This window comes from Hippoglossus hippoglossus, chromosome 17 (genome assembly GCF_009819705.1).
Source record: "Hippoglossus hippoglossus isolate fHipHip1 chromosome 17, fHipHip1.pri, whole genome shotgun sequence".
NCBI lineage: Eukaryota > Metazoa > Chordata > Actinopteri > Pleuronectiformes > Pleuronectidae > Hippoglossus > Hippoglossus hippoglossus.
This window is the reverse complement of record NC_047167.1, coordinates 18,739,068-18,850,305: the sequence shown is the minus strand read 5'-3', so window position 1 is coordinate 18,850,305 and position 111,238 is coordinate 18,739,068. Positions and strand designations below refer to the sequence as shown.

Sequence of the window (111,238 nt, the reverse complement as noted above, 5' to 3'; positions counted from 1 at the left end):
TGCAAATGCATTGGCTTGAAAACGGCACCCACGATAGTGCAGAGTAACAGCTAGGAAATTGCGGTTAACACTAGTCACATCCTATCTACCTTGTGCCTTCTGACCGTATACTATGTTGTGCTCTTATGTCACTTGTGTACTTATATGTTTTCTCTACTTTTATGTTCAAACTGGGGAGTAGAAAGAAACAGAATTTCAATCCCTTCTATATCCTGTGCATTTGGCAGAATTGAAAATAAAGTCGACTTTGACCGATTTTGACTTCAAATCAATAAAGTACGAAACATAAGAAATTTTGAAAACTGAATACTTTTTTTGATAGTTTCCCTTTTGGATACATGCTGTTTACAAACGGATGGTTGAAACAGTAGTAAATATTAAATATGCAGACAGCTCTGTCCTCATGTTTACTGGAGTTGTTTTCTACCAGGTGCCAAAGTAATGTTTCTTACACGATGATAAATGGCTTCAAGGATGTCTTCCTTCACGTGCATTCAAAACAACACCAACCACAGAGAGTTGAAACAACATATCATTGTATTAAAGGAATGCTGAAGGCAGCGCAGTGTATCATGGCACAGCCTCGGTACCCTAGGCAGTGGACCATCATCTCACTTGACAGCTCAGGGCCAAATTTCACAATCACAGCCAACTATAAGCTTTCTCTTGTCAAAGTCACAGGTTTGCCAACAAACAGTCAGATCTCTTTCATGTAGATCGAACCCACGAGGCATAAAACACTGAGGTAATTCTGCAATAAAACACATTAAGTTAAATGTATTTGCACCGCCTTAGAGCCTGGGTGGCGTGTGGGAAGAAACAGGAAATTTGCAGATTCCTTTTATACGTCATGTTGCACAGTCGTAGGGTTCTGTAGCAGCAGTGTAGTAAACAACTGGAGTGAGCACAAGTATTCTGGAGGCTACGGAAATGAGGAGGGCAGGTCCATGAAATGCCTCATTGGGCCTCAGCAGTGTGGGTGTGAGCGCTGGTGAGAGTATAAACAGTGCAGTGTGCTATCCGATGACCACTCAGGCACACAGGGCTCATTAATATCTGTCACTAAGTGTTCAACAAAGAGAGCACAGCAATTTATTTTCAGGAATGAAAAGGGAAAGCTGTGCAGGATATGCACCATGACAATGCTGACAAGTGTTTTTTTAAGTTTCTCAACTGACAGAACACAACAAGACTCAAGGGAGGAAAGTTCAAATATCTGTGCTTCTGAAGTTTCACACATCAGAGTTACGCTCAGAATACAGACGAGCATAACGGAGTCAGTCAACGAGCTTTTAATTGTTGAACTAGTTTATTTTTCAAACAGAATGGTTCTCAGTAGAGCACAGTCAACCACCAAGGCCCAAACGGCCCCTTAAATTCAATCAAGCTGCAGATTATATCGACATAAGTTTCAAACACACGGCAATTAAGTGGATTTAAGTAGAGAAACATCCTCATATCACCGATGTTGACATATCTGATACCGCTCTTTTATCTATTTGCATTAATATGCAGTGATGATGACTTATTGACTTATCATTTATGGTTTCCTGTCAGCGCCGAGGATAAGAATGGGTCGACCACGTGTTCTTTTGATTTATTCTTTTATTTGGAGTCACTTACTCGACACAGTCATCCTCAGCTATTTCCTTTTACAGAGTGATCCATTTAGCTTAGTTTTAAAGTAAAGATATGTAACATATGTTTTTTTCTTTCACATAAGTATGGAAAAACTTAAATAATAATAATAATAGAATTAATAATGATACAGAAAGAAATAATAGTAATGATAATAATGATGATAAATAATAACAAAAATACTATTAAATAAATAAAAAAAGATATATATATATTATCAACATGCATACATACATAGTTCTTTAGTGCATACAAAAACAATTTAGACAAAAGAAGGGCGTTTTGGCGAAATATAACTTTTGCATTTCTCCAAAATTTCCTCAAAGTTGGTTTCCTGGAGCTTCATTGGTTTCCTGGAAGGTGATTTGTTCCATAAAACGGTTATCATAGATCATATCGTACCAATCGCCTTCTGATGGGGAATTTCACATGTTCAACTGCCAAGTGACCTGTGTCGCTCCTAAGAACAATAGATAAAGCTTTAGTTTATGGCCTGACACAACTTGCGGGGACTTCCACATACAATCAGAAGTAAATGTGTAACAGTGACACTTTCCCCTGTAACTAACACTCTGCTGCACACAACACAATATTGTTGACTTGTGTTGTGTTGAAGAAATAAAGACAGAGGTAGGATGTCAGCTGAGAACTCATCGCTGTCTTGCTTTATGTTTTCAAATGAAGCTCGGAGGAGATTTCACAAACAGCAGGTGTGATAAATTTAAGACAGATCAATCTTGCACATGGAGAGATTTAAGAAGATTTTAATTTAGGAAATTAAAAATAGAAATATTTACGTTTTTTAACATTATATAAGCTAATATCACATGTTATTGTATTATCAGTCATTATTGATCATTTTGGTTGTATACAAACAACAACAACACAGGAATTGCCTCTTAATAATGTTGTTTTTATAAGAAATTTGTACACAGTCATTTCAAAAGCTTTTAGAATTACAGTGTACAAGGCCAATGAGTTCTGCAGGATCAGATTTAACAGGTACATCTTTACACAAAAGCACAATTGTCTGTTATCCCATCCCCCTTTTTGTTCATAGCTGTTTTCAGGAGCGAGGATAGGACAAGCACAACTTCTTGGATGAGGTTTGAGAACATGTTGCGTAAGACTGAGTGCACTTAACAACTTTATTCAATGGCCATTATGTGAGGCGGAATATGAGTGAGGTTACTTTCAAACCTTGTGAGACGTTAACAGGCCAGGCTCCAGTTACAACGACCTAAGGCAACATGGGAGTTAATGTCATGGTGAAAAATGTATAATAATACAAATGTTCACTTTCATCCCCAAAAATGAATCTTTAAATGTGTGATTAATTTACTTAAATCATAAACATGTCCAGCTCTGCTTTTATGAATCCACTATTTTACGTATAGGTACATGGTAAAATTAAAACAGTTGTATCCAGCAACACACCAAAGTCTTCATCTGTCTGTCATGAGCTCCGGGGGGAGGGGGGAGAAAAAGGGAAAAAAATGGAAAATGAGCTGAGGTGCAAAGGTGAGGTAATTTATGGAAATATGATATCCGGCTTCGTGCCACATAAGAGCGCCTCGCCTGCACAAGTTGATAGATGCAAGACGAGAGAGCTGCAAACGACACCTGGAGCCATAGAGGTGAGTAAATGTGAAACTATGACATGAAGCGAGTAACAAATCTGTACTAATCAGGACGTCGCTCAGCGATATTATTCTTTTTAAGTACGGAATATATGTCTGCTAATTTTATTTTATTTTTTATTTGTATGTAGAACTTTTGTAAAAGATGTTTATTTTCTTTTAACTTTATTTATTTCTTCTGTATTTGTTTACTTACCGATAACAGCACACTTTAACGCACTTTATCACAATCTAAATATGCAACATTTGACCTTTGTTTAATCGAAAGTATTTATTTTTGTCAACTGAGTGACTTAAACTAATCTAAATACAGGAAACATTTACAGACAATGGACATAAAAATACAAATGTGTTTATGATTTATTCAGTAAAATCCTGGTTTAATTTAAGTAGGGTTAAGATATATTCAAAGTGAAAGGACAGCGGGATTAAACAGATTGGAGTTGACACAAAGTTCAAGGTTCATTGTTTCAGATGTGGGCACAGAAGGTGTGGCAGGAGTAACAAAAACAGAGTCATAAAGTAAATATTGTAATTCTCTGCCTTTTCTCCTCCTCTCAGAGCTGAAACTACCGACTGCACCATGCGGTTCTACGTGATGATCCTCCTGCTGAGCCTGTCCTGCGTCTGTCTCACGCTGGCACAAGGTAAGGGACTGCGGACGGACGGTAGTGTCTCATTTACAGGACGCAATAGAGAGCTGTGGACAAACAGCCAAATAAAATGAAGCACCAGTGAGATTTGTTGTACCTGCGTGGGTTGATGTGCCCTCACTGTTTTTTATTGCGCTTTCAGCTCTCCCTGATTGTGCAAACAGCCTTTTGATCAATAGACCCATGTACTTTATCTATGTTGTATAATACATATTTTACTGCCAATACGTGGCACTGGATTGTACCAGACTCCTGACTTGGGGATTTCTGATCCCTCAGTGTCCTATGAAGACTGCTGTCTGAAGTATGTGACAAAAATAAGCGAGAGACATGCAGTGGGTTACAGACTGCAGAGGACTGACGGCGGCTGCAACATCCCTGCTGTGATGTAAGTACTCGTGCAGACACATCAACAACGTCCACTTCCAAGAGTGTGCAGCTCACAGAACTTTAGGACATACAGAAAATATATTAGGTTTTCCAGAGTTTGTGCGTTACCAGCTCCTGACACTTACTTTAATGTGTAGGTGTGTGTGTGCTTCTGTATAGAATGTATGGGTGGATATATGTACGAGTATGTGTGAGCATGTGAGTATATATGAGTACGTATGTGGATATTTCGCGTCCTTGATTCCGACACTGATTCCTATTAATCACATTTGTGTTTTGTCTGCTTCAAGTTCAATAAAAATATAATACAGCCTTTCTTGATTCTTCTTGTTTCTCATTTACTTGTTGTTTCTGTTTCAATGATTGTGTAGCTTCATCATGAGGAAGGGGCGTGTGTTTTGCACAAACGGCAAAGAGCAATGGGTCCAGAAACTGATGGATAAGATCAACCAAAGGATAGGCAATGGCAAAAGACCCGGGAGACGGGTGAGTTTACAGTGACGATAGTTGTTGCACTTCATTACTCTCCATTAGGATCTTCTTATTTTCAGTGTGAATCTTTGTATTGAGATTTGTTTTTTAAAGTTAGAATAAAGCAAGTTGCTGCACTAGAATCGAGACAAATGACTTTGAAATACTTTGACTGCATTGACAGATTTATGCTCTTATTCTGAGACTTAACCTTTAAATGGAAGACAGGGACATGTGATAGTTAATTTTAAAATGAACTTTGAATGTGTTTATCCTTCACAGCCCCATCGACCGCGGCAGAACAGAGGCTGAGGGCGTCCGCCTGCTGCCCCACCTGTGTCCCTCCGCCCTCTGGCAAATCTTAACATTGAGCAACAGTGGTGGTTTTATGGCATCTGACTGGCAGGCAGTTGAGGAGGTTTGCCAAATCCTGTAGCATTTTATCTTTAGTTTCACTATCCAGGAGGATGAGGGTCCAAAGCTTGTGTGGGAAAAAAACTTTGTTCTCCGGGGGTTGAGCGGCGGATGTGCCTGAGTGGTCTCCAGATGATGCTTTCAAATGCATAAATACATTCAACAGCTGCTTCAGTGAGAGCGTCTTCTCGCCTTTTAAAACATCAGATTTTCAATAAGCTGCTTAATCACACAAATGGTGATGGAAACTAAATACTAATAATTAATACAATATTTCTTGTGTGATGTACCTCTGCTTCTATCAAATATGTGTGTCAATGCAAACACTAATTGCTAAGTGTGTCATAATAAAGGAGAAGCTCATGTCTTAATTTGTAAATGTCTATATTTTCATATATTTTGTATTCAGGTTTTGGTGTATTTTGCAGTGTGTGTTCAAATAAAAGCATTATTACAGTAAACAAGCTCAAAGTTGTTTCATTTATTTCATTATTTGAATTCATTTTTACACTTTATTATACACTTTAGAACATGAAGAGTTTGGATTGTAAGTTTCCTATAATCATATTGTGTAAGAAGCTTTTAAGAAGCTCCACTGACTTCACTGTGTCTTTATGGGGCTTCAAACATCAAACATTTCCAAACACTTCATGGGGAAAGAACAGGTCGTCCACTAACAAGAAAGTCGGTGGTTCGATGCCTTGCACCTTCGTTCCACGTACTGTTGTGTGATGAAGGAATTGCTGCACATAGCTGCACTGTATGAATGTGCATGTGAACATCGCTTAGAGTCGTCTTCAGGACTGGAAAAGCACAAATACAAACCATCCACCAGCTTAATGAAGCTGCTTTAACTCTCATACATCACCTGATACTATTAATATTAAACACTGGCATTGTTAAACATGATTATACTGAGAGTGGTGTCCAAGTGACACTTTAAATACAACACAATACAAATAATAGATGTGTAAATATGCTCACCTCAAGAAACCCACTGCTTTTCTGCTGATCACTGCAATACAACACAATTCTATCATTTAGAAGAAAGTGTTAAAATCACACATGCACCACTTTTCACAGTGGGATCAGCATTTTTCACATATCAGGATAAGTTTTCTTGGCACAGTGTCACACGTTTGAAGCTCCTATTCTTGAGTTTGAGCTTCTCAAAATTCTGTGGTCTCATGCAATTATACATTTCATACTCTGACATTGTGGTTTGGGTCATTTTTATTTAAAATGTATTTTGTTGTCCTGCTTCTTGTCTGGTGGCATCTCGCACTGTGACCCTGGACAGAGTGAATGGATCCCAAAAATGAACGGGTGAATATTTCTCATTGTTATGTTTTGAGTGTGTGTCCCACTTTAAATCTTATCAGCCATGTGGTTTGTATACGTGCACATTGATGACTTCCACACAATGGGGCCATGCAGAGGCGTCATCTTGCAAATTGCTATCATACAATCCTGCACATTCATGTATAAATGTTTATTTATCAGACAGGTATTAACACATCCTCTCACCAGATCTGGGCCTGCACACGAGTACGAGGTAAGTTGTGCAATCAACATTATAAAAATACTTAATGCCCAAAGTATTTGTTTTATACTACCAAGGCAAAGGTGACATATAATAATTTCACTGACATTAATGGTATATACTTCTTATACATCACACAGTTTGACAAGTAGACTCACCACCTTCAGGAATCTGGCTGCAGCTTGGGAAAGATATCTGAGCTGAGACCCAGTTTCTTCTTGTGTATATCAAAACAACACGGCTACGCTCGTATGCATGGAGGGAAAGAAAGAAATGTCTGGTTGGCATCATAAGCAGAAATCTGGGCCGTCTTTTATAAAGAGGAAAAAAACCGTGAAAGGAAAGTATGAGACGGGAAAGCAATATATGGGAAAATCACTTTAGGCCGCAACAAATGTGATGAATTACAGGGAATGGGATGTTTGAACATGTATAAATCAGAAGAAGAGAAAATGAGGCTATTACATGTCACAGCAGGCTGTAAAAACTGAAATAAAACCGATAGAAGTCACGGCACTGACTTGTTTCCTATTGTTTCATCTCCTTCACCTTAATAACGTAAAAAAGCTTTGAAAATTAGCGTGAACATAAATCCAAAGACTGACCTGTCATCTTGACTCCTATGAGTCTAGAAAGGCCAATAAAAAAGAGAACGCAGCCATAAATCACAGCACACCACAAAGTGAAATCACATTATGTTTATTATCATTTCTCTAACATCATGTCATAGCTGCTACTTTAGCTCATATGTAAAGTATATATATATATTCATATATACTATGAATCTTGCAGTTAAGTAACTGTTGCAGACATCTGTTAACTGCATATACTTTTTAAAGACATCTCCTGAGATGTATAAATATACATTATTAATAAATATAAAATATTAATAATTGCATATAAACATAGTTATTTACATTTAATCAAATTAGAATGAATATGTATAAAATATAATAACATACATTCTTTTTTAAATCACAAAGATTTGTTTTATGTAAAATCCACATCCCAATTTAAGTAGAAGGGCAGCAAGAAAATTCTGGGACAGATTTTTTTCATGTCTTTGCTTTAAAATAAGGAACAAAATTAAATGTATTCTACTTAATTATTTATAAAAACTTTACAACTAGAAGAAACAAAAAAATATGTTGCCCTGCTAATTTATGTTGTTATGATGTTTAGCATTTATGAGAATTCATTCATCATTAAGAATTAAATTAACTAGTTAAGGATGAGTGGAAAAATGATCAAACTTTTTAACACCGATTCATCATACAAAGTCTGGACGAAAACCAAAGTATTGAAGATGTCAGAACCCTATTAAGAAGCATTGTTGCTTTTCCTGATTGACATTTCATTGATCATTTATAATTTCCAAAAATGAATCAAAGGAACGTGTGGTTTTATTTCCACATTCCTGATGCCTGAGCCTCAGGGGCATTGAGTTTCCTTTCATACTCGGTTGTTTCAGATAAGCTCACAACATGTTGGATGTTGTCACAGAATGTGCCTCCGGTCTAAACTTTCATTCACGGTGAATTACAACAGCATGAGCGCAGCGACACCTGCTCAGAATCAAAAGTGAAACCATGTTCTGTCCTTTTAGCTTCACCGAAAAACTGATAGAAATCTATTAAAGGATTCATTCAATATTTTATGGTTGTTCTGCTCCCTGTTTCCAAGAGTAAGACTAAAAGAACCGCATCATGAACGTGTGTTAAATATGGAGTTTGTGCATCTTTTTGTGTAACATCTACAACGGTGTCACATCATGTGAAGACAAGACGAGTGTAGGAAGTGAAATCGACAGGTCCACCTTAAAAAAATAATTTATGTGTTCTGCTGTTCACATTTTCACATACTCTATACAACTATATTTGTATATTTATATTGAAATTACATTAATGATTGCCACAGTAATATATGATTGCCTATTGCAATATACTGTAATTATTGCTCTGGTAATGATGTTTGCACTGTTATCAATTATACGACAATAAAAAACTTAAATCTATCGTTGGATATCATTTGAGGCACTAATAGATATAAGTTTAACCTTTGGACCAAATAATCTTGGCCTCCTGGCTCCATCTCCACACACTCACAAACTGTCACATCAAACTCTTTGGAAGAAGTCAAAGAAGCACGTGTTCCAAAAGGCTACATGATGACGCAGACAACAGAGTGGCGTTTATTCAATGCTCCGTCTGAGTCCACTCTACATCGGAGTCTGTTCTGAGATTCCTTCATGCACGACTGGTTGTGTTCCACAGCTTCCACACATCTCCTCTTCTGAATGCGATGCAGTATAATCCGGTAGGTCCCGCAGACGGGGCTCCTCAGGTCCACGCTGCTGTTGAGGAGATGAGCCCTGGTGATGCCGAGATCCTCCAGCGCTGCCTTCACATTTACTTCGTCGGGGCTGAGGATGCGGCTGGGCTCAGCCAGATGTGAGGGTGTAGAGCTGTAGGAGGGATAGGCCTGGGGATACTCAACGCCTCTCATCCAATCACTGGACGTGATCTGTGCCATCGTGAGGCGATCAACAGGCACCGGCCTCAGGAGGCCCTTGATGACCTCCTGGCAGGATTCAGGTACGTAGGGGGGGATGGCGTAAGAGCCATGCAGGATACAACATTTCAGTCTTCCGGTGTTTGTAGCTTTGAATGGCATGGTGGCGGTCATCATGAAGTAAAGCAAGATACCCAGCGCCCACATATCCACATATCGACCTATATAACCCCTCCCCTTGAAGAGCTCGGGGGCGGCGTACGGTGGAGAGCCACAGAACGTGTGGAGGACGTCGCTGGGGCAGCAGAACGCGCTGAAACCAAAGTCGCCCACTTTAATGCAGTAAGTGTTGGTGTAGAAAACATTCTCTGCCTTCAGGTCCCGGTGCACAATATTACTGTCGTGCTGGAAAAAGAGAAATAAAAAAGGGGGGAATGTTTGAGATTGTTAGATTCAGTTTTCTTGCAGGGGAATTGGAAAGTTGATTAACTTTCCTGCATGGAAAGTCAAATGAAAACCTTATTTTTACTTTTTACTTTACTAGTTCAAAAACTATTATATTGTTGATAACGGCTCCTCTGTCTTTCATTTTCATATTCAAATATACTGATATCACTGTTGACCTACAAGCTACTGTTGACTGACCATATGTTTGACAGCAGACAGGACCTGGGAAAACACCAGCTTGCTCTCCAGATCAGACAGGTGCCCCCTGGTGCTGATGCGTGAGAACAGCTCTCCTCCGCTGGCGTACTCCATCACCAGGTGGAGCCGCCTGAAGGTCTCCACCACCTCGTACAGCCGCACTATGTTGGGATGGGCCAGCTTGTCCATGCAGGAGATTTCAGAGGCAAAGAGCGTCTGTGAACGCTTGTCCAGACGAACCTTATCCAGGATTTTAACTGCCACTCGCTCTGTGAGACGAAGACAGGACAGGGAGTAAACCCATTTCAGTCTGTGGTGGGTGAGTGCAGCCTTTTCAAACCAACTGATCCTCACTTTGACAGATTTATTGTATTTTGTTTAGTAATTTGCCCGAGGACACTTCTGCATGCAGAAGCGGAAGACTGGCATCGATCGAACGACCTTCTGGTTAGAGGATGACCCGCTTTCCCCCCTGAGCCACTTTATAGAGCATCTTTCAAGACACTAAAGGCCACGTTTAAAAAACCAAACAAAAACGGAGTAAAGAAATGAAATAACTTAAAAAAATATAAATAAAGCAAACCAAGGACAGAAAATAAGAGATGAAATGCTAGTGGGGGGTAGAGTTCAAAGCCTTCGTGAACATGTGGGTTTTGAAGAGTTTTTATAAAGTGTGCAGAGATGTGGGAGTGCAGAGCTTTGAAGTCTCCAAATAGAAACATAAGCAGTTTTAGTAAAATGCACTGATATTTAATCCTGTGACCAAAAACAATCTTTTTAGCCACCGTCTCATGTTTGATCACTGAAGCTGTAGAAACCGGAGTAAAGAACATTCAGTATCTCACCTTTAGTCAGGTCATGTATTCCCAGTCTGACCTCGGAGAAGTTGCCACAGCCGATCTGCCCTCTCAGCTCGTAAAGCCCCACCCGCCGTCCAAACGTCAGGTCATTCATCACCCTCTCTGAATGGGTCAGATCGTAGAAGGCCTTCCCAAAAGCTGTGCGCTGCGTCGACTCCTGCTCCTCTGCCACGTTCTCCTTTGCCTCCAGCCTCTTTTCCCCCTTTGTGGGCAACAGGGTGAGGATCTCCTCCTGAGGTGGAGGCGTCTTCAAGTGAGTCCCTGAGGTGGAGATGATGAGATCCAACAGAAACGATTTTGAAATATGTATATCATTATATTGGATGGAATAAAAGTGTATATAGAAATTATAAGATCCTGCAATTTAAATGTAGGGATGCGTCTGTACTCACATGTTTTGCCTTTTAAGTTCTTCCTGCTCCTCTCTGTGTTGATGGCGTTATTTCTATTCTGCAAATACATTATTCCTGCAGAATCTGAGGGTTTGGAGATGTTCTAAAACCAAAAATAGGAAAGCCGAGAAAGCAAATTTCCACGAAACAAAAACTACAGAAAACAAACAATGTAATATTCATAGTTTGAGTTCAAAAGCACCGGCATGCATCAGAGAACTTGCTCCAATAAAGTTGCTCTGGTCCAGAAGTTGCTCTACCACCGCTGGTCGTTTTTCCACGACAGCCCTTTTCCCTGTGCTGCACCATTGTCTCCTGATGTATAATCCAAACCTACCGGCCTGTAATCCCACAGTGTCGGACTCCACCCACGCACACAGACAATAGATGAGCTCTACAGAGGCTTCTTTAACCCCTAGACTGGAACATGGAGACTGATACAGGTGCTGGAACAGGACACTGATGGGATTATATGTGCTGCTTATAAACCGTACTAGGGGTCAGTGGACTGGGGGAAGGTCATGATACCAGTCGACATAGTTCAACTGCTTGAGGTTGAACAAAGACAGAGTTTGGTTGTTTTTACATTAATGTTAAGTCAAAGTATTGAGGAAGGATGCAGTGATAACACATAGAAATGCAATTATTTTGTCATTTTCCACCAACTCAAAACCAAAAAACAGCAATTTAACCTTCATGAACTCAACCAGAACCTTAAAGGAGAGAACACAGGTCTGAAGTCGTGGCCCTCGGACTGGAAGACACAGTAACACAGTGACCCGGACACTGACACTGACACCAGACAGTGACACAAGGCCGGAAAGTCCAGGTACTGATGAACTACCCCCATCACTCCTGTCAACCACTGACTGCAGCCTGGACACAGGGATTGTGATGCAGTCATCGTGCATAAGCTGCATGTTCATGCTGCAGATGAGTCATCGTAATCCAATCACAGCCCCAGTGACTATCTGAGCATGTGCACTGCTGAATGAAAGTCCAAGGAGAGAGAGAGGCTGAATAGAAAAATATGCAAGATCAAAGGAGACTCAACTGGAAATAGAAAATCAATGTGCAGTTCACTATCTGTGATAAAGATGACTAACGAATGAGGAAGAGATTGAAAATGCATTTGAGGTGTCACAACATTTACACCAGGCCTGTTTTGAATTGGTGTTAAACTCCTTTGCATGTTGAAAACTCAATTTAATATCAATAGATATAGAGAAATTCGTAGATTTAGGCTTTATATCAACTTTAATATCAATAAACTGATGCTGATTAGTATTCAAAGTATTCAAATGGGCAGGGTGGTGCCTCTGTAGATTGTGAATTCCTATAGTTTCAATAAATAACAACATTGTGGGGACTGACAGTTTATTCTTGACCTTGAACAAAGCAGTTAACAAAGTTCAGCACAATGTCTATCAGTAGCTGCTCTGCTGCTTTCTGTTGGATTACAAATGGAATATTGAAGAATTGCAGATGTTCAAATGTTTATTTTCTTGTTTGACTATTGTTTCCTTGTTATAATGGGAACTTTAAATGTCAGCGTTTAATCCAGTCTAGACATAAAAATCATTAAAGTGCTCGGAGAGGAGCAAACTTTATCTGCGGAGGAAGATCATGTGACACACGAAAAAGCTCCAGAACAGCACACAAATGTTTTTAATATAAATACAAGCAAGGACAAATCAGACACACAAACATACTGAAACATAGCAAACTAAATAAAAACAAAGAACACATATAAATCAGTGGCTAAAATTAATAAAATAAAATAAAAAAGAAATGTGACAAAACAATTCAAACTGATTTTAAAACTTTGGTTAATTTATTCTCAAACTTGATAACCTGTGACGCCTGATGACATCTGAATAAAAACTGCATAGTCCATATTTTATTTTTATTATCACTTCACAACACTTGTGACCCTTTAAGGCCCCAAAACCTAGAATTTTAAAACTTGTGATCAACTTTATTGAGTTTTGACTCTCTTGACAACATATCATGGGATCTACATAATTAAATCAAGTATGTGTGAATGTGGGTTTTACCAGGATTATGATGGAGTTTCAGTAAGATTTGTTGCAGCTGAATGAAAGGAATCAACAATGGAATCACCCTAATCAAGGTGTCTGAGTGCCGACGGCTCTCTGAACGATGATCCGTTGATCCCGCAGAAAATGAGGGGATCACATCAACACTTCAAAGAAGGACTAACACCTTATTAAGGCCTGAGTGGAGGATCAGTAAAAGGCCGACATTATAAACGTCTCTCCTGTGATTAAAGCAGAAAGTGGTTTATAAGGAAAAGGAAACAAAAGATAGTATTTAAATTTCCTTTTTTAGATTTAAAAATGAGAAAATATTAGAGTTATTCTTGTCCTTTTTGCCAGCATATTGTTTTCTTAGTTGAATTTCTGTTTTAGATCTCATAAACTTGCAGTGGCCTACATGTTTGGGAGCTGTTTTAACACCGATGATCTTGTTTTCTGTCTCTATGTTTCTCTCTGGAGGGAATGAGCAGCAGCAGAGGGTTGAAGGGCAGCTCTGAGAGGTCTGGCCATTTGGTGTCATGTTGAATAAACACAAAGGTGCTGGAGCTTTCTGAAGGGGAGGCCTCAAGGGGCCCCCACGCTGATCCTGTTTATGTGTTTTGGCCGGGTTTTGTTTTAAGTCGGAGGTGCTAAACACCTTCCCCCTGAGATAAAAGATGATTAATGCTTTGAATGAGCGACGCTTTAATGGCTCGAGGCTACTTAAGCACTTCATTAGGCTGAGCTCGGGCCCGGTTGACACACTCTGAGGTCCCGTCGCGGCAGAAACAAGAGGAGCTGTGCAGACTCCCTTTGAAGTGGCCCCTGGTTGTAAGAACACACGGCCCTCCAGCATGGAAATTTGATTAGCTCTCACTTCTCTTTTTGACTCCACACCACTCTGAGACCTGGTTTTTTGGGGTGACATTTGGGGCTGAAGCTCGATCCCACATAAATATCAGAGGCACCGCTGAGCCGAGGGACACTCAGGATCTGGCAGCCGAGGAGCAGATTGGGACTAAAGCCATGGACGTACCCTGGTCGTTGTTTCTCCTCCTGTGCGGCCTCCACATGACCTGTAAGTACTGTTTGCTTTGCTCTACTCTGCTGCTGCTGCTGTGACTTTATCCAGGCAGCTATTCACTCACTGGATTAACACCGTGTCTGCTCAAATGTACTTGCTAATCCCTTGTTATGTGATTAAACGTGGGGAGAGGATGTGACGCTGTGGGATGTGTGTGTTTAGTTCACTTGGGACTACTGTAACAGTGAGGTCAAATTACTACTCTGAGACACACATACTTAAAATACTTCAGTATTATTTCCTAACTCTTATTTTCATTATGGATAAATGAATAAAACACTTGTTTTCAACATAGTCACGCAAGAATCTCTAAATATGTTTTCCCTTTGTAACACATATTCAAATAATCAATGTTTTCCAATCAGAAATAACCCTGAAGAAAGTAAATCCTGCAGAGTTGCATTTTGTGTTTAACTTCATTTTAATATTGATTGAATACTAATGATTTCCCCCCCAAAATGAACTGATACAACATGATACCATGTTACGTCACTGATGGTACTAATGTGTGTTTATGGTGTGTTTTCCAGTGACGGGGGTGTTGGGCAAACACATCGATCACAGAAACCTGTTCACGCAGAGAATGTGCTGCAAGAGACAGAGCCACTTTGTGTACATAGGACAAGGTAACGCTCCACAATCCTTCAGTGACTGTTTATTCATTTATTTTTATACTTTCTTCTATACTTTTTATAGAAAAAAAAAAAATGACGTCTTCTCGTATTTCAATTTTTGGATTGATTAATAGCAAATAGCACATACCTATGCATCTATGTATCTATGTATCTATCTATCTATCTATCTATCTATCTATCTATCTATCTATCTATCTATCTATCTATCTATCTATCTGTCTCATCATTTTTCTCGATCTCTCCCGTCAGACATCTCTGGGAGCCCTGTCAGTGTGGATGTGGGGTTGTGCAGGTCTCACTGTGTAGCAGCCTCGTCCAGAGCCTCCTCACATGAAGCTGGGCAGCAGGATTATTCAAAATATTCCTCCATGCTGGAGTTCCTCAGGAGCAAAAAGGTAAGTGGCAGTTCCCAACCTCGCCACCAGGGGGCGTCCCTGTGACTTGTGTGGTTGTCTGATAAGGCGGATTTGATATATAGGAAGTCAATGTAAAAACATATCAACTTTTAAAGTTTGGATTTATATATCAACTTTTAAAGTTTGGATTTATAGATCAACTTTATGTAAAATTTATAAATATCACTTTGCATGATCAATAAATACCTTTGGGGGGGAGTTTGGTGTAAATATCACACAGTGGGAGTTGAACCACTAAATGCATCTGATTACTCAGACATGTTGTGACCCGGAACAATTAAAACAACTTTCCAATCACCTCCCTGAAGCTGAGGAGCCGAGGAGCCGGAGCTGCGGAGAGCACGGAGCCGCAGAACCAGCGGCCCTCCTGCGGGGCCGACCAGCTGTGTGCGCCCACCGGGATGCGTGTGGAGCGGCTGCTGCTGCTGGAGGGGCCCCGGGAGGTGGAGGTGGTGGAGGAGTGTCAGTGCGAGATCAGGCTGAGTCAGTGCATCCGAGTCCCGGCGCTGAGGACGTACTTCTCCGAGACCCCGTACGAGACCATCATCGACGTGGGAGGATGCTCCAGCTCCAAGGGCACCCCAGGTGTGTGTGTGTGTGCGTGTGCGTGCGTGTGTGAGCACAACAGAAAGTGGTGCTCAACAAACAGCAGGTCACGTGCAGCATTATTCATTTAGAAATTTAAACTTTCAGAAATAACAGCCACGTAAAGATTGATTTATTTACATGATCTCTATAAACTGATAATATGATGGTAAAGTTTCACAAATACCAACATTTTGTCCAAATTGTCACATTACATTATTTCTTATTTTATTTAAACAAGTCTTATATGTGTTTACTTTATGTTTTTTTACACTTAAACTTGTTTTTACTTTCCTTAAATCAACTTTGAGTATAAGTACATTTTGAGTCAAGTATTTTATTCATTGCCTTGTATTTTATTTCATATTATGATATGTTAGCGTTGCAACAGGGAACAATATCAATATCTGATTAAGGCCTTGATTATGTTTGTGCTTTGAGTGAAAGATTTAAAAAAGTTAAGTCGTATAAGTTTAACTTATGTGGTGACTGAAGTAGGATTTATTGCTGTTCACTATACTGATAGAGTTCAAGCTTAAGGTCTTATGTTATGGGCAAGAAACAAAAAGAAGCTACATGCACATACATGATTGAAGGATTTGGTTTAATGCTGAAAAAATATATATCACAATCAAATTGAAAATACATAGTTTCATGTCAGTGTTCAGATATCACTGATGTAAACAAACATTTAACAGCATCAGAAAAACACACGTAAAGAAACTACTGTCTAGTGCATTGAAAGGCCCATTGCAGAGCTGCTGTTAATCTGTTTGTTTGGATCTCAGATTATAACTGAGCTTTTCTTCTTCCGTATAAATCTAACATTTCCTTTAACAATCACTCACAGAGGGATTCTCCTGTGTCCCCACCAAGTTTGACTCCGCTCTGGTGGAAACCCCCAACAAAGTGGATCTCATCCAGACGGTGGTGGCCTGCGAGCTGAAGGAAAGCTGCTACAGGGTCCCGTACGTGGAGTATTACTATGAAATCGTCCTTCACGCAGATGGGGTCCGAGAAGAGAGGCTAAAAGTAGGCACCGAAACACAAACTCTCATATTTCCATCCACAACTTACAACAGAGCTTGTTTCGTCTTTGATTAGCTCGGCATACTTAACACCAGCAGAGCGATTCATTTCTGATGCCGCTTTCACACTCTTTTGTAACCAAGCTGAGAGGAAACGGGGATGGAGTTTGGTGCCAGACAGTAATGAAGTATCTTCATTCATCACACACATGTGTGGGAGACGGCACTTAATCAGGCTAATCCGCTGGCCGGTGGCTGGCACCGCACGTCCTTCTGTGAAGGACTTAAGGATGTTTCGCATGCTTATTCATGCACAACCTGCAGCAATACACATGGCAGACTGGCAGGTTTCATTTTGAATAGAGACAGAGTAGGAATTTCTTCCACTTCACCAACTTCCAGTGAACATGGAGAAGGGAAAATAGGCTTCAGAGGCCAAAACACAAGAAGCCACTCCTCCAAGTGCAAATTTATTTTGAAAAAAGCACAGTTGACCTCATCAGGGTCTCAAAAACATGATAAAGAAGATGCTTGATCACATGGCAAAGAATACAAGCTCTACATTCTGTGCAGTAAAACTTTTTCTGGGACAAAGCTGTCCTGAGGAAATGAGGATTTAGATCCAGTATGTCCCATTCAACAAACTCTTAAAGAAAATTACTACAAACCAGATATGTAACATTCTTAAAGCCACAAAAACAATCTGGCCTTATTTGTGACGTTTTCTGATAAATGAAGGGGTTGATAGAGAGAATTTGAAACTGAGTTCCTCCTCTCCCCGCTGTTGGTCATCTGCTGTGTTGCAGCCCCAGAGGTGCGAGCGGAGTGCAAACACAAATGGCCCCTGCAGGTGTCGAATCAAAGCAGTTAACATGATAAACAGCAGCTGGCCCCCCGGCTCAACTGGGTCAATATTTGTGACCAGCTGTGAGCTCATTGCCCTCTCTCTGTGTTGCTAATTTTCCACAGGAAATAGATGTGGGCAGATGTTTGGGAGGCTGCACTACAGGAAACCGATGCCTTCTCAGGTAAGTATGAACCCTGCTGCTGCAGGCAAACACACACACACACACACACACACACACACACACACACACACACACACACACACACACACACACACACACACACACACACACACACACACACACACACACACACACACACCTCCTCTGCCACTCCCATGACAATTGCCTGTGAGCTCTGACACCTCCTGAGCTCTGCATGTTGGCCTTTCTGGTTGATTCCTACACCCGATGTTTCTTTTAAACTTTCAGCATCATAGATTGTGGCAGACTTGTACAACCTCGCTGTCAGTTTAGTTCCACTTTCCAGATTTACTTCATAAGACGTGGATTTTATGGCCTGATTTGGGGAAATTTTGCACACATGAGACCAGAAAGGTCTGAATTTGAATTGTATTAATTTCTGTCTCAACACATTTCTGCTAATTCACAGAAGAGATGAAGAGAAGTCATAATATGCACAACTTTGTGCGTGTGTTACATTCTAGTAACAACACTGGCTATTAGAAACTGTAGTTTATTTATTTATTTGAAAATTCCAAGCAAAAAAAAACTGTCATGGGACACACAGCACATACAGAGGTAGTTTAATACGGTGAACGTGATTTTAATCTATTTATTTTGATATTTTCCTCTCTAGGAGTCCATCTGATCCAGGGAACTGCCACTTGTGGGCTGAAGGACAGTCCAGCTCCTGCGTCCCTCAGAGCTATGAGAGCCACAGCTTCCTCCACCAGCATGGAGTGTTACGCACGGTCCTCTCCATCACCTCCTGCCTTTGCCAAAACTGAACACTGCGCCTCCTAGTGGGAAAAACAACTTCCAAGGCCTGCAGGGGCCTCCCGAAGCTTGACTCACAGGGACTAAACCATATACTGAGACATTCTTTTAAGACTTTTCTACTCTAAAGTATTATTGTATTATATGTAATATATGTAAAAATGATAATTTTGTAAATAAATTGAATACCACATCAGTATTATGAATTGTCCTTTTACCACTGTGGAAAACATGTTATCCAAACTGCCAATGAACTATATCACATGTTGGTAACAGGGGCAGATTACATTAGGAAAATAGATGATATTTTACATTTTACCGGAAAAAGAAGTAGTGAGGTGGCCCAACTTTGATTTTATACACAAAATGATTAAAAAGCACATATATTTCTTGTTTGAGTGCAGTAAAAAAGTGAATCTACAGTGAAATGAGATACTGGCTGCACTGAGTCTGTGAGACTTCAATGACAAAGATCAATGAAATCTGAAATAAATTTGAATAAGTATTGGGGATAAATGTTTAGAATTAAGCTTTGAAGAAGCGCTGGAGATGAGCACACGAAACAACTTTTCAAACGTGCCTTTGAAACAACACACGTGCACGTGGCTAATGGCTCCTTATTTTGATATCAAAGTGTGAAACAACACTTTTCTGTGACAGTCACAGTTTGTTTCATCTCAAGAGACGTTTTATGGCTTGTTTGTAAGGTGCCGCGTAGGAAAAGAAAACGTTGATCTCTTAAATGTTTATTACGGTGGGGGGGGGGGGGTACTTTTCTTCTCGGTCTCAATTTGTCTTCTGCTCGTGCGTAATTGTGCGTAAAGATCAAAGGGACCAAATGGCACAGTGTGCATTTTCCTCGTTGGGAACTGAACTAGAAATAACTGGATAAAGTTAAACCAAGTCCAAAGAGCAGCCTCCAGAAATGTGTTTTTTAAATCAGTGTTAACACAATAAACCCTCTAACGTGGATTATACAGCATGGATATTTCTGTATCGAAATGGATATGATGGACAAATGCTCGATTCCAAATTTTCCGTGTGAAACCAATATCTATGTAAATATTTTGGGGGATTTTACACAGTAAACTACATTCAGAATGAAAAATATCAAATTGTTGTAAATGTTATAATGAGAATCGTCTGTTATGGGGAGAAAGGAAACAGCGGTGAAGCGATTTTACGCACAACGCCAGTTTGTGCCATGAAGGAGGTCGCTCCATTTGGATTTCTTGCAAAAAAAAAGAAAAGAAAATACAACTTAAGAATTGTGGTAATTATCCAGCTGTAAGTGAATAAGCAGTTATGTAAATCTTTCGACGTGTAGCCAGTGACACCAGCCTCTTTGTCGCAGTAATAGGTTTCGACCTAAAACACTGTGCCTATTATTCTAAATTAATGGATTCATTTAGGCGCAGTTAACCTCCCACGGTGCCCGCACTTCCTCAGGAGATCAGCTCTATGTTCAGTCTCTTCATAATATTTACAGTTTAAAGTTATATATCAGAGAAATATATATGTATATATTCCACAACGACACACTCACTGGTCTCACTGGTCTCACTGGTCTGTGCCAAAGGCTGGATTTAGTTTATTTGAGCCTTTATTGCCAGACGAGGAGACAATGGGCTTGAATGAAATCTACAGTGGGGGTCACACCTTGTTAGCGCTGCCATTAGTCTCCCTTTACATTCGCTGATTGGTGATTTACATTTGCGACCAAATAGCATCTTTACTGCTGTTTACCGAGGCTTCGGGGGCACTGGAGAGCGAACGGGGGCATTTGATATAAAAAGTGGAGCCTCCAGGATCCCGCAGTCACTCCAACTCCAAGTTGCTGGCTGGATGTTCCAGGACACCGGTGCGCCACCGACCGACTCACGCCTCAGAGATGCTCATGTTCGCGCTCAGCTTCGCCGCCCTGGTGTGCACGGTGGCCGCCCGGCCTTCACCCAGCTACCTGGAGAATCACTTCACCGCCGAGAACGAGTCCGAGGGGGTTCGTTCAGCCGCCATCAAGAGGCTCCTGGAGGTTTTTGGGATGGAGGACCCCCCTGCTATCCATGGACACAAGCAGGCACCTCAGTACATGCTCGACCTGTACAACACCGTGGCCGATGTGGACGGTGTCACCAAGGACCCTTACCTTCTGGAGGGGAATACTGTGCGCAGCTTCTTTGACAAATGTAAGATCGAACATGCCTTTTTCAACTGGCTCCTGCAGAAGATGAGACATGATGGGAGGGTGTTTGGTTTCTAATGATTTCCTTTTCCTTGCAGTGCGAAGTGAGCAGGTGGAGTTCAGGTTCAATTTGTCCACGGTGGCGAGGAGCGAGAAGATTCTAACTGCAGAGCTGCATCTCTTCAAGCTGCGACCTCAGGCATCAGTCACCTTCAACAGACACCACTTCTGCCAAGTATGTGACATGAAGAAATCACTAAAGAACAATCAGTGATGCTTCTCTCTCTGGGATGTGTCTAATGTTTGGCTCCTTTCATTCTGTTTCCTCCAGGTCAGTGTTTATCAGCTGCTTGACAACAGCAAGACCAACCACACACATGGGAGGAAGCTGCTGTCCTCTCGACTCATCCCAGTCCACTCCACTGGTTGGGAGGTTTTCACCATCACACAAGCTGTAAGTAGCCTCTTCTCTGCAAACACTGAACCCGTGTGAAGAATATTTTGGGATTTGAACTGACCGACGTGCTCTTCCTCCTGAAGGTTCGCTCCTGGATGGTGGATGAAGGCAGCAACCTGGGCCTCCATGTGGTGGTTCAGACCCTGGGAGGAAGCCAGATGGACATGAAACTGATCCGCTTCGCTTCAGGACGCAGCCACCACCAGAGCAAGCAGCCCATGCTGGTTCTCTTCACTGATGACGGACGTCGCTCCGCTACTATTGAGCATGCAGGTGAGTTTCTTTGGTCAGGTTACATCCAGTGTTGGTAAAAAAATATACAGCTCAGGCATTTCTGTGGTCTTACTGCTGATGAGCAGGGGTGTAGAGAAGAATTTTGAAGCCCAGATGGAGCTCTGCCCCCCCCCCCCCCCCCCCCCCATTCTTATCTAATCACACTTATTTGATCTGTGGTAATTTCTGAGTCTACATCAACAATGCAAACAAACCTTTGTGCATTTTAAACCTGACAAATTACTTATTTCTGCACTCAGTCACCTCCTTTCAAAGTTTAGAAACAATTTACTTTGTCATATTCTTAATAAATATATATATATTTTACAAATTATTTTAGATTTCAATTACTTGAATACGAGCAATATGTGTGTCCTTTGATTATTGTAGAATTGATAACAAGTAAGCATTTTAAACACATTGGATTTATTAGTGCTAATCCATTCAGATTTGTTTCAATTATGTTTCTTTTGTTAAGTTCTAACTGTGTGATCCAAAGGGATGAACATCTTCCATGCGTGTGAACATAAAAAAATTAAGCTAATATTTTTTTAAGACGCAAAAACTTTAACTTACTCTTCATAGCTTAACTTTGCACGTACAGAACCTAAGCGTGATGTCTAACATAAAGTTTTCCTTTCCTCCACAAGATTCAAATGATACCCCAGTGACCCCCAGCCTGCCCCACGCCCCCATGACAGGCCCGCCCTCCCGCAGCGCTCGCTCCCTGGACTACAGCGAGGAGGAGGGTCTGTCCACGTCCTGCCAACGCCAGCCGCTCTACGTGGACTTCGAGGAGATCGGCTGGTCGGGCTGGATCGTCTCTCCCAGGGGTTACAACGCGTACCACTGCAAAGGCTCCTGCCCGTTCCCCCTGGGTCAGAACATGAGGCCAACCAACCACGCCACCGTTCAGTCCATCATCAACGCCCTGAAGCTGATGAAGGGCATCGATACGCCGTGCTGTGTGCCGGACAAGCTCTTCTCCATCAACCTGCTCTACTTCGACGATGACGAGAACGTGGTGCTGAAACAGTACAACGACATGGTGGCGGGCAGCTGTGGCTGTCACTGACATCCGCCAGTCAAACGACGGCACATGTACTCTTAGAAAACACAATGTAAGTCGAGTTTGGGGACATTGAGACCTACTGCCCTTTAAAACATAACTGATCCCAATGAGTAATGTGCCCTGTCCCACATGTGACTGTAATATATGTAAATATCCATAAATTATAATATATGGCAGTGATGGAAGTGACATCCTGTGAAAGATGTAAATGTGTATATTTTATGTTCTCTGGTGTGAATGATTATACAGTCAGAATAAATGGTGCAAAGAAAAAAGAATACGGTGTGATTTTATTCGGCGTGAAATCGTACAGTTGAACAGAGAAACCAAGCGACACAATTATTTCCTGTACACCATGGTCCACTCTGCAGTTTGTATGATCACAAGAAATCGTTAAACTGAGTTTTAAACACGCATTTGATCACAAAAAAGGTTCCATTTCAAACAGAATCATTTAAAAATCAAAAGGATCATAATGACTTGAAGGGGATATACTGATATGTGTGTGTTCCATCAAACAATGAACACAGATTTACACCTGCAACCTTTTCTAAATGTGACATTTTGTCAAAAATAACACCTCGCGATATAGTTTTTAGGAATGTTGTCAGATTGAACACTGTTTTCACTTCTTTTAAATTTATCTGTGCAACATTAATGCATGAAAATGTTCCTGAAATAGATTTTTTTTTACTATTTACAGCAATGTTTCTAAGCGGAAAGCAGCTAAATAAGAAGTAGAATATGATAGTTGTTAATGTTGCTATCGTTGCCATATTTTCCTGAGCATTATTTGTGCCTAAATCAAAAAGCGTATTTGTTGCAGGAAGAACATTGAGCGAGTTTAACCGTCGGTCAGTCAAATGGTTTCTCTGCCTCTCCCTCTACCGACCACTCCTCTGCGGGACCCTGCAGCTCATGTCTGGAGAGATGTTGCACGACTCCCACACCGAAACAGTCGCCCAGCACGTTGGCGGTCGTCCTCAAACGATCCCTGTCCACAGTCACACAGGACGTTTCCATGTTAGAGACTCGTTAGATTAGGAAGACATATGGGTTTCAGTAAAGGTGTAAACCCCCAAAAAATACTATGTAACTATATCTATAATGTACATAATACAACAATGGCAGGGTACTTTTCACACTCTATATTTGTCGTGAGGTTGTTATGTCATGTCCTGATCACACATGCACAGACACACACACACACACTCACAGCATCCAGTCAACTGTGATGATATAGGAAATGCCTTCAAGGGGCAGGCCAACTGACGACAGCACCATCGCCATGGTTACCATGCCGCCCTGTGGGATACCTGAGCCACCGATAGCGGCCACTGTCGAAGTTATACTGAAATTACACGAATAAGAAAAAGCAATAATGATCAACTGCACACGACAGAGAATACATGTGAAAAAAACAACATGGAAGACACATGGTTAAGTTAACCCACAAATATTAATGATTTCATATTAATGATTGATTATAGTTTAATTGCTCCGGTTTAATGATGAGGTAATTACAAACTAAATATTAATAAATATATCAATACTTCAAAATTAGATCCAGTATTATTTCCCTTTTCTACAGCACGTATAAATGACTATTCAATTAGTTGTTTAAATGACTTTTTCAATGATAATTATAATTTCTGTAAATTGAAGTAAAAATTTGATCATACCTGACGATGATGATTTGACCCAGATTAAGTTCCATATTGTAAACCTGGGCTATGAATATGGCAGCGACGGCCTCATAGAGTGCTGTTCCATCCATGGTCACGACGGCACCTATAGGCATCATGAAGCGCGTCACCCGTTTGTCCATTCTCAGATTATTCTCCAGACAGTTGAGGCTGATGGGTAGGGTCACAGAACTGTGGGGGGGGGGGGAAATAAACAATTATATAATATACAGAACAATAAAACTTCAATGGGGATCACATCATTTTTCAAAATTCAGCAGCCCCTTATGTTTGGTATTGATTCAAATCAGATAAAACTCATTTTCAATCCATTTTTATAGCATCAAATTAAACTTGGACAAACATCAGAAGTTGTAGTTATGACCTTATAAGACAATTTGGCTTCACTTTCGGGGAGATTATTCCATCTTTATCTTTATATCTTTCTCTGGTAATAACATGGAGCTGTTAATCCTGGAAGTGCATCTCACCTGGATGACGTCCCAAAGGCGGTGGTGAGAGCCTCCAGGAGACCAGCCATGAATTTGAAGGGATTTTTGCGTGCGCAAATGAAATAGATGAGCGGCAGGGTGAACAAGCTGTGGATGACCAGGCCAGTGGTCACAGTGAGAGTATACATGCCAACCTGTTGTCCTACAACACCGACGTCCTTCAGCTTCAAAATCTGTCCTGCAACCAAGAAGAAGATTCCTACCGGGGAATACCTGCGGGAGAGAGGTGAGATGCAGAAAATCTGATGTAGTGATGAGAAACGACTGTAGAGGGCGACTGTAAGGCAGCTTGATACCGTATCCTCATATTTTACTCACCAGATGAATACACCAATCAGATGCATGATGGCTTTACTGAGGCAGTCAAAGAAGTCCTTCAGAGGTTTCGCCTCATCCCCCATTTTGGCCAGGACGACGCCAAAGGCGATGCAGAAGACCACTAAGCCCAGAATGTTGACCCCGTCGATGGTGCCTGGCATCGGTGTTGTGTTATCTAAAGTCAAATCAAGTAATGTTGATACATATCATGATAATAACCAGTTAAAACATTAGGTTCAACTTACAAAGAAAGGAAAAAAGTGAAAGTGGTTTTGCGGAGCTTACTTCTTTCAGTCATGTTGACATCGAGAGTTTCCTTTTCAGAATAAATTGTTTTATACTGAATAAAAGACAAGAAAATCCTCATTAGTGACGAGTAAAGAAAAAAGAGCGAGGAAAAAAAACACCAGCATCACTGCAGAGCTCACCCTTCTGAAACAAGCCTCCACCAGATTTGGAGGAAACATATCTCTGCAAACCAAAACAAGGGTAAAAAATCAAAGATTAACAAGGACTGGATATTTGACAAAGCTTTTTGATGCCCACCTGATCAGATCCAGAAAGGCATCCACTGTCTGCATGGTGTCCGATGTACCACCAGGGGACACTGAGTTGGGCGTGGGGGATTTCCCTGGCTGGATGAGAACCACTAGGACGATGCCAGTGAACACAGCCAGGAAGGTGGTCGTCGCGTAATAAGAAAAAGCATAGAGCCCCATTTTCCCAGAGCACGTCTTGTCCACTGACGAAATGCCTGAAACAAAAAGACAAGTAAAACAACTGTGTAACTTCAGGTAGAATTATTACAAAGTGATAGTTCAATGTGTAACATTCATATATGTAGAAAACCCCATGAAAATAAATGTATCCAACTTTTCAGTATTTTTGGCCTGTTTTATTATTTGGTTGTAGTTAGTTATACATTATTATATATAGTTATACAACACTATAATTATTGATAGTATAATAATTTATTGTTAATGTGTGGACTGATACTCGTTTAAAACCATATTGCCCCTCAGAGATAATAAGGATAATCCATTCATCCATCCATCCATTCATAGGTTTCATTCATGGTGTTGTTGTGTTTTGGCCGCATTGCATTGAGCATATTTCTAATATTCAGAGACGGAGAAATGCTGAACTTTGGGTCCAATGTTGGGCTCTAACCTGTGATCAGACTGGAGATGATGAGAGGAAGCACCATCATCTGCAGCATTCTCAGCAGCAGGTCTCCAGGAAACAGGAGGTAGTAAATTTGCAGGTCCGTCATGTTAGCGGCACGTAGAGCAAAACCCAGGCCGATACCTTGAAGAGGGTAAAATGAACAGTGTTCATCATGTCAGGTGATGAAACAGCCACTTCAGTAATATTAGTAATATACAGTGAATATGAACAAGTGATGATTTCTGTTCATTATCATCCTGGTCTATAGCTAAATGAAAATACAATATTCATTCAACACTGAGATTAAAAGAAACTTAACAAAGAGAATTACGTTGAACTTCAACTGGCAATATTCAACACAGACTTACCCAGGACAATAGCAGCCACAGTGAGCAGAAGAAAAGCATTTCTGAAGACAAAACTTTTGACGTTACATTTACAGAGAGACAGCGAATTCAAACTCCAGGGCTCAGAGTTCACCAGACATGTGTCACTGTCTTGTCTAACTAAAGCGACCTCGCTGCTCGGCTTACAGCAGAGACGCATCTCGCTCACAGACTGCGGACGAAAAGAGAGAGAGAGGAGTCTTCACAGGGTTTTACAAAAAAACATCCAGTGTTGTATAAATGTTAAAAAAGGAGAATATTAACAAAATCTAATGGAAGAAGATAGTAGAAGTAGAAGATAGTTTTCATTAGCTACTAAATCCAATAAAGAAATCCTTGATTCAAACCTTTGGAAGAGCTGTAAAGTTCCTGATGTTTCCCTCTCGCCACTTGTTTTAGTCTAAGTTTAAAACCAGTATTGTAACTTCTTCTAATTAACTATTTTCTGTTCCTCCCATCCCACAGGCTGTTAGTCTATTTGTCTTGCTACACAAATTTGACTCAGCGATCACTAAATGTAGCTCTGGATATTAGATGACAGAGAAAACATGAACTACCTCAAATTAATGGTGTGACTCTTTCACTTGGAAATGTGTCTGCAGTAATACGGAACAGTAAATATAACAATAATAACAGTATTTGTCGATGTCTGAATCCTGCAGCTCTGGAGTCAGAGATCCTTGCATAGGACATGTAGGAGAATAAATGGGGGGTAGAGAGACAGAGGGAGGGGGAGAGGGAAGTGCTCAGTGCATGATGGGAGTTCCCCCAGCTGTCTAGGCATATAGCAGCATAACTAAGGGATGGTTCAGGACTCACCTGATCCAGAATCAACTATAGGCTTTATCAAAAAGGAACGTTTTAAGTTTAACCTTAAATGTAGAGATGGTGCCTGCCTCCCAAACCCCGAGTGGGAGCTGGTTCCACAGGAGAACCTGGTAGCTGAAGGCTCCTGCTACCATGTTCCACAGGAGAACCTGGTAGCTGAAGGCTCCTGCTACCATGTTCCACAGGAGAACCTGGTAGCTGAAGGCTCCACCTCCCATCCTGCTCTTACAGATTCTAGGAACCACCAGAGAGCCTGTGTTTTGGGATCTAAGTGATCTATTTGGACAATATTGTGATGTGAGCTCTTAATGAAGGGTCTTGATTATTAAGGTCTTGGAGCAGGATCTTCAATTCTATTCTAAATTTTACAGGGAGCCAATGCAGAGAAGCTTAGACAGGAGTAATATGCTGCAGCATTTTGGACCAACTGGAGGCTTTTCCCAGACTTACTGGGACATCCTGATAACAAAGAATTACAGTAATCCAGTCTACAGGGAACACATGCATGGACGAGTGTCTCAGCATCCTTCTGAGACAGGATGTTCCTAATTATCCTAATATTGTGCAGGTGGAAGAAAGCTGTCCTAGAGACTTATGCAAATATCATGGAGGTGCATGGAGGAGTCATTGTTAATATTAACAAATATGAATCTATCTGATAAGTACAATTTAAACCAGCCTGGTTCCTTTAATCCTCACATGATGTTCCAGCCTCTGGGACAGAAACTCGTGATCCCTGTTGTCAAATGCGCCACTAAGACCAAGTATAGACACACTTACCATTCCCTGTTCTTGTTTCTAATCTCATCATAAATATATATCCAAGGATTAAGTTCTTTGCTATGAAACTAAACTTTTCTCTCATCAAAACTCCCTTTGCCCATTACAAAACCCTGTCTGTGAGGAGTGTAACCTGAGCGGTGACGGGGGCGTTGACCATAGAGTGGCACTAAAGGGGGTTGATACCACTTGGCATGATGCTGAACGACAGCCAGTGCTCATTGTGAAAGGGGCTGCTGTTCACAATGGAGAAAACGACGAAATGCTGCCATTATAATGGGGACCAAAGGGCCCGGTGGCAGCCCGACACCTGATCTCCTCTTTGGCCCGGGCTTCCTTTTGTCCCGGTATTTCATATCTGACAAATCCACAGGCCCGGAGGCAGATGATGTTGGAGCAGCAATGGAGCTGAGGCTCGTCGTCTGTGGGCTCAGACATGGGGAATAAACAGACCATCTTCACAGCACAGCAGCTCGACGCCTATCAGGTCTGTGTCCGTCATCCTCACTCGCTCTGGATACGACTCAGTGCAAACTACTGCAAACAGGGTTAAACACACAGAGGAGGGTTCGAGGCTGATTGGATTATTTAGAAGCAAATAGAAAATGAATTAGTGTGATGCATCCTTCAGGGAAACATTGAACTAGGTCAAAGCTTCTCTGATGCTGCTTGTTTATTCAATATTGTTTTTGTTACTCAACCAAACCATGAAGTTAACTAAGGTCTGACACAGTTAGTGACAGATGCATAAGAGTTAATCATCAGTTATTTTACATTTTGAATGATCTAATATTTTTGCACATCGGGTCATTGGTGTAAAGTAACTAATTTACTCCACTTAGTTACATTACTATGCATAAGTACAATTTGAGGTACGTCATTTTTTTGTCTTTCTTAACTCTACATTTACATCAACTACATTTAAGACATGAGAAATATAAAATTATGTATATGATCAACTCTTTACGATTAACTCTTTGATTTGCTTTATGAAATAATAATAATTAATCAATAAGTCAAAATGTGCAGTATTACTCCAGATACTGACCCCAGGTTGTATTTTGTACCAAACAAGTGTGTGTTTCAAAGTACTAATTTCACATGTATGTCTCCCATAGAGTATTTCTACGATCTGAATATGTCTTCCTCCGCTGCATCAAGCAGATAATGAAGCACAAACAAACAAACTTCTACATCCTCACCTTCTTTGCCCTTTCCTGTTTTTCCTGTCTCGTTTGTATTTGCAGGACTGTACTTACTTCACGAGAAAGGAAATCCTCAGGTGAGCAGACAACTCCAGTGTATTTTCGCTCGTATCAGAACAACGCTCGGTCATATTCACTGTGACACACCTGACACAGCTGAATTTTGTTCTGCACAGTACTGCACTGTAACTCTAAACTACTGTATCGGCAGCCCTGTGCTACTGTGGGGCAGGTGACCACTGAGATCACATGGGATTTCAAATCTTGCTATTGGAGAACTCTTTCGGAACTTTACCATAGCAACATGTTTTAATGCCGTCAGCTGAATAGGACTTTTTTTGAATTATTCTTTCTAAAACCTAATTGCACCTGTAGAATACACAAGGTTTCATGTGATTCAATGTTGAAAGGATATTTCTTTAAACCTTTCCCAGACTCTTCTACCGTTATCGGGATCTGGCACCGCAGCTCGTTCCCCTTGACTACACCAGCCAGCCAGATGTGAAGTTACCATATGAGCTGATTGGGAGCATGCCAGAGCTGAAGGTAGACCCACTGGTCCGCGCACACCCTGCAGACCCGCGCTCCCCCTGTGTGCCCAATCCATAATTAATGGCCAACTAATCGACAGAATTCTATGAGAGGTTATATGTTACCCGACTCCTTTTAAACTTGAAGAAAGCAGGTGGGTCCCCGAGGACACACTCTGTGGGAATGGGTCAATTATATGCATCTTTACGCGCTGAGATAAAAGGTACAGAGGTGTGTTAACACGCGGGTCACTGACATGTGCTGACGAAGGGAGGGGGCTGTCGAGATCCTGCTTTCCCTCACAGACTTTCACTTTTTCCAAAACTGTGACCATTTTTTAAAGTTTTGGAGACGTAATAACTTGGTGTTCCCTGCGTCCAGGACAACCCGTTCCGTCAGAGGATCGCCGAGGCTTTCTCTGAGGACGGAGAGGGGAACATGACGCTGGAAGACTTTTTGGACATGTTTTCAGTCCTGAGTGAGATGGCTCCACGTGACCTCAAGGCCTACTACGCCTTCAAGATTTATGGTAAAATATCGGGGAAAAATGATTTAATCAGACCAGCTTTACTTCACTTTTAACATCATATAGACTGTATTCATAAAGATGGACGACACATCCTCCCTGAAATGAAGCCAAAATATGCCAGATATGAACACTGAGTGAATTTAAATTTTTGGGGGAACTATCCCTTTAAGACGATGTGAATTTACATTGTACTTGACAAATTCAAACAGAAAAGTAACAAGTTCAAATAATGAATATATGGTACAAGTAATTAAAAAGTGTCCTGATGTAAAACAGGCCCCACTTGAACGCAACCTAACCCCTCAATCCCTGGAACTAATGTTAACTATGAACCACTGTTTTTCTGGGTTTAACAATATGAAACATGTGAATCATGCATTTTAATATGATGCAATGACAACAGAGGGTGCACAGTGAAGAGTTATGGAGCTGTAAGCATGACGGATGGTGCATGGGTTGTTATAAATGATTAACCAGCCCATTATGGAGGCAAAGCGCTTGTCAAAGCCCCCCCCCCCTTCCTAATTAACAAACGATGACAGATGAAGAAGTTACATTCACATTGTCATGGTCATGGATCAAGGAAAGTTTGCATCCATTATTCAGACCCACAGAGAAGAGAAATCAAGGAAGGTGACACACTGTACAAGCACAGTTGCATCACCATGAAGATGCATGAGCTCAGAAAAGCCAAATGCCAAATGAAACAGTGGGAAAGTATAAAGCCTAAAAAAACATGTTTACTCAAGATCTTAACAGTCAAATTTGTTCCCAAATATCAGCAACAATAGTTACATAAACAGTTATTAAATCCAGCGAGTTTATGTTTGTTTATCAGCAAGATTATGAGAAAACGATTGAATGGAACAAAACTTGGTCAAAGGATGGGAGATGATCCAGGAAAGACTTTTCTTTCAGTTCCTGTAACATTGCGAGATCAGGCGCTTTTTTGACATTTTCAAAGATTTCCCAGAGATCAACTCCTGGATCTTGATGAAAGAAATCAGCCGCCCTCATGGGACTGATCCCCATGAGGGTGTGAGATTTTAGTTTAATGAGAACTAGAGTGGCCTAATTTATGGCTAATTTATTTCATCAAGAGGTAATACGTTCCTATGTGTGATGGATGTCTCACTGTAGCTATTTATTCTTTTCATAATAAATTATTCTGTCATATTCCTTCTTGATTAATAGCTTGGCCCAAAAATGTCAGAAACTTGTACAAAAATCACAATATCCCAAAGCCCAAGTTGATACAAAGGAAATTAGATCAACAGTCGACAGAAATCAGAGACTTCTTTTTTCTCTCCTGTCATTGATTAATCAACTGATCATTTCTCTGTATATCTAACTTCTCCAAGACTTCAACAATGACGACTTTATCTGCAAGTCAGACCTGGAGAAGACCGTGAACAAACTGACCCGCAACGAGCTGACGGAGGACGAGGTGAGGATGGTGTGTGAGAAGGTGATCGACGAGGCCGACCTGGACAACGACGGGCGTCTGTCGCTGGAGGACTTCCAGCACATGATTGCTAGAGCCCCGGACTTCCTCAGGTAATCCACCGTCAACCATGCACCACAGGATACAATGTGCTTTTAGCTTTTAGCTTTGTTTAAATCTGAATTCTCTCATTTCTGTCCGCAGCACCTTCCACATAAGGATTTAAGGAAATGAGGACATTTCTTATGCATCTTGTTTTTAGTTGTTTGTATATTTTGTACAAACATTTGAAGCAAAAAAAACCCTCACAGACTTTTTACATTTCACAACCAGAGCAAGTACTATGACTCATCTTATCTCTAATCTTATCATCACTGTTAACATTTGGGATTTTGTACAAAGTCTACATCTTTTATTTTTGAAGCTGCAGAAATAACACCAGCCATGGTGTGACGGTACGACTGTCATCGGGTTGGAGCGTCGGCCAATCCATCATCATGAGGCTCATGAATTATGATCAACAGTAGATTTGTCTTTCAAAGACACCAGAGCATAAAAGAAACATGTCAGAATCTTACCCCTGGATTCACCGGACCAATAATGAGAGTTATTTGTCAAGAGAGCTGTCGAGCTTCAACTGACCGTGTCCATTCCTCCGAGTCAATAAAGAAACCAAAACAAGGATGCTGAGCTTTATAATCTTATTTTATTAAATCAAAATTACACATATATCTACAAACAGTAGATATATTTTCATATGTGTTTAGAAAGTACAGTACAATTTAAGTAGATCTCTTTTTCAATGTGATATTTACAATGTTCCTTTCACATTTCTCTTTTCTAAAATGTTTTGTATTACTCTCCCTGTGTACTTCACAATGAATGGAATGAAAATACGGCTGTAAAAACGGATTTGTACGGTATATTACGACAGGTGATGGGAGTAATTGAGAAAGAGGATATGATTTAAAAACAAAAAAAATCAAAAAAGAAGGGAGGTATAATTTCGGCTGCAAAGCGACACAGCTCGAGTGCCACGAAAGCTCCCTATGTTTCTGTGGGTGACTTAAAGCTACAGTATCACTCAAGTGAGAAAACAGCACTATGCCTACATTTCAACGTGCAGATTGTTCCTACTTAACCACTCGAGGTGAATTTCTCTCGCATCGATGTCGCAACGCAGGTTTTATACAAACAGAGCATGTGTCCTGCTTTCTTTTTTTTTTGGCTCAGTGATTTAAACAAAAACAAAAAAAAACAGCCACACATTCATCGTTACACGTCTACGTATATGTCTGAAAATCACGTCACACACATATGCACAGGTCCAAGACTCACGATGCATAGCTCACCTACAACAGGACTGAGTAATGGCGGTTAAGACAAATGGTCGCGAGGTCCCAAAATTATTTGATATTACAAAAAAATTAAAAGAAAAGGGTGCAGGCAAGGAAAAGACAGCCCCCCCCATCCCCATTGGAGTTTGTGCATACAGGAGCTGGATTTAGACACAAGTTAGCAGGAAACACGAGGAACAACGGAAACAGACTCAATGTTAAACAGGAGCTGAGGGAACACGTTTGCATCACACAGGTTCTAGTTTACTGTGGCTCGTGGTGGTTATAAAATACTGGTTTCAATTTGAGTAGGGGTGGTGTGATGCATTCTGTGCCTCTGGTGCCACCTAGCTGTTTAACTCAGGGGCCACAACAAGACAACAGCACAGAAACATGTACAATAACACTAGTGGGACCACCTTTAACTCATCACTTTTAAACTAGTTTGGCAGGACAGTAGCATAGAAAGAGAGGCTCACAGATTCTCTTATATAAGTATATATAACTGCTGGAGTAGGATTTTCAGTGAACTTCTACCAGGAGAGTGGATCAAACCGCAAAGGGGATAAAGTCGGTTATAAGTAGGTGCATTTAAATTTCAGACTTATCACGATTTTTTGTTACCGAGACTCCTCAGATCAAAATATCTTTTTCTACAAGGTAATTGTATTGCTGTACTGCAAACTATCACTCGGCACAGACTACACACAACACACGAGTTACTGGTAAAGTGCAAGGAGGAGAGCTGCTTGGATCGCAGGATTGGGGGGGAAGGGGTTTACTGCGTGAAACCTCAAGAGTGAATATATTTGCTGATCGAAATAAGCAGAGACGTCATTTAGCTTGAGAGCGAGTTAGAGCTGCGACAAGACCTTCACGCAACTCCAATTAAAGGCGACACTTGAAGATAATCTTTTTTTTTTTTTTTAAGAGTGCAAATAATTAGATACATTTCAAATAACTGTTCTGATAATAGCTTAATGATCTAAATCTTAAATATCAAACATTTGCTGGTTCCACTTTCCCAAATTGTGAGGATTTGGAGCTTTTTTTGGTAAATTTTCAATGTATTTAATGAACGTTTTTGAGGGTTTCGACTGTTGTTCAGACAAAACAAGACATTTGAAGAAGTCACCTGTGGCTTAAGGGAACTTTCAGAGATATTTTTCACTATTTTGTAACCGAACCAATCAACTAATCAAGACAATCAGTGGTGAATTAATCAAACATTATAGTTTAAGACAGGATCTTGTAAAAGACCAAAATTAACTGTGGAGGATCAAACTATTCAGCAAGCGCCTCCAATCCAGTGTCAGCACATTTGCACTCAGATGTGTTTTAAAATCAAGTGACAGTTTATAGTCGCTTCAATTGACTGTCAAGGACTGTGTGCAATAGTAAGAGCAGGAGATATAAAGCCTTTCAAACCAATTCCTCTATGATCCTTGACTGTTTGTTTGATTCTCAACTGCTGAAATGAATAGAAGGTTTGTGCAGCTCTGTTTCACTGGAGTTCAAGCCGATCGGTCTCCGGGTGAGATTTATCACATAAAAAAGGGGAAACCACTAATAAAAATAGATCTAAATGTCACATTTGTATTTATAATCCCTAAACCTTGACAAAATTATATGATTTTTCTTTCTCGGTTGTGCTACCAGCTGTATGAAATGTAGAAGAGGCTAATACAAGAAGTAAGAACGCGTCTTTTTTTGGTGACGTGGAACATCTGGGCAACGCTCCAGGTCAAGTCCTCCACCAGTCGAGCGGTTTGACTCGTGAAGACAACAGATCTCCTTTTAAATGGAAGAGATGCACCACTGGAAGCTTTCAGAAGAGGAAGAGAGGAGAGGAAGTCTTCCACTCACTGGGAGTATGATGGTTTGTGTGGACTGGGAGGACAGGCCATGGTTGGGTAGAAGGGGGGAATGGGGAGAAAGTGCTATAAGCAAAGCACAGTCCATTTATGTCCAGCCAGTTGGCAGCCACTGTCGAAGGCCTCGGTCCTCAGAGTAGGCTACAGCGGAAGAAGCTGGTCTTTTTCTGAGGCTCGGAGATCTTAACTCCGTGACTGCTCCCCTGCGCCGCATTTCCCTCCTGCAGCAGAATAACAGAGACGTCACCTCTCTGTGTCAAGTAGAGCTGTACATTTCAAGTGGCTGGTTTTGGAAACTTTATGTTCGCCATTTTCTCACATTTTTAAAAATACTACACCAAATGATCCAAAAAGCTTATCTTACCAATTTTGTGTCCATTTTCGATTTGATGTCTCGGGCAAGTGTCAAAAACGCCTGAAAACCAGAACAGATATATCGTCACATTTGTGCATCTATTCAACATGTTGTCACACAAAACAGAATAGAACTACTTACGTTTTCCACGTTGATGTTGGCCTTTGCACTTGTCTCCATGAACTTGATTCCAAATTCTAATGCAAGCTGAAAGAAAAACGGAGGAAATTACGATACAAATCTTTTTTTTAAAGTAATACCAGTAACTACAATCTAATACAACCCTCTGATAATGCAATATTTTGAATTCTCACATTCTCCCCCCTGTCCTTGGACACCTGCCGCTTGTCGTTGATGTCACATTTGTTGCCGAGGACCATCTTTTCAACATCAGAGGATGCATGCTTGAATTAAAGAAATAAAAACACGACTTAACATGGTGCAAATCAGATATTTAGAAGAGGTAAGAGGTAGAAAGCACATAAACATGGTTATATTTGATCTCGTAAATACCTCCTCTATGTTTCTTATCCAGTTCTTGATGTTTTCAAACGACTTCTCGTTGGTGATGTCATAGACGAGCATGATGCCCTGTAAAGAAAAGTGTCGAGATTGAAAGTGCTCGAGAAGCTGCGGCTTCCTTTTTGAAAAGGTGGATTTATGTTACGTTTGTGTGTCGGTCCACGAAGTTACCCACCATAGCTCCTCTGTAGTAGGCAGTTGTGATTGTTCGGAAGCGCTCCTGGCCGGCCGTATCCCTGGAAATCACCAGAATGGCAACGATAAATATGCAATACTTTAAAAAGGTCAATGTCAGCAAGGATCCCGGGGGCGGGGGAAGTTTCTTTGCATTTTGCTCGGCCGGCAAGCAGAACATCAACTTTTCAGGGGAAGTTGTTTTATTCTTGGAAATATTGAGAGTGGCTGTGAGAAATGTCCGAGTCAGTTGTTGCGACATTCTCCAGAACTTTTCCTGCCAGCGGCCCACAAGTAAAAATGTCTGGGTAACAAATCCGACCGAGCCCATGTGAGAATACAGCAAGAAAATAACCTCCTGCTTTGTTTCTTCGTATGTGAAAGAGAAAGTTCAGAGAATGGCCAGACATTTTCTGAAGTTCGTGCCTGATAGCGGCTTCACTGAGGCCATTTCTCAACCGAGTGTCATAGCAGATACTAGATATGGACTTTTGGCTCATCAGAGGTTGAATACATTTGAATCTATGGACCATAAACCTGTGATTTACCACTGAGGACAGACACTACACATACAGAGTGATAGAAATATGAAACTGTTAATAGTGCCTTTGACTTTTAAAGGCAGAAGAATCATATTCCCAGTCTTTTGAGGACCGTCGCTTTGAGAGAAGAACACCGACACAACACATTCATCTCAAACTCACCATATCTGCAACTTTATCTTCTTGCCGTCCAGCTCTATCGTCCTGATCTTGAAATCAATGCCTGGAGGGATAAAGGAGGATCGGACATGTCATTCATACCGTTAGCTCGTTAGCATCTGGCTCCGACACAACAAAACGACACTTCTCTACTGGGAATGAACTGAACTGGGCGCTCAGGGGGTTTATTACAGCAGTAATGTGGGTATAAAATGATAAGGGTGTTTTTATAATGCTTAAATTACACAGTTACAGCGGGATATGTAACAGGCTTTCCGGTGTGTGCCAGGATGTAAACGGGGCCTAAGAGCTGACGTCAGTGTTAGCTGTTAGCTTAGGAGCACCCGGCATGAATATATAATAAAACACACACATCCCTGCTTTTACATTTACCTCACACCGAACACACAGACAACACTACACACACTATTACCCACTTTATCGTGTTCTTAACATCTCACTCAACAAGAATAAGGGCGTCTTTATCAACCGAACGACAAAGAGAAACTACTGCATCCTAGCAAGCGCTCCAGCAAGTAGACGGAGCCGCGGTCAGTGTAAACACACAGGGACACAGGCGCAGTCTCACCTATGGTCGAGATGAACGTGGAGTTGAAGGCGTCCTCTGAAAACCGGAACAGGACGCAGGTCTTCCCGACACCGGAGTCACCGATTAGCAGTAATTTGAACAAATAATCGTACGTCTTCGCCATACTTGATGTTAGTGCGGAAATCCCGCCCGGCGCGGCAGCGATGAAGTGAAACGGAAAGGACGCCCCCTGCTGGCGCGGAATTCACCTGCAGTTTATCTCTGACCAGCTCAGAGTTCACTCACCAACTACAGTAAACTACTCTTAACTACAGTAAACTACTCTAAACTACAGTAAACTACTCTAAACTACTGAAAACTACTGAAAACTATAGTAAACTACTTTAAACTACTCTAAACTACTAAAAAGTACTGTAAAGTACTGTAAACTACAGCAAATTACTGTAAACTAATGCAAATTACTAACTACTAAGAACTAATATAAACTACAGTAAACTACTGAAAACTACTATACACTACAGTAAACTACTGTAAACTTCTAACTACAGTAAACTACTGAAAACGTTATACTACAGTAAACTACTGAAAACTACCAAATAACCACTGCCTAATGTAAACTACTAACTAACGACATACTACTGTAAACTACTAACTAACCACTAACTACCAACTGTGGTGCGAAGTTATGAGTTAGTTTAGTCCAGTAGCCTCGACTACTACTACTACTTTTAACTCTACTACACCTTATACAACATATTATACAAATACTGTATTTCTACACATGCAGATATTGTTCCAACACATGATGTATTATAGCGTCAGCTACTGCAGCAATTCTGTATATGTATGAGTTTATTTGCTATTTTACGTGTTTATTAACATTTGATATTTCAAATGTACACTTTTTTTCTAGATTTATTATATACACACAGGCTACATAAGCTACTAGGCTAATAATAAGAATACATATTATAATCGTGCATCACATGTATGCTAATGTTGTACTTTGTACTTTTAACTCTACTACATATTGTACTGTTAAAATTGATACTCATGATTATGATTACTTCCATAGCATGTTGCAGATTTACAATATTGCTTTAAGGTCCAGCTTGTTCTCAAACCTTCAAACCATGGAGACGTTTTCCCTTAGTTACTCTACTTATCCAGACTACTTAGTTATAGTCTTGTTATTAGGGAGATAATTAGTTTCTATGGTTTTATTATGTCATTAATTCATGTGTGGTGCTCCTGTGTGAAGTACAAACCAAAAATAAAAATTGATGATTGTTGTAATCATAATAATTTATCATTTAACTAATAGTTGAAAGCCTTAACTGTCAGCTCACTTAAATCTGTTTTATATACTTTAGGCCTAATCTTTAAAAGTAACTATAATATATCTATAAAGTGATATGTTGTACATTTAAATGGAAAATAAGAAGCCAATCTGTTACAGTTAAGGATCTGTAGCTTTGTATGTGAGGAGCTCACTGTCTTAGCAGAGCACTCCCAAAAACACTGTGCATGTTAGTACATGTAAATTGAAGGGTGAGCTGCCTCTCCTGTTACAGTTTATGGCTGCATGTTGAAACTGCGTGAGGGACACACACACACACACAAACACATACGTAGAACTACACACAACCACACATCGTCATTGTCATCAGCTTTATTTGTGCTCAGAGTTTGGTCTAACACAATGTCCAGCACCAAGACTAAAATCAGATGGACCCAAAACCGTTTTTTTAAAAAGAGAAAAGACACAAAGGAAACATAAATATATAAAAAGGGGTACATGTGTTTAAACAATCAGAAATAAGAGTAAAATGACAGGGAATGGATGGCATGTAGAAAATAGGCTTTTTTTTATTGCTTGACGTCCTTGATGGCCTTTTACAAGCTGTTCAGTTCCTGCAGTGTTTGGTCCAGGACTTGGTGCATTCCTAGGTTCTCCTCTTTTGCAGATGATAGTTTCTCTGCAATAAAAAAATTAGCAGCAGATATGAAATATAACGGCTGTTAGTGGACAGGTCAGTTTATGTTAATAAGGCAACGCAAAAAAACATTCAAACTTAGCCATAAATACTTACTATATATTGAAAAAACGTATAAGTGAATGTATAACTGAGGTACAAGGTGTGTTACAACCTTAAGTCTTAGATGAGGAAAAGATGAGCTTAATTGAAAAGGCAGAAGACAGGATAAAATACAAACATCTTTATTGAGCTTTACTTGAATGGAAAAGTAGGAAGGAGCAGTGAGAACAGAGGGGAAGAAGAGACAAGGTGTTTCCAATCAGGCCGAGAGATACAAAGGAAAAGTGCAAACATTGTGGCCGATGCAAATGCCGAAAATTTACAAGGTGTTCATATCATTGAGGGCATGATCCAGCTCCTCGCTGATAGCCTTGTATTTCAGCTTCTGAGTGTACAGCTCGTCTGCAGGCGGAGGGGCAGACAGAAAGCAGGTGGAGTCAGAGGAAAGTGCAGAGTTGTGCAGACGACAGGAGGAAAAAGAGAGAAAAAGATGAGGAAAATTAAGAACATCAAAGATATGAACAAAGGTCGAGTGAAGAGACACTGCAGCTCATTGCAGGATTGAAAGGAAGAATTAAAATGACGTGTACCTTCTAAGTCATCTATGGTCTTTTCCAGTTTAGCCGCTGTCCTTTCTGCAAACTCTGCACGGGTTTCCGCCTTAAAGGAAAACACCATATTAATCATCCAGATAGAGATTAGCTTCTCTCATAGAACTGAGTCCGAGCAGACATGAACTTACCTCCTTGAGTCTGTCGCTGAGGACTTTTATCTCCTCCTCATATTTGTCTTCTTTCTCAGAGTACTACAGAGACAGAGAAAAATGGGAAGGATGTCATTTAATTGCCAAAACAATACATTCCACCTTTTCACGCTCCGCATTTAGGTTGCAAACTATATAACTCACGTCTTTCTAAGTTTACTTTGTCTGCGTCTTCTACACGATTGGAACCTGTTTTTCACCCTGAGATATAATATAATGTAGATTTTTTCCAGGTCTGCGCCTGTCATGTGGGCGTGCTACTTGCTCACTGTGGACAATCTCCAGAGTTTTTATTAAAGGGCTGGCAGGAGAAACTCCGGACATTGTCCTAAGCAACTGACTTGGACATTTGTTTTCTCACATACAGCCCCTCTGGGTAATTTCAGGAGAATATCCAGAGTTCAGTGCCTGAAGTGTCTGAGAGCAGCTTTACAGTTTGAGAGTTGAGCCACAGCTGCTGAGTGTCCATGTGTGATGTTGTTTGAGGGTCAAGCAGCTGATAGAGTAGAAAGGGAACCTTCAAACAGGGCACTCACCTTGTCAGACTGAGCCTCTAGCGATTTGAGGTTGTTGGTGACGTTCTTGAGCTCCTCTTCCAGGTCACCACATTTCCTGCACGGACAGAAAAACTTGTTTCAGTAACTGTTTCTGCCCCTGAATGGGTCTAAGTTGGTTTTGTGTGTAATCTTGGTTAATAACCGAATGATGCCTGCAAGTGTGCATATAACCTCATCAATGTGTTTGTGCTTACAGTTCTGAGATCTCCGCCCTCTCCTCTGCTCTCTCCAGCTCACCCTCCAGGATGACCAGTTTACGAGCAACCTGAAATCAAAAAGACATGAAATCAAAATGACATCACATTCATCACTCAACTGGAAGATGAATGTCGCCGAACATGTTATCTGTGTTCGTACCTCCTCATATTTGCGGTCGGCCTCCTCAGCAATGTGCTTGGCCTCTTTGAGTTGCATCTCCTGGATCTCCATCTTCTCCTCGTCTTTCATGGCTCTGTTTTCAATCACCTTCATGCCTCTGAAGACGAGAGAGACACACGGCATTTAACTTCGACCGGACCACAAGGTTCTTGACATTACTGAATCAACATGACATCTAAGACTCTTAAAAATCTCACCCCGCCTTGTTTCAGCCCTAATATTGTGAAGATGCTTTGAAGCTGCCCAAACAGCTTGTTGGTATTTTTCCATTTAACTGTCCATGTGGTTCTGTGCTGTCTGACGTCACTGTTCAACATAAGCTTTGAATTTGTAACTTCTCATGGGAAAATAAACATTTTCAGAACTAACAGCTCTGCAAACGTCTCCAGTCTGTGTGAGAAAAGGGTCGGACCACACTATCGCTGGCTCAGGGTGAGAAAAGTCATTTCCCTTTAGGTCTATGGACGTTTCAGTAAAGCCTCTATATACAGGATATACAGCACAAAAATGTAACAGGAAGAGAAGCTAAAAGTGTAAATGTCTTTTAACACTTAATGGACTATGTGTCTAATGAGGTTATACTTCCCCTCTGGAGTTTTTACTCCACTGACACACCAAAATTAAGTGTTTTCAAATTAAAGTTAGCATTTGTTGTAATATGACTTGTTAACTTTGAGTTGAGCAAACTTAAATTGTTACCTATTCTTTTTAAGTTGGTAAATAATTTAATTTTTCAGTGCACACAGTGGGACCCTCTGAATTTAAAATGGATGCTGCAGTTTTTAAACGTTATGTTCATGCATACGTTTGTTGTCCTGTGATGGTTAACATCAGCAGAGTAACAGACATATTTCTGAAGAGTGGCGCACTTTGACGAAGACAAAATGAACATTAAACCATAATTTCCCAATCCTATAACTGATGGCAGGTCTATAATTTGTGGTTCCTATACCACAGATAGGTAATAACACGTTTTCATTATGATGAGTCATTTTTTCTTTGTTGCTTTGAGCTTGCACTTCTGCTGCAGCTTCATACAGGTACGGTGAACTGGTGTGAAGCCGGCACCGGTCGTCACCTTTCGCTCTCATCTGCAGCTTTCTCTGCCTCCTCCAGCTTCTGCAGGGCTGTGGCCAGTCTCTCCTGGGCACGGTCCAACTCCTCCTCCACCAGCTGGATCCTGCGGTTCAGAGACGCCACATCGCCCTCGGCCTACAGCAACACAGGTCACAGGTCAAAGGTTAGCCTGGAACCATGCTCAAGAGGAAAACGTGCTGTTAAGGGTGGTCGGAACTGCTAATTCAAAACTGGCTCCATGATACCAAATCATTATCCGGATGTAAAAACTACTGGACAGATAACCTCAGAACTTGCTGGAAGACGTGGTATGGGTCAGGGGCGCCTGACAACTGAAGGCTAGTTTCTTCTAAATGCTTCGAATTGGAGGGTGAGATGAGGGGTATTCAGCTGCAAAATGCAACTTGACCAGTAGATGTCACTAGATCCTACACACTGTTCCTTTATGGTACTATTACAAATAAATTTACTTGATCTGACTTGGGTTATATAGGCTCTTTTCTGAGTGCTAGTTTTTGGTTTTGAGTCCAACAGAATGACCGTTTTAACTGGAACACAGTTACATTACATTTAGGTGAGAGGATCTATTGGCAGACATATAAAATAATCCTAGTGATGTTTTTACAGTAGCCCAGACTAGACAAACTAAACACCTTTTGAGTTTTTATGACAACTGAAGGCTGCCACAGGTTCACTTTCATGTTTGGAAGGGGAGGGTGGGGTGAGGGGTATTCAGCTGCAACATGCAACTTCACCACTAGATGTCACTAAATTCTACACGCTGAACCTTTAAATCTAGGAGCTGGACTTTTTTTTTTAAACGTAAACCCAGCTATGTTGAACAGATTGTTTCTTCTTCCCCCCCGTTTCCTGTGTCACTGGTATCTCACAGATGTCTGCTCTCTTCATCCTGTGCAGAGGAGGCGGAAGGACTTCACCTCCCTGCTCTGTGTCAAAATAGCTCAAAGGGCGAGAGGAGCAGAGACAAACAGGAAGAACCTATTTCCTACAGAGAAAAAAGTCCAAACTTACAAAACTTTACCAGACAACTATCCCTCATCGATCAAACAACCATTTTGAAGTGATAGTGAGGCGCTCGCAGCTTTTCCCAGTGTTTCACTCGAAATGGGGCGTGTTGAGGTTAGATAACACAGCCGAACAAAAGTATGAGAAGGAATGTGTCTGCAGTGATGCCTCAACTTCCCATGAGCCTTTGGAACGACCTCGTTTAAAACAATAAAAGATAAAACACGATACTTTTACAATGGGGGCTCGTATCAGAAGTTCTAAATCCTTTGTGTGACTGTTTTTTTTTCTTGCACATTCTTCTCAATCCACATCTGGAGGAAGTGGCCATGAAAGTGAAATAAATGAATGAGGCCCAGTTCGGGTGAAGGGTGGATTAATCTCACTTTGTCACGCTCTTTCTTCTCAGAGTCCAGCTCCCTCTGCACGTCATTGGCCCGATCATCCGCTTCATCGATCTGCAGCTGCAGCGTCTGGATTTTCTTCTTCACGGACAACATGGTCCCGATCTGAGCTTTGTTTTTCCTCGAGAGCGACTTCCAGGAGCAAAGGGATGAAGTGATGAAGCGGTCCGCCGCGTGGGACTTTGGGAAAAGTTAGTGATTTGCGTCTCAAGTTCAAAAAAGTTGCAAGATCCGACTGGAAAACGCGTTTTCCTGCTTCTCTTCTCTCTCAGGCAGGAAATCAGGGACGTGCAGGGTTGGGATGGAGGGAGGAGGGAGGGAGGGAGGGAGAGAGAGAGATAGAGAGAGAGAGGGAGAGAGAGGAGTTGGGAGTTTTCAGGAAATTTATGTCGAGATCCTCCAATCCTGAGGAGTCCTGTCTTCAGATGACATCACAGGATTTAGGAGGGGAAGGCACTGTTCCTCCACAAAAGAAGTGTGCGTGTGTGTGTGTGTGTGTGTGTGTGTGTGTGTGTGTGTGTGTGTGTGTGGGTGTTTGTGTGTGTGTGTGTGTGTGTGTGTGTGTGTGTGTGTGTGTGTTTGTGTGTATGTGTGTGCGTGTGTAAGAGAGTGAAACAAAGAGTTTGTGTGTATGAGAGAGAGACAGAAAGAGAAAGAAAGAGTGTGTCTGAGAGAGAGAGGGAGCGAGAGAAAGAGAGAGAGAGATAAAGGGTGTGTGTGTGTGTGAGAGAGAGAGAGAGAGAGAAAGAAAGACTGTGTGTGTGAGTGTGAGAGAGAGAGAGAGAGAGAGAGAAAGAAAGAGTGTGTGTGAGTGTGAGAGAAAGAGAGAGAGAGAGAGAGAGAGATAAAGAGTGTGAGTGTGTGTGTGTGTGTGTGTGTGTGTGTGTGAGTGTGTGTCTGGCCTTTTCTATTGTGGACTTATATGGCAAATCCAAGGTGTTGCTCAGGCTGCATTTTTGTGCTCTGATTAGAGATCCGAGGGAGTGAGGCCTGAATCATCCGTCTGATTCAGAGGCCAATCATGAAATCATGTCCACTGTATGTGGATGTGTGCACAAGAAAAGAAAAAGTAAAAGTGTCTGAAATCAAAAGGATTTGATGGTTTTCTTCCGAGGTGAAGGTTTGGGGGGGGGGGTGAGGGCAGGTTGGGGTGGTGGGCCGCCAACAATCCTCTTCATCAGGGGCAGTTGACCTGCACTGGCCTGGAATGTAAATTGATCTGTTTGCAGAAAAGGCCCGAAGCCTTTGGGTGGAGACACATTTCTTCAGCGCCCTCTTCTGCCTCCTCCTCCTCCTCTTCCTCCTCCTCCTCACCTTTCAGAACAAAGCCTGGGGGCATTTTCTCTGTCTGTCCTTGTTTCACACATACAAGCCCTGTACCAGCATCCCACATCAGAAAAAGTGATAGAACAACCTTCGAAAAGCAGATCTGTTAAGTCATCTGTTTCAGGGGCTGGGAAAGTCGGATGTAGCCTGAGGCTGAAATCATTTGTCGTCTGACCTTTAATCTCTGAGGTTTTATCTCACCTGCCATCACTGGTAACTCCAGAGATAAACTGTGGGGGTGCGCTCATTTGATGCTATCTGACTTTAGCGTAACCATTAAAACTGCTTAATCGATTATTAGAAAAATAAGTCAGTAAATAATCAACTGATCTCTTTAATAATGTTTAATAACTCCCTGTCTATTATGATAGAGGAAGGAGATGTTGTTTACATTTTGAATATTTGGTCACACAGAAAAAGTTTGATGTCACATAAGACTGAATTGTTTCCATCACACAAAAGATAAGAATTGATCTTGTTATTTAGGTTAATGGACATAATTAATGAAGAGGACGCTCTCTAAAGGTGAATGGTTCTTGACCATTGTTCGGAGGTTTTTACTTTAAGTCCAGACGGAGGAGGGTGTAATATCTCCACCCCAAAAAAGGCCAGAGCATTGATTTCATTAGACACTGCAGTATGAGGTTCTCTGTTTGCTTAAGCTGCATTCCTGGGATTCCTGGTCGGCTACAGGCCGGCCAAGTTTTGTCTGTGCTTGAGAAATAGTTCAGTTACAGACCTGAGTGAGCCACCAGTGTTTCTCAACACTCTCTGGGTTAGAGGACTCAAACAAGTCATTTCATGATTCATTTCCGGGCTCTTGGTCGACTTCAGCACGAGATTCTACGTTGTGCACACCGCTGGGTCGCAGTGGGAAAGTCGGAGTTTGCTGTGAATTGTTTCTGACATAAACACAATGTCGTACCTGAATGGGTTTAATACACAAAAATGGGGTTTTCAAAGTCAATCTCCTTTTAAACCTTTTGCACAAAGCTCCTTTGAAGTGAGTTCTTTCATTTCTTTGTGTTGTTGAAATCACTGAACCCTTTTAAAGAATGTGTCGTTAGTTTCCTTGATTGGAACTGAACAAAGAACTTTTATTTTAATGTTAATGTCACTGTTTTAATCACTTTGCCCCATATTGTTTCATCCCTTGAAGAACAGCCAAACTAAACCATTCACGTGCACGCAGACACAACCTTTTCTCAGAAAGAACCTAGTAGGAGCAACACCCAATGTATTTGTAGCTAAATTCAATGATTCTCTTAACTAATTTTGTTGGGAAAGTACTGAACCTGAATGTTCCGCTCTCACTGATCTTCAGTCAGGGAGCTACATTTAGTTCCGTCTATCTGAACGAGTAGATATTGATACTTCATGAGACTGAAACGTAGAAGTTGTGGTGTTCCACTGTGATGTGGATAATGTGTGTCAGATGGCATCTTTCGTGGTTAAACTCACGTCTCCGGCCTTCTTCTCCGACATTTCCAGATTCTCCTGAGCATCCTTCAGAGCCTCCGAGTACTTGTCCAGCTCGTCGTCTGTTCCCTTCAGCTTCTTCTGCATAGCCAGCAGCTCATCCTCCAGCTGAGAGACAGTTCAAATGACAGAGTTAGAAAGGATACAGCAGTTTTGGCAAGTATGAAGGAACATTATTGCATTTTTTGTTTTATCGAATGCTGGATTTTGATTCAGCTATTATTCTTGAGAAATTCCAAATAGGTGACAGGATATTTAGGAATGCTCTTCTGCTAATAGTTTTGGATTAGATCATAACAAGTGAAGGGGATTTGGTAAAAACCCAGAAGCACTTAAGTTCCAACCTGGGTTTTCTGGCTTATTTTTACCCTTATATGGCCATACACATATGTTATACAACTGAGGTGGATGGAATTTGGTCGGGGTAGTAAATAATTAATGTAGAGCAATCTTATGCAATTTTTTGCCCCAGAATAGCAGCTTCACAGTTTGTTTGATGGTTCACTGACTTGGAATAGAGAGAATGGGGCCACTCTCATTCCCACTCCTCACCCACACTCACTGTGGTGGTATGATCTCCTGGGAGAGTGTGTAACTGACCTATAGGGCTTTAACAGCCAGAATCAGGCCCAGCAAGTTCAAGAGGATTGCTGAAATGTAGATGAATCAAAAATAATCTGTGTTTATCTCCAATAATCAGCAAAGAAACTTTTAAAATATAAATAATTCTGAAGAGAGTTTGGTGGATTTGTTACAGCCGCTGCTCTTCTGGTTCAGGAAGCTGGAGATCATGAGGAATATCCAACTCTTGATAGGTTTTGTTTAACCACTTCCTGGCTCGGAAGCAGAGCCCAAAATAATTATCACCACGTGTGGCTGCAGAGGGCACTGTCGCTCAGTAAAAGTAACATGCAACATGCAACTTAACCACTAGATGTCACTAAATTCTACACACTGAACCTTTAAGCCAGAGTTTACAGTCATGCTTGGGGATATTTGACAGGACAGTATTTTGAGCCAAAGTGGTACTTCGAGCCAAATGCTAATGTCAGCATGCTAATATGCTCACAATGCCAATGCTAACATGTTGTTTGTTAGCAGGTATAGCATGTACCATGGTCACCATCTTAAATATTGTTAGTTTGGTCAAAACCCAGAAATTGGACGAATTTAAATTTTGACGCAATGAAGCCGCCAAATTAAAACTTCGCCAAAGTTATTACAATTCATCCTCCATGGAAATCCATCCAATAGATGCTGAGACATTAAAGTCTGGACCAAAGCTGGACCAACCAACACTGTCATCTTTAGTGTAGCTAGTGTGGCTAATACTTTTAATAATACATCATCGGGGCATTTGAAAGAAGTTCTGAACTAAATTGGTCATCGTAAGTTTTTGGGGGTTGTTGAGGATAAGTTAATTTGGGCGACACAATCCCTTAATTGCTGCTGTATTGTCTGTTCCTTCCGTTCCGTGTAATGTAGTTTGGTGTATTTTCAGTTCCTTTCATCAGCCTAACTTTACTCTGTCGCACCAGGAATAGCAAAGAAAGCTTCTCTTCGCAGTGCGTGTGTCGCTGCCATCAAAACAAACTAAAGAGCTCTACATAATCTTCTAGGATTTCATGCTGTCTGCTCCTTGATATAGAAGACATGCTGAGGGCCCATATGTGCGGTGCCAGTGACAACTGTCACTTCATGTGCTCTCTAAGGGTATGATTAGGGCATTAGCCTCCACAGAGAGGATTCTTTCCACTTGCTTTAATGTAGATCCTGGCTTTGTCCAAGCCTCTTCAGCTCCCTGCTCCCCAGCATTCCTCCCGCAGTGCCATGATGACGACACTACCACCCACTGTCCAATAACTGCCTCTATTTGGAAACCTCAAATATCCTCTTACGTCTCCAGCTTCTACTTTGCTTGTATCAAGTGGTGCACGTATGCTTTCATTAACTTGGCCCTCAAAATATGAAGATGCCTGAGGCTCTAACAACGCAGTGCCAAATACGGGCGTGCAGACATTTGGAATGTATGAGGTTTTTCCTGAGATTGCACAGACTTCAATTCAAATAACGATACTGGGTAACTCGGTCTACTCCAGTCAGAACAACAGCTGCTGTAGATGATGCGTTTTAACTTCTGCAGCACCATCCCTCTGGTTCACTGATGTGCCCAGCAGTCGTCACTTTGCTATTCTGTCTCCTTTCCCCTGTGGACGTCCTCCACGTTCTCATGTCCACTTCAAGACAAGGCCCTTGGGCTCAGTATCAGCTGCTCTCTGTAATTCAGCATTTGGTGCTGTAGGAAATACTTGACATTTTCTATCTGAGCCCCTCTACAGTCTGCTGAAGAGTTAGGCGACTTACATTTCATTTTAGAAGAAGTTATTGTTGAAATTCAAACATCACTTATATGTTAATATTGTATATTAATTGCAACATTGGGCTGTTTTCACAAAATGATCTACCTAAATTAGATTTGGAGCAACAAGGTATCATAGATGTCAATATAAGTAATTATCAAAGTATTACGAACAAATACAAATTCGATTTAAGAATATATATACCTATATACTTGCATATTAATATGAACAAAAACTTTAATTGATTTAACTTAACAACTAATTTTGTTAAGTTTAATTTGTAATTTGCTGAAATCAATTCATCAATCAATTGACAATAGAATAGGTAGTGCAGCTATAACTTTTCTAGATATCAATATCTTAGTAGACTTTATATTATATTAATAAATAGCATTTCAGTGCCTCATTTTTTACATTGTGTAGGTGCATAATGTATCAAGTGCTTTTGAAGTGCACTTATATACTGTACTATGTCCATCTGTTCTTGTTCTTGTTTTGGCTGCTGTGATACTTAAATATCCATGTATGGTATCAATAAAATCTATATAATCTATAAATGTATGTATGAAAGTCACAATATTGATGTATTCCCCATCCATCTCCTCATTCAGTAAAGTTAAGTAAAGTTACATAAGCACACAAATTGCTCGGTCACTCCATCACATCCATCCTCCTGTGGTTTCCTATGAATCCCATCATTCACATCTCACCTGCTTGCATTTATCCTCTGCTGCCTTTTTGTCGGACTCAGCCTGTTCCGCCCTGTCGATGGCGTTCTCCTTGTCCAGCTTCAGCATCTGCATCTTCTTCTTGATGGCCTCCATGGCGACGGTCGGGTCTCAGGCGTCTTGCAGAAAAAAACTTTTACTTCTTCTGGGTGAGAAGCCGTTGCAGATGCTGAGAGGAAAAGCGCTCACAGGATCCCTCACGAAGTTAACGGGGAGAGCGAGTGGCAGATGAAGAGAGGAGGAGGGAGACAGAGAGGGGAGCTCACAGCGAGGGAGCACAGGAGAGGAGGATGCAAAGTGAGAGTGGCTATCGAGCTCTGTGTGATTTAAACTTGACTGGAGGTTTGGAGACAGCCCCGGTCCCTGGTGACAGCCCTCTCCCACCCTTTACCCCTTCTGCCACTCCCCGCCATGGTTACTCCACATCTAGCTTTGCCCCCCCTCACTAAAGTTCACTTCTCAAAAGCTCAGTGTGATGTTTTTGTTTTGGCAATATGCAGCCTGTCTCCTTATTTGGCTCATGGTTTTTGGTTCCGGACCGAACCGGAGAGGAAAAGCAGATAAGAAGCTGGACAATCATCCAGAACTCAGACATCAAAAGGACATTGTTCACATTAGTAACATGAGTTACTCGAGATTATTATTTTTTTCTTCCTCTCGGCTGCATATCTTTATGCCTATGTTCTTACTCAGGAATGTTCAAATTGATGTTAATACCAGAGTTGGTTAGAAAGGACATAGTTTTCATTCTACCACGGAATGAAAAGGGGCTGTATGGAAAATGATCCAGCCAAAGAAAATTTGGGGGAAAGAGCTGTCTGCGTGTGATCTACACCAGGCAGCCGGAGCGTTTCAGTCGAGCTGCACAGACGTAAACTACAGGTCTGCTGCAATTAAGATCCTCTTAACTACTATTGGTTTGACAGACCTGTATTTAGATCTGTTCTGTAATTTGTTAGTCACACAATATGAAAAAACGTTGTTGACGACAAGGGTTAATTAACTTATTCCAGGAATATTACTTTATGCATCAATAACATATTTGGAAAGTAGGTCATTTGTGGTATAGACTCTCTTATATTGCCCTTCATATGATGTACAGTCTCTTTTAAGTTTAACATGTTTCCACATGAAAGTTTGAATTAGAAACCAAATGGCAAGAAAAGCAAACGAGAAAGAAAAGGAAATCTATCTCTGTAATTTACAATTAATATTGGTGAACAGTGTTAAAACTGAAATAGAATGGGATTGTGTGTGTGTGTGTGTGTGTGTGTGTGTGTGTGTGTGTGTGTGTGTGTGTGTGTGTGTGTGTGTGTGTGCACGCGTGTACCATAATGACATCAACGCTGATGGACCTGTGTGCTTTCTCTCAGCTCCACTGTGCCAGCTGCCCCAGCTAAAAATAAAGATTACAAGGAAAGTCAAAGAAAGGTGAGGCGTCCAGCGGCCATTCAAGTGACATCTGAAGATAAACTCCGACAGATGCATCTCAGATTTTTCATGTTTTGACGACCTGGTTGTTATTATTCCTTTTGCAGACATTATCCTGGCTGGTTGGGGTCTTGTGTGGCACAGAGAACGATGTCCAGGATGAGTGAATATAAACCAAACCTGAACCTGAATCTGTTTGCTTGCAGGTGCTTCAACTTTGAGGAGCGTGATGCTGCTGTTTCCATGAAAACCGTGATTCTTCAAAAATCCTCCTTCGTGAGATAAGAACACTTAAAAGCAAAATAAAGCATTTAAAATAAATCATTGGATTATGTGAAACATGTACAGTCACAACCCTGAAAATGCTTTTCAGTCAACTTTAGTCGACTGCAAGTGTTGTCTTTAATGACACATTGAAACTGGAGCCTTTTTTGGCACAACTGTGTGAAAGTGTTGGCAGTTTAATCGCTGCACAAACTCAGGGTTTAACTAACGTTTATACATCATGACCTGCAATGATAAGACTGTGGGCCTTATTTGGTCTGTCAGGCTGCTCGCTGCTACATGTTGATATTACTTAGATATTATTCTGATAAAATAAGGTAACAAATATTGATTTTGGAGGCGTCTCATAAAAATGTCGTAACTGATGGCTTGTCCTGGTTGTGTAGTAAGTCAGAGCTGGCTGTGCAGGGAGCAGAGAGGATGGTTTGGGAGCAGAGCCAGGAGAGAAGAACGAGGAGCGTAAGAGAGAGGAGGTGAGGGAGAGAAATCAGAACCCTCCCACAGGAAACCGAGCTAAACTCTTCTTCTCCTTGTATGGTAAAAACTCCCCGAAAAGCCACAGGATCGCCTTGGGAGTAGACTCAAAGTCCTGCTAAGTATAAATCACAAAGCTATGGGAATAGTGTAACAGATTAGAGTGTATATGAATGAAGAACACTGACTGGGACACTTTTAGCAGCACTTGATGTCATGCGAGGGATATGTAAACACGGATGTTACAGTAAAGGCTGTACACGTCAACAGAAAATGTTGCATTCAGTGCAGTGATCAGCCAAAGGAAATAATTATATGTACATGTATGATTGCAAAAGTTTACTTTGTCAGTGTACGCAGCAACACCTGTGTGTTTATGGTGAGTCACAGTGTAGTGAGACAAGCCCAGTCGTCAACCAACGCAAACACGCCCGCCTTCTGTACCAACACGTCCATCAACTACACAACTACATCCAATGAATCCCAAACACCAATGCTGACTATAGACGCGGCAACCTGTTATATTTGGCCGTGTAACCCAGTCCAGTTGTATCTCGGACTCCTGACAATGTCTAGGCTCCATCTTACCAGCCAAGGGATCAGACATCTGTCACTTTGAGGAGGCACAGTTGGCTCGCACAAGCCCGGCGCTGAAAGGCTTTTCACACCAAGAGGAGGGGACCCTGCCCGTGGATCCGGCCCTGCTCCTGCACCTTTTCACCATCTGTCATTGCTTCACATCCTCATCGCTGTGTCACAATACTCACCTGCTTGTGTTGCTGTACACGAGCATGCTAATAATGACAGGCTTAATGCTAAGCCCGTACCAACTCAATAATTACTCCGGTAGCTTTGTGTAGCATAATACACTGACACATTAATAAGAGGTATATTTTTAGATTCGAGCAGCAGAGATTCTTCTACTTAAGTTTCAGTGGTCTTGTTGACTCTGATGAAGTCATTATTTGTTGCTTGGCTGCCGTTTAGGTTTTCGCACATCAGCAGTCACAGTCGGTGAGATGATCAGCTGTGTTCTGTTTGGGTGAAGCGCGATTGGAGTTTGGACCGCGACAGCATTCATGACAGTGAAATCACAACTTAAATTAAGATTGACACACTCATTTTCACTGTTGGACAATAGTAATAGAAATTCATAGTGAGTGGCTGATTAAAGGTAAGTGAGGATGTGAAAGCCTGTTGCTAGTGGACTTTACTAAATGTATGCTGACACATACCAACTGTAACATTGTTGTGTGCTTTTCATCTATGTGGCTTATTTCAAATGGTTTGATAAAGGTCATTACTTAGGTCTAGTTAGTTTGTTTTAAAGCTACAATACAAGTATAGGGTGGAACAGTGGGAGGCACAGTGTGATGATTAGCACTGTTTGAGTCCTGCGGTCTTCCTTTATGCTTGTTCTCCCTGTATTTGTTTAGGTTTTCTCCAGGTACTTCAGCTTCATTCCCACAGTCCGAAGACATGCAGATTCACATTACGTTAATACGAGACTCTTAATTGACTGTGTAAATATGAGTGAATGGTTGTTTATCTTTGTACGTTGGCCCTGTGATTCGCTGGCAACCTGTCCCGGGTGTACCCTGATTGGCTCCAACTTCCCCCTCGAAGTACAAGTGGTATGGATGCTGGGTGAATAACACATGTATGCACCAGTTGGCTGTGGCAGAATTTGGCCGGCCGGCACATAACCCTGACTTCAAACACTGCTGGGATGATCTGGAACACCTACTGCAAGCCAGGCTACATCACAATAGTCTATGGGTTTGGAATAATAAGTAAATAAGGGTGTAATGACACACTGAGGTTGTTCAGTTTAGCTTTACTCCCAGTCTCTTTGAGACATGTGATTTGGTGAAGGATGTGAGGGTTGGTACGACACACATCACAACACTGCACTAAAAAGTCACATAAAAGGGTCACGGGAAGGAAACATGATTTAAATAAAATGCATGGATGACAATGATTAAAATTAACTTTCTTCTTAAACTGACTTAGGATTTTCTAACTTGATAATTTCCTGTTGTTTGTAGTCATCAGTAAATTCTTATTCATCACATACTGTCTTATTTAACTCTGAGCCGCTCCCTCTCACTCTTGCAGTATGGTGCTATCTTGTGGTGATCATCAAGTTGCAGGAGCAGCAGATGCCACACGTTGCTTGTCTTGTGCAGATCATTCACTTCTCCAGTAGAGGAAGCTACAGGAACAAAAACAGAGATGGTCGACATGAAAGAAGCAGACGAACGCAACTCAGAATCCATGAGATCATTTCAAATTTTCTGGAAATGATTCCTCTTGCCTGAACACTTTCGTCAGATATTTTCCACCCCCATCAAGACACTTTTTAAAAAATTAGTAAATAATTCAGAACAAGCCTGATAGTGGGGGGCGTGGTAATGATGCCTCCTCTCAAGCTCCTCTCTTACTGATTCACCTCCTAGAATATGAAGATTGCATTTGCGCTGTAGTGTCGTGTGATCTTGAAATGGGTTTTAATTGCTTCCTATTGTTTGCCTTCATTTATTTTTAACTTGTAAAGCACCTTGTTATTGTGTTTTGAACGGTGATGTGTGAAAAAATATTATTATTATTATTATTATTATTATTTAGACATGTCTAAATTAAAATCAAAGAATAAACCGTCAATACCTTTTCTCTGCCTCCTGCGCTGATTCCTCCTTCTCCTAGGGGGCGCTCTGTAGAGAGAGGCCCGGTCGGTGTGAGGGTAAAAAAAAAACGAGGAAGCCTCTCTTTCCTCCATCCTCCAGTATTATGAATTAAAATCTGTTAGTTTGAATTCATCCCGAAGGAACTTTCGTCTTTAAAAACGCGTGTAAATTAATCCAAGATGTCTGCGAGCGCCGTGTACGTCTTGGATTTAAAAGGAAAGGTGAGATAACGGGACCCGGGGGGCTGCTCCGATGCTAATGCTAGCTGTTAGCCTAGCGGACACATTCCTCAGTGACAGATTATGATGTGGCCGATTCCGGCAGCAGAGCAGCTAACGCGTTAGCACGGGTTGATTCGCTAAGTGTCCAGGTTTCGGGTTTAATCTTGAAGTTGTGAGTGTGACCTAGAAGAAGGAGGTTTGTGAGACATTGTCTTAAAACCTGAAGAAGACATCAGGCCGCTGGCTAACCTGCAGGTGGTGTCAGCTGTTAGCTAGCAGCCACACTCACCTTGCAAATTCCTCCAACTCACGCGTTTTGTGCTTCCATGCAACACTTTACGCACATTTGAACTATATTCACGCAATGTATTTTCAGCCCTGATCGTCTTCTGGTCACTTCGGCTTTAAAGTTACTCATCAAGGTTGAATTGAAGGCATCCAGTTCCCCAGGAGTTAAGGGTGGAGTGCACATATGTTTGACAAAATAGTGACGCTAAGTTCTTATTATTAAATGTGTCAAGTGATACTGCAGATATGTTTACCTCTGTTCGGGTTTAGGGGGATTTAAATACCCATTTTTTTTTTCCATTTACACAGTTTATATCAGGGTGACACTAATCTCATGATGTGTGGTTAAAGATTAAAGAATAGATGTAGGAATGCACACATGTAAGAATGCATTTGATTTTGATTATATGATTAACTTTACTCCATACTTTTCAATCTGCTAATTCATCAATAACAATAATCCTCAGGGGCGTGTTGCAGAGAGTGAGTTTAGTGACATTCTCTTGATTCTGATAATCCTGGGTTGAGAGAAACATTTTCCTGGTCCAGAAACAAGTATCACTTTAGGTCTGTTGCAGAAACAAACCCTGATTGTTTCACTCATCCTCCTGAAAGATATTTCTGGCTGCACTGTATTAAAATGGAGGCCCTGCTCTTTATTTACTCAGCTCAAGAGTTCAGGGTTGGGTTCAACCGGCTCTCTGGAGCAGGCCCCTGGTTTGCAGCCCTTCCCAGCTTCACCAGTACCGTTTGTTCCTCTCAGGTCCTGGTGTGCCGAAATTACCGGGGAGATGTGGACATGTCGGAGATCGAGCACTTCATGACCCTTCTGATGGACAAAGAGGAGGAGGGGACGCTGTCTCCGATCCTGTCCCACGGGGGTGTCCGTTTCATGTGGATCAAACACAATAACCTCTACTGTATCCTTCCCTGTTAACCTGCAACTTCTCAAAACCTGGTTATTCACTTTTTGTGACTGCTTTGACTTTAAACTCTTGCTCCGTTCAATTTCTTAACACACAACACATCAGTGGTTGCAACATCCAAGAAAAATGCTAGCGTTTCGCTGGTGTTTTCCTTCTTGTACAAAATAGTTCAGGTATGTTGGAGCTCTTTTACCGGCTTCGGTTAATACACAACTCAAACAAAGGCATGTGTGGTTTAGAGACAAGTTTATGAATCAACATTTGTGTTCTTCAGGTTTTTTCAGAGTATTTCAAGGAATTGGAGGAGGAGAGCATTAGAGATAACTTTGTCATCATTTATGAGCTGATGGATGAGCTGATGGACTTTGGCTATCCTCAGACCACTGACAGCAAGATTCTGCAAGAGTAAGTATCCTCTGTGAGTCACAGTCTCACTGCCACAAACTAGTACTGTCCTTATCGATTAACCTTTAGATTATAATCTGATTGTTCTTTAGTCTATAAAATGCCCAACAAACATAACAAACGCTCATCTGTCTTTCCCAGAGCCCGAACTAAAGCAAAGTTTATGCTTTTAAAAGTTAAAAGGGACAGAAAATAGCTGCAACAACTGAGTAGCTTAAATAAACCTTAATAATCAATTTAGTCAATTAGCAAAGTCATGGTTCATTTTGTGTGTTGATATTTCTCTGACTGTAAGTTGAGCTTTTTGACAGGTGTAAAAAACTGTGTTTACAGGCTACTTTGTGTTACTGCTGTTGTTTTCTCATGTCTATACGTCAATAGGAGCTTATTGTTCTGTAAAAGAACCACAAATGACCATTCAAACTTTCAGCCCTGTCGTTGCTGCAGCAAACAAACTCTGGATTTCCCCCCCAATGTTCTCTGACAACAGTAACACGATAACCATGAAAGTCTCTGTTCTTCTTTGATGCTTTCTGGGAACTCGCCACCGCAGACAGTTGATTTCCTTTTTTTTCCCCTCAGTTTTGCCTCAGTGTTTATTTTTTTCGTCTCTTAGATACATTACCCAGGAGGGGCACAAGCTAGACACTGGCGCCCCGCGACCCCCCGCCACTGTCACCAACGCTGTCTCCTGGAGGTCAGAGGGCATCAAGTACAGGAAGAACGAGGTTTTCCTGGACGTCATTGAGTCAGTCAACCTCCTGGTAGGAACTGCCTGTTTTAGCACTGTGTTGCTTAAGGAATGCCAGTCACAGAGCTGCTATACTTCCTCACTGTGTGTGTCACAACACACTCGGACTGTTAAACAATCTGATTTTGTCTGGTTTTCTCTGCTACTCAGATTATACCCCCCCCCCCACCCGCTACAGTTTTATAATATTTTTATGCTTCTCAGTGTTTCCATTGCATTGTTTTATTTGTGACCATTACTACAATACACATTCATGTGAACTGCACTGTTAGAGCTGTCCACTTGTGATTGAATCCTCTAAGATACATGCAGCTATGAACAGGTCCTCTGACACCAGCTGTGAATTTGACATTTTCAGGTCAGTGCCAATGGTAATGTTCTTCGCAGTGAGATCGTCGGCTCCATTAAGATGCGTGTCTTCCTGTCTGGGATGCCCGAGTTGCGGCTGGGCCTTAACGACAAGGTTCTGTTTGAAAACACTGGACGTGAGTTCCCTCTCGTGACAGACTGTGGTCTGATTCTGGTAAAAGATGATTTGAGCTACAAGGAGCTGCATGATGGAATAAATGAGTTGTGATAATAACAAATAACACTTTCAAAGTTTGCAGCGAGATTGCTCTCCCTTCCTTACTCACTGGATAGTCCTGTGTCATATTTCACATCCATGTGTTACCACATGCTGATCACAAAATATGCAATATACCAGTTCATGTGATGCTGGTACATTCTTCTGGTAATTGTATCCTTCTGAAATGATCTTTATTTTGTACCTGTAGGAGGGAAGAGTAAATCAGTAGAGCTGGAAGATGTCAAGTTCCACCAGTGTGTCCGCCTGTCTCGCTTTGAGAACGACCGCACAATCTCCTTCATCCCTCCGGATGGAGAGTTTGAGCTCATGTCCTATCGCCTCAACACTCATGTGAGTACTGTGGATTAAAACCAACTCACTCCCCCGATGGACTGCAGCAAAATAAATAGTCAGATAGTTAGACAGACTTATAGACTCGGACATTGTCCAATCTAATAACCCGAAAATCAGTCTTATTTCAAAGAAGTGGGAATCTAGTTGGATTGATTTGTTCTAGTGCTACTGACAAAAAATCTTAACAAACAAATATTGTTGTAATATTGAGAAAAATGGAAAAGTAATTAAACTATTCAAAATCCCTTAATCTATCATTGTTGCCATATCTACTCTTCTGGAGATACAGTGCATTTGTTTAATTGAACAGCAATATTTACAACAACTCCTGATGAAAGGCACAGTTACTCAGTACATTAGATAATATTGCCCGGAAAGATGAACCGCAACCAGACGCAGATTCATCATCAACCAGACAACACGTACTTCAGTTACCAAAAGCATCGTCATGATTCAGACATGACAATCATATAATGAGTAATATGCTATGATCAAGTACATTGTGCTAAGAAGGTTTAAAATATGATGGAATGTTTCACAATAGTTTCCTATCCTGTGAGACAGGAAGTAGAACTATGGAGCAGAATTCTTTTGAGGGATGAAATTGTTGTTTTCATTCAATAAAAAAGTCAGTGCTTCATAAGTGATTAAACCTTCTAATGTCAACGTCAGTATCAGCCTCAGAAATCTAGTGTTTTTTCATCTCATATGCTGTAAATGGATACACCAAGAAACATGTTGCTTAATTACACAACGTGTCAAGTGGCGCAATGTGTGCTTTTCCCTACATTTCCTCTTCGCAACACTGACCACAACACAACACTGGTTCCACACAAAACAACCATGATTATAGGACTATTTGTTGTTTGTGTTGGTGGTTGTGGAAACAAAGCAAACTTTTGTTTTATTCTTCTACTTTCATCATTGGTTCAAGGTGTAGTAATGCAGTCTATCCACTGGGTGGTGACTGCGTCATGTGCTATTTTAGCTGCTGTGTTTGTCAAACGTGAGAGAACCTGTTTAACGTGAATGTGTAAGTAAACACGTGTGTGTTGTTGTGTCACAGGTGAAACCCTTGATCTGGATTGAATCGGTTATTGAGAAACACTCCCACAGTCGGATCGAGTACATGATCAAGGTTTGTTACTTTCTCGGTCATCTCTTGAAGCCTGTTCACTTCTGTTTAACCAGGGTCCTATTGTTAATGTAAAAAACTTTAAGAAGTCTCCAGACAAATGACTGGACTGTGATAACTTTCAGTCTGACTTCTGGGTTGTTCACGTTCTTTGCAGAGTATACCGTAATGGTTTGTGTATCTTGTTGTTATGCATGACTAATCCCAATTGAATAACCCTAATTTAACACAATCATTATGAACTGGCGTGATCCTCTGTTGAGGCGGAACGTGGTGCTAAACTTGACGTGCTTGTTTCTCCTCTCAGGCGAAGAGTCAGTTCAAGAGGCGTTCCACGGCCAACAACGTGGAAATCCACATTCCTGTGCCAACGGACGCCGACTCACCCAAATTCAAGACCACAGTGGGCAGCGTGAAGTGGGTCCCAGAGAACAGTGAGATCGTCTGGTCGATCAAGTCCTTCCCTGTGAGCAGTGACTCCTCAATACATGCACTCGGTTACAAATGATTATATCATCCTTTGTTTGGTTTCTGGGGTGAAGTATTTCATTTTCTTCACTTGATTTCAGAAATTCAACAGTAGTTATTTACTTAGTGACGATAAAAACTTGATGTTGTATTTATTGTCCGTCTCTGAAAGCAAGTGAATCGACGTGGAACCCTCCAGTGTTTTCTTTTATCATGTCGTCCCTTTAAACATTAAAACACAATAGTTTTTTCCCATGTTTTGTATTAAAGAGTTTTTGTTGTTACTTGTCACAGGGTGGAAAAGAGTATTTGATGCGAGCGCACTTCGGTCTGCCGAGTGTAGAGGCTGAAGACAAGGAGGGGAAGCCACCAATCAGTGTCAAGTTTGAGATCCCGTACTTCACCACCTCAGGCATCCAGGTGAGTCCTGCACACACACACACTCACTGAACAGTTATTTTGTAAATCTACCTGCAAGCAGCACATGGGTAGAGATTAAATGAGCTGAAAGGCAATTTTCCACTGGGAGATAAGAGGACTTCGGACTTTGGGAGTTTTTAATAGAAAATACACTGTGTTTATTTCCGGATGAATCTACTGAATCTGTTTTAACAGTTGGTCAAACTGGTTCCTGTTCAGTAAACCACCAGAGAGAAGATTCAAACAAATCCAGCTCACGTGCTGTTTGATTATCAGCCAGTGAACATACACACATAATCCAAATATCTTGTAGGTTTCCATGTCACTGCAGATTTAGAATTTCTGACTCGCTGCTGGGTCTCACATATGTCCTCTCTCTCAGAGCAGGAATTCAAACAATTCATTTGTGTCTCTTTGTTGGCCAGAGGGGGCAGTAAGGCAGCGCTCTGACACTGAAACTCCTTTTCTTTTTGCTGCTCTTCAACCTGAACTTGGACCTTCGCCTCTATGTTAATGACAGTGATAGAAAATGTCATTCTCAGTTACAGATAAGTAGATTCATTGGGTTTTGATTGTGATTCCCATGAAACTGAGGGAGAAGATAATGTTTTTCCTTGGTGTTTGAATGCAAACTCTTGCTGACCACAGACTTGCACACATGTGCAGCACATACAGTATAATCACAGATGTCCTGTGATTATATGTGTAGCACTACAGTAACTCAAAATTAAGTTTTCCCATGCCTCGATGTGAGCACACAATGCCAACTTTACAAACTCTTATTTCAATATATCATATGATTTCACAAAAACAGTGTTTTCCCCAGTTTTTACATAATTACACATCAGTTTTTCAATAGCTAGACTCATTTGACACTTTGCCTTAACCCCTAAAACAAGACTTTTACAAGTTACATATTTTCAAGTGTCGTTTGAACCAGAAGTTGTAAAATACCAGGACAGTCATTCAAAACAGGAACATGGCACCAGTTATAACTGACACTGCCCTAAACAAGTAAGAACACATGTCTATAAATGAATAAACTTAAAAAATGATGCTTAAATACAATAATACAACGGCACTAATACAAATCAAAGGAAATATAGAAAGAAAACTATTTTATTTATTTTGTAAGCTGTTGACTTCACACATTGCACACATCTTTTTTCATATCAGCTTTCACATCTGTTTATGGTTAACCTCTTCACCAACTATTCCCTCAAGAGTTTCAATATTGTTATTGCGAATAGTCAGTTCCTATTATGTGGTGAACTGAGAACACAGACAAGAAAATGTGCCAAACAAGCAGCAGTATTGTTTTTAAAGACTTTGTTACAATAAAACTTACTGAGTTCTGAATCCAAAGATGGATAATTAAATCCTATTATTCAAGTAGTGTTACAAAGTCCTTTTGGCAAAAATGCTTGTTAAAGCAATTTTAAAGGAAGTGTGGGTATAAATCTGTTCAACAGCCTTGGTCACTGAGCATTAATCAATTCTTTCAACTTGTATGTGTACTTCAAAAACCTTTAACAGCCACCAGTGCATTTTCCATAAAAAGGTCTGAATCTTTTACAAAGAAACTCCAATTTACATTTTAACTTTGAGGCCATTTTCTGCGTTAATCTCATTAAAAGAACCAAGAGGTCATATTTTCCAGCTTGTCCACATTTCCTGTGAAAGTCAATAAAAAAATCATTATTAAGTTGCGTGGCCATTATGCAGCCCACTCGGATACGAGAGGCTCAAGCCCAGTTTAATTGCAGCGTAACTTACTTGTAATTAATTGTGACTCGATAAGAAATGTCATTTTTTAAGGTAATTTGGCAGCTGAAAGAAATAAACACAGTTTTGTTCTTTCCTGTAAAATCTTTGCCAAGTCGTAGGCGCTGGTCCAACCTGGAATCAGCATCTGCTCGGTTCGTCTCCTGCGTCTCCATTTGGACAACAATTTTTACATCTTAAGTCAATGAGGTGTCATAGCGCCACATAAAAACATTTCTTACTAAGGTCACTAAGGAAAAAACTAATGTCAATAAATATACAGGAGGAATCTGAAATGATGCTGATCTAATTATTTCAATGGTTATACGATAGAATACTAAAAATACACATTACAAAGTTAGTCATCAGCCCCATGTTGTTAAATGTCTGAAGTTAAACTAAATCAAAATAAAATATGATGAAACCAATGAAACTCCTCAATAAACAACTTGAAAACCACAGAGGAACCACATCACCTGAGTGTTAGAGAGGACTCATTTTTCAGATTTTTAAGATATGACTTCTTACAATTTGTTCCCAACGTTTGAGAAAACCATGATTCTCTCTTCAGGCACCAGAAGCTTTTCTCAGCAGTCACACGTTGGTGCATCACAAACACAGACTATTAAGACCCATATTCCCACCGAACTCTTGTGTCGAGCCTTATTACAGAGTAAGTGCAGGCCTGGTTTCAGACTCTTAATGCAGTCAATAACACCGCTCTGTACGTGTGAGAAGAGCCCACGAAGTTTAATTAGATGCATGTAAATATCAAAGCATGAGAAAGTTCCTCTTAACTCCACCACTAAGTGCAGGGCAGCACACATGTGAAGTGTGTATGATGCACGTAACTGCACCTTGTAAATTTTACTAGAGATGGAGTAACCCGCCACTTTGGCCGAGTTGCAGTGAGAGCAGAGCGGTAGTTACATTTCCAAACCTCCCGTCTTTAGGTGATGTCGAGAGAAGCCAAACATGTTGGCAGATGCTTTTTGGGGCCGTAGCTCCGACCAAAATCCTGATAAGTCCAGACCACACATGTAGTCTGTACTTACCGAACGAGATACAACAAACAGTCTCCTTTCCTCTTCTCATCTTACAAGCCATAATGATATTTTGCGGAGGACGGCTTTTGATGCCATTCTGCTGACTCTGTACCGACGGTCAGGCCGACTGCATGTTTGGCTCCTGGGTTCAGCGAGAAGTGCTGCGCCTGCAGACTCGGTGATCCCGCGTCTATGTGTTTGTCGTCATGCGTCTGGCGGCCACGGCGCTGTCTCCCTCTGACCTCACTGTGTAGTGGAAGGTAATAACAAGGCGGCGAGTACCGAGGCCTTACCAAAGGCCTTGCCCACAAATTCCTGCCCTGTCTGTCCCGCTCTGAGCTGGGAACCATCGTGATGGCGACATCGCACGGGCGACATCTCCCAGAGAGAGGGTCGCACCGTGTCAGCATTAACGCTTCTCATCCCTCCCAATAGTGAGAACTTGTTTTTTTTAACAAGTGTAAGGGATCGTGCGAAAGTTATGTCTGCAAACATGAATGTGTATGTAGTTATTTGTGATGTATAATTATTACCACCTCGAGATGAAACGACATAAAACATGTTGAGATGAGCTGGGATTTCTCAATGTTGTTGTGGTGGAATTGTAATAGATGTTATAATAAATCAAGTTATATTTCATCATTTATAAATACTATGAATATAAAACCAACGAGGACATTTTGTTCAAGTTTCTTTTTATAGTTCTTTGGGCACCTGAGTGGGAAAAACAGGGTGCAATCATGTTGAGTGATGGTCGGTGTGCCAGGGTATTTTTATCGCCTCTTCTCGAAATCCAGCTCTGTGGTAACAGCTCTGATGAAATGTCGGTTAATGGCTTGTGAAAGTTGTCTTGATTATGCTGATGTGCACTTTTTTTTCCTCACAAGCCCTGAACAGAACAGTGATGCAAATTCACTCTGTGTGTACCTTGAAAGCTGCCCTGTAGCTGCTTCCTTCTTCTCACTGTTACTCATACTACTGCTTCCTCATAAACACCACTACTCTTACTATCAGCTTGCCACAACTTTAAAGGGGGAATTCAGCAGAGAATCGGCGTTTGGAAACTGAAGTAGTTGACCCCTGTGTCTTTTGAAAAGTTAGTAGCTTGCTCCGTTGCAGAAAAAAGCAATGAGTTGGAGCAAAAACAGTATTGAAACATCCTTATTCATTGTGCATAAAACACTCACGGAAAAAAAGGCTGCAGAGCTATTGAGCAGATGATCACGGCCACAGAAGTTGTGTTTTTAGCTGGGATCAGAAACTATATCTGTCTCAGTCTCGTACAATAAACTGCTTTTCAGTTTACATACAAGCAACCCACATACTCTACTGTCTAACCCTAAAAGTAAATAATAAAATATGCTCAGAATCAAAAGGAAGTAAAGTAAATTGCAACTGTATAAAGTTTTTTTGGGGTAGTTTTTCCTCACATCAGTCGAGGGTTAAGAACAGAGGATGTCCCACCTTGTACGGATTGTAAAGCAAATTGTGATTTGTGATTGTTGACAATACAAATACATTTTGATTGATTGTGCAAACCTAACCACAAATGTCACAAAAAAGAAATTTCACATTTGAAAATATTATAATTATTTTTGTTTGCTGAAAAATTTGAGTCCTAACCTGCAATAAGATTTAGTGAATTCGTGGCTCTACTTTTTGGTGTGAGGGTGTTTTTTTTGTTTTGCATGTTGTGATCTGTCCCCTGCAAACCTTGCACAGAATAAATCATTTAAATTGTAAATTTGTTTAGGATTAGTAACTTTTACCATCATTTTGCATTAGAAATAAACCATTTACATCATTTCCTGCCTTGAAGAATCCAGTGTTAGATATTATATTTTAAATTCCTTTCACGCAAACTACTGTCGTCCTCCATCAGACATTTTCATATCTTTCTTTTCTTTCTCTTCAACAGGTGCGTTACCTGAAGATCATCGAGAAGAGTGGATACCAGGCCTTGCCGTGGGTGCGCTACATCACCCAAAATGGAGGTAGGCTAAGAGTTCACTGATGCTGAGTGCTCATATGTGCATGTATTAGGCAACAGTTGGGCAATGCAGTGCAATGTGGTGGGAACTAGCTCTGTACTGATGAAGTTCTATGAAAAGGGGATACACTATAGAACATGAAGCAATGTGGCAACGTCCTGCAGAATGTGAGAAAGTGAACTTCTTGTCTTTTTTGTTTTTTGGTCGATCTTCACACTGAGATATTACCGAGGTTGCGCATGTTGGTCTTTTTTCTAATGTTGCCACTAATTGCCACACACCCTCATCTCATTTCCTCTGTGTCCCATTCATTCTGGGTGGAAGGCATCAGCCGCCTCCACTGGATTTCTCTCTGATTCCCTCCTTTTTCTTTGTCCATTTGATTAAGTCTCTCCGTTTCCTCCTCAGATTACCAGCTCCGGACCCAGTAGGCAGCGCTGCAGCCGGCAGGTGGAAATCAAGAGTGGGTGGAGTCGAGCCGCTAATGTGCTCCCAATGGCAGGTGTCGGTCCGAGGACTGTCGGTGTCTGCTTTCCTTTAGTTTTTATTATTTGTTGGAAGTTATATTCATTTCTGATCAATGCAAATATTAGATGGAGCCTTTGGGTAGGTTAAAAAAGTAATTATATTTTACTACTGTGTGGGCGAGGCCAAGAAGAGCAGGAGTAATGTTTACATCCAACTGATTCGGTGCAGAGTTGTACACAATCTATCACAGTGGGTCAAACAGCTTGAAAGCAGATGTTACGATTCTGGTTTTAAAGTTCCTGTACTCACCTCCTCACAGGTCAATAACACACTCATCGGTCACTCTGATATTTTTTACATGAAGCCTCTTCGTTCTGCCACATTTCCTCTTTGTTGATTATCTGTATATATTTGTTACATATGAATGAACTTGGATTCAGTGTTATTAGTTTGATAACTGTAAATTTAAAGAGTTAAAAATTCCTTCATTTTGTATTATCGTCGAAACATGTCAGAGCAATGCCTTCCTGCTTGGCTGTGTGCTTTTTATTCCTCATCAGTTTGACTCCCCTTACATTCAGCTTTGCAAAAACAAAAAAAAACATGAAATGCTGTGAAGAAAACCAGTAAAAAAAATTACGCTCTTTTCCAGCCCAACACCTGTTTCCCTTCTCTCCCCCCCCCGTCTGCAACCACACTATTTTAAATCATTAAATGTCTATTTAGAGAAAACTGTTCCGTGGTCTGCCTGCGTCATTTCTCACATGATGTCACTGCAGCCGTCAAGGTGAGCTGTGGTGGTGTCATCGGCAGGCACCTGTCCGACAGAGCAGGGAGGGAAAGCTGAATGGAGTGGAAAGTTCTGCAGAGACACACACACAGGAGGAGGAGGAGGGGGCTGGTTTCCTGTATCAGCCTCATGGTTGTAGCTAACCCTGGACGGTTCTTTCCATCCCATCCTGGAGGTTATTCTCAAACAGTGCAACTCTTAATACCCAGAGCCCGTGATATCATCGGCAACTGAAAGCCAGCACTCTGTAAATATGCAGGAGAGCTGGGAAGGATGTGACTCAAGCTGTGGTCAGCGGTCACAGACACGTTCGAGGGAGAAACGTCCGATGGACTAACAGACTGGTTATTGTTCTTGCCAAGCCAGACTGCAGCGGTCCAGCGTGAGGTCATACCTTAAGTTTGTCTCTGAATGGTGATACTCTTAATTCGTGTGAGTCACGTCGAAGCAGGTGCTGCAGGTTGCGACTCCGTGTCACAATGACCTGAAATGCCAGATTTGGGCTTGTTAACTCGTCTCATGTTGGACCTGATCCATCTTTAGAAGCACCTGCTTTTCTTGTAACACCCACACTGCAGGTGTGACTCGTCCTCAGCGTGCAAGGCAGTTGGATTTCTCACAGGCGGGAATCCACTTTGTTTCGGACCAACTGGCGTCCTGTGAGGGAGGAACCACACGCAGCTGTGGGCGTGTCTAAGGGTTTACAACAGAGAGAGCATGCCAATAACGATGACACCGCTTAAAAAAAACGTTAAGTGTAGATGTTGCTCCATCTTAAGTAAAAACTGGAGAGTAATTTCTCTATGGAAAATACGTTTCTCGCTCTTTTCCCTGCTGACTTTGGCAGCTGTGATTGACAGATGGTTCATCCACTCACCTGCCAAGTTTATTTTTTTCCCCAGCTGCCCTTTTCCAAACAGTTTCCAATGAAGCTGTAAGAAACCATCTGTTGTGTCAGGTGGGCCGCGTCTGGGAACATAGTATGATTCATCAGTTTTCCATGTGAACATATGTGCTATGCCATGTTCTCCTCATGACCAAGTATCTGAAATATGACATCTGTCAAACGATCAACATAATGTCATATTTGACATGTTTTTATTTTGGTTTGAGGACAGTATGGATTTATCTTGTCACCTTATCTCTGGCACCCGTGTTCAGTTTTGCATGTGAACACACGTCCTATCCAGCAGAGATCAGAATGATCGGTATGAGACTAGTAATAACATCTACTCAGACCAGATTACAATTATCTCTTCTACATCTCTGCCTCTGCAACTGTCTGGGTTTACCAAGGCTTGTCTATTCAAATCTATTATGACTGTTGGCTCACATAAAGATTTAAGCATCTCTAAGTCCAAGTCATAAATTCTCTCTCACTCACACACGTCAATTTAAGTGGCAGCGGGGCACGAAAAAGAAAATGGAATATGAGGTTTGTGTTTTTATGTACTGAGTGGAAAAAAACAAGCCACAGCCACAAGTCTGAAGCTATTCTCAGTCAACAGCTGTTGCACTGATATGTGGTTCCTAAAATGCTTTGCACAGATAGAATCAGGAGACACAGAGCGTTAAAACAATATATAATTTAATAATAATTAAAGTGCGGTACAAACTAAAACACACCTTAAGTACTGTAACCACAGTCTCAGAGGTTAAAACAATAGTCGCATTCTTATCTTGATGTACTTTTCTAAAAACTAATACTTTGTGGCATTTAAAATGACAGGTATGAATTTACAGCACTGGATAATGGTATGAAATATGATTATGATTATCATTGTCTAATCTGTGAAAGAACCACAACAACTTGAAATGAATGTAAGCCAGTGATTTATGCATGAACTGCGGGGTTACATAACTTTGATCTGGTTTTAAACCGATTTAATTAACCTTCTCCTGCCAACAGCATAACTGCACTAATAAGTGAGTAGAGCAGAAACTTTACCTCTCCCCTCAGGTGATTACTTGGTTGCCATGCCGACCATGCCCTGTTATAGCAGATACTGTGCAGAAGTTATTGGCAATGGAAAATAACTATGGTTACTTAACAGCAGTCGTGAAGCAACAGGTAGAGGTCTGACAGCGTGGCAGTGTCGACGTCAAACACAGGTGCGCCACGAGGAACCCTGTGTTTATGGATGCGGAACCCCGGTGCCTAGCAACGCAGGGAAACCCTCGCGTGTCACATTGGGACTATGAACACCGCGTGACGTCAAGTCAGGTCGTTCCCCTCTCAGGCATGCATGGTGCCCCTGTAATCATCTGTGTGAAGTCCGTCACCGTCAGTTGTGAAATACAAGTAGTCAAGTGAGTCACTTTGAGACTGTAACTGGAGAAAAGGTATTTCACTGTAGGTGAAGCCAGTGAATGAGACGGACTTCCTCCCACAGAATGGACTGAAATAGTTGTTGCACAGGTTTGAGAACACCAGCAGCTCAGTGTGTGGTCCGGCTTTACAGCAGGGTATTCCTCAAGTTTCCATCCTCCTGTGTAGACTTTACAACAATATTGGTTTAAAGAGCATATAGCTGAGTGTTCAGCCTGTTGGCCTTGAGACTCTGGTGCAATCTCTCAGTCTCCGGCCCACACATCGCTGACAGATAGTGTGCTGAGGCAGCCGAATGTTGTACGTGACAGTGGGTCATGCTGCCTTGTCAGAAGCCTCACGTTAGGTCAATTACTTGTGCTATCACTTGGTCAAGGTGCACAACAGGGTAAACATTTGGCAAAGTTGCTATATTTACTTCCCCGTAAAAACATGTCATGCAACAAGTGTTTTGTTCCGTCATCGCCTTGGAAACAGACTCATCAGCACTGGAGTCCAAAGTCTGAAAGATCAGCAAGTACAGTAGAAGATGTGCAACCCTTCATAATTCACAGACCACGGTATTATGGACTGCTGGAGCAGTGGATCCCAACCTGTGGGTACGACCCCCCCGACAGAGTGGGTGGTCCCAAGATAGCAAATCCGAGAGAGGGAGGCCCCTCAGATATATCGGGGGGGGGGGGGGTTACCAGATGATTAAAGGGAAGAGAAGAAAAAACCTGTTACATAGAATAGTTTATTTTTTCCTCTTCTCATATTTTGTTGTTTTTCTAAAGTGCTGGTTCCTTTTCCCTCCGCTGGCCTCTAAGCCCGAGAGTCCACAGCCACACAAGTGGCTCAGCGGGGCTGTAGCTTTGCAGCGCTCCAAGCTAAATGCCTACATATCATCATGCCAACAATGATAATGATTTGCTGATGTTTAGCAGGTTCAATGTTTATGCTACATTCACTTGATATCGTCCAAACCTTAATTACAATCAGCCCAGTCGGAGTTAAAGGTTCAGCCTCAAAGACAGAGGCACTGACATAGAGAAAGAACTAATGAAGCTTTCAACAATCCACTAAAATCCATTATTAACACAATCAGCTCAGATTAATGATAATATACTTTTCGTGTTTGTATGTGGCCTCACTCGATGTGTACTTCCCACATCCCTCCACCAGGTTTGGTCGAAATCGGTTCAGTTGGATTTTGCATAATCCTGCTTAGAAATAAACCAACAACCAGATATTGGTGTTAACGTAACATAAAGTCTTCCCTTTTGCTGACATGGCATGAATGTGGCGCTACTGTGTTCATTAGCATGTTATTAGAGTGTTGGCAAGCTAACATTTGCAAAACAGAACGCAAATATGCTATCAGGTGAAATTTGAAATTAAAATTATCCTCTGGGGAGCATGAATGGCTGCACAAACTTTCCATATAGCCCTTCCATCAGTGAAGGAGTGAGGCTCAGGAGGAAGAGCGTGTCGTCCACTAACTGGAAGGTTGGTGGTTCGATCCCCAACTCCTCCAGTCCGCACGAGTGAGTCACTGAACTCTAAATGTTCCCACACTCGCTGTACTGTCAGAGACAGAAGAGCCTATTATAGATGCGTTGTATGAATGTGCATGAATAAAAAACAAGTTGTGCTTTGATTAGTCAATAAGAATAGATTAAGAATAACATTTAAGTGGAGTGACACACCACTATTGGCTTGCAAGGCTAAAACTGTAAGAATGGAAATCTGCTCACAACTCATGTCCTTTGCATGTGCTTCATTCAAAGGATCCACAAGACAAACCGTCAGAAACATATTTCATCCTGTCTGCGTTTGCTGCTTTCATCAGACGCAGCTAAAACGACTTTATGAATCAATTATAGATATGTTTAAAACCAGAGAGCGTAACCTCAGACAGTCTCGTATACAGCGAGCTCCACAGTTCACTGACAATAACAGGAAGTCGGCCTCACTCGCAGCGCTCTGCCGCTTATATTCCTGGAAAAACTACCCTGGAAACTGTCATGGCATCCAAAACAAAAATGCCACTCGCCGCTCTGTGTCAGCAGAGCTCTGTTTGTTTTGTCAGTTTGTCCTCCTATTACTCTTATTCAAACTGAAAATAAAGACGTGAGTAATTGCTTTCTAAATATGCCCCACGGTAGTTTTCATCTGTGCTGCTGAGGAGTAACACTGCAACAACATGCCCGCTTTGTGAAAAAAATCTGAAATACATGACAATTCTGCTGTGAAGCCTGAGGCAAAATCTACAGGGCAGTTTGAATGATGTTTTTCTTTCTCAACTGTCAGAGATGGAAACAACCCCCATTAAAACAAATCTAAATGGGTTCAGCTTGTGTGAGAAGGAAGTTGTCTTGTAAAAAAAGAGATGTCATCCTTCATCAAATACATAAAAAGATGAAAAAGCACTTTTACAATCTGTGTGTTGTTGCAAAGGCGGAAGTCTGTCACTCTTTTCTGTCGCTGAACAAAACCATCACAATGACTGTTGCTGGAGGCAGAGTGGTAATCGAGAAGTCTTTTCTTGTGCCACAATAGAGGATAAAATCCTCGTCTGTCCTCTGTGAGAAAGCACAGGACACCTGGCTGTTAGATGTACGTTCAAAGGCCTGTAGGAGCTTTCAGTCGCCTTATGTTCTTGTGTTTTATCGGGATAAAGGAAGACAAGTGCACTGCGAGCACAAAGACACCTTGCACTCTGGGTAACGGCAATAGCAGATCCTCAGCGGTGCCACAGTGGACAAACCTCTGCTCCCCATCCGTCAAATTACTGCTTTAACCAGCTACACGTCGACCAAAGTTGCATCTGGATGTTATCTGGACGGCAGCAACTGAAATAAACGCTGACGCGTTCATTAGAAACCCCCTAATTCACTATGATTGTGCACCAGAACTCTTTTTGGGGTTTTACTCCCTGCTACTGAAAACAGTTGTGTTTTCTCTTCTCTCACTCCTCTGGACATTTGATAGCCCTTGGACGGCGTCCGACATACTTTCTGCTGTCTTAATGCCGGCCAGTTGCACCAAACGATATTTTAGCACAAGTGCATGGCAACAGCAAAACAAAGAGGCACAAGATGAATTCTTTGGCCGACCACTTTTTGAATTACTGATCATGTAAAAACCCGCTGTGGCTCCCAGATTGCAAACATCAGTCCTTGGAGCCTGCATGCAAACCAGTCCTCTAAATAGGCTTGTCTATTTCTGTTGGGCTGTGGGGGGAAACATGTGTTTGACATCAGTGTCACTCGCTAGTTGTTTAGCAGCGGGGCTTCATTGTCCCCCGACGGCAACTCCACTCACATTAACAGTTGACAATGGCTGAATTCAAAGAGCAGCAGTAATTACAGTCAAATCAATGAGCTCACGTTCGAGGACGGGCCTGCGCACTGAGGTTAAATGGTTCTCCGATTAAACACCGTGTCTCATTCTAAATCGGCCCGGACTGCTGTTTACACCGGCTCTTTGAACAGGGCTCTGGATAGACAGCAGCAGAGTAAACACACGCATGAAATACAGCGTGTCCTGCGACCACAACAGACTCTCAAAGACGATCAGGCCGTGTACGACACGCTCGGCATCAGACGTCGGCGTCATAATCAACTTTAAACCACTGAAATACTCAGAAAGCTGATGCCCGCTGACAGTTTGGGCAGAAAAGAGTGAACAAGCGGTGCTGAGGAGCTCGTGATCAAAACACTCAACGGGCACATTACTCCGGCCAGTGGAAAAAAAATGCTTAGTGGCTCACAGGTGTGGAAATGTAACAGCTCATACGTGTGTTTCTGCTAATAAATAATATTAGGTCACATTAAACTTTGTTTCATGAAAGGTTTTTGAGAGGGAGGCATTAACATTCAGACCATGATGCTTTCCTTTTTCCAAAGGGATTACATGAAGGAGACAGAAAAAAGAAAACGTCTAAACAGTGGAGTGAAAGAGGATTTAGCTTCAAATCTCTCCGACTATGATTTTTACTGCATTTTCAGTTTTTTTTATGTTCTACTGCTCGTAAACTTTATTCTAACCACGCTTGTACTTCACACACACACTGTGCACATGGACGTTTGTGCTGCTCCCTGCTCCATCTTTGGGAAAAAATCTTCACATTCTTCATGTCCACAACAAGAAATCAGTTTTTTCCTGAGTTAAATGAAATTACCTGACCTATAGTCATTGTGAAGTAGGATGCTGCTGTAAAGGAGCAGTTGCTACCTCATCACTCTCTGAATCAAATGTTCATGTTCAGGTGACGCCTGCGACCGTGAACCCGACCCGTCACTGTTTCCTAGTCCCACCGAGACCTTGTGTATTTACCCAATCAGCTCATGGGGAAGAGGAGGAATGAAAGGCCTGTGTGACACCAGCGCTCTCTCCCTCTATAATTTCCGTCCCCATTTTCCACCAAGACCACTCAATCTTACAGCCATATGGCGGTTTGCTGCCATAACCATTCACAACGGAGTAAAAATAAACCTTTGGGATGCATCTTTGGGACGGGGGGTTGAAGACACGCTCGGTACCACTCGTGCCTTTGTGCTGGTTACTGTGACCTACTCTGATTCATCCTATCAGCAGATGATTCCCCTCATATAATTTGCAATGGTCAGGATATACAATATCATTCAGTTCAAATTCAAGGGTGAGGCAAAAATAGAAAGTCGACCACATCAAGAGGCTCGGACCAGAAATAGGTTGTTTGATGGGTATATATTTCAGTGGCACAATGATGGGGTCTCTCCCGAGAGCTTTAAAAACTCCCCTTATTTATGATTTGGGGTAGGGTGGTTGCACACGTGGTTAACTTACTGTGTGCTTCTGCATAACACACAGAAAGTTAGAGAATTCAATCACGCCGCAGCTTTCAGATTGAAAAACTAACATCCTATGATGTAAATTACAAACATCTGCTCGTTCCAAGAGAAATGCAGATGCTGCCAGCGACTCCTTAGTGATAATCTTAGACGTAAATAACGGGATTAGGCGACGCTCTTTCCTCAGTCTTTCAGCAAACACAGCGTGGCGTCACATCTCGGCCTGATGTAGTAACTGCTGTACGTTAGGAGGTGTGGCCGCTGCTGATTAAAAGCTGTGTGAGGTGTGCACACAGGGAGACAAGCCTTCACCCACCTCAGAGCAATTACAGAGATTACTGTCATTGTGGCTGATAAATGGCCTTTTAGAAATCGGGCCAGTTTGTGTTTCACAATGAAAAGAACTGTTGGTACATATGTTCATTAACTGCTTGAACAGTTTAGCGCAGACAAGCCGGGATGTGCAAACAGATTTATGTGCTGGCGCTCATTCACCTCTAGTATGAAGACTCACCAGGAATAAATAGTATTTTTAAAAGGACAAAAATCTCTTTCTGAAATGAGTCAGACTGACAAATCCCACTGAAGGTTTTCAGCAGAGACACTATAGCTGTGTCTCAATTCAGCGTCTGCATCCTTCGTAGGACCCGGTCGAAACCGAAATCAGACGGTCTGGTCTTCCTATTGCGTCAGCAGCTTGTCGCCTAGCCCTTACAGCCGTCGCCTAGCAACAGAGCTACAGACAAAAACATTCTGCTGTTTATTGAAAGCAATGGATAGACGTGTTTTTAAAATGTATAACGTTAGCTCTTCGGTTGAGTATCAACATTTAAAAATAAATGATTCTGATGTTTTCACCTCACCTTTTGCCGCCATTACCTATTTGACAAACAGCTGAAGCACAATGAATCATGGGATATGTTGGGCCGGTAAGGATCCACCTGGTGGAGCCTCCGTTGCTCGGGGGTGGAAGGACACATTTGTCAGACGGATTTGGAGGAGCCTACGAATGGAACGTAACTGGTCTACAAATGCAGGTTCTGAAGGATGCCCCCCCCCCCCCCCCCCCGAATTGAGCTTAAATAAAGTGTCCGGGCAGAAGTGATCGGGGAATGGAGCCGTGGTAGCCACCAAGAGCCAGTATCAGCTGTCAATCATGATCTATCCCCCCCCCCCTTTTTATAGCATCAAATTACAAAAATAAAGCCAAACTCAGCAGAAAAATATCTAATCTTGATTTTTCTGCTCATCAGGTCAAATATTTAAGTTGTCCAAAGATCAGGTTTAGGAACAAACACTGATGAAAAACTAATGAAGTTCCCATCAGTCTCAACAAGTCTGTTTACTGCTATTAGCAACTGTTAGCATAGCTCTGTTTTATCTCATTAAGTTGACAACTTTAATCCCTACTTTGAAAAACAAGATCACCTGACGAAAAAGCCCAATGAAATAAAACAGTTAGAGAAAGTCTGGAATCTGTTTGTGTTTATTGTTGTGAAATGATTGAATCAGTAAATGTGTTAAAAATGAGACAGAAGACAGAAAAGAAAAGACGAGGCCTCATTATTTGACCTCTTGCCCTCAGGTTACTTGACTTCTTGACTCTGACTGCGGTGTGAAACTCCCCGGCTGCCATCTGTCAGCACACCAGAGCTGCGGCGCTGTGATCTCTATCTCCACATCTACATAGGGCAATTTACTCTCATGCCCACAGGAGATCATCAGCCGCTCGAGCGATAAATTACACGTCTCAATCAAACACTTTGGCTCCAAGTGTGTGAACAGGAAATATTTGCACAAAAGATAAATCTCCCTTTGCTCTTCTGCCATTTCTGCTGCACGGGATTTATTCTTGTTTCACTTGTCAGTGTCGAACTAGGAAATGATTCCTTGTCACTTACTGCTCAACTAAATGTTTAACGGATCAAACACCAGGGATCTTTCTACCTCAACGGTGTCATTATTGTCCTTAATAATTATATTTAAATAAATTCTGCACATTCATGCTGTTCAACCTAACATGACATGTTGCTGAGTCACAGCTTGGGACGACATTCTGATATCTTCTGTCAACTCCTCAGGAAATCCTACTTCCGTTTGACGACATGAGCTGTGGCATTAAATATGTGTGTGGGTGTTCGCATTGGAGTGAAGGGACGTTTAAGTGTGAATATAATGAAGGTGCTGCCGTTTTGAATTTATTTATCCAGTCATATAATACTTACTTATTATATATTTCTTCTTATGTCAATCAGGTATAAAAATCATCCACTCAGGGAAAGTTCCTTGATCACAAAGGTCACTAGCTTCTTGTTTTTTAAAGATCCGTCTTCGAATACTGAGCAGAGTTCCTTCTCGTATTCTTAATAAAGCCCAGAGAACAATGAGCAAACATGAATGTGAAAGGCAAAATGTGAACTTTGAATATTCCTGCAGAGATGATTCGCTTTTTGGTGAATAAATCTGAAATATCAGATGTTGGAGCATCAAGTAGCCCTTGCTGTCAAAACTGCATCACTATGCAATAATAATGTAACTTCATTCATTTGCAAGAACTTTTAAGACATTGAGATATGTGACAGGAAATTAAAGGAATAGAGAAGTTTTATATGAGGATGCAGCGTGTTGAAAACTGCTGTTTTATTTTGCATTCATAACAGAGAACATCAGGCAGAAATGGATATTTAAAAAAGAGTAAGTTCAATTTAATTCCCACTAGGGTCCTGTCAATCAAAACAATGAGAACAGATAACGTCGTGAAGCAGCGTGGAATCATTGGAGTTGTCTTCACCACCAGAGGCGAAGAAAATCTGCCTGACGTGACTCAGGAGCAAATCATGTTCAGGGATGAGATCATGTATTAAAGTTTCATTTGCATTCGGCAGCAAGGAAGTTACCTTGAATAACATTGGGAATTTCCTCTGGGTTTGAACATTGTTGGAAACATGTTGGATGATGTAATTACACAAAACAAAATATAAAACACAAGTCCAGTTGCTTTTAGACATTTTAATTAAAATTGGCTTCACATTATATCTATTAAAGTTTAAATAGTAGTATAAATACTTTACTGATCAGTGTGTGCGTACAACAGCATGATCCGGTTACTCTAACTCAAACACGTTAAACCCTAAAACGTTGTCCTTTGTGAAATAGCCGTCACTATGAGGTCTGTATTCAACAGGTCATAACCAGAACCACAGGAGGGTATTTTCAGGTATGTGTTTGAAAGTGGAAGTGGTGAATCTGGATCTATAAATGGCGTTTTAAAAAATTCACGGCATGCCCAGAAATACCACACAGAGAATGGAGTTATTTGAACGGCAGCTCAGTTAATGTAGGTGGTGGATCTGGAATTGCCTGCGCGACACCTTTCATTACCCCCAACACCGTGTAAAAAGTCTGAAGGGATTTCTTTGTCCGACCTCCTTCTCACTTTCTCTCCTGAATATCTCCACCTCGTCTCTTTCATCCCTCTCTCCCTCTCCTCTGGTCCGCGTGAAGCACCTGACAGGTGAAGCGAGGTGAGGAGGCAGCGGCGTCCCTTTAGGGCTGAAGCTCCCACACTTTGATCCTCCACGCCAGATATGATCACTGACGTTACTCCACTGCCCTGCCACCACCACTCCCTGAATTCAAGCTGTGTTAATCTCCCTGATCTTTATCTCCTCACTTCAAAAACAAAAAAAAGGGACCAAAAAAAATCCTCTTTGGGCCTCAAAGTTCAACAGAATCTCTTGACCTGAATCCTAATGAGTACACAGGGATGAAGCAGCTCGGCTCCGCCACCTGTTTGCATGCGCTTCCCCTATAGGAGTCGGAGGGTGAGCCAGAGTTCTCCATTTGTGACAGGCCTAGCTTTTCAACAGATGCTAGGCCCGCTGCAGCCAAACCAGCATCGCTTTTAGTGTTGACCCATGTGGTAATTCTATTTAGCTTCTTACAGACCCCATTAAATTCACCCGAGTGACTTGAGCCAAATATATCAAGCAATTTGCGTTTATATGGAGTCGACTTTAGTGAGTCACTTTTAGTTTTACCAGCGTGCACAGGTTGGTTTGGAGAAATCCTCCAGGAGATATATTTCGGAGGATGATTTAAAACTCAGGGGAGTTTAAGCTCGCCCGGCTCCCACAGGAGATGTGTTGAAAGTGTTTGAGTTATATTGTTAGACACTCGTGTGGGAAAGTCTTCAAACATGTGTTCCTTCAGAATGAAAACAGCGTAAGCATTCTTGACTCAGCCTGTGCACCGTCCACTCCCTCCGCATCTGACAGTGAGTGGAGTGACAGATACGTTTCAACCACGCCGGAGAATTACAGAGGAGTAGTAGGCGGGTTCCAGAGGAAGAAATTTGTCAAATGTGTTGATTGTCCAAGGGCAATTTAGCAGAACATCCCCATAAACTCATCTGCAGTCCGTCCTAATTGCATATTACCCTCCTACACGGACAACAACAACAAAAAAGCCCATTTCCCTCTGCTGATGGTTTGGTGCAATGGTTTTATAATGGCTTACACGCTGAAACCTCCTCGTCTGTTTCATCGGAAGAAGGAAAAATAATAACAGAAACATTCCTGAGGGGCTGTAATTTTCTTCCGGCGGGTAAAAGTTGTCCATTATGGTCAGGGTCAAGGAACACATGCAACCCCGTCATCAGAGGCGGCGTGGTGGACCACATCAGAACCGCCCGTCACGACCAGTGGAAAGGCCCCGTCTGTTAGCACAACACGCAGCCAATCCCCAGCCAGAGGCCCCAGCGCCTCGGTGCGTTTGCCCCCCCTAACCGCGCCGCGCTCTAATTTAAGATCACATATTCCATTGAAATTACAGCATACGTACCCACCGTTCCCTGCAATTTACAGAGAGCTCAAGACAATGCTGATACAGTGGGAGTTGTTTTTCTTTGTCCGCTGCAGGTGAACCAGAGACGAGCTTATCGCGTTCACAAAAAAAAAAACAACCGGACAAACAACATGTGACACAAATGTTTCATCAGCAGTGACCTTCGAGACACATTTCATTATTTTAACCTTGATAAAAGTGTAACTGCTGATAGTAAAATACTTAATTACACTTTATTATACTTTATTACATGTTTTAAAAAACAGATACAGGAACATTAGGCTCCAGTGTATCAGGAAATGTAGTTTACGGCTGTTTACGCGTCTCATTTGCTGATTGAGGTTTAAAGTTTATTGCCATTTTCAAATCCATCTTTTTAAACGGATGTTCATATTAACAGTGATTAAATAATAATGCATGGTGAGTGCATTATGAAAGGAGTCACTCACAGAGTTTACATTCAACTCAAATTAGCACTCTGATAACTTTCATCTTACTCGTTTTACAGAGTTAGCAGCTGGAGGGTTATGTAATGCTACATGTTTGCTGGATGAGCGATTAGGCAACGGATTGCAAAAGAATATTCAATGATGATAGTGTTTACATTTTTTAAACGTTTCATCGCTTTGTTGTATTTGTGTTCCACAGAAAAGTCTCTCAGTAACTGTGTGTGACCATTCAGGATTAAAATCAATAATCACATAGTGTGATGACAGGAAAAGGAGTTTGTTGCCAGACAAACTGTCTGAACTATTCACGCACCAACAGACACGTGTCAGAATCAATCCGTGTTTCACTAATTTCTCTTCTATATAAATGGAAGAACATTGAAAACACATCCAGGTCTGAGCGTCTGCCGGTGGAACTGTCAATCAGGAGAGAAAGGTCTCATCACGGCGGGCGATGGTCGTGCATGAGTTCACTTCTTTTATCTTAAGTGCGTGTTGGCTCGTGTGGGAAGCGTTTGGCTGCATCAGCCGCTGTCGTCCCCAGTGGAATTCTACAGGTGTTGTGGGAATGTGCAGCTCATCTGCACAAAACAACATCTTCTTCCCACCGACACGGCCTCAAACTTTTATAGTTGTTGTTGGACCCGAACTCACTCTGCATATCTTCCTCTGAGGCATTGACAGCGAAACACCGTCAGGATCTCACAAGGGCTGTGTGTGTGTAAAACAGCTGGAATGAAAGATGTGACAGACAATAAAACACGCACACCTCACCTGGGAATGCCTCAAAAAACACACAACGTGCCGCGGCACACGGGCTATCCTGAGATATGGCGCTGGTGATGAGTCATTGTGGCGGGCTGGGAACCTGCAGGGGGAAATGTGTTGTTGTGTCTTGGTCTATCAGATCAGATTATCAGATCCAGACATGGTCAAAGGCGTCTGACTGAGATTTTTGTGTGTGTCTGTTGTGCTTTTTAATTTGTTGTCAAGAGTTAAGTGTAATTGTGAGATATATGATGTTTGCCACAGTTGTTTCCGAGCAGTTTTCACACACACACACGTATATAAAGTTGTCCAATCCAATTATGTAGCGTTGGCACAAAGCGACTAAAAACATAAAGAAATAATGATTATCCAATAATTGGCATCCAGTCAAGTCTGGTCTGTATATGCGTGGGAAAACATCTGTCACAATGTGGTGTTGATGAACCTATAGCTCTGCCGGCTGTGGCCTCATGACGCAATGATTTACATCTCCAATTTAATGTCTCTATTGATTTTGGAATGATTTAAACATGTCAAGCGAGTTCACCGCGTATGAAACTTGGCGTCGGTCCCGCGTAGTCGCGCCGCACACGGACGTCACGTTTACAGTTCACCGGGGATGCGGTTCACTCATTGACTCAGGTGTGTTGACGGCACCACAATGCCAACGCTATCGCACAGTAAGTGCTCTTGAATGGGAATTTGTTCATTGTCACACAAGATGGAGAGCCGAGGGGGCCTTGGGATTTGAAAAGCCCATATTTGAGGGCCTCCTCGGTGAGTGTTTACCTTCAAGGACAAATGAAGCTATTGAGCCCCCGCGCGCTGTGAATGAGCTCCTTCTGCACACACGGGCTTTTTGAATGCACATCAAAACAACCTCAGCAAACCCAGGGACACATTCCTCAGGTGTTTAATGTGAGGGCAAATAGGCAACCACTTCAATAAAATACCCCGCGGATGGAATTGCATAAGTCGGAAAAAAGCGAGCGCTGACCAGGCTGAGGTGAAACTCCGGGAACTCCAACGGTAGAAGGTTTTACCTGCAGACTGTTTGAATAGCGCGGGGATTTATTGTGCTGACAGGTTTTACGGCGGCGATGCAGGCAACTCGGTACAAAAACGTGATTGAAGGAATGCCGAGGCGGACGTTTTTGCCAAATATCAGGTTGTTGATCGGTGTCACCGCCGCTCGGCAGCAGTCATTCATCACAATTTTTGGGAAATATATGGAGAGGGAGAAGAAGAAAAACCCTCGGCCGCATGTCTATTTTTACATGTCGTCTCTGTGAGGTTGAAAAGACAATAACAAGCTGAGCCCTGCGAAGGCCATCCTATTTTAATTATATTGTACCAAAGCTCCCCCGCCCCATCTCCCTCCCCCCTCCCCGCAACCCCTTCCCTTCACAAACACACAAAAAGGCATCGCGTTACACACTAACATCCCCGCACCATGTAATTATACAATCGGCAGAAAACATTTATTTTTAGGGTCCGTAAATGTTTGACTTCTGCTTGTGTGTACAGGGCTGGGAGAACAGTCAGGGGTATTTCACTATAAATTTTTAACAACCTTCATTGTCCAGTTTGGGGAATTTTATGATCTGTAGGCGGGTTTTTTTTTTTTTTTTGTTGCGTGGAGTTGAAAGCATTTCTCCAGTTCCACCGAGAAAATCCAAGAAAAGACTTGGAGGACACAGTGTTCTCATCGAGCAGGTGTCACTAGTTAAAGTGAATTCAGTGACGGCACAATGGCTGCATTTCCAACGTAACGCTGCATTAACGCTGAATCTGTGTGTTTAATTAGGAATTAAACACAACGCAAACGGATCTGATGAGGCCTTTCGAACACTTACAGTAGAAGAGGTCTCACGTTACATTGGCCTGTAACTCAAGTCAGATTCTCACAAAAGGAAAAACGCAACACGACGCCAAATCACTTTTTCTTGCTCTTTTGGGTCAGAACTGTGTTGAAACATCAGTTTGCTCACAGGATGGACGATTGGGTCACGAAATAATAATAAAATGACCCAGGACATATCTGCTCTTATTTTTCATTTCATTTAATTTTTTTAATGGCAATTTCTTGACATGTTTATTGTGGGGGGGAACATTTTTCTTCCATTTTAATGGGGTATTGGCCAGAAAGTGGGTTTTGAGAGCCAGAGCTCTGAGGCTGGTGAATTAATCTTTGAGTTAATGGGATGTAGTTGACAACTTGATCAAAGTTTTTTAAGATATAATGTATTATGGACATTTTGTGCTTTTGGCGAAAGTCAAATCTTCGTCATCTTTATCCTCCGTAGGAGTAACTCGCACATTTTTCCAACATGAGTGTGGTGAGTCTAATAACAACAGTTTAGTTTGTCCCTCCTATAATAGACACTGTACCTGTGAAGGCGGGCCGGGTCTTTGTTATTTTAGAACAGCAGAACATGCACATGACTCGATCTGTCAAAAGTAATTGCTTCTTTCTCACTGTCAAAACTTTCAAGGTTTTTCCAAACTTCAAAACTCAACTTTAATTGCTGCATTAAAATCACGAGTAAACTTCACGATATGTTTTTTCAAATAAGTTGTTTAATGATCATTTACTGTTGGAACTTCATACTCTGAATTAAAACAATTACATTATCCATGAAAACTTAACGTCCTCTGATCAAACAAACTTCAAAAGTTGTAGCCTACTTGTTTCTATGCAGTGATTTCCATTTGTGTCTGCTGCTTGTGATTCAGAGAAATGCTCAGATTCTAAATCTGCTGCAGGTTTGCACTGAACGCTGGAGACAGAACATTTTCTCTCGTGAGCAACCGTGAGAGTTGGAGTCATTCAGATCCTCGAAATCGCCACTAGCAAGAAGAACAAGACTGCACACGGTTCATCCTATTATTTATTACTCATCCTAAATTCAGCTGAGGGGTATTTTAATGGTGGAACACTAGAGAGAATAAGAAGAGATAATTGCTGCCGCAGCTGCAATACGCTGTGACTTGTCTCTCCAACGTTTCACTGTCCATCACAGCCGTGGGCAGACGTGTTCTTACTGCTCCTCTGACTTCCTGGCTCATTGTTCGACGTGGGCTGGTGCATGCTGCCGGGCCTGCCGCGCCAGTGTCAGAGCAGTCGGCACGTTTCATGTGTGAAGCTCGGGGCTGCAGCCAGTCCGCACCTCGCTTGCGGTTTTCCAAGCTGCACGATGACCCAAAGCGAACTGTTTGCAAAGAAGTGAAGGCCTTATCTTGGCCTCAGAATAAACAGAGCGTTTGCTATAGGAGTTATTGAATCTGGTGAAGTGCCAGTGTTTAATCTAATCTACAGCAGGAGGAGTGTGAATTTGAGCCAAGTCGTTTTATAACACAGAAATGATATGTGGGTCTCCTTATAAGGTTTATCTTATCTAATGGTGCCCATGCAACTCAAAGAAATTGGCTGGAATAGATTCAAGTTACGTTTTCATCCAAGTTTTATCTCCACCAAGTTAAATCTTAGTATGTGCAGTTCACAAATTATCTAGCAAATAAAAACGCTGGAAACATTTTTAGTCCCTATAAAAATGTGCAGATTTTCTGCTCGTAATGATTTACGGTCTTGTTCATTTCAGAGGGAAAACTCCAGAGCGCTGTTGCTTCATCTTCCTGCAGCGAGAGTTACAGTGAAAATTAATATTGTTCTCTTGGCCGGGGACATAACTGAAATATTGAAACAAACACAGAATGAAACTCAGGCTTGATGTGTTGGACAGATTCCCCCTTCACGTACGCCAACGTCCCGTCTTTGCCAAATTCTGTTATCTCTGCTGAATGTGGTTTAATGGGGGACAATAGGTGGCGCACCCATGCTTGTGGTTACGGTGACTCACACTCTGCTGCTGGCAACACAATACGACGTTTTCACACTCGTTTCTTCGCACACGATAAATTATGCACAAGCATCCAGAGTATTCTACAGATTCAAGGGACTTTCTGAAATGATTTGCTGCATCATGTTAATTAAAATTCACCTTTTATGTTACAAAGAGTGGCAGAAATTACTCATGTGCTGCAGAACATCAACTGTCTTTTCTTTAAAGAGCAAATTCACCTTTACCAAAACATAATTTTCTCAATTCTACCTTTTACTTGTATTTAGATATGTTTTAGTTTTACTTTGCCAAAATGTTCCCCTGAAGAATTTAAACCTCTTAACCTTTACTCGTATAGAAATTTAAGATTCTATATTTCTGGGCCCTCCACATCATGAATAATAATAAAACTTGTTTCTGAACGTTGGTGTTTGCCTGAGCCTCACGTCCACCCAACCTTCCTCGCCCGGCTCACCAGTCCACATACAAACACCACCTCAAGATCCTCTACCCACAATGCCCGGCCTCAACCGTCGCTCCCGGCTCTTTCACCCATCCCGCCGCCCGTCCCACTCCTCAGCCGACCTGACTTTTCTTTAACTTTGAACCCGTCCATGTGTCTGACTTCTACTGCTTTGTTAAAACTTGAATTCAAACGTTTTCAAAGTAACATGATACCGCCAGGATTTCGTTTTGTCAAACTACTTTTGAAATACGATATCCACGCGTAGAAATTAAATCATTTAAAAACCTTTTCTTGTTTCTTACAGTTACATGCAGGAGCTCACAGCACTTCCCTTTCCCCTCAGGGAAATCGTGTTCTTGGATGAATATGACGCACAACATTAAACTTTTTTTCACACAAACATGTTTTCGCTTTTACCTAATCACACGCCAGACTCAGGACGCCAACCCGCAAATCGTGTGATCTGCCGCGTTTCCAATAAGGGACGGAACACGAAACCAAAACTGAAAATCCGCCTTTAACATCCCTTTACTACCTGTTTAATATTTGATTGGCAGGTTTGATTGATTACTGTTGTGTCGTTGCTGCTTCATTTGAGTTTTCTTTATGGGCTGTTGATTCCTTCATGCAACCAAAGATCCTCGGGCACAGTTACCCCGACTTTTCCCCTTTCAAGGTCAGAGACCAAAGGTGATCCGCCTTCTGGCTCTGGAAGGACCTGCCCAAGGAATTCCACCTGGACGAGTTCACCCTCCAGTTTTACTCGTACGCCGTTTTTCAGACATAAACTCTGGGTCCGGACATTCTCTTGTCTTTACCTTTCACATATGAAGAGTGCAGCAGGAGGTTTTCTGAGTCAGACGCGTTCACAACGACAGGAAACTGTTGGGAGCATTGAGGTGAGGGGAGGTATCTGTGTAGAGCCACATCAAGAGCTCTCGAATCTCGTTGTTGTTCCAAGTTGACATATTGTCGCCGTCTTCTACATGTATGGCTCCTCTTTTTCATCCTGATATATTTGTAATCTTTTGGGGGTTTTCCTTCTGTCGAGTGTTAGAAACGTCACTCGCAATAAATTCTGTGGACATTATCCTGCAGAATTCTTGCAGCTCCCTCAGACAGTTTTTACCAAAGGACTCCAGAGAAAGTCTGGATAATTTCAGGAGAATCTCCAGAGTTCGGTGCAACAATCCTGAGTTTCAATGTCTGAAAGCAGCTATACAGCATCATAAACTCTGACCCTCTTCTTCATGGCCTGTTTTATTGTTGTACGTTCAGTTGAGCAACGCAGGTTGAGTACAGTAAAGTCGTTAGAGTGTTAATCACAGCTAATCAAAGGGAGCCGCTGCTGGCAGAGTCGAGTCAAAGCGAGCTCTTTCTCATTTTCGGTTTGTTAATCAGCGTGAGACAAGAAATCCATCCTGCGTGCCAAGAGATCCTCCTCCTGGAAAACCTTTGCTCCAGTAGAAGCGTTTATGTACAGTAAACACGAGTGTATCCACTGATCCCAGCATCTTTTTCCTCCTGGTGTTTGTGAAACCTTCAGCTCGGTATCATTCTGCCCCTAATGTGTTTTTTTTCTAACACAACAAATGAGATCTGCTCCTATTGTCATTCCTGATTAGTCTGGAGACAGAGGGACCTCAGGGCTACGGCTTCATTACCTGCTCTCTGTGTTTGGTGTTGTGAGAAGGGGGGGTGGGGGTTACTTTGGCCAAGATGCTATCAGATGACGGACTATTTACCTCCATTGGTGTTTTCTGTAATTAAAGAGTTTGCTTTACTAAAAGTTGCGACCACTAATCACCTTGGCAACTGTTGTCCTCCAGTGGCCTTTCACGGTCTCGTGGACTCGATGTCTTCTTCAGCTGAAAACCCTCATTCAGATGTGAGACTCTGATTTTATACGATTTCTCTGCCGCTAATCACGAGACGAATCAGCCGTCCAGCTCTAATGCGTTTGGAATAACGTTGCGTCTTTGAAATATGACACCGCCGAGCGAAATCTGCAGCCTACGGGAACACGGAGCCCAAACAGAAGCCACCGAGGAGCCTGGACCGCTGAGCTTATCTGCAGCACATCTCCAGGGCTGCTTAAAAAAGTCTGCAATTATGGGTTGTCACAAAGAAAGAGATGAGTTAAGCTGAGACAGGACAGGCTCCTTTTAGAGGTTCCAACTTACGTGGAGCCCTTCACCCCTTTAAAAGTCGTTAGGAATCTTTTCTTGTTCTTTATTTTCTCTACGAGGTTTGCAGGACGATTTAAAGAAGGGATAATCTCTCTGTCTTCTAAATGTTGTAAACACAAAACAACAATCATGACAAATAAGTGTCACTATTACCTGTTTTTTTTAGTGAGAACCAGAATGATTTTATACAGGAATAAATTATTATTGGACCATTATCATTGCCTTAAATTTAAAAACATGGTGTTTACAGATTTTATAAACTAGGGCTGGGCAATAAAACAATATCTACAATTAATGCAATTTAATTTTCATCAATAGCCATATAACAAAAGTTCAATATGTTAATATAATGCTTATGCAATGTGCACAGTGAGGAGGTATAACACATAATTGATCTTCCTCAGATTTCTAAAGTGTTTGGTTTTGTGTTAAGCTGCTCACAAAGAAGAGTTTAAAAACACAACCTTAACTCTGGAGCATAAATGAGTCTTTAAAATGTAATAATGTGAAATTTATCCCCCTGAAAATGGTCTTGACATCATTTTTGGCGATATCACCAAGCCCTAAACTACCACCACACAAAAAAGTGAATCAACAACTGTATTTCTATCAACCCAAATTACTTTCCTAACCTCCAACCTTCCAAGTTTAATTGAAATATGAGTCGGCATCGTTATGTTGAACTACTTTTTCCATTGTCATCTTGCAGCATAAAATGTCAAAGGAGCTTTTCATCGAGAAGCTCAGAACATCCAGAAACACGAGCTCCATCGCGCTGCGGGGACAATAAAATCTGCGTAAGCGACAGATTTTGTGTTTTGGCCGCGTGATATCACACAGGTCCACAAATACAAGAGTCAGCCGTGTGATGTCATTTCCTCTGGGGAAGAGCCGTGGAAGATTAAAGGTGCTTCTCATGTGCTTCCTCTGAAGAAGCTCCCGTGCTCCCCTTCTAATTTACCCTCCTCTCATTTGCTTTGTGCACAGATTGGAGTCTTTGAAGTGAACGGAGAAGCTCTGCCTGTGATGTAGTGTGTGTGTGTGTGTGTGTGTGTGTGTGTGTGTGTGTGTGTGTGTGTGTGTGTGTTTGCTCTGGTTTTGTGCATGCAAATGTCCCCGCACTGGTGTGATACTACAAAATATAAGAGTTCAACAAAAGGTAGGTTTCCTGTCGTCCTCATTCCCATGTAACACAATGCGAGCGGACAATAGACGCAGCATCGTCCACCGTCATTATCCGCCGAGATTCCCTGTGAGCTTCAGTTACATGAGCCCGGCACACATCCCTCCAGTGACTCCGCTGAGGAGCTCACCTTGGTTTTATCTGCATGACCGTCAGTATAAGGTTGCATATGAAGGCTTGTGTTTCCGAATGCTGCTGTTTATATATATATATATATATATATATGTATGTGTTTTTATTCCCGTGTTTGGGAAAAAGACATTTGAAAACTCTGAGGATTTATGATATTCATCACACACTCAAATTATATGGCAAGTCATTTTAAAACCACTCTTTCATTCCCTGGGTGTCTCTCTTTTGTCTTAAGTGGCTTTGGAGAAATTCTACATGTTCTGACAAAATAAAGTGCGATTTTCACAAATCAACAAAGTACTATAAATTGTGAATATCACTCATGAGCAAAACGTCTTCCTCGAAGTTGCTCTTTTCGTATAATCTGCTGCCGGACATTAAACCGTTCACTGAACTGAAAGCAGCTGTGAACTGTCGAGTAAAACAGAGGTTTGGAGATGAGTGTGAGAGAGAAGTCAGAAGCACCGAGCCACGGAGCGAAAGAGGCAGATGTTGATATTCAGGTTTGATTACAGCGTCCTGCAGGAACAACGTGAAGACAGATACTCTGCCTTCTTTTGTCTTCAATGTGGACTTACTGTTTCTGTGAGTTTCAGTTTAGTGTGTTAGCACGTGTGTTCTTCCAGTTTTGCATCTGACACGTGTTTGTGAAACGTCTTCATTCACCCAGAGCACATTTTCTGGACATTTTACCAGGAGGCCTGTAGGAAACGTTCTGTAAAGACCTTTGTGTTCTTACAGCTCCTCTGAAAGTCTTCATTTATTATTCATTTTCAACAGCAAACATCTTTTGATATTTTTTCCAACCTGTGACAAAAAATCTGTTCCAAAAACCACATTTGAATGTTTGTCTTCCTGCTTCTCCTGCAGTGACTGATCTTGTTCTCTCTGCTGTCACATGCTTCACCATTTGATGCGTGACGTCTCTTTCAATATCTATTTTGGATTGCAATTGCTGTCGAAGTTTCTCTGACGTGCTGTATTTGGCCACAGCTTGTTAATCCACATTCTTCTGTCTTCTGTTCTCTGTGGCCCGGTGGACTCTCACTCCACAGGTCAACAGGACCTCACAGGAGCTGCTGGCCCACCGGTGCCCACACAGCCGAGTCTCCAGCACTCAGCACGTCAATAACACCAGAGGCCCCCCTCACAATGCAGGACTCCCACTAACAATGAGGAGAGTGGGAGGGGGGGGGGGGGACTAAAGCAGCAATCAGTGTAGGAGTCCCAATGAGGCAGAGCAGCGCTGTGCAGACGTCTGGGCTGGGGATTTAACCAGAGGCCTCGGGCCATCACACCTGACTGCAGGCAACCTGAGACGCTCGGGGGGGGTGGGGGGGAGGGGACACTAGGATGGTTGAAAGGTAAATTATTCAAGAAAAAAACTTTAAAAAAGAGGTTTTGGTGATTCACCAAACGTAATTAGCTGTTTGCGGAACGCTCACGTATCCTTCGTCACGTGTGGAGTCTGTTCCTCGAGTTGGTTTCAAACTGGGGGGGGGGAGTTCTGCAGTGACACTGAAAGGTATGGTGTCAGTGCTCATTCCACAAATATACATGCTAACAATGTGTCGCACCGCTGATGGCACGGACGGATTAGCGAGCAGCCCTACCAGGCATGGCTCGGAGGCCCTCAGATTTAAGGGGGCCCCACCTAAGCCAGAGCCTCTGTTTGAAATGACTGTTATTAACATTTCACGTTTGCGGGTCGACTCAAAGTGAAGGAGGTCGTATCTTGTGTTCCTGATGGAAACCCGGGTCCTTTAAGGTATCACACACTATAGCAGGGACCAGTTCAGGTGCATTCACATGCTGCAGCTGCACAGTTCAGCCTTGTGTTTGGTTATAAGCTGCAAAAAGTCTACAAAAACATTCCCTGCCTGTTCTATACACGACTGAAGGGATTATTCATCACATTAATCCTTCTGTCAATGTTGTGGTGATAAGAGGAATCTAGGAACTGGTTTTTTGAGAGGGTAGAAAAAAAAATACTGTGGTTTTCTCTCAGCATGAGCGGAGAGTGACGGAGAGAAAACCCAGAGCGGTGGTGATTACAGAAGTCTTCTGGTGAGAAGAGGAACCGTGGGCAACACAAGAAAAACAACCTAAACAGACATTTTGTATTTTGAGAGACGAAAAAGAAGCTGCACTTGTTTATTGTGCCACTGCTATTAATCTGTGAATGCACTCATGAGGGAAAACAGTCACAACTCATCACCTCCACCAAGGAGGTTAAGTTTTCACCTGTGTTTGTTTGTTATTTGTTATTTAGTTATTTATTTTGATTATTTAAATTTGGGGCAGATCCGGATCAGGATCATTTTTTCATTTTCATTAACGTTCTTATCTTATATCGTTTGTTTTTTCCCCCGTCATTTTTTGATCATTTCTCTAGAGAATAATTCATGGATCATCAAACATTCATAAAACGTGTTCACCACAACGCTCAGCATGACACAGCTCAAAGTATTCAGGTTTCAACTGACCCAGGAACATGATTTAATGATACGGAGTTACTTTTAGTCTTCACACTTACGATGACACGCATTGCAATAGTTGTGATTTATCTTGCTCTCATCTACAAAGTTTCAAAACAAAGTATTGCAAAAGTATTGACTCTTGTTTTGACATTCAGCTCTCAGCTGTGACCACCGAACCTGCAGCTTTTTATTCACATGCGCAATCATTAGTCAGTTCTCAGTCATTTTGCATGTGAAAACAAGACCTAGGCAACAAAACGTTTCACTTTTACAACCTTAAGTAAGATGTAATAATACGATTTAAGATCTTCAAAATCACCAGTGAAACTTTTCCAGCTCACTTTTGAAAATAAAAAAAAAGGAAATCTGATGAAATGGGAGGGTTAAAGTGTGCTTGCATGTGTGTGTTTGTGTGTGTGTGTGTGTGTGTGTGTGTGTGTGTGTGTGTGTGTGTGTGTGTGTGTGTGTGTGTGTGTGTGTGTGTGTATGTGTGTGTGCATAAATATTTACGGTCTCTCCCTGATGTGGATCTGAAAGCCAACATTACGGAGGGTGAAATAATGAGCTTGTGGTTTCAGGGAGCTGCAGGGAAACACGCTCGGACAAATAGCGAGCAAACGGAGCCTTTGTTGAGCTCTGTGATACTTCTCGCGCTGCACAAACAGAAAGGAGGTGTCGACGGCGATTAAGAAAACAAATGTCAAGTTCTTTCACTCTGCTATCAGCTCTTTCCAGGAAAGTCCTGCACAGGTGCACGCTGTGTGTGTTTATGTGAGCATTGCTGAAGGCACTCCCCGCTCAGCGAGCAGCGTTTTGACTCGATGTAACCTTCCTCTATCAGATCTTACTCATCTAAAGACAAATTTGACTATTGGTGCTGCATTTGAGCCTCTGGTCTCACAGCAGGGATGTTCTGCCAGATTTAAAGTCCCCCCCTCTGGTGAAAATCAAGTTGTTAAACATGTTAACAGGACCCCTTGTGCCTTTTATACGATAAAAAAAAACAACACAATTTGAACAAATAAGCAGTCAACACCCAGGCTAAGTATTTCCACCTTAAGGGCAAAGTCACACAGACACGAATATGTCAGTGGCGAACCTTTAACCCGCGATATTTGCTTTGCATTCTCGTATTTTTGACCTACCACTGCCAGGCTGAAAAAACTGATTCAGACGGACTGGGTTTGTGATGTCACAAACCCAACTGGCCAATCCTGTCAACTTGTGGACCGGGGCTCAGCAGCTGGAAAGGGCTCCACCACCTTGAGTGTTTTGGTCTGAACAGGTATTCTGTGTTTTGTGTCCGAACCCACCTCGAGCCCAGTGCTTACGTGCAGCATAAAAAAAATCAAGTAGGTCGTCCAGGCAACGAGACCGAACCTGACCTGAACCCAACAGATCTCGATGGGGGGGCAGGGGGCGGGGCCATGTTAGCATAACCATAGATCCAAGCCCAGAAGTGCAGAAGAGCGGTGTAGATTTACAGTTTAAGGCCACAAGGGGACATTTTTCATGACAAATCTTTTGAATATGTCATTTTGAGGAACAAAGACGACTTTTCGAGGTTGTAACAAGCTGCTGCTTTGGGACTTTAAGATCCAGGGAGCTCACGTTTAGAGAGTCGGGAGATGAAGTGGTTGCTGGGGAATTGTGAATTAGTAACACACCAACAAACAGCTCCAGCAGGTTGAGTCAGAATTTGCATATAATCAAACATACTTTCAGGATTGTTTCATGTGAGAAGAATCGAAGCCCTGACGTGACCTCACCTGCACTCCGTGCTCCTCGTAAAAAGGTAAATCATCATTAAAATTAATAGACACATGCAGCACAAGAAAGCCTCTGTGAAAAGAAAACAAAGCCACAGCTCTGTTATTTTCCTCTTCTCTTTCAACAGACGTGCATATTCCGTTTATGATGTTCCCATTAACTTGCCCGCAGAGCTTCAGGTAGCATTTAAATTATACTTTTATTGCACGTAGATGTAAATAAAGCAGGAAAACACGCAGCCCCTCAAATTTTCTGCAGGAGTTTTCCCACTTTGCATGACAGTTTTCATTGTTTATCAAAAAAACATGATGTGTTATACTTCTAAAGTTTAGCATAAATTCATATTTTCTTAAGGCAACGTACCAGCAGCAAACAATTGATTTTTGCAGACAGATTTAAAAAACGCTGATGCCGCTCAGTAATTCAGTCGCATGAATCTTTGGCTGCTACTATAAAAACATTTTGAGGGTGTGGCTGAAGATGAGACCTGAGCGGACAGGTAAACACACATGTGGAATGTAGTAATAGTTTTATTGCTCCGCTCAACACAAAACACACCTAGACTCTTTGTTGCACGACGACAAAAACATGCCCACAGTTGATTCATAGGTGTCGCCAGGTCTGAGACGTCGTCCAACACATATATACACAACTTATGGCTTTAACATTAGTCACCGCGAAGAATTAAAAAATCAAGCGATCCTGCGTGCTACACCCTTGACACTGATGAATCAGCTTCGCCTTATCAATAGAAATAAAGATAAGGTATAAATGAAAAAAACAAATTATTGCAAAACTATTGCCAACGCCCAGTGCTTTGCAAACAGCTCTCCTGACATCCTTTGAACTTTGCATTTACAGAGCACGATAGCAGGGATTTTTTATCAGTTACAAGACGTTTCCATGAAATACACGAGGGCAAGAGAAAACAGGTTGATGAATAATTTTCTGCTTCCCTTTTTCTCTTTGCTCTCAAGTCGAAGCTTTTTTGCCAGTCGGACTTTTAAAAGCAAAATCAAAACGAAACTCTGTCAGGATTTTTAGGACAATAGCAAATCTTCCTTCTCAGAATTTGGCACAAACCCGCTGAGCTGGCGTTTGCACGAAGAGACACAAGAGCAAGAAAGGACACATAACAGCCTCGTTGACCAATATTTGGAGAGAGGCCACGTTTCAGTCAGCGTGTAGATGAGACGTGTTTGTAATTTTATCAAGTGAGATCAAAATCAAACAATAACCTCCCTTTCATATCGGCTCACACAGAACACACTGAAATATGGTTCCAGCATCTTTTCGTTGCTCTGCTTATGGGTTTGAGGGATAGAACATTTCACTCCAGGCTGGTCTGAGTCGATTCTCTGTCAGGTTGAACCTGTGGTGTTTCGTTTGCAGATATAATTCTGATTCCTGATCCTGACGCCCTGATTTCTAAGTTTGATATTTATAACTTGAAATCCTTCTGGTGTCACAGGTATTTGTTTTTCGCAGCAAAACAGCACACAGACGTTCCCGACGACCTGACGACAGCGGCCCGCCTCCATGTTATCACCACTCTGGAATCAGTAATATAAAAACTGAGTGTGTGTGGTCCTGTGTATCAACTGAATCACCTACTGTTTTTTTCAAGATCCCTAAAATATGCTTTGTGAAAATGTAAAAAAACTAACATCCTGTCTCACAATCTTTAAGAAAGTGATGTAGAAATGAAATGTGTTCAACACAACCTCCTTGGCAACAGAGGTGAATAGAAAAACAGTCACTTTTCTTTTTACGTGCAAACCCGTCACATGACACGAGGAAGTGAAACTTTAATTGTTTTGTACGTTGATCATTTTTTAATCGACCACTTTTTACTCTAAACTGAGACTTTTGCAAGAAGACAGTGAATTTACAGAACTGACCAGATGGAAAAAGACATGTTGAAGTTGCAATTTACATTAAGCAACACACTAAACTTTCTAAATTACATGTAACTTCCTGTGTTACCTTGCGTTATTGTGTTATCACCCAATGTTAAAACCTTTTCTGTGGCAGAAAGCCATGACTTTAGATAAATCCCAGCAGTTTACAACTTCTGAGAGGATCTTATCTTTATGGCTTCTGGTGATTCTCCTTTAACTATATCCCGTATCGCTCTCAGTCTCTGTGTCTCTCCCTCTCTCTCCCACAGTACAGTCATCATGTCGGGTCTGTCGTCACCTGCGGGGTCAGACCCGGGGCACCGCGTTGTCTCCAGGTGAGAGGAGAATCTCCTCTGCTGCCGTTTATCACTGCAGTGATGAGGAGCCGCTGAGTGAGGTCGGTGTAAATTGGGATTAACCCGTCCCACTTTCTGGTTGACCAGAGGGTCAGTTGCCTCTCACTCACTCAACTCCCTTGTTTTGACTTCTTTTGTCCGGTGGGGCATCTGAAATATTTCATTTAAAGAGCTCGTCTGCGCTGAGAGGTCGGCCTGGCGTTCTTGATGCTCATTGGTTCAGTCAGGCAGGAGCAAGGTGAAACAGGATATGGATGGAAACTCCAGGGATTCATTCCTGAGACGTCAGAGGGTTGAATTACCTGTTTGTTTTTTGATTTTTTAAATGGCCACAATTTTAGCAAAATGTCTCTGTGTCCCATTCAGTTGAATTTGCAGTTATTTATTTTTCTCAATGATGGAGTGACTGATATGTTCCTTTGCCACCGGGTTCTGGTCACAACAGCCAGAGATGAACTTGTTGCTTTTCAGCATTTTAGTGTCATTGCAAACATAAACTCAACAAACTCAACTTAAATTGTCCCACACAACGTTGTCATGTTTCTACGCTCAGCCTCTTCCAGGCTCTCGCTGTGTGTCTGTCTTCGTCCCGTGTGTCTCTGCTGCTGCCTTTTGTACCAGAGGATCAATCAGCTCACGGTCCTCAGCTGCCCTGAGTAATGCTCTGGTACAAAAGGCAGCAGCAGAGAGCCACAGTTCCTCTCTGCACTGACGACCCCCATGCATAACTTTTTTAATCACTAGATGGAGCATTTACACTTAATTTCACATGGAAGACACTTTTGTCTGCAGCTGCACTTTTCTGCTCAAGAACACGAATACATACATATTTATCAGTGTTGGGGTCCCGTCCTTCTTCCTGTTGCTGCTTCTCTAATTTTCCTCAGGATCGTGGAGGATTTGTTTGGTCTATAAACCTGAAAGCAGCAGTAACATCAGCTGACACACAAGATGACGCTGCTGCTGCAACAAGCTGCTACATGCGTTTTGGAAGAGGAGACATTTCAGGGTTCTTGGAGGATGTGATTAATCAGGACAGACCAGTAATGTGGTGATTCTGCAGATCAGATACGATATTGCCTTTAAACAGTGATTTGAAAAAACTGACTTTTACTTCAAAAGGCTCATCGGCTCCTGCTCCGTTCAGCTGTGATGGACAAAAACACCACGGTGGACACACACTGTCTTTTTATGTGCAATCACACGATGTGCATGAAGGCAATGGAACCTTGTCGCTAACTTTGTCAGTAACTTCTGCAACGCATCTGTCATCAAACTCCATACATCTCTGATCAAGCAGCGCTCGAATAACTCTGTGTTTGAGTGTGAAGAGAATTAAGGGGCGTAGAGAAGATGCTTCATGCTGCTTTCTACACTTAAGTGAAGCCGGTTCCAGACATTCATTCTTGAAAATGTCTGGAAAATGTCTGAATGAAGACACGTTCACAAAAAGGAAAATGTCCGGAAAACGTGTGGCCGCACTTTTTCCTGCTGTATTCTCACATTTTACTGGCTGGCATGAAATGTCGCGGAAAAATATCTGGAGCGACCGACTCAGACGTTCTCACAAACAGCCCCTTGGATGAAGTCCAGCAAAATGTTCAGTGCATGTCTGAAAGAAGCTGAAGCCTGTTTTCCAGCGTGTTTGTGAGATCGAATGTCTTCTGGCAGCGAGAGAGGAGTCTTTGTTAAAATCATATATCATTAGATTTAATTTTAAAAACATGCAGGTATGTGCTGCATGTGGTGGAACAAGGTCACGCGAATTACCCTGAACTTGGTGTGAGGACAGTCCACAGCTCCCTGCAGCCACTTTGACCTCCCAGACAGTGTTTGTTCTGCAGCGCAGAGCGAACATGTTTTCACTGTGGATCCTGGGCTCGTAAAACGCTCTAATTAGAGGGCATCCTTCAGCCGAGTGCAGCTATCAGTCAGTCATTTTATGTTTATGGCCATTTTTTTTCTTCTCTTTGCTATAAAGCTCTTCTGCTGAAGTGGTGTGTATGTGACTTACGGATCCCGGGACGGAGATAAGACACCTATAATGTCTCTGTATCAGCAGGGAAGTTAGTGCTGTCTCCACCGGGCTGTAACCCTTGGTCGGACACCGATGCATTTGACAGTCGCCCACGCACTTCCCCAAAGCCAAGACCTGTGTGTGCACTAAAGTCGTAGTACAAGTGTTGTGTTGAAATGTCTTTTCTTCCGCATGTGCTTTGACAACACAAAGCAGACTCGTCTTGAGTGACATGTGAGAGGCATATTTGCAGAGAAGAAAAAGACAGAGGCCTTCAGTGTTTGAGCAGGATGATGTAAAAAAAAAAAAAAAGCTCACAAAAGCCCAAGTCAAACAGATAGCGTACTTAAGGCATGAGAAAAGATCGACGGTCTGGGTCCCATCCAGCAGGAAAGCGATGAGTCACTGCAGCCAGGGCAAACAACGGCGTCTGGGGTGACTCATCGGCCCTGACACATGGGCACCGAGAACACGTGGACGGGCACTGCAGCGGGCGAGTCCGGGCAAAGGGCCGCATCCAGCCTGACAGCCCGGTTAATTCCTCTGTTCTGTCTCACACCAGGTCATCCTCTCTCCACGTGAACACGTGTGTGTGCATGTGTGTGCATGTGTGTGCATGTGTGTGTCAATCCCAAGTTTTGGTTTCATTTGCAGCTTTCTTTTGATACATCAGAGTGAGGGCCGGTCCGTGTCCATCCACCTGCAGCAGGATCCTGCTCCTCCACATGCTCACATGTACTCTTGTGATTAAAAGCCCAGTGCAAACAAAAACATCAGAGCCGTGAGTCACTGAGTCAACAGGCGAGTTGTCTTCTCGTCTCTCTGGCTCTTCACCGTTCCCACAACATTGTCCAAGTCTGTCTTTGCCAAGCAGGGATGGGAGAAGCCAGTCATGCATGCATTCTATGAAAGATATACAAATACGCAACAAAGCAAACAGATGTATTTCCTTGACTTACACTCTCAGGTTGAAATTGCAAACACACACACACAGACACACACACACCTTTGTATATCCTGTTGTCCTTTACTAACAGGATTTAGAGATTACTTCCCAGTGAACAAAGCTGCCAACATCTTGTCTCAGTGGAAATAAAGTGATCTGATGTAACGCACCACCTTGTGTAATAATTCTGTGATTCTCCATGAAACAGGAGTATTTACAGCCAAGAACCTGGTTCAAACCAGTTCAGGTGTTTCTCAGGTTGATATAAGGCTGGGTTGCTCGCTGGGTCAGATCACGGTCGTCCCACAGCGTGAAAACAGGGCGAGCTCCCTTCAACTGACATCAGATGAGACGCTCGTGCCGAACAATGAAATGAGTCTAGAACATTTATTTCTGCTACTTAAATCTCCTAATTGAATTATGTCTGCACGTACTGCTGCTTGTTCGTTTTGTGGAATGTGACAATTCCTGCTGACGCCTTCGGGGACATTCAAAGAAAAGGCCGGACCGATTGTTCACGTTTTATAGAATCTGTATCACCCGAATACCGTGAGAAATAAAGTCAGATTTTATACCAAACATGAATGTAAATCTTCTTTCTTCTAGGCGTTTGATTCCAGAGCAGCTCGAGGTTCCCTGGATTCACTCCGTGTGAAACTGAATGAGCGTTTGGCTTGTGCATCGCCTTTGATTTACACATAAATCATCTCTGTGTTCTCTCTGTATCACGCGCCCCGGGCAACGCTTGAGTCATAATTAAGCTGTAACGTGCGAACGTCCTCCCAGGTTCAGATTTTTTTATTTATAAATCTCGTGTATGCAGTATAATCCTTTTCAGTTTGTTCACTTTGTCATGTTCGGCGTTTTAAAAACACGCTCACCGACACTTCTGAAAAATACCAGGAACGCTGAACACAACAAAACGCAGGGGCTCGTGCACTTGTGGCATGAGGAAGACACTTCGTCTGAGGGTTTGTGTTTCTGTTCAGATTAAACAAACATCCTCAGACATTATCCTTCTGAGCTGGCAGGTGCATTTTGTTACCTTCAGTTATTTCCTTCTGTTTCTAGTCTTTTATCGACACTAGAATAACTGACAGACATTCACTGAACTCCACACGTTTTCCTGAAATGACCTCGAGGGGCTGAGTGTGAGAAACGCAAATGTCCAAGTCAGTTTCTCCGGATGTTTTCAAGAACTTTTCCTGCCAACCCCCGAGTAAAATATCCGGAGCCTGTCCGAGTGAGAATACAGCGGGAAAGTTCACATTGGGTGTGTGAATGACATTTCACAGCCTTATGAGACAAACTGGGATTTGGGGATCTGAGCTATATGGAAATAAAAATGTCCCACAAAATGTTTGGACCCATTTTCCAGAGTTCAGGTCTGACAAAGGTTATACAGTCATTATGGTCATTTCCCATGTAGAGACCAAAAAAACCTATTAATTTGACATATTTACACTGCGTGATTTTATGGATCCACCCTTACATTAAATGTGAATCTTCAAGCCGTAGATAATTTTTACAGACATGTCCTGAAACATATCTGTGATTTTTGGAAACGTTAGTATCTCCGCTGTGGAATTAAAACACTGTTTATCTGCACAGCATGAGTTCATAATGACTGACCCAGCGGCAGGTCAGGGACAAAGCTGTTTATCAAACCTTTCACGTCTTTATCAAATTTAAAATGTTATGTGAGAGGAAAGATTTCAGATAAATCATAGATTTGTGAATTCCATATTGATCCTTTTAATGAGTTCCACCCGGCACGGCCCCGCTGCAGATTTATCTGCTTTGGAAAAATAACATTTTGAGACTCTCTCCTGGATAAAACATGTTGAGATGAGGATAATTTGCAGGGTAAAGTTTCAAGGCGGAAAAGGACTTGTCGACTTGTGGATTTTACGGAGACCACAGTCAAAGCATGCAAATGCAGCAACTCAAGAAAAAGTACCGGAGTCTCCGCGCTGGCTCCACAGCTGCTCCGTGTCAAAGCTTTACTGGAAATAAAATATTGCAGCCTGGTGCCAAGGAGCTGTTGTAGTTTAGATATGAAATTTACGAGACTGATAAAAGGAAATCCTAATCAAGAACACGTGTTGTTAGAGAAACAAGCCGAGAAAAACACCTGACACTGACATCTGCAGCGAAAACTCATCATCCCAAGGAATCTGACAGCTTCACTGGAAATGTTTCAATATTAGTTTCACCATTTTGTCCCTCTTGACCCTCCTCTGGTTTACATTTGTCATCTGCTGTTTGACTTTACACAGACGATCCAGCTCGGCTGTGACTGGAGAGCACACTCGGGGCCGTGACCTCGCTGTGGTCACCCGGGGCCCGGGGATGAAGACGAGGTCCCCGGGGCCTGAAGACACTGCTGCACTGGACACCACAGCTCAGAGGTCTCAAACTGAGAATGGGATACTTCTTTTTCTTTTCCTCCTCTTTTTCCCTTTTTCTTGTGTTTTTTCTTCAGGGTCGCATAAACACCAGCGCCAGACCTGAGTGGGATCAAAGTGCTCATTAAAGAAGCCCACAACCCTGAGAAATGGCAGAGCAAATAGCAGCCCATGGTGGCGGGCAAAAACTAAAAGTGGAACAAGGGCACGCATTCATTTCCCAGGAATGAGGTGTCTGAGGCAATTCTCACTGAGCAACGACAGTGTCTTAAAAAGGTTTTAAAGCTACTGCCACAAACTGCAGACAAACAGATAGATAGATGGATAGATGGATAGATAGATAGATAGATAGATAGATAGATAGATAGACGAATAGATGGATGGACAGATGGATGAATGGATGGATGAATGAATGAATGAATGAATGAATGAATGGATGGATGGATAGAAAGATAGATAGATAGATAGATAGATAGATAGATAGATAGATAGATAGATAGATAGATAGATAGATAGATGGATGGATGAATGAATGGATGGATGGACAGACTTTAGAATAACTCATTAAACATAGAACAACCTGCCAGACGTGTATTACACATGTCTCAGCAGCTCATGATCACATGTTTACATACAGGTGATCAAACCTCCAGTTGAAATGAACACAAACACAAAAGGAACACGTGTAGCACATGTAGTTTTCATACCAGTGAGGTGTCACAGTTTCCTCCAGCTGGACCGAGGCAGTGGACACGAGATGTTTGTGTGTGAAACAGAAACACATGGCGTTCAACTCACAGCTGATTGAAACCAACACGCCTTGTCTTTCTGTCCCAGGTTATAGACAGAATCTGTTTTTCTATTGACTGACAAAACACAGACAAGCTGTGATGTGGTTTCTGAGTGAAAGCAAAAAGGAAAAAAAAGCACATCACCACTCGCTGGCTTCTTAAAGGCTCAATCAGGGGAATGTTAACATTTGTGCGAGGGACAATAGGTTCCTCCGCTTCCAAACGTAAATCATAACGTCCTTGTGTAAACAGAGGCCGCGAAACAATCTGGACTCATCTGTTGATTCAGATTTCTATTTGGGTCTTTGTGATTATGGCTTTCCCACCATTGCTCTGTAATTATAGGCCTGACTCTCCTCAGCAGCAAGGTTCACATTACAAGTGCGGTTATCAACATGTGTGTGAGAGCGAGTGAGAATGTGTGAGGGTGAGTGTACGTGACGGGCTGCGCAGGCCGAGCAGCGCGGGGTGAGCGTGCCTGTGGTCGACCTGTTCCCCTGAACATCCACAGAGGAGGTTTAATTATCAGAATGAAGCCTCGGGTGTGAGTTAATAGACAGTGTGACACACGAGTGTACTGACAGGAAAACTACTTCTGTAAACATATTTACTCAACGTCTATTACTCGCTCTCACAGCTGCAGTTTATATCGAGACTCTTGTGCTTTTATTTGTTTTTTGAAGCACGTCTTGGATACAGGTCTCACAGGGTTAGAGAGAATGAACCGGTATGAACCAGCTGATCCAAAGTGCAGGACAAAAGCTTCTATGTTTTACATTTTGTATTCAATTTCACCTTTCATCATGTTTAGGTTAATATCCCATTTTATTGACTTTCTTCTTCTCTTTATTGTGTCTTCGCCTTTGCCAAGGAGCTTATGCTTACATCTGCATTTGTTTGTCTATAAAGCCGTTTTCACACATTTGATAGATTCATATTTTCATTTACAAAATCTGAAACCGTTTATAATAAATCATGGATTATTGTGTATTTAGCCAGAAAAGAGTGTTTACAACAAGTGAAATTTGGCACAAGTCAGGTGTCATTCTACATAATTCATGTGGAGCCTTTTAATAATGGACTCTCCTGGCAGTACTCGCACTGTTGTCAGATTTAACAGCCATGTTTGTACTCCTAATATATTAATTTTCTCACTGTGTTATTTCTATTTTGAGTTATAATTCTTGAGATATTTCAGTGATGGTGGATTTGGCGAAGTCAGGCTGTTATCTCACTCGGGCTCGACTCCCTGTGCAAAACTCAGCCGTGCACCGACTCCACAATGAGCAGTAAATTGAGACACGGTGCCGATATGAATCTCAGTCATTTCACCCGATCACTGACAGCTGTTGTGTAACGCGGCTTTTGCATCTATAAAATGTGAAGCATTGTAATGTGGGACTTTTTTTTTTAGCAGCATTTTAGTGGCCAGGGACATTGTGTACATTTCTGAGAGCAGATGTTTCCTAAAGTTTGTGACTTCACCAGTAATGATGAAATCTACTCTGGAGAGAAACGACAAATAGAAATACAGAGAGTGGCTATTGCTGAGAAAAGCCAGCCAAAGAAGACTTTATTTATTTTGCTGTTGTAACTGACAGACTTTCCAACTGTATGAACTGGTTTGTGAACTTTTTTTGCGCCAAAATCTAATCCCTAAACTAACCATGACCAATTCTTGCCTAAATAAACCCTAAACCACAACCACAGGTCACACCTCACCCTTAACTTTTGACCAGGACCTAAGAAATGATGTTTTGCCTCATCAGGATCAGTATTTGGTCCCCATGAGGTATCTTAGGCCTGTCAAGGTCAGTGTTAAAGCTGTGAAAGGTCCAAAAGATGTAACAAACACAAGTAGGTACACACACACACACACACAAACATACACACACACACAATAATTCATAATACAATGGCCTAAGTTTACCTTTTGGTCCTTTTTCCTGAACTAAATTTGATTTAAAATCTACACATACAGGATCTTATCAGTATAAAACAACATTAATTTTTTCTTGACATTTAGTCAACACATTACAAACAAAGTAAATATGATGAATAAAAACATATATATATATGTATCTCTCTAATTTAAAAAGAGTGGCTCTGGATAGTTCTTTTGTGCATATACAGCCAAAAAGAAAAATATCTAAAGAAAATAGGTGAAATGTTGTTTCCTCTGCTGGGTGGGAGGAGCTCTGAGGAGAAACTCCAGCAGCCTGTAGGTAAAACCACATCTTAACTCTGGAATTTTGATTCTCCAGAGAAGTCATCAGTCAAACGCAGGACAAGACTGAGCTGTAGTTCCTTGAAGCTCGGGAGACAGCGCCAACAGTCCCACTTTCTAAGTGTAGATAGAGATATTCCCAGATGAGGCTCAGACAGGCCTAACCCCGAATGATGAATTAGGCTATTCACCTCTCCCCAATCCACACAGGCCTCTGTGTGTTTTGTCACATGAAAACACAAGGTTGCCTCTTGTACCCCGGGCCCGGGTATGTAAAAACAGAGGAAATAGCTGAGAGAAGAGGTGTCATTTTTCTTCACTCGTGTGTGTGTGTGTGTGTGTGTGTGTATGTGTGTGTGTGTGTATGTGTGTGTCAGAGAGTGAGAATGAGAAAAAGTGAGTGTGCCTGCATGCGTGAGAAGCACATGGAGGGAAAGTGAGAGCGCGAAGGGGAGAAAGAGAAACCGGCCTCCAGTTTGCTGATCTCAGCTGATTACATTTTCCCGTCCAGACGGTAGACATTCCTCCGACCTGCGGCCGCTGCCATCGGGCCCCTCGGCCTTACCTCTGCAGCACAGTCCCATTAGAGGTAAACAAGCGTGAGTCTATGCAGGCCACAGAAGCAGGTGGGCGTGAGGGGTGAGACTGGTCACTGCAGCCCCGTCAGAGGTCACAGACAGAAAAGTTTCACTTGAAGTTTTGAGAGATAATAGGAGGATACAGGCTTCAAGCGTTTTCCAACCTTTAATACGTCGGATTTTCTCACAGACATCAAAAGGGGGGAAAAAAGATGATCCCTGGTGGTTTCTGTCTGTTTAGATGGCTGTGAAAACACATCTGCGCCTCCAAGAGTTAAGCACCAGATCTGTTGGCTGCTGTAAATACAACCCTGGATCGCCGTCTGCCTGAGTTGATCGGAGCGAAGCCGTGATTCCCACAGGGAGCAAACCACTTCACATCCTTAGGGTGGCACCGGCACGTGGGGAAGACGTGACGCGGCAGAAGCTGGAGGAGTCGCAGTAAATCCAGGCAGGAAAAAAATGTCTCAGAGGAGTCACACAGTAAATCACTCGGGTCATGAGATGATTAATGGGGAAAAACTAACTTCTTCTACATTAGGTTAAATAAATATTCTCTACTTTGGCTTTATTTCGTAAATGAGGGCTAGTTTTACGTTATTTAAATGAAACCATGTGTATTAGAGGGACAATCATTGTTTTGTGAAAGTGATAAAACTCTCTTAGACACCAGGAAGCAATTAAAGCAGCTCCTATGAATTAGTAGATTTAGATAGAGGGCGATGAAGCATGAAGATGAGACGCCTGATGGAGGCCTCTGATTGGACGGTTTGCAGGGAGATGATCTGGTATCCAGAGTTGAGATGGTACAGGGGTGAAGGTCGGTCACTCAGTGATCGCCGTCTGAACGACTGACAGAAGAGAAGAGATTTTAAACTTTGACAGCCGACAGTTGATTGGCTCAATACGAGCGTGTCAGGTTGTGATTGGGTGAAATGAGCCGGAGGAGCCTGGAGATGTCAGGAACTCTGCATGTGACTTAAGAATAATTCATAATTTTCGCCAGTCCGTTGGGCCCGAGATGAAAAACGTGGACGCTTGTCTTAAGGAGATGCTGCGTGAGGAGATCCTCCGCTGCCCAGTGGGGGGGGGCAAGTCTCAGAGAGAAATCTCACCTACGCTTGGTCGTGGTGAGAGTAGACTCGCTCACAGAAGTTGACATCAGGTACACACATACCTGGGGATGTGCGTGGGACCGGAATGAAAACACGGAACACGGAAATTAACCCTTTAGGAGGCACAAGAAAACTTCTGTCTTTCACTGAGCTTCATTTGGAGCCATTGATGTAACTTGAAGTATAAGTATTTTATAATCTAATCATGCATCTATGTAAAATCCTAATCCCACAAGTTGTAACTACAGCTGTCAGATACATGTATTTCATGTAATAGAGTAGTGAAGTATAAAGTACTATGAAATGGAAATACTCAAGTGAAGTACCCAGTAGATGCACTCAGTTTCCACCATTGCTGTGCACCACACAAACACATGTACACAATTAACACACACACACACACACACACACACACACACACACACACACACACACACACACACACACACACACACACACACACACACACACACACACACACACACACACCTCTCACCCCATCACCAGCATCACTTTTTCCGCCATGAAGGCCTCAAAGGTCAGAGAAACATTGGCAGTGTTTCAACCCCCCCCCCTTCCCCACTCGCTTGTCTGCTCCTCTGCAGGCCGCACATTTACTATCAACAGGAAACATCTTTCACGGCAAAGGAAGTGTTACTCTCTAATTGGCCTGATGTGATTCAATGACCAGGCCGCTCTCGGCCAATGGGAGGGGGCTTATTTTAAGAGGAGGTATAAAGGGGAACAAATGCCCTTCCAGAAAGCGCAGACGACACAAAGTTCTCACAGCGACTACATGGCGCGAGCGCTCGGCTCAACTTCTGCAAAGTTGCGAGGACTGTACACGGAGGCATTAGTAAGCACATCTGGTTTCATTGTTGTTTCATGGATCCCATAACACATCATGAAACCACAGTCTAAGCAAAAGAAGATGGGGGGAAACCCAGATTGCAAAAAAAAAAAATCTGATGATTATGATTCTCCAGTCATGAGCGATGAATTCATCCAAACTGTATACGCACGTAGAAAACCGCTCCATGTATTCAGTAGCACGTAATGTATCAAACCATAAATCACCCAGGAGCTAACAGGCGTGTGGAGGTGAAGAGGAAAGTCCCATTAGGAGGGATTTACTGGGAGCTTTTTCATATTTGGAGCTCGGCCCTCGTGACGGAGCAGTTGCCCCCCTCAGCTGCCACCGATGCCACAGTCTCCTTTTTTTTACCCCGCACATTCCTAAAGGTGACTGTTCTTGCCAACTTTGACTTTTCTTTTTTTTTTCTCCTTCTAGCAGAGAGGCATGAGAGCAGAGCCAAAAATATCATTACACAGAGGGGTGACATTAGAGGAGAGCGGGCCCAGCGACGGGGAGCTATGACGGAGTTCCCTGATTAGTGAGTTGCCACAACGGAGACAAAGGGCCTCTGAAATCACAGGAAACAGAACAATCAAAGAGCCGGCGCACATTCCAAGAAAAGCAGCGCGTCCCACGAAAACACAACGTGATCCAGGACATTGCTGCGTCTGAAACATCTGATGAAAGCTTCAGCTGAGCAAGTGCAAATGAAACACGGCGGCGAAGAGTGACACCGAGGACGGAGCAGAGAGCGGAAATCAGACGCTCTCTGCGACCGCTGTTCCTCACATTTTCCTGCACAGAGAGGAGGAAACGGGTGTAAGTCATACATGGATAAGAACGAATCCTAATTATAACCTCGGTTTTATAACCTCACTGACAGGTATTTTCATACACTCGCAATTGCAAAACCTCCAGACCCTCAAAACTGTGGGTTCCCCCATCCCCCCCTCCCCCCCCAACAACACACCACAGTGGCCGGCTCTGCTTCCCCCATGATCCATCAGATCCCGGCCTGCGTGGACTCAGGAAATAACTGGCTCCTTCCCATTCTCCAAAATGGCAGCTCTGTTTCCGCAGCATCGGTTTGCTGGATTAGAACAATTCCCCACCAGCCCATAATTTGTGGGATTCTCATAGCACGACACACCCTGCCATGTATTTCTATTATAACTCCATTTTGGTCCTGTGATGAGGATATTTCAGGACGCAGGAGGACGTATTATCTAATTTCGGGTGAGGGACCCTTTGGGTTTTGGGGTTACCGGCTTGGCGGAGGAGCTTCTCGTGTCTTGAACGTCTCCGATTTCTCCTCAGTTGTTCGGTGAGCAGGTAACAGCAGGGTTGGCTGGAAAAACCTTCAATGTGGTCGCACAAATTCTAGGTCAAGTCGAGATGAAGGGGATCTATTTTCAGCAAAAAAAAAAGGCTGCTGTTTATCTCTGTGCGTCAAGCCAGTGGGGAACCTCTTCCTCCACAGCTCAGGCCCACTTCTCTAATTTGCGGTGCCTGTGCTGATACCTATGTGATGCAGCTGCGAGATTATCTGTTCTCTTTTTTCTCCTCTGAGGGTTTTTTTTTATGCAACCAATTTGATTATCAACTAGAATAGCGCACAGCAGAGCATATGACCCAACAGTCCCCTTATGAAACCACATTTAAATACACTAGATACAGATTTTTTTATCTGGATCTGCACTGAAACTCACAAATATCAGTTCTAAACATGTGTGGTTTTATCCATTATCTAATCTCTGAGAGGACAATTGAAATGTTGATAATATACTTTTTCTTTTAATGTAAATTGAAAAATAACCAAAGTTTAAAGGGTTCTTCCTTGGGTCATGCCCCCACCCCTCCATGTAGTTTCATGGAAATCAGTAGAGTTGTTTTTGCATAATCCTGCTTACTATCTAAGAAACAAACAAACAAACAAACAGATGTGAAAACATGGCGGTGTTGAGGTAATAACGACTTGATAGTGAACCTCGACGGAGAGTTTCCATGTATTTCTGCTTGATTATAAACATGACGTGTTGTGAATCACAGAGAACAGAACAAGCTGTGAGTCCTTTCTCCGTGTTTCCTGTCCAACAGTGTATCAGTCAGGCCTGTGCGACGCAATGGGGCAGGGGCGAAAAAATGTCAGATGAGTATAAATCTTAACACGGTCGACCTCGGAGTCTGCGAAAACAAATTAGGGGCCAGCAGTTCCCTTTGGCTCACTCACAGCCGCACTTTATATACACAACTGGCGGACATGTGTTCCTGTTAATCTCTGATTTGAGAGACAACATTCGACGCTGGTAGGAATGTGTCGTCTCCGTCGCGAGGCTGCGTGAGGTCCGAGCCGCCGAGCCGATCGCAGACAGAGCACAAAAGGCAGATGAAGAGATCGAGAGACAACGTGAACACACATCTCATTTTTCATCTGCAGCTTAAAATGAGCAGTGAGATTAGAGCGTGAGTGACAAGTGGTGGATGACACATCGGTTTCCTGATAACTTCTAACGAAGAAGCTTCAACACATGTCAGTCAGAAGTGAAGTGTTGCTCGATGTATTCCATCACACCTTCGCTCCATTAACGCAACGCTGTTCACACATGAAACTGCACATGCACACGAAACTGCACTTGCACCCACACACAGATCCGAACGTTATTGGTGCACTCTTGCCAAAATATCTGATAGAGAGTGTTTGCAGAACACGTCGAGGAGAGAGCAGCCGTGATTGTTCATCGACAAACATGCAAGCCACCTCAGGGTGCATCAACCCACAACACACAAACGCTCACACACCAAACACACACTTCAGGAAACGATGGCCAAACTGTGAGAAGATTCACTGTTCGAAAAACAGGAAGTGGTTACCAGCTGCATTAAACCAGAGGAGGCTGTAATACTGACTCTGAAAATACACTGACGACCTACTATGTGACTTGTGCAAAGCAGAACCGAGAGAACAGTTCCACCACCTCCTCACAACTACACTTTTTATTCAAGACACAGATGAGTGTTCAAACGAACGCGTTATTCAAGGAGCCTCATTTGTGCTGGAATGCAGTTCCTCAAAGAAGCTGCCTTTTCTCATTAGAAAGTTGTTTTCGCTCACATGCATTCGGGCCTCTGTCAAAGAGCATCTCTATCCCAGGAACAAAAGAATGTCTGAACTGCATAATATGCCAGGCAGGTAGATTAGCAAAGGCTTATTCTCCTTCCCAGTGTCTGTGCCTCAGGTTAAACAAAGCAGCTGCGTTTGAGAATGTCACCCAGAGCTGCAGGCTTTTCCTTCCAAATGAGAACACATGCATTTATGGATCAAGCGCGTTTATCCCCTCAGCCCGCCGCAGGTGGAAGTGCACGACCCGCGCTGCTGCAGGGAAGTGTCCGGGCACGCCGAACAGTGGCGAGGGCTCAGATGGGAACAAAAACCAGGGAGGGCATTAATTGAGAGTGGAGAGTCATTAGCTGAGCTGTTTGTGTCAGAGGACGACGCGGAGGCAGCAGGTGTGACAGGCCGCTGCGAGAACAGGTTCTGACAGTTGAGCTGCAAACAAGATGGGCCTGATAAGCGCTTAAGTGGAGCTCAGGTGAGTTTTTAAAGTGGTCAGTCAAGGTTGAGAGGGCTGGGACCTCAAACCCTCCAGAGGTCATGGACTCAGAGAAGCAGCCACTTTGACTTTTGACCCCCTGGAGGACGCCTCAGAGACGTGATGACACGGCTCAGATGTTGAGGAGGGAGAGGTCGCTCAGTGTGAGCAACACAACGTTGCTAAGCACCGTGTGTGTGTGTGTGTGTGTGTGTGTGTGTGTGTGTGTGTGTGTGTGTGTGTGTGTGTGTGTGTGTGTGTGTGTGTGTGTGTGTGTGTGCAGCCTGTTACTCACTATTCACAAAGCGATCACATATTTTGCGAACAGTTGGTTGATGAATAAGAGGCTCACTCATGCAACACCACGGTGCAGTTACGTCAACTGTCCCTCGCTGCAGTCACAACCCCAGCCGATCCCTGACCCTGACGTGTTGCTAAAACACCATCGGACGCACCGGCTAATTATACAGTTCTGTAATCACCATCATTCTCATGTCAGATGGAGCCATCTACTTAGATTTCATCCGTGCCCTTAGTTCAGTCCTCCCTCCCCAGGATCTCAGCCATGATAAGAACCAGTCCCCGTCTATTTTCACGCCCCACAGAAAGCCCATAAATTACAGCCTGATCAATGGTGGGCCCCATTCAGGAAGCGAGTGGCGAGGCACAGATGATACGAGAGATACAGGTTATTAAAGAGCAGCGGGAAGGAGGTGGGGGGTTTGAAGTTAACCAGTCGAGTGAGGCCCCTGAGCCGTTGCACTGGGTTAATTATACCTTAGTTGAAGTGTTAAATAGAAGAGTAACCTGCGCTTTGGTGCCGTTTATTGAAGCCAGGTGTGGTGAATAAATCAATTAGGTCCGAGGCTTCAGAAGCCATTGAGCTGGCTTCAGTCCTCAGGGGCCCGCTTCACACGACAGGACTTCAACTCTTGACCGATTTAAAAACGACTTCATGACAGATTGAACTGATTCATAATAAAATAGCCAACACGCACACACTGGACGATTTGGCCAGAGACTTGATATCTCACAGAAACTTCTTCTTCTTCTTCAGCAAATAAACTTTTAGGTGCATTACCGAGAGTAGAATTGCGTTATTGAACGTGACTTCAGAAGAAAAACAAATATGGAGGAGGACATGACGTTGTATGTTCTGTTTTGCAGAGAAAAACTGAAAAACTAAATAAAAGTAGTAGTATAGGTTTCTGTGGGGGCCGATCAAACATTTGATATTTACGATGCGAGATCGAGGAGGCTCCGGCTCGATCGCTCGTATTAAGATTATTTTGTAAACCCCTCACACTTCAGGATTACTTGGGCAGATGATCAGAACCTCCTGACCTCCTGCGCAGATCGGGTGTAAAATCTGCCCGATCATCCTCCAGTGTGCAGCACCCTTTAATGCTGAGCACCGTGTGGGTATTTTAAATTCTGTTACAGCAGTAAAACCCCATGCAAATCCTCCAACTGTTGACAGCGTATTTCAAATCAGGTTTCATTAGTGGATCACACACAGCCACAAAGAGAAACTGCAGAAAGTTGGAGAGGAAACCGACGTGTGGCTCGTCAAACCACTCTCTCCGTTGAGGTAGCACACTTTTTGCATTGGTGTGGATTCACTCTTTGCACCGTGGACCCACCTGGTTAGCAGACAAAACCACACTTCTAACACCAGTTCCTGTCAGCAGCCTCAGAGTGAAACAGCGACACATCAGAATCTGAACGCGACGCGTGCCAAATTGACGATGCGCACCGGATCTCGTTTGTTTGTCGACCACAGATCACTATCGTCACTGCCTTTTTGCAACCAAACCCTGAAATCAAAATTACTCAGTAGTAGATACACCCTCCACACCTGAACACTCCCTGTAACTGTTCTAACTGTCCAACGTACTAAAACACAGATTTCTGCAGTTGTTGCACCCAGAAATCCCCATCTTTACTTTTCTCGGAAAGACAGTTTAAATATTACACATTGCAAAACAAAATGAAGTGATACCGAGGAAACTACACTAGAAACCATCCGTCAGCATCTTTCTCACCCCTCACCCGCTTAGAGAGCAGCGGTGTTTTATGGCAGTTTGACTCAGGGTTAATGTCCCTGTGCTCCTTTGAGATAACATCTGTAATGTGCAGAGAAACGTGTCCGACCCCCAAAGAGCCACAGCTCGAGGAGCTCTCCGCTCACTGAAGGCTGGACAGCTTGCAGGTAAATTCATGATCCCCCCCGGAGGAAAACAGACTTCACCTGTGTGGATTTGAGTTTCTGTCACTTCTCTCACCAGGGCTGATTCCACCGTAAATCGAGGAAAAGAATCAAATTCGAAATCGGTTGCTGTATGTATGTGTTTTCTTTATTCAATTGAAAACAGGTTTAAAACTAGATTTAAATAAACTTCTAATGTTCTTAAAGACCTCATTTCAAAGTGGTCTTGGGCTCTAATCTAGATGCCACATTGTCTTTGTTACTATACTTTACTGACTTAACAAACAATATTGCTGTGGCTGTACGGCGTTGAAGCAGCAACAATCAGTATTGAAGATGATGAATCTACAGACAGTTATCACCCACACCTCCAGCTTTATGTGGCTTTAAACGAGCTTTATATCAAATTTCACCTCCTCTGACCTGCAGCTTAGGTCAGAGGAGGTGAAAGTCACATTTAGCGCCTGGAGAGCCAAGCCAGCTATTTCCCATAGGAGCAGGTAAAGAACAAAACCGGGGCTAAAACACACTGATTACTGTATTTACATTCACTCCACAACTATAAATCCAATTGAATGATAATGTTGATCCATAACAACTGGTTAAATACACTATTTTTTGGACTCTGGACCAGAGTGTTGTGTTCCCAACTTTTTTCTGCTTGGAGTCTTGCATCTACTCTACGAGTGAACTGGACTTCCTCCCATGTCACTAACACAGCCTCTCTGTTGCAA

The 111,238-nt window shown here is 42.2% G+C and overlaps 9 protein-coding genes across 14 annotated transcripts; 5 read left to right on the top strand and 4 right to left on the bottom strand.

Annotated features, from left to right (window-relative positions):
* Positions 1-3,200: 3,200 nt before the first annotated feature.
* On the top strand, positions 3,201-5,677 carry ccl25a (chemokine (C-C motif) ligand 25a). The gene is made up of 5 exons (XM_034614446.1): positions 3,201-3,275; positions 3,840-3,925; positions 4,211-4,319; positions 4,693-4,807; positions 5,075-5,677. The coding sequence occupies exons 2-5, from the start codon at positions 3,862-3,864 to the stop codon at positions 5,102-5,104; spliced, it is 318 nt and encodes a 105-aa protein (XP_034470337.1). The 5' UTR covers positions 3,201-3,275; positions 3,840-3,861; the 3' UTR covers positions 5,105-5,677.
* A 3,125-nt stretch (positions 5,678-8,802) lies between these two features.
* Positions 8,803-15,319, bottom strand: LOC117778762 (serine/threonine-protein kinase NIM1-like). Of its 2 annotated transcripts, XM_034614543.1 has the most exons (5): positions 15,215-15,319; positions 11,158-11,260; positions 10,751-11,026; positions 9,906-10,174; positions 8,803-9,665 (listed from the first exon to the last, which is right to left on the bottom strand). In XM_034614543.1, the coding sequence occupies exons 2-5, from the start codon at positions 11,225-11,227 to the stop codon at positions 8,910-8,912; spliced, it is 1,371 nt and encodes a 456-aa protein (XP_034470434.1). In that variant the 5' UTR covers positions 11,228-11,260; positions 15,215-15,319; the 3' UTR covers positions 8,803-8,909. The 2 variants fall into 2 exon arrangements, with proteins under 2 accessions (XP_034470434.1, XP_034470433.1); XM_034614542.1 differs by lacking the exon at positions 15,215-15,319 and having other exon boundaries at positions 11,158-11,701.
* On the top strand, positions 13,713-18,935 carry im:7138239 (uncharacterized protein LOC497366 homolog). Its single transcript, XM_034614544.1, has 7 exons — positions 13,713-14,274; positions 14,811-14,906; positions 15,165-15,310; positions 15,640-15,916; positions 16,767-16,948; positions 17,914-17,972; positions 18,610-18,935. The coding sequence occupies exons 1-7, from the start codon at positions 14,223-14,225 to the stop codon at positions 18,758-18,760; spliced, it is 963 nt and encodes a 320-aa protein (XP_034470435.1). The 5' UTR covers positions 13,713-14,222; the 3' UTR covers positions 18,761-18,935.
* A 1,472-nt stretch (positions 18,936-20,407) lies between these two features.
* Positions 20,408-22,917, top strand: admp (anti-dorsalizing morphogenic protein). Its single transcript, XM_034613637.1, has 5 exons — positions 20,408-20,935; positions 21,030-21,166; positions 21,263-21,385; positions 21,472-21,661; positions 22,312-22,917. The coding sequence occupies exons 1-5, from the start codon at positions 20,641-20,643 to the stop codon at positions 22,734-22,736; spliced, it is 1,170 nt and encodes a 389-aa protein (XP_034469528.1). The 5' UTR covers positions 20,408-20,640; the 3' UTR covers positions 22,737-22,917.
* A 479-nt stretch (positions 22,918-23,396) lies between these two features.
* Positions 23,397-26,993, bottom strand: LOC117777735 (excitatory amino acid transporter 1-like). Its single transcript, XM_034612636.1, has 10 exons — positions 26,784-26,993; positions 26,419-26,556; positions 25,795-26,002; positions 25,677-25,719; positions 25,534-25,588; positions 25,249-25,423; positions 24,910-25,143; positions 24,416-24,610; positions 23,950-24,084; positions 23,397-23,727 (listed from the first exon to the last, which is right to left on the bottom strand). Exons 1-10 carry the CDS (start codon positions 26,959-26,961, stop codon positions 23,589-23,591), a joined length of 1,500 nt encoding a protein of 499 aa, XP_034468527.1. The 5' UTR covers positions 26,962-26,993; the 3' UTR covers positions 23,397-23,588.
* A 1,852-nt stretch (positions 26,994-28,845) lies between these two features.
* cib3 (calcium and integrin binding family member 3) lies at positions 28,846-34,362 on the top strand. Its single transcript, XM_034612644.1, has 6 exons — positions 28,846-28,896; positions 29,657-29,691; positions 30,049-30,160; positions 30,527-30,674; positions 32,036-32,231; positions 32,323-34,362. The coding sequence occupies exons 1-6, from the start codon at positions 28,846-28,848 to the stop codon at positions 32,342-32,344; spliced, it is 564 nt and encodes a 187-aa protein (XP_034468535.1). The 3' UTR covers positions 32,345-34,362.
* An 811-nt stretch (positions 34,363-35,173) lies between these two features.
* LOC117777738 (ras-related protein Rab-8A) lies at positions 35,174-37,860 on the bottom strand. Of its 2 annotated transcripts, none has more exons than XM_034612643.1 (8): positions 37,671-37,860; positions 37,085-37,145; positions 36,382-36,442; positions 36,198-36,275; positions 35,999-36,088; positions 35,826-35,891; positions 35,694-35,744; positions 35,174-35,550 (listed from the first exon to the last, which is right to left on the bottom strand). In XM_034612643.1, exons 1-8 carry the CDS (start codon positions 37,792-37,794, stop codon positions 35,461-35,463), a joined length of 621 nt encoding a protein of 206 aa, XP_034468534.1. In that variant the 5' UTR covers positions 37,795-37,860; the 3' UTR covers positions 35,174-35,460. The 2 variants fall into 2 exon arrangements, with proteins under 2 accessions (XP_034468534.1, XP_034468533.1); XM_034612642.1 differs by having other exon boundaries at positions 35,826-35,894; positions 36,002-36,088; positions 37,671-37,859.
* A 1,427-nt stretch (positions 37,861-39,287) lies between these two features.
* LOC117777737 (tropomyosin alpha-1 chain-like) lies at positions 39,288-50,168 on the bottom strand. Of its 4 annotated transcripts, none has more exons than XM_034612638.1 (9): positions 49,751-50,168; positions 46,663-46,788; positions 42,447-42,580; positions 41,348-41,465; positions 41,185-41,255; positions 40,970-41,045; positions 40,413-40,475; positions 40,261-40,330; positions 39,288-39,610 (listed from the first exon to the last, which is right to left on the bottom strand). In XM_034612638.1, exons 1-9 carry the CDS (start codon positions 49,862-49,864, stop codon positions 39,528-39,530), a joined length of 855 nt encoding a protein of 284 aa, XP_034468529.1. In that variant the 5' UTR covers positions 49,865-50,168; the 3' UTR covers positions 39,288-39,527. The 4 variants fall into 4 exon arrangements, with proteins under 4 accessions (XP_034468529.1, XP_034468531.1, XP_034468530.1 ...); XM_034612639.1 differs by lacking the exon at positions 39,288-39,610 and adding an exon at positions 39,837-40,072; XM_034612640.1 differs by lacking the exons at positions 46,663-46,788; positions 49,751-50,168 and adding an exon at positions 43,858-44,211.
* Positions 50,169-54,683: 4,515 nt separating this feature from the next.
* On the top strand, positions 54,684-66,052 carry ap1m1 (adaptor related protein complex 1 subunit mu 1). Its single transcript, XM_034612637.1, has 12 exons — positions 54,684-54,866; positions 55,918-56,074; positions 56,186-56,253; positions 56,355-56,485; positions 57,102-57,249; positions 57,595-57,721; positions 58,013-58,155; positions 59,225-59,296; positions 59,601-59,759; positions 60,056-60,181; positions 64,910-64,985; positions 65,391-66,052. The coding sequence occupies exons 1-12, from the start codon at positions 54,825-54,827 to the stop codon at positions 65,411-65,413; spliced, it is 1,272 nt and encodes a 423-aa protein (XP_034468528.1). The 5' UTR covers positions 54,684-54,824; the 3' UTR covers positions 65,414-66,052.
* Positions 66,053-111,238: the final 45,186 nt, after the last annotated feature.

Bases quoted from the DNA above. Each gene is read 5' to 3' on its own strand.
- admp (XM_034613637.1), top strand. From the start codon at position 20,641: ATGCTCATGTTCGCGCTCAGCTTCGCCGCCCTGGTGTGCACGGTGGCC. The intron at 20,936-21,029 runs GTAAGATCGAAC...TTTTCCTTGCAG, and splicing joins GCGCAGCTTCTTTGACAAAT to TGCGAAGTGAGCAGGTGGAG. The intron at 21,167-21,262 runs GTATGTGACATG...TGTTTCCTCCAG, and splicing joins ACAGACACCACTTCTGCCAA to GTCAGTGTTTATCAGCTGCT.
- ap1m1 (XM_034612637.1), top strand. From the start codon at position 54,825: ATGTCTGCGAGCGCCGTGTACGTCTTGGATTTAAAAGGAAAG. The intron at 56,254-56,354 runs GTATGTTGGAGC...TGTGTTCTTCAG, and splicing joins TCTTGTACAAAATAGTTCAG to GTTTTTTCAGAGTATTTCAA. The intron at 60,182-64,909 runs GTGAGTCCTGCA...TCTCTTCAACAG, and splicing joins TCACCACCTCAGGCATCCAG to GTGCGTTACCTGAAGATCAT.
- im:7138239 (XM_034614544.1), top strand. From the start codon at position 14,223: ATGGACGTACCCTGGTCGTTGTTTCTCCTCCTGTGCGGCCTCCACATG. The intron at 14,907-15,164 runs GTAACGCTCCAC...CTCTCCCGTCAG, and splicing joins CTTTGTGTACATAGGACAAG to ACATCTCTGGGAGCCCTGTC. The intron at 17,973-18,609 runs GTAAGTATGAAC...TTTCCTCTCTAG, and splicing joins GGAAACCGATGCCTTCTCAG to GAGTCCATCTGATCCAGGGA.
- LOC117777738 (XM_034612643.1), bottom strand. From the start codon at position 37,794: ATGGCGAAGACGTACGATTATTTGTTCAAATTACTGCTAATCGGTGAC. The intron at 37,146-37,670 runs GTGAGACTGCGC...TTATCCCTCCAG, and splicing joins CACGTTCATCTCGACCATAG to GCATTGATTTCAAGATCAGG. The intron at 35,551-35,693 runs GTAAGATAAGCT...ATTCTGCTGCAG, and splicing joins CGAAAATGGACACAAAATTG to GAGGGAAATGCGGCGCAGGG.
- LOC117777737 (XM_034612638.1), bottom strand. From the start codon at position 49,864: ATGGAGGCCATCAAGAAGAAGATGCAGATGCTGAAGCTGGACAAGGAG. The intron at 41,046-41,184 runs GTAAGCACAAAC...CTGTCCGTGCAG, and splicing joins AGGGCGGAGATCTCAGAACT to GAAATGTGGTGACCTGGAAG. The intron at 40,331-40,412 runs GTAAGTTCATGT...TTTTCCTTTAAG, and splicing joins TCAGCGACAGACTCAAGGAG to GCGGAAACCCGTGCAGAGTT.
- LOC117778762 (XM_034614543.1), bottom strand. From the start codon at position 11,227: ATGTATTTGCAGAATAGAAATAACGCCATCAACACAGAGAGGAGCAGG. The intron at 11,027-11,157 runs GTGAGTACAGAC...TCTCCACCTCAG, and splicing joins GAACTTAAAAGGCAAAACAT to GGACTCACTTGAAGACGCCT. The intron at 9,666-9,905 runs GTCAGTCAACAG...CTCTTTTTCCAG, and splicing joins TGTCTGCTGTCAAACATATG to CACGACAGTAATATTGTGCA.
- cib3 (XM_034612644.1), top strand. From the start codon at position 28,846: ATGGGGAATAAACAGACCATCTTCACAGCACAGCAGCTCGACGCCTAT. The intron at 28,897-29,656 runs GTCTGTGTCCGT...TTGTATTTGCAG, and splicing joins AGCAGCTCGACGCCTATCAG to GACTGTACTTACTTCACGAG. The intron at 30,161-30,526 runs GTAGACCCACTG...CCCTGCGTCCAG, and splicing joins GGAGCATGCCAGAGCTGAAG to GACAACCCGTTCCGTCAGAG.
- LOC117777735 (XM_034612636.1), bottom strand. From the start codon at position 26,961: ATGCGTCTCTGCTGTAAGCCGAGCAGCGAGGTCGCTTTAGTTAGACAA. The intron at 24,611-24,909 runs GTGAGATGCACT...CCCCCCCCACAG, and splicing joins GCCTTTGGGACGTCATCCAG to TTCTGTGACCCTACCCATCA. The intron at 23,728-23,949 runs GTGAGTGTGTGT...GACTGTGGACAG, and splicing joins ATCACAGTTGACTGGATGCT to GGATCGTTTGAGGACGACCG.
- ccl25a (XM_034614446.1), top strand. From the start codon at position 3,862: ATGCGGTTCTACGTGATGATCCTCCTGCTGAGCCTGTCCTGCGTCTGT. The intron at 4,320-4,692 runs GTAAGTACTCGT...ATGATTGTGTAG, and splicing joins TGCAACATCCCTGCTGTGAT to CTTCATCATGAGGAAGGGGC. The intron at 4,808-5,074 runs GTGAGTTTACAG...TATCCTTCACAG, and splicing joins GCAAAAGACCCGGGAGACGG to CCCCATCGACCGCGGCAGAA.